Source organism: Lathyrus oleraceus, chromosome 7 (genome assembly GCF_024323335.1).
Source record: "Lathyrus oleraceus cultivar Zhongwan6 chromosome 7, CAAS_Psat_ZW6_1.0, whole genome shotgun sequence".
Taxonomy (NCBI): domain Eukaryota; kingdom Viridiplantae; phylum Streptophyta; class Magnoliopsida; order Fabales; family Fabaceae; genus Lathyrus; species Lathyrus oleraceus.
Window position 1 is genome coordinate 372,678,489 of NC_066585.1, and position 144,179 is coordinate 372,822,667.

Below are 144,179 nucleotides of genomic sequence, written 5' to 3' on the forward strand. Positions count from 1 at the left end.
ACTCTTATTTGTTTCAATTCAACAAATGTTTTGCATGTTTTAATTGATAAAATGTCATTATTTTAAACGAATAAGTTTTTAAATTTGTTGTTTTGAACAAAGTGAACATTCACAATGATGAAAGGATACTTAAGAATTTCTCAGTGCTCTCCCAAGGGTGGCATGATTTTCAACAGGTAAGACGTTTGTTCATATGCCTGGCATGGTTGTATCCTCTTTTTCCAGATTTTGTTGTAGGGGTTGTTCCCCAAGCAGAGCTTTTGTTGGGGTTGTTCCCCAAGCAGAGTGTTATTGAGACTTCACAGTCCTCTCCAACACTATTCTCTCTTCACAATGGGTGTTTTCCCTCTTGGAAGATTCAGTGGTTGGTGGGTTGACGTCCCAAGACTTTACCACTTTCCTCATCACAGTCGCTAGCAGAGTTGTTGATATGATGTACTGCATTTATGCTATATGTCTCCCCATCAGAGTGCTGGTTGAGTTTTTCACCTCTTATCCCTTCAGCAGAGCAGTGTTTTTTTTTCCTCCTCCGCAGTTGTTGGTTTCCTCATGGAAGGTTCAGCATTTGGTGGTTGATCCCCGGCTCTCCTCCTCATCCCAAGTGGAGCCACCAATGGTTTGTGGTATAGTGGATTGTAGCTGTGATTTCCCCAGGATCCCTGCCAGAGTTTGTTTTCCCCAGTAGGGTCGGTTGATGATCTATCATCCAGAGATTTGGTTGATTTCCTGATGCTTTTGATCCCCAGTAGAGTGGCTTGTTGCAGAAACTACTGTAAGACCCCAATTTTGTCCCTAAGATCCCTCATGGCATTATATCATACCATATCATTGCCTCAAGGATCATTGTGCACCTTGCCTCCTTCCTTGTGGGTTGGTTATCCTTTTGAGAGTGATTCTTGATCACCAAGCATGTTTTGCATTTGTATATCATTTCTTTTCTTTTTATCACTAACCAAAAATACAAAAATATGTCATCTAACCCTTGTCTTGCAGATGAAGCAATCAACAGTCAAAGTAGTCAAAGGCAGTCATTGAGCAATACATGGTGGCCATTCTTGAGAATTTCGACACCATGATCATTCACAAGAGCTTACATAAACCATGTGATCATTTTGAATTAAAATCCCAAGTGGTAGAGGCTTAAATTTCATCAGGACATTGCCAAGTCAACTGGAAACCCAGAAAGTCAACTGCAAAGTCAACTGTGGATTTGGAGGTGGGAGATGATTAGAAATACTTCATTCATGTTCAAACAAGTCTCATTTGACATCTCAAACACTCACATTGAAGAATTTGAAGTCAAGTCAAAAGCTTCCAGAAATGGAAAGTGACCTAATATTTTCAAAAATGGAAGGGTTTTGGACTAACTTTAACTCAATCTTACATCCTCAAAAAAGCTTCAAATGAAATTTTGTTGAACATGAAAGTTGTAGATCTTTCTCTCCCATTTCCAAAAAGTCCAAGATCATGAGAATCGGATGAATGGTTGAGGAGTTATGATCAAATCATCATCAAGTGTACAAGGCCAAAATGTGTCATGTATTGATACATACGAGTTATGTATCGATCCATGCAAGGCAAAAAGTGCTATGTATCGATCCATACGAGTTATGTATCGATCCATGCAAGGCAAAATATGCTATGTATTGATACATACGAGTTTCGTATCGATCCATAATTCTGTTTTGATCATACATTGGTTACTGTTCACGTGTGCATGCTTCACACACCCTCCAATTTGTCTTTTTTTTTTTGCACCTTGGTTTCACTTAATTTCAATTTAACTAAGCATGATTAATTTGGATTAAGGGTGGATTAGTACAGCATATTAATACCATAATCATAACAGAATTGAGGGGGTTAATCATTTTTTCACATTTCTAGATCTAAATTTCTCTCTCACTTCAAATTTTTCTCTCATTCATAATTCAATTTTCTTCCAAATAACATTCCATTTTAACTTCATATTCTTGTTTCACAAGCTTGGATTTGGTATAGATCAAGGTTTGTTGTGCTGAATTCGTGGAAGAAAAGTGCAGTTCATGTTCATGAAGGTGCAAATGGAATTTCTTTTTTGAGCTAGATCTGGATCCATTCAAGCCTCAATTACTTCATCAATCTTCATTTCAAGCACTGTGGAGTAGATTTGAACCATTACAAGCTGCTGATCGTGTGAATTCAAAGGCTCTGCACTTCAAGAGGTCACAATTCGAATCTCTTAATTTTAAAATCCATTGCTATGTTGTTGTAGATCTAAGTGTGCTGGTTATGCTGAGCTTTGAATCGTGCGATTTCATGCAATATTGACTGAGTTATGATAGATTCAAGTTCCATGCATGAATCTTATTCTGTTCGATTTGATCTTGATATGTGAAATTATGCTTAGCTTTTCATTGATCTTTAATCTCCATTGAATGTACTACATGTTAGTGTCCTTGATTTTGATTTCTGGAAGAAAATTTCTGGACGTGCATGAATGTGTCCACTGTTCATCTTCATGAAGATGAAGATCTTCATTTTCCAGATTTGGCCACGGTTTTGCTAGGATTTAGCTAGGAAAAACTCATGCATTTGCTACGAATCTGGAAACATGCGCACTGACTTCGATTCCGGGCGATGGCAAAAATTCAAATGCTTCACAATATTATTTCTTTTCCCTCCATGTATTCATCTATGCTTCATATGCTTTTTTTAAAAAAAATTTCCATCTTTATAAATTCATATTAAATTGAAAATTGCTCCAAAAAATAAGAAGATTTTTGCATCATGTCACATTTTCTGTCTAGAATTTTATGATCATTTTTCCATAAATTGTGCTTGGCTGGAAAATATTTGGTGCTAGGGTTTGTGAACATGTATGCTTTTTGTACATTGCCTTGCCATATTTTTTGTGAAATGCTGAGATTTTATCCAATGCTTCTGAAAATTTTTATGATTAAACTAGACTCTTTGCTTGACATTTTGGTGTTGATTTGGTATTTTTACCATTTGTGGTTTTTGTTTTATGATCATGTGAATATAGGTGTGACAATTTGTGTCACACCTTTGCTTGTTCATCTCATGTGATGTGATTTCCATATCAAATGAATTCCAATTGCTCTGATTTTTTGTGTGATGCATATTATGGATGTTTTGATTAAGCATGAATTTTCTTGGAATTATTTGATTGATTTCTGTTTTATTTGAGATTTTTCTTTCTGTTTGGTCACATTTGAGCTTTAAAATTGTTTTGAACTTCAATTGATCATGAAATGCTTTTGGTAATTGATATTGATGTGAGACCTTTTGGATTGTTTCAAGATGTGTTTGAAGTTGATTCATGTTAATTTTCAGCTTCTGTTTTGAATTTTTTCTCCCTCTTTGACCCTAGGCTTTTACCTAGTGGTTTGCCTCTCATGTTTGAGCTTTGATTTCAGGTTGAACATCCAAGTTATATGGTTCATGATGCTCCATCATTTGAGCATTTGATGTTTGCTTTTGGATACTAACATTGTGTGTTTTGTAGGGTTGTTGACTCATTTGAGCTTGACTTGTGGCTTATGCCTTTGCTTATTGGGTTTGATTGTTGATAATAACTGTTGGTTGTTTGTCTGTATAGTTGTATTGATTTGTTTGATGTTTCCACAGGTACATAAGTTGCTTAAGTTCATTTTGAACTTGCTTTTGCTTGGTTGCTTAACCACTTAGGTATAACCTCTCTTCTTCATGTAGTCTGGAAGACCTGTCCTGTTATGGGGGCAGGCACCTGTCTGAAGTCCTCCTTAAGAGGCAATGCTTGTGATTGTTTACTTTTTGTGCCAAGCAGGAAAAGTCCTCTTATGAGGCAATTGGTAGATAAAAGAGATGTGTAGTCCATCTCCTACTATTCAGTGTGTCATCCCTTTACTCACATAACATGTTGATGCATTGTGGATATTAACCCAAGATCCTATAGAGTCAAATCATTTGTGGAGAAGAGTTCCAACTTTCTGAACTCCCACACCTTCTATTATTCAAAGCTCTCCCTGACCAGGGATAAGAGCTATGAGGCACACCCCTCATCTCCATTTCATCTGCTTCACCCTAACTCTCAATGTTAGGGTTAAGAGCACAACATACCCCATTCCAGTTGACTTTAAAGTCTAACCTTGCTTGAGCCTAATTGATTGTATATAGTGTGTGCTAATTGACTTGTTTGTCTGCTTACTTGATTCATCTGTGCATATCTTCTTGAGTGTGCCCTTGTGCATTTATCATCATCATTTGTATATCATTTCATAAGCTTTGCTTTATAGCATTTTGCTTTGTCCATGGAGGAGACAAGCATAAGTCCATTATTTGGCAGTTGTTCCTATGATATGGTGTGAGACTAGTATAAGTCCATTGATTGACATCTGGTATCATTTGTTTTGTTTTAGGAGGTTGGTGTAAATCCAGTGATTGGTATCCGGTATCCACCTTTGTTTGTGAGACTAGTATAAGTCCATTGATTGGCATCTGGTATCATTTGATTTGTTTTAGGAGATTGGTGTAAATCCATTGATTGGTATATGGTATCCACCTTTGTTTGTGAGATTGGTGTAAGTCCATTGATTGGCATCCGGTATCCACTTGCTTTGCTCATTTTGTTTATTTGCTTTGTTGCCTATTCCAAAGGAATCACTTGAATCATCTATATATGATCTCAAGAGGTGAACATCTAAGAAGTTTTACACTCCCTCACCCTCCCACTTTTTGTTTCTTTAAACCTCCATTTGCATGTTAATCAAAACTTGAAAACTATTGTGCAAACATTATCATTTCTTTTCAAATTAGAAACCTAGGCTTTAGGCCTTTGATTTTTCAAACTCCATTCCATAATACTTCTTTTGAATTGGATTCTAATCATACTTTGACCATCTTTTGTGAATAAATTCTAATTGATTAATTTCACTCATTCAATTGTTTTGTGGCTTTGTCCATTCTTGATAAGTTTTCATACATTAGCCATAGGTTTGATTTATCCTAGTTGGTTGATGTTAATCTCACCTTTTGTCCTTAGTGACTGAATTGTAAGACTTCCTTGCTTATTATAGGGTTAACCCCTCACTAGAAAGTTGAAGCTTTTCTCACATGGTGGACTTGTGGTTGTATAGGTTGAGTTTTCTCCCGTGGATAACGAAAGCCCTTAGGGCTTTTGTTTTAAATTGAATCCACTCATATTTTGGAAATCTTTTAGCCGAACTACGGCGGTTTGATCCTTACCTTCCATGGAAAGGTACGTAGGCAACGGGTTCATCCGTTCAAACACAAAAATAATAACTTGTATATTCTTTTCTCATCTTCCCAATCATGTTTGCACAATAATATTTTCATAACAAATAAACATTTCGTACAACAAGTGTCAAAAGGGCTCCCTAGGAGTACCTAGGACGTTTTGGGTGCCTAACACCTTCCCATTGCGTAATTTACCCCTTACCCAGACTCTCTGAACTTTCCATTAGTTTTCTATGTGTAAAACTTCTTAGGCTTTTGTTCGCTTTTTAGCCATTCCTTTGGATAAATAAAAGTGCGGTGGCGACTCGATTCTTTGTATGCTTTGCTTTTGGTTTAATCAATAAATCATAAAGTGACGAATACACCGCTACAGATAAGTGGCGACTCTGCTGGGGAGAAATCCTTGGTGGTTTTGCCTACTTTTCACCCTTGTTGTGTGATATTGTTTATTTGTTATTTGACATATTTTTGTACAATTTGGGATTACTGTATTGATTGTAATGTTTGAATTGCTTGATATACAATTGCTTGTTTGCTTGGTGATCTCTGTAAGATGAGTTGTATACCCGAACTCGAGTGCACCTTAGGATAGGAGAATGGCATAGTCTTGTCGACTTGTGTGGAGTATTCCTTAACAAGTTGACTTGCGAGTCCATTCACTTGGTGGAGGTCATGTTGGATTAATAATGTCACACAAGTTATTTGTGGTTAGGCATTATTCTTTCAATCATGTGCCTTAGAAGCCAAGGACCTTAGTTTACCAAGCCCATCTTGGCCTATTTTTAGGACGTAGTGCGGAGGTCGTTCAGATGTCAGATCTGATGTGATTGTTACGCGATACTACACTCATAAGAGTCTCTCTTGAGAATATTTTTGGAATACGAGTATTCGTTCCTCCGATAATATTCGAAAGATGGGATGATGACTATGGGAACCTCTTGTAGAACATGTTCGGCAGGTTTAAACCCTAGTACACTCCCTTTGGGTGGTTCTTAACCGAGACTCCATGCTCGTGACTCTCAACAAACCCGTGATTCATGGTTGAGTCATTCAGACATCCTTAATATCAATGGAACTTGGGTGTTGATAAGGTGAAAACAATACTCCACCAAAATGGATGATTGATATTAAGGATGATTGAGCCGGTTCATGTATTGTTAATATCAATGGAACTTGGGTGTTGATAAGGTGAAAACCATAATCCACCAAAATGGATGATTGATATTAAGGATACTATGAGCTTTCCCATGACCTTTGTCTGGTGTGATTTGCTTGATCCTTGAGTGTGATTGTTGCATTCATACATTCATGCATTCATCTGCATTCATGTCATCAGAAAAATCAGAAAATTTTCAAGGAACTTAAAGGGTTTATTTGCAAAATTTTCAGACATGGAAAGACCAAAAAGGCATACAAAGAAGTACAGCTTTAGACAGCCCGATGTGAAAGAGTTAAGGAATCTGACATCCTATGTATTAGATCCCTTGGGTTTCAAAGCTCGTTATGGGAAGCTTCTGCCTCTGTTGACTACTCAGGTTGACGAAGGGTTGATGAGTACTCTGGCTCAGTTCTATGATCCTCTATATCACTGCTTCTCATTCCCGGATTTTCAGCTGTTGCCTATGCTTGAGGAGTATGCTCATCTTATTGGGATCCCTGATTAATCCCTGATTAAGGCGCATATGACTACCAAAGGTGGAATTCAGGGTCTTCCTTCCGATTTCCTCATTGCTCAAGCTACTATTTATGGGAAGGCCATGAGTGAGGATGCCTTTGCGGCCATATTCGTGCTGCTCATCTATGGTTTGGTATTGTTCCCCAACATCGACAAATTTGTGGATGTGAACGCCATTAGGATCATTTCAGTTCTTAATCCCGTTCCGACTTTGTTGGGTGATGCCTATGTCTCTTTGCATCTGAGGAATGCAAAGGGTGGAGGAGTTATTGTGTGCTGTATGCCTCTGCTGTATAAGTGGTTTATTTCTCACTTACTGCAGACGATTGCTTTCAAGGAGAACAAGGGATGTCTACGGTGGTCTCAGAGACTTATGTCTCTCACTAATGAAGATATCTCTTGGTATGATCGCGTGTATGATACTGTTCAGATCATTGATTATTGTGGTGAATTCCCTAATGTGCCTCTTCTTGGTACATGTGGCGGGATCAGCTACAATCCTATCTTAGCACGTCGTCAGCTTGGGTTCCCCCTAAAGGATAAACCTCATAACATTCTGTTAGAAGGTGTATTCTTTTAGGAGGGTAAAGATCCCCAAGGCCTGAAAGCCAGGATTGTCCGCGCTTGGCGCAAGATTCAGAAGAAGGGTAGGAGCGAGTTGGGTCCAAAGAACTGCATTGCTTTGGAGCCATATACTTCTTGGGTCAGACAGAGAGCTTCTGAATATCTGATGCCATATGATTATCCGAGACCTACACCGTTGGTTGTGGCTGGGCCTTCAACCCTCCCTAACCAAGATGTAGAGGAGTTGAGAGAAGGAGACCTTTCACGTGCCTGGATCCGTGAAAGAGAAGAGTTGCTTCAGCAAATCAAGGAGAAAGACGCTTTGATCGAGTTCCTCGAGCATCAGGTGATAGATGATCCGAATGATACCTGGACTTCTCTGCTTCCTCAGTCTTCCAAGTTCTGGAAGAGGAAGTATGATCGACTTGCTAAGGAGAAAGCGGATATGGAAGCGGCCTATGAGAGAGAGATCAAGAAGCTTTGTGTATCTCGTCTTCCAGCATCTCGAGCTTCTAGGGATCCATAGGATGTCTATTTTCCTTTTCCCTTGTAATAATAAAAAATGTTGTACTTCTTTGTCTCAAATATATATTTGATGAGATATTTTCCATATGCTATTAAATGCTTTAAATATTTAAATTTGCAAATAGAACCCTAAAAGTTCCTTGAAATTAAAACAAAGCATATGCACAAGCATTACATGCATCATTTTGCATAAGCAGGTTGTTCTGGTCTTCTTGTCTGTGGCCTAACTCTGTGCTCTTCATTTATTTTGAAGACAAGCTGACTCACCGGTACTATACCAGAGCCAATTCTGCTAGAGTGATGGATCAACTTGAGCAAGAGAACAGAGAGCTGAAGGAAGAGGTCGCTCGTTTGGGTGCTCTGATGGAGCAATTGTTGGCTGCTCAGCATCAACCTTCTCCACCTCCTGCAACTTCTCTCCAGAGGACTGTCATATCAGAGGTTGCTTCTTCGACTGTGCCTGCTGCTAGTGCTCATTTCATGCCGAATGCCATGCCAACCGGGTTCCCGTGGGGTATGCCTCCTGGTTTCATGCCAGATATTCCAGCTCCTACCTTTGCTTCCATGCCGGCATCTAGCCCGGTCCATGCTATGCCTCCTCCTAGCGTGCATACCATTCCCAGGGTAGACGACACCATCTATCATTCTGAGCCGTCTGAGGGCCCAGATGTTAATGAAAAGATGGAAGCTATGAATGACCAATTCCTCGAGCTTCGAAAGGAATTGAAGACCCTCAGAGGGAAAGATCTGTTTGGCAAGTCTGCTGCTGAACTTTGCCTGGTTCCCGGTGTTAAGATTCCGATCAAGTTCAAAGTTCCTGACTTTGAAAAATATAAAGGGAACACCTGCCCTCTCGCTCACCTGGTCATGTACGCCAGGAAAATGTCGACTCAGACAGATAATGATCAGTTGCTGATCCATTACTTTCAGGATAGTTTGTCCAGTGCGGCTCTTCGTTGGTATATGAGCCTTGATAGTGCAAACATCCGATCTTTCAATGATTTTGGCGAAACCTTCGTCAAGCAATATAAATACAATGTTGATATGGCACCTGACCGTGATCAACTCAGGGCCATGTCTCAGAAGGATAAAGAGACATTTAAGGAGTATGCCCATAGGTGGCGAGAGTTAGCAGCTCAGGTTACTCCTCCGCTGGAAGAGAAGGAGATGACTAAGATCTTCCTGAAGACTCTTAGTTCATTTTATTATCAGCGGATGGTAGCTAGTGTTCCCTCTGATTTCACCGAGATGGTGAACATGGGGATGCGTCTGGAGGAAGGTGTCCGTGAAGGACGGTTGGCTAAAGATGAGAGCTCTTCTAAACGGTATGGGGTGTTTAAGAAGAAAGATGGGGAAGCCCATGCTGTGCAATCCCATGCTAAATCGAGAAGACCCTCTGTTAGGAGGAAGCCTGTGCGTCATGCCAGCGGTCAGCACCAGGTGGCTCATCTAGCACCTGTTTCCAGAGATAATTCTCAGCAATATCAGCATCAGCAACAACCTCAGTACCAACAAGAACATCGTCCACAGCAACAAGCTTACCAGCCTCGTGGCAGCACCAGTAATCAGGCTAATCTGAATTATGATAGGAAGAAGATCAGTTTTGATCCCATTCCTATGTCATATGCTGAGCTATATCCTTCCTTATTGGAGAGGAAACTTGTTATTCCCAGAGAGCCTCCGGTTGTGCCTACTAACCCGTAGTGGTGGTACAAGCCAGACCAGCATTGTGTTTATCATTCCGGTGCTCCGGGACACAATATTGAAAACTGCTATCCATTGAAAACCAAGGTTCAAGACCTTATGCGATGCGGCATCCTGAGCTTTGAGGACTCAGGCCCGAATGTTACGAAGAACCCATTGCCCGAGCATGGGAAATCAGTGAACATGGTCAAGGGTTGCCCTGGAAAGTATAAAGTCAAATATGTGAGCCATATTCGACAGTCATTGGTCGAGTTGCATCGTTTGCTGTGTCAGTACAGTCATATGGAGCACGACCATGACAGATGCTGCATCTGTTCTGTTAATAGATTGGGTTGTCTCCAAGTGCGAAGAGAGCTTCAAGAGTTGTTGGATGATGGTACCATTGAGATTCTGCAGAATCGAAATGTTGATGAAGATGAACCAGAAGTGAACGTAGTTTCTCCTGTGTTCAAATTGCCCGAGCCTATTGTCATCCGTTACGATGGTAGCAAGCCGAAGGTCTCTCCTTCATTGGTCATCAAGCCTGCAGGCCCTGTGCCTTATTCTTCGGATAGAGCTATTCCTTTCCGATATAATCCCGTTGTTGTGGAAGATGGGAAAGAAGTGTCGTTGCCTTCGACCTCCGTTGTCAATATTGCTGACGTGAGTGGGTTGACCCGTAGTGGTCGCGTGTTTTCAGCACCAAAGCCGCACGTTGCTTCTGATTCTGTTGAGTGTCCAGTTGGAACTGCGGTGAATGTTCAGAACCCGGCACTTGCTGTTGCCAAACCCTCCTCTGTACAAAAGACTTTTGCTTCTTCTGTTGGCCCGAGTGGCACTGTGAATGAAGAATGTGATGAGATGTTGAGGCTCATCAAGAAGAGTGAGTACAATGTTGTAGACCAGCTTCTACAAACGCCATCCAAGATCTCCGTACTATCTTTGCTTTTGAATTCAGAACCCCATAGGGAGGCTCTACAAAAAGTTTTGGATCTGGCTTATGTTGATCATGATGTCACGATAGAACAGTTTGATAGTATCGTTGCAAGCATTACTGCTTCCAACACTTTGAGTTTCTGTGACGCTGATCTCCCTGAGGAGGGAAGAGACCACAACATGGCTCTACATATTTCTATGAATTGCAAGACTGATGCCATGTCCAACGTACTGGTGGACACTGGGTCATCTTTAAATGTATTGCCAAAGACCACTCTTTCGAGACTGTCATATCAGGGGCCTCCCACGAGGCAGAGTGGTGTTGTTGTGAAGGCTTTTGATGGGTCGCGTAAGACCGTGATTGGGGAGGTTGATCTCCCAATCAAGATTGGACCAAGTGATTTCCATGTTACCTTTCAGGTTATGGATATCCACCCATCTTATAGTTGTCTCCTTGGTAGACCATGGATTCACGAGGCTGGCGCCGTGACATCCACCCTACACCAGAAGCTAAAATTCGTCAAGAATAAGAAACTGGTTGTGGTAGGGGGAGAAAAGGCTCTCCTGGTTAGCCACTTGTCTTCTTTCTCATATATTGATGCTAAGGATGAAGTTGGAACGCCTTTCCAAGCTTAATCTGTTGCTGAGCCGATTGAGAAGAAGTCTCCTTCATTTGCTTCCTACCGTGATGCGAAACTGGCCATTGAATGTGGTGAAGTTGCTGGTTTAGGAAAGATGATTGAGCTTGAAGACAACAAGTCCCGGGCTGGCATTGGCTATTCTTCTGGGGTATTCAACGAGCAAGGTTTGTTCAAAAGTGGAGGTTTCATCCATGCTGATCAAGTTGAGGAAGTTGCTGCTATCTTAGAAGAGGATGCAAAGGATTTGAGCAACTTCATCATACCTGGTGGTGTCTGCCACAATTGGGTCGCTGTAGATGTTCCTACAGTCATTCATAGATCAGAGTAATGGTTCACTTTGTTCAAAACCCTTCTCCCATGCCAAAAGGAGAAGTGATGACATTGTTGGCAGCATTTATACAATGATATTTCATTCAACTAATGCATTGTTAAACATTTGTTTTCACTTTTTGCTTTTTGCATGAAATTAGTGATCACAAAAAACCCTAAAAACAAGAATAAAAGCAATCTTTTCATCTGCATAATGGTTTGCTTGTTTAAATTCTAAAGTTTTTTATTAACCAAAATCATTATGCAGGTTGAGTCTAAAACCCATTGAACATAATGATCCAACGCCATCTCCCAATTTTGAATTCCCTGTATTTGAGGCAGAGGAAGATGATGTTGAAGGGATTCCTGATGAGATTACCCGTCTCCTTGAACACGAGAAGAAGATCATTCAGCCGCATCTCGAAGATCTGGAAACAGTTTACTTGGGGTCTGAGGATTGTGTTCGTATGGTGAAAATTGGGGCACTTTTTGAAGAGTCTGACAAGAAGAGGTTGATCAGTTTGCTACGAGAATATTTCGATATCTTTGCTTGGTCGTATGAAGACATGTCGGGTCTAGATACAGATATTGTGCAACATTTCCTGCCTTTGAAGCCTGAGTGCGTGCCTGTGAAGCAGAAGCTCAGAAGAACTCATCCAGATATGGCAGTGAAGATCAAAGAGGAAGTTCAGAAGCAAATTGATGCGGGGTTTCTGGTGACTTCTACATATCCTCAATGGGTGGCCAATATTGTGCCTGTGCCTAAGAAAGACGGAAAAGTCCGTATGTGTGTTGATTACAGAGATTTGAATAAAGCTAGTCCTAAAGATGATTTTCCTCTACCACACATTGATATGTTGGTAGACAATACAGCTAAATTCAAACTCTTTTCCTTTATGGACGGATTTTCCGGTTATAATCAAATCAAGATGGCACCCGAAGATATGGAGAAGACAACATTCATCACACCTTGGGGAACATTCTGTTATCGAGTGATGCCCTTTGGTTTGAAGAACGCCGGAGCCACGTATCAACGAGCTATGACTACCTTGTTTCATGATATGATGCACAAGGAGTTAGAGGTCTATGTTGATGATATGATTGCTAAGTCCCGAACGGAAGTTGAACATGTTGAGCATTTGTTGAAGCTTTTTCAGCGTTTGAGGAAGTTTAGACTTCGTCTGAATCCGAACAAATGTACATTTGGAGTCCGTTCTGGCAAGTTGTTAGGTTTTGTTGTCAGCGAGAGAGGTATTGAGGTTGATCCTGCAAAGGTCAAAGCAATACAAGAGATGCCTGCACCCAAAACTGAGAAGCAAGTCCGAGGTTTTCTTGGCCGCTTGAACTATATTTTCAGATTTATATCCCACATGACTGCCACATGTGCGCCGATATTCAAGCTCCTCCGGAAAGATCAGTCTCATGATTGGACCGAGGATTGCCAAGAAGCTTTTGACAGTATCAAAGAGTATCTGTCTGAACCTCCGATCTTGTCTTCGCCTGTAGAAGGAAGACCTCTGATCATGTATTTGACTGTTCTTGAAGACTCGATGGGTTGTGTACTCGGTCAACAAAATGAATCAGGGAAGAAAGAATCCGCTATCTACTACCTCAGTAAGAAGTTTACTGATTGTGAGTCTCGATACTCAATGCTTGAGAAGACGTGTTGTGCTTTGGCTTGGGCTGCTAAGCGTTTATGCCAGTACATGATAAATCATACAACTTGGTTGATATCCAGAATGGATCCAATTAAGTATATTTTCGAGAAGCCTGCTTTAACTGGGAGGATTGCCCGTTGGCAGATGTTGTTGTCTGAGTATGATATCGAGTATCGAGCTCAGAAAGCTATCAAAGGTAGTATCTTGGCTGACCATTTAGCACATCAACCGATTGAAGATCATCAGTCTGTTCAGTACGACTTCCCAGACGAGGAGATTCTGTATTTGAAAATGAAAGATTGTGATGAGCCTACACTTGATGAAGGTCCAGAACCTGGTTCCAGATGGACGATGGTATTTGATGGCGCTGTAAATCAGTATGGAAATGGAATTGGGGCAGTAATCATTACTCCTCATGGCACGCATATTCCGTTTACAGCAAGGCTAACTTTCAAATGCACGAATAATATGGCTGAGTATGAAGCTTGTATTATGGGACTGGAAGAATGTATTGATTTGAGAATCAAGCATCTTGATGTGTATGGTGATCCGGCCTTGGTTGTCAATCAGATCAAGGGTGAATGGGAGACGAATCAGCCTGGTCTCATTCCGTATAGAGATTATGCGAGGAGGATTTCAACGTTCTTTACAGAAGTTGACTTTCATCATATTCCTCGAGAGGATAATCGGATGGCAGATGCGCTTGCTACGCTTGCTTCCATGATTGTGGTCAAGTATTGGAATGAAGTTCCCAACATTGCCGTGATGCGCTTGGATAGACCAGCTCATGTGTTTGCAGTGGAAGAAGTGAATGATGACAAGCCTTGGTATTTTGATATCAAGAATTTCCTCCAGAACCAGGTATACCCGCCTGGGGCATCTGTGAAAGATAGGAAAACTTTGAGAAGGTTGTCAAGCAGTTTCTACCTCAGTGGTGAAGTGCTTTATAAAAGAAATTTTGACATGGTTTTGCTCAGATGCGTGGATAGACACGAAGCAAACCTGTTGATGAATGAGGTCCATGAGGGTTCATTTGGTACTCATTCCAATGGACATGCCATGTCAAGAAAGATGCTGAGAGCAGGCTACTATTGGCTGACAACGGAGTCTGACTGCTGCAAATATGTGAAGAAATGCCACAAGTGTCAAATTTATGCGGATAAGATTCATATTCCTCCGACACTTCTGAATGTGATTTCATCACCATTGCCTTTCTCTATGTGGGGAATTGACATGATAAGCATGATTGAACCGAAAGCGTCCAACGGACACAGGTTTATTCTCGTAACAATTGACTACTTCACTAAATGGGTTGAAGCCGCTTCATATGCGAATGTGACCAGGCAGGTGGTTGTGAAGTTTATCAAAAATCAGCTGATTTGCCGTTATGGTGTGCCAGATAAGATCATTACTGATAATGGATCTAATCTGAATAACAAGATGATGGAAGAGTTGTGCGTTGAGGTCAAGATTGCACACCATAATTCCTCTCCTTACAGACCAAAGATGAATGGGGCTGTTGAAGCTGCTAATAAGAATATCAAGAAGATTATCCAGAAGATGACAGTTACGTACAAAGATTGGCATGAGATGCTGCCATTTGCTTTACATGGTTATCGTACATCTGTCCGCACTTCAACAGGGGCAACCCCTTTCTCTCTTGTTTATGGCATGGAAGTTGTTCTCCCAGTAGAGGTGGAGATCCCATCAATGAGAGTCTTGATGGAAGCCAAGTTGACTGATGCTGAATGGGTTCAGAGTCGTTATGACCAGCTGAATTTGATTGAAGAGAAGCGATTGACTGCCATGTGCCATGGTCAGTTATATCAGCAGAGAATGAAGAAAGCATTTGATAAGAAGGTCAAGCCTCGTTTTTTTCGAGAAGGAGACCTCGTGCTCAAGAAAGTTTTGTCTTTCGCGCCCGATTCCAGGGGCAAGTGGACTCCAAACTATGAGGGTCCATAGGTTGTTAAGAGAGCCTTTTAAGGAGGAGCTTTGATGCTTACAACTATGGATGGGGAGGATTTCACTCGTCCTGTGAATTCAGATGCAGTCAAGTTAATACTTTGCCTAAAAAAAATAAAAGAGTACAAAAACAGAATAGCTCGCTAAGTTGAAAACCCGAAAGGGCGGCTTAGGCAAAAATGAGCGTCCCGGTGGATAATCTGAAAGGGTGATCCAGGCAAAAGTTAGAGACATGAAAAAAGAATATTTGCATCCCGCTAGATTGAGTACCTCACCCTGGGGCAATCTTGGCAAAAATTAGGGATTTGGCAAGTAACTGCATCCGGACAAGACTTTCTGTTCCACAGCTGTCTTTTCATCAGAGACTCTCGATTCGTCGTCAACTGAATTTTCGAATACATCGAGATTCAAATTGGTGGAGAAAGGATCATTATGTTCAATGTAGCCCTCTTCCAATATACATCACTGATTTCAAATTTGTATAGATCTATGGAGTCTTGCCATTTGCAGGCTACCATTCCATCAAATCAATTTGAACTTTTATCCAATTATTTGCACTCTTATTTGTTTCAATTCAACAAATGTTTTGCATGTTTTAATTGATAAAATGTCATTGTTTTAAAACAAATAAAATTTTCAAATTGTTGTTTTAAACAAAGTGAACATTCACAATGATGAAAGGATACTTAAGAATTTCTCAGTGCTCTCCCAAGGGTGGCATGATTGCCAACGGGTAAGACATTTGTTCATATTCCTGGCATGGTTGTATCCTCTTTCTCCAGATCGTTATTGGGGTTGTTCCCCAAGCAGAGCTTTTGTTGGGGTTGTTCCCCAAGTAGAGTGTTTGTTAGGACTTCACAGTCCTCTCCAACAGTACTCTCTCCCCATCATGGGTGCTTTCCTTTGGAAGATTCGGTAGTAGGTGGTTTGAGACCCCGGTACCCCATCACTCTCCCCAGTGCAGTCGCCAGCGGAGTTGTTGCTTCTCTCCTCAGCACTGTCACCAGGGTTGTTGATATGGTATACTGCATATGATGCTATATCTCCCCATCGGAGTGCTTGTTGAGGTTTTTATCTCTTATCCCTTCAGCAGAGCAGTGTTTATTTTCCTCCTCGGCAGTTGTGGGTTTATTCTTGGAAGGTTCAGCATTTGGTGGTTGATCCCCAGCTCTCCTCCTCATCCCCAGTGGATTCCCCACTGACGCCAGTAGATTTGTGGTATGGTGGATCTAAGCTGTGATTTCCCCAAAGTCCCCATCAGTAGGCTTGTGGTATGGTGGATTTTATCTGAGAAGTTTCCTGCAGAAGTTTTGTGCTTTCCCTGCAGAATCCTCAATGGAGTTGGTATCCCCAACAGAGCCAGAGTCCCCGCCAGAGTTGGTTTTCTCAACATATTTGTGGCAGTTTCTGCCTGTTGAAATCTTTGTTTCCCCAGTAGGGTCGACTGTTGATCTATCATCCTCAGATGTGGTTAATTTCCTGATGCTTTTGATCCCTAATAGAGTGGCTTGTTGCAGAAACTACTTGTGTGATCTATTTTTTCCTCAGTGGGTGTATTCCCCCATGGAATGGTTGACAGTATTTCCCAGTGGAGTTGCTTGTGCAGTTAGATTCTACATGGATGATTTGTTCTCCCTTTGTGGGTTGTTCCCCAGCGGAGTTATTTGGAGTTGCTTTCGTGGCAGTTCTTGCTTGTGTAGTGAACTCTTGTTTCCCAGTTGATACTGAGGATCCCCCTGCAAAAATCTCGGGATTTCTCCCATTTCCCCAACAGATTTGTCTTTCTGGATGTTGTTGCCTGTTGTGACTTTATGTTCCCCTAGTTGGGTTGATTGTTGATACATCACTCAGAGATTTTGTGAGTTCGTGATATCTCTGACCTCTTTTGCCTTCCCGCAGATCTTTGCTTTTCAGCATGTAGATCTCCAGCAGATTGGCTTTCCAGTTGTTTTTCTTCTGGAGGTGTTGTACCGGGCATTTGATTCCTGGGCCTGTTTGTGTTAGATATGTCTGTTTTGTCAGCATTCATCAAACATAAATCACGCATATTCATGCATAATCATAATTATTCAGAGATTCATGTTGCATTTTTGCCATATATCTCTTGTTTGTTGTCTCCTGCTATGGGTGATATAGATCTCCAATAGATCTTCCCAAGCAGATGTCGGGTGTTTAAATCTCTCAATTTAGAGTCCGCCCCATAAGCAGAAAGTGTTTGTCTTTCCTTCTGCAGTTCCCCACTGAGATATATCCTCGTGGATGACGGTTTCTTCGGCTTCCTCCCAACACACATATTGGGATAGATTTTGCTATTGAGTTATATCCTCATAGGACGAGTCTTAATTCAGTCTGTCTTTTTGTTTTGATCCCGAATTGGCTATTTGTCAACTGTTTCTTGTGCTTCCCTGTGGAATAAATGAATGAATTGCTCAGTAACCGGCAATAATTCTTTTATCCCCAGCGGAATCTTGTGGGCCTCTACCCTCATACCGGTAGTTGTAAGTCCTATGTTTCCTCTTCTTGGCGGAATTTGTGGTTATACACATTTTATTCCTCAGCAAGAGTCGTTGGTTTTCTACCCAGTATTCGGTAGTCGTAAATCCTAATTTTTCTGCTCTTCAGCAGTTGGTGGTTTGTTATAAACCCTATTTTTTTTGTTTCCCGTGCGGAATTGTGATTCTTTCATTCCCACGCGGATGTTGTGGTTTTCTACCCCGTATTCGATAGATGTAAACCCTACTTATTATCCTCATCAGAGTTGTTGGCTACTACCCCGTATTCGGTAGTTGTAAGTCCCATCTCTTTTCCCCTAGCAGAGGTAACCTTTATGGTTCGTTCTGGTTGATGGTGGATTTTGTGGTCTTCTACCCAGTATTCGGTAGTTGTAAATCCTATGTTGTTGTGGTTTTATTCCCAACGGAGTCTGTGCTTTTTGTGGATAGTTGCCGGATGCTAGCAACCCTATCCCCAGCCAGAGTTTTGGTCTTCTACCCCGTATTCGGTAGTTGTAAACCCTAATTTCTCCCTTTGCAGAGTTAACCTTGTTGTTCATCCTAACCGATGATGGTTACTCTTTGTGGTTATCTTCATCCAGTATTCGATGTTGATATTCCTCCCTTGCTTTTGGATAATTGCCTTTTGCTAGCAATGGTATCCCCAACAAATCTTCTTCTGGATAATTGCCGTTTGCCTGCAATTTTATCCCCTTTGAAGTCGCCAGCAAGTCCTTGTGGATAATTGCTGTTTATGCAATTCATCCCCAGTGGGTCGTCTTTAATTTACCTGTTTGCTTGGTAATGATTGTTGCTCCCTTTGATTGGTCATCATTATATACCTAGTTTTGGTATCCCGATGCCTTTCTTTTCGGTCGATTTATCCTTTATTAACCCAGTAACCGGTTGTGGATAATCTTCCATGCGAGTATGTTATCCACGTTCTGACGGTAATGGATAATATATCTCATGCACTCTTCTGTCGAAGCCTGTTGTGTTTCCCTAGTCGAGTAAGATTCGTTATTCCTTTGTGGAATCGAATATTCTTTGTTTCCTGGATAATTGCCGGATGCTTGCAATTTATCCCCTGTGAGTTATCTTTCGTTTACCCTGTTATTGTGGTATCAATCGTCTCTCTTTTTGGTTAGTCACCTATTATATACCCAGTAACCGGTATCTCTGGTGTCTCTTCCTTTTCGAGTATATTATTCACGTTCTGACGGTAATGAATAATATATCTCTTTCGCTCTTTGGTTGGAATCCTTTGTTGATCTTCCCCAGTAGAGTAAGATTCGTATTCTTTGTAGAATCGAATATCCATCCTTTAACAGGTTTGTGTTTTGGATGATGAGTGTCTTGACATATATACCAATTCACGTTTTCGGTAGGTCACCTATTATATACCCAGTAACCGGTATCCCTGGTGTTTCCTTCCATGCGAGTATATTGTCTACGTTATGACGGTAATAGATAATATATCTCATGCGAGTATTCTATCTACGTTCTGACGGTAATGGATATTATATCTCATGCGCTCTTTGGGTTTGTGTCCCCAGTTGAGTAAGATTCGTTTTCCCGTTGCGGATTCGAATGTCCATCCTGTAAGTCGATCTACTTCTTCAAGCCCTCCTTTCGGATGATGAGTGTTTTGGCATATATACACATTCACGCTTTGGTCGGTCACCTATTATATACCCAGTAACCGGTATCCCTGGTGTTCCTTCCTTTCTGCTCCCTATTATGACCTCGGTCCCCCTGTGGAGTCAGATTTTCCTGATTTGATGTACCTTTTTCAGGTCTTTCTCAGATGTTTGGTTGATTGATATCTCTCACCCTTATACCGGTCTTAGATATTCATTCTTCCTGAGTTTGTTACCCTTATACCGGTGACACCTCATTCTTTGTTGCTTCTCCAGGAGAGTCTTTTTGTTAGACCATCTCCGGTGGAGTTTCCTGTTGTGATTTTTTACCCTCTTGCTGTATTGGCGTTTTCCCCAATATATGCAATTTTCCCCGGCAGGAAGGTTCTTTGTGAATCTTTTCCTTGGTCCGAGCCCGGATTTTCATCCGAAGTATCCTTTGTGGATAGTTTGAGTCAGCTTGTGTCTTTCCAATGGATGTGTTCTCCTTTGGAATTCTTCTTTTCCCCTGTTTGAGTCCTTTACTCCCCAGTGAGGTCTCCAGTCCAGTCGTGTCCTGCTCACGCTGTGTCTAGTTCTTGTTTCCCCTTATTCAGAGTCGTGTCCTGCTCACGCATTCTTTTCCTTTTTATCCCCATGAAAGTCCTGTTAGAGTCTCTGTTCCTGGTGAGTATATTACTCCGATGGATCGTCTTTCCTTCTTTGTGGACCCATATTCCCCCACAGAGTTTGTTTTACATGCATACATATGCATCATGAGGTCTCTTAGGGACCAAAATTTGTCTCATTACTGTTATTTAAGCCCATTCTACCGCGTCGAGATGAAGATTTCTAAACTTCACTTCTCCGGCTAGAATGACCTTAAATAGGGGCATCTGTAAGACCCCAATTTTGTCCCTAAGATCCCTCATGGCATCATATCATACCATATCATTGCCTCAAGGATCATTGTGCACCTTGCCTCCTTCCTTGTGGGTTGGTTATCCTTTTGAGAGTGATTCTTGATCACCAAGCATGTTTTGCATTTGTATATCATTGCTTTTCTTTTTATCACTAACCAAAAATACAAAAATATGTCATCTAACCCTTGTCTTGCAGATGAAGCAATCAACAGTCAAAGCAGTCAAAGGCAATCATTGAGCAATACATGGTGGCCATTCTTGAGAATTTGGACACCATGATCATTCACAAGAGCTTACATAAACCATGTGATCATTTTGAATTAAAATCCCAAGTGGTAGAGGCTTGAATTTCATCAGGACATTTCCATAAATTGTGCTTGGCTGGAATATATTTGGTGCTAGGGTTTGTGAACATGTATGCTTTTTGTACATTGCCTTGCCATATTTTTTGTGAAATGCTGAGATTTTATGCAATGCTTCTGAAAATTTTCATGATGAAACTAGACTCTTTGCTTGACATTTTGGTGTTGATTTGGTATTTTTACCATTTGTGGTTTTTGTTTTATGATCATGTGAATATAGGTGTGACAATTTGTGTCACACCTTTGCTTGTTCATCTCATGTGATGTGATTTCCATACCAAATGAATTCCAATTGCTCTGATTTTTTGTGTGATGCATATTATGGATGTTGTGATTGAGCATGAATTTTCTTGGAATTATTTGATTGATTTCTGTTTTATTTGAGATTTTTCTTTCTGTTTGGTCACATTTGAGCTTTAAAATTGTTTTGAACTTCAATTGATCATGAAATGCTTTTGGTAATTGATATTGATGTGAGACCTTTTGGATTGTTTCAAGATGTGTTTTAAGTTGATTCATGTTAATTTTCAGCTTCTGTTTTGAATTTTTTCTCCCTCTTTGACCCTAGGCTTTTACCTAGTGGTTTGCCTCTCATGTTTGAGCTTTGATTTCAGGTTGAACATCCAAGTTATATGGTTCATGATGCTCCATCATTTGAGCATTTGATGTTTGCTTTTGGAGACTAACATTGTGTGTTTTGTAGGGTTGTTGACTCATTTGAGCTTGACTTGTGGCTTATGCCTTTGCTTATTGGGTTTGACTGTTGATAATAACTGTTGGTTGTTTGTCTGTATAGTTGTATTGATTTGTTTGATGTTTCCACAGGTACATAAGTTGCTTAAGTTCATTTTGAACTTGCTTTTGCTTGGTTGCTTAACCACTTAGGTATAACCTCTCTTCTTCATGTAGTCTGGAAGACCTGTCCTGTTATGGGGGCAGGCACCTGTCTGAAGTCCTCCTTAAGAGGCAATGCTTGTGATTGTTTACTTTTTGTGCCAAGCAGGAAAAGTCCTCTTATGAGGCAATTGGTAGATAAAAGAGATGTGTAGTCCATCTCCTACTATTCAGTGTGTCATCCCTTTGCTCACATAACATGTTGATGCATTGTGGATATTAACCCAAGATCCTATAGAGTCAAATCATTTGTGGAGAAGAGTTCCAACTTTCTGAACTCCCACACCTTCTATTATTCAAAGCTCTCCCTGACCAGGGATAAGAGCTATGAGGCACACCCCTCATCTCCATTTCATCTGCTTCACCCTAACTCTCAATGTTAGGGTTAAGAGCACAACATACCCCATTCCAGTTGACTTTAAAGTCTAACCTTGCTTGAGCCTAATTGATTGTATATAGTGTGTGCTAATTGACTTGTTTGTCTGCTTACTTGATTCATCTGTGCATATCTGCTTGAGTGTGCCCTTGTGCATTTATCATCATCATTTGTATATCATTTCATAAGCTTTGCTTTATAGCATTTTGCTTTGTCCATGGAGGAGACAAGCATAAGTCCATTACTTGGCAGTTGTTCCTATGATATGGTGTGAGACTAGTATAAGTCCATTGATTTGCATCTGGTATCATTTGTTTTGTTTTAGGAGGTTGGTGTAAATCCATTGATTGGTATCCGGTATCCACCTTTGTTTGTGAGACTAGTATAAGTCCATTGATTGGCATCTGGTATCATTTGTTTTGTTTTAGGAGATTGGTGTAAATCCATTGATTGGTATCCGGTATCCACCTTTGTTTGTGAGATTGGTGTAAGTCCATTGATTGGCATCCGATATCTACTTGATTTGCTCATTTTGCTTATTTGCTTTGTTGCCTATTCCAAAGGAATCACTTGAATCATCTACATATGATCTCAAGAGGTAAACATCTAAGAAGTTTTACACTCCCTCACCCTCCCACTTTTTGTTTCTTTAAACCTCCATTTGCGTGTTAATCAAAACTTGAAAACTATTGTGCAAACATTGTCATTTCTTTTCAAATTAGAAACCTAGGCTTTAGGCCTTTGATTTTTCAAACTCAATTTCATAATACTTCTTTTGAATTGGATTCTAATCATACTTTGACCATCTTTTGTGAATAAATTCTAATTGATTAATTTCACTCATTCAATTGTTTTGTGGCTTTGTCCATTCTTGATAAGTTTTCATACATTAGCCATAGGTTTGATTTATCCTAGTTGGTTGATGTTAATCTCACCTTTTGTCCTTAGTGATTGAATTGTAAGACTTCCTTGCTTATTATAGGGTTAACCCCTCACTAGCAAGTTGAAGCTTTTCTCACATGGTGGACTTGTGGTTGTATAGGTTGAGTTTTCTCCAGTGGATAACGAAAGACCATAGGGCTTTTGTTTTAAAATGAATCCACTCATATTTTGGAAATCTTGTAGCCGAACTACGGCGTTTTGATCCTTACCTTCCATGGAAAGGTACGTAGGCAACGGGTTCATCCGTTCAAACACAAAAATAATAACTTGTATATTCTTTTCTCATCTTCCCAATCATGTTTACACAATAATATTTTCATAACAAATAAACATTTCGTACAACAAGTGTGAAAATGGTTCACTCGGAGTACCTAAGACGTTTTGGGTGCCTAACACCTTCCCATTGCGTAATTTACCCCTTACCCAGACTCTCTGATCTTTTCATTAGTTTTCTATGTGTAAAACTTCTTAGGCTTTTGTTCGCTTTTTAGCCATTCCTTTGGATAAATAAAAGTGCGGTGGCGACTCCATTCTTTGTATGCTTTGCTTTTGGTTTAATCAATAAATCATAAAGTGACGAATACACCGCTACAACTACTTGTGTGATCTATTTTTCCCTCAGTGGGTGTATTCCCCAATGGAATGGATGACAATATGCCCGGTAGAGTTGCTTGTGCAGTTAGATTCTACATGGATGATCTGTTCTCCCTTTGTGGGTTGTTCCCCAGCGGAGTTATTTGGAGTTGCTTTCGTGGCAGTTCTCGCCTGTGCAATGAATTCTTATTTCCCAGTTGATACTGAAAATCCCCCTGCAGATATCTCAGGATTTCCTCATTTCCCCAACAGATTTGCTTTTGTGGCAGTTCTGCCTGTTGTGAGCTTTTGTTCTCCAGTTGGGTTGATTGTTGATCCATCACTCAGAGATTTTGTGATTTCATTGATATCTCTGATCTTTTGCCTTCCTGCAGATCTTCGCTTTTCAGCTTGTAGATCTCCAGCAGATTGGCTCTCTAGTCGGATTTCTTGGATTTTCCTCTGGAAGTGTAGTACCGGGCGTTTGATTCCTGGGCCTGTTTTTGTTAGATACGTCTATTTTGTCAGCATTCATCAAACATAAATTACGCATATTCATGCATACTCATAAACATTCAGATATTCATGTTGCATTTTTTGCCATATATCTCTTGTTTGTTGTTTCCTGCTATGGGTGATATAGATCTCCACAATAGATCTCCCCAAGCAGATGTCGGGTGTTTAATCTCTCAATATAGAGTCAGCCCATAAGCAGAAAGTGTCTGTCTTTCCTTCTGCAGTTCCCCACTGAGATATATCCTCGTGGACGACGGTTTCTTCCGTTTCCTCCCAACACATATATTGGGATGGATTTTCCTATTGAGTTATATCCTCATTAGGATGAGTCTTAATTCAGTCTGCCTTTTCGGTTTGATCCTGAATTGGCATTTGTCAACTATTTCTTGTGCTTCCCTGTGGAATAAATGAATAATTTGTCCAGTAACCGGCAATAATTCTTTTGTCCCCAGCGGAATCTTTTTGGGCCTCTACCCTCATACCAGTAGTTGTAAGTCCTATGTTCCTTGCTTCTTGGCGGAATTTGTGGTGATATACGTTTTATTCCTCAGCAAGAGTCGTTGTGGTTTTCTACCCCGTATTCGGTAGATGTAAACCCTATCTTTTTATCCTCATCAGAGTTGTTGGCTACTACCCAGTATTCGGTAGTTGTAAGCCTTATCTCTTTTCCCCTAGCAGAGGTAACCTTTGTGGTTCATTCTGGTTGATGGTATGAGTCTTAATTCAGTCTGCCTTTTCGGTTTGATCCTGAATTGGCATTTGTCAACTATTTCTTGTGCTTCCCTGTGGAATAAATGAATAATTTGTCCAGTAACCGGCAATAATTCTTTTGTCCCCAGCGGAATCTTTTTGGGCCTCTACCCTCATACCAGTAGTTGTAAGTCCTATGTTCCTTGCTTCTTGGCGGAATTTGTGGTGATATACGTTTTATTCCTCAGCAAGAGTCGTTGTGGTTTTCTACCCCGTATTCGGTAGATGTAAACCCTATCTTTTTATCCTCATCAGAGTTGTTGGCTACTACCCAGTATTCGGTAGTTGTAAGCCTTATCTCTTTTCCCCTAGCAGAGGTAACCTTTGTGGTTCATTCTGGTTGATGGTGGATTTTGTGGTCTTCTACCCAGTATTCGATAGCTGTAAATCCTATGTTGTTGTGGTTTTATCCCCAACGGAGTCTGTGCTTTCTTGTGGATAATTGTCGGATGCTAGCAATTTTATCCTTAGCCAGAGTTTTGGTTTTCTACCCCGTATTCGGTAGTTGTAAACCCTGATTTCTCCCCTTTGCAGAGTTAACTTTGTTGTTCATCCTAGCTGATGATGGTTACTCTTTGTGGTTATCTTCATTCAATATTCGATGTTGATATTCCCTTGCTTCTGGGTAATTGCCGGTTGCTAGCAATTGTATCCCCAGCAAGTCCTTGTGGATAATTGCTGTTTATGCAATTCATTCCCAGCGGGTCGTCTTTCATTTACCCTTTTGTTGGTAAGGAGTGTTGCTCCCTTTGATTGGTCATCTTTATATACCTAGTTTTGGTATCCCGATGCCTTTCTTTTCGGTTGATTTATCCTTTATTAACCCAGTAACCGGTTGTGGATAATCTTCCATGCGAATATGTTATCCACGTTATGACGGTAATGGATAATATATCTCATGCACTCTTCAGTCGAAGCCTGTTGTGTTTCCCCAGTCGAGTAAGATTCGTGTTCCCTTTGCGAAATCGAATATTCTTTGTTTCTTGGATAATTGCCGGATGCTTGCAATTTATCCCCTGTGAGTTATCTTTCGTTTACCCTATTGTTGTGGTAACGATTGTCTCTCTTTTTTGGTTGATCACCTATTATATACCCAGTAACCGGTATCTCTGGTGTCTTCCTTTTCGAGTGTATTATTCACGTTCTGACGGTAATGAATTGTATATCTCATTCGCTCTTTGGTTGGAATCCTTTGTTGATTTTCCCCTAGCGGAGTAAGATTCGTATTCTTTGTAGAATCGAATATCCATCCTCTGATAAGTTTGCGTTTTGCTCTTTTCAGGATGATGAGTGTCTTGGCATATATACCAATTCACGTTTTCGGTAGGTCACCTATTATATACCCAGTAACCGGTATCCCTGGTGTCTCTTCCATGCGAGGATGTTATCTACGTTCTGACGGTAATAGATAATATATCTCATGCGAGTATACTATCCATGTTCTGACGGTAATGGATATTATATCTCATGCGCTCTTAGGGTTTGTTACCCCAGCTGAGTAAGATTCGTTTTCCCGTTGTGGATTCGAATGTTCATCCTGTAAGTCGATTTGCTTTTTCAAGCCCTCCTTTCGGATGATGAGTGTCTTGGCATATATACCAATTCACGCCTTGGTCGGTCACCTATTATATACCCAGTAACCGGTATCCCTGGTGTTCCTTCCTTTCTGCTCCCTATTATGACCTTGGTCCCCTGTGGAGTCAGATTTTCCTGAGTTGATGTACCTTTTTCAGGTCTTTCTCAGATGTTTGGTTGATTGATATCTCTCACCCTTATACCGGTCTTAGATATTCATTCTTCCTGAGTTTGTTCCCCAAGAGAGTCTCTTTGTTAGACATTCTCTAGTGGAGTTTCTTGGGGTGATTTTTACCCTTTTGGTGTATTGACGTTTTCCCCAATATATGCAATTTTCCCCGGCAGGGAGGTTCTTTATGAATCTTTCCCCAGTCCGAGTCCTAATTTTTATCCGAAGTATCCTTTGTGGATAGTTTGAGTCAACTTGTGTCTTTCCAACGGAGGTGTCTTCCTTTGGAATTCTTCACTCCCCAGTGAGGTCTCTAATCCAGTTGTGTCTTGTTCACGCTGTGTCCATTTCTAGTTTAGCCTAATTCAAAGTCGTGTCCTGCTCATGCATTCTTTTCTTTTTCTTTATCCCCATGAGAGTCCTGTTAGAGTCTCTGTTCCTGGTGAGTGTATTACTCCGATGGATCGTCTTTTCTTCTTCGTGGACCAACATTCCCCACAGAGTTTTGTTTCTTTTGCATGCATACATCTGCATCATGAGGTCTCTTAGGGACCAAAATTTGTCTCATTACTGTTATTTAAGCCCATTCTACCGTGTCGAGATGAAGATTTCTAAACTTCACTTCTCCGGCTAGAATGACCTTAAATCGGGGCATCTATAAGACCCCAATTTTGTCCCTAAGATCCCTCATGGCATCATATCATATCATCACATTGCCTCAAGGATCATTGTGCATCTTGCTTCCTTCCCTGTGGGTGGGTTATCTCTTTGAGAGTGGTTCTTGATCACCAAGCATGTTTTGCATTTGTATATCATTGCCTTTCCTTTTACTACTAACCAAAAGTACAAAAATATGTCATCTAACCTTTGTCTTGCAGATGAAGCAATCACAAGTCAAAACAGTCAAAGGCATTCATTGAGCAATGGATGGTGGCCATTCTTGAGAATTTGGACCCCACAGTCATTCACAAGAGTTCATATGAACCATGATGTTATTTTGAATCAAAATCCCAAGTGGTAGAGGTTTGAATTTCATCAGAACATTTCCCAGTCAACTAGAGACCTAGAAAGTCAATTGCCATGTCAACAGTGGATTTGGAGGTGGGAAGTGATTAGAAATACTTCATTCATGTTCAAACAAGTCTCATTTGACATTTCAAACATCAACATTGAAGAAAATAAAGTCAGGTCAAAACTTTCCAAAAATAGAAAGTGACCTATAATTCAAATTTTCCAAAAATGGAAAGGTTTTAGCCTAACTTCAACTTCATATTACATCATCAAGAAAGCTTCAAATGAAATTTTATTGAACATGAAAGTTGTAGATCTTTCTCTCCCATTACCGAAAAGTCCATGATCATCAATTTCTCATGTGTGGTTAAGGAGATATGATCAAAACATGGCAAGGTGTACTTGGAGATTCAAATGGTCATAACTTCTCAACCAAAGCTCGAATTCAAGTGATTCTTTTTGCTAAATTCTCCTTTTGACCTCTAATTTCAAAATCTTGCATCATATTACATCAATTATCATCACATAATCATTTGCATTTCACTTGATTTTTGGAGGGAAAAATTAAAGCTTAAAATTGGTGTACTATTTGAACATTCTATCATTGCCAATAGCTCCAAAACAGATTTTTGAGTGAAATTAAGTGAAAATTCGTGCACTATTCACATGCATTTTTCATGCATAAGGGTGAAATCCCAATTTGCACCAACACCTCCAAACTTAATCAATCTCATTAGCATTTGGTTTAAGCCTAATTAAACATGTTTAGGAGGAGGTATATAACACAAACCCTAACTGTTTTCAGCATAAGAACAATCACAATTTTCAGATCTAGAAATTTTCTCAAACTTTTTCTCTCAATTTTTCTAGAAATTTCCTCAAACACAAACCATTTCCATTGCTTGATCCTGGTTCCTGAAGTGTCATTGAGTGGATTTGCACGTGGAATCAAGAGATTTGGTGCAGTTTTGAAGCAGGCTCAAAGCTTGGAAGCAATAATGGCAATGTCAAATTCTGTTGGATTCAAGAACAATTAAGCTTCGATCTATCTTCCAATCACTCATACAAGCATACTGGAGGAACATTGAAGCATCACAAGGCCTTGGATCCATCGAATTCCAGTTCTGCACTTCAAAGAGGTTCCAAATCGATTTCTTTAATTTTTAAAAATGCTTATGATATTGTTGTAGATCTTTTGATACTGAGTATTCTGAGCTTTAAACCATTGAATTCCATGTAAAATTGAATGAGTTATGGTTGTTTAAAGTTTTGTGCATGAATGTTGTTGGCTTCGATTCTCTCACTATAGTTGGAATTGGACTTAGCCATACATGGATTTGTAACCTACATTGAATATGCTACATGATGATGTTTTCAATTTGGATTTCTGGAGATTTTGTTCTTAATGTTCTTGATGCATGATACTGTACATGAAACGCGTGAGGAAGAAGATGATACTGATCCATAGGCCACGCTTTGATCCTTTAGAGAACACTTTTACTGTGCTTGCATGTGTTTGTATAAAACCTGCTTCTGATTGGTCCATGCACATTGCTATGCTTGCTTCTGATTGGTCCGCTTGTTTGACCATAAGCCTTGACTTACACGTATTAAATGAAACACTGAGTTTCATTCAGCTGAGGCGCGCTATTAATTGAATCGCCCCCCACTTCGATTCCGCGCTATGCATAATATTCAAATGCTTCATGATTTCTCTTATTTCCCTCCTATTTCATATACATGCTTCATATTACATTTTTTTTTATTTTTTCATCATTTTTAAAAATTCATATATAATTGAAACTTGCTCCAAAAAATATGTGGTTTTTTGCATTGTGTCACATTTTCTGTCTATTATTTTTTGATCATTTTTCCATAAATTGTGCTTGGCTGGACTTTATTTTGTGCTAGGGTTTGTGGACATGTATGCATTTTGTACCTTGCCTTGCTATATCATTTGTGAAATGCTGAGCTTTTATCCAATGAATCTGATATTTTACATGTTGAAACTAGTCACTTTTCTTGAAATTATGGTGTTGATTTGGTATTTTTATCATGTGTCATTGCTGTTTTATGATCATGTTAAGGTAGGTGTGACAATTTGTGTCACACCTTTGCTTGTTCATCTTATGTGATGTGTTTGCATTTCCAAATGAATTCCAATTGTTCTGATTTTTTGTATGATGCTTGATATGAATGTTGTGAATGAACATGAATTTTCTTGGAATTATTTGATTGATTTCTGATTTAATTGAGATTTTTCATTCTGGTTGGTCACATTTGAGCTTTAAAATAGTCTTGAACTTCAATTGATCATGAAATGCTTTTGGTATATGATATTGATGTGAGAACTTTTGGATTGTTTCAAGATGTGTTTGAAGTTGATTCATGTTAATTTTCAGCTTCTGTTTTGAATTTTTTCTCCATCTTTGACCCTAGGCTTTGACCTAGTGGTTTGCCTCTCACATTTGAGCTATGATTTCAGGTTGAACATCCAAGTTCCATAGTTGTTGATGCTCCATCATTTGAGCATTGATGTTTGCCTTTGATTACTAATCTTTGTGTGTTTTGTAGGTTGATGTTGACTCATTTGAGTTTGACCTTTGGCCTATGCATTGTGTACATTGAGATTGTTTGTCTGATATTAACTGTTGTTTGGATTGTCTGAACTTTGTACTGATTTGTTTGATGTTTCCACAGGTACATAAGTTGCTTTAAGTTCACTTTGAACTTGCTTTTGCTTGGTTGCTTAACCACTTAGGTATAACCTCTCTTCTTCATGTAGTCTGGAAGACCTGTCCTGTTATGTGGGCAGACACCTGTCTGAAGTCCTCCTTAAAAGGCAATGCTTGTGATTGTTTATCTTTTGTGCCAAGCAGGAAAAGTCCTCTTATGAGGCAATTGGTAGATAAAAGAGATGTGTAATCCATCTCCTACTATTCAGTGCGTCATCCCCTTGCTCACATAACATGTTGATGCATTGTGGATATTAACCCAAGATCTTATAGAGTCAAATCAATTGTGGAGAAGAGTTCCAACTTTCTGAATTCCCACACATTCTATTGTTTAAAGCTCTCCTAGACCAGGGATAAGAGCTATGAGACACACCCCTCATCTCCCTTTCATCTGCTTCACCCTAACTCTCAATGTTAGGGTTAAGAGCTCAAAATACCCCATTCCAGTTGACTGTAAAGTCTAACCTTGTTTGAGCCTAATTGATTGTATATAGTGTGTGCTAATTGACTTGTGTGTTTGCTTACTTGATTCATCTGGGCATATTTGCTTGAGTGTGCCTTTGTGCATTTATCATCATCATTTGTATATCATTTCATAAACTTTGCTTTATAGCATTTTGCTTTGTCCATGGAGGAGACAAGCATAAGTCCATTACTTGGCAGTTGTTCCTATGATATGGTGGGAGACTAGTATAAGTCCATTGATTGGCATCTGGTATCCTTATTATTTTGTTTTGTGAGACTAGTATAAGTCGATTGATTGGCATCTGGTATCATTGTTTTGTTTTAGGAGATTGGTGTAAATCCATTGATTGGTATCCGGTATCCATGTTTGTTTTATGAGATTAGTGTAAGTCCATTGATTGGCATCTGGTATCATTGTTTTGTTTTAGGAGATTGGTGTAAATCCATTGATTGGTATCCGGTATCCATGTTTGTTTAGGAGATTGGTATAAGTCCATTGATTGGCATCTGGTATCCATTTGCTTTGCTCATTTGCTTATTTGCATTGTTGCCTTATTCCAAAGGAATCACTTGAATCATCTACATATGATTTCAAGAGGTGAACATCTAAGAAGTTTCACTTCCTTCACCCATCCATCCTTTTGTTCTTTAAACCTCCATCTTTGCATGTTAATCCAAACCTGAAAAATATTGTGCAAACATTTTCATTTCTTTTCAAATTAGAAACCTAGGCTTTAGGCCTTTGATTTTTCAAACTTCACTTTCATAAATACTTCTTTTGAATTGAATTCTAATCATACTTTGACCACTCTTTTGTGAATAAATCCTAATTGGTTAATTTCACTCATTCAATTGTTTTGTGGCTTTGTCCATTCTTGATAAGTTTTCACACATTAGCCATAGGTTTGATTTATCCTAGTTGGTTGATGTTAATCTCACCTTCTGTCCTTAGTGATTGAATTGTAAGACTTCCCTGCTTATTATAGGGTTAACCCCTCACTAGCAAGTTGAAGCTTTTCTCACATGGTGGACTTGTTGTTTGTATAAGGTTGAGTTTTCTCCTGTGGATAACGAAAGACCTTAGGGCTTTGGTTTTAAAATGAACCCACCTATATTTTGGAAATCTTTTAGCCGAACTACGGCGTTTTGATCCTTACCTTCCATGGAAAGGTACGTAGGCAACGGGTTCATCCGTTCAAACATAAAAATAATAAATTGTATATTCTTTTCTCATCCCTTCCATCCATGTTTGCACAATAAATATTTCATAAACAAATAACATTTCGTACAACAAGTGTGAAAAGGGCTCCCTAGGAGTACCTAGGACGTTTTGGGTGCCTAACACCTTCCCATTGCGTAATTAACCCCTTACCCAGATCTCTGATCTTTTCATTAGTTTTCTATGTGTAAAACTTCTTAGGCTTTTGTTCGCTTTTTAACCATTCCTTTGGATAAATAAAAGTGCGGTGGCGACTCGATTCTTTGTATGCTTTGCTTTTGATTTAATCAATAAATCATAAAGTGACGAATACACCGCTACATTGTCTCCTGCTATTTGGTGATATACTTCCCCAAGCAGACGTGTGTGTCTGATCTCTCCATATAGAGTCAGCTCCATAAGCAGAAAGCGTCTATCCTTTCTTCCATATTCCCCACGGGTTATATCCTCGTGGATGTTGATTGTTTTTGTTCCTTCCCAACACATATACTGGGATGGTTTTCCCCATTAAGTTATATCCTCACCGGGACAAGTCTTGATTTGGTGTGCCTATCTAGTTTGATCCTAGATCGGTCTCTTGAGACTCTTTTCCTGTTTCCCCGTGGTAAATGAATAATCACTCAATAATTAGTAATTATTATCCCGGCAGAGTCTGTGGTTCTCTACCCTCATACCGGTAGTTATAAGTCATATTTCTGTGGTCTACTACCCAGTAACCGGTAGTTGTAAACCCCATTTTGTCCCCGTGCAGAGTTAAACCTTGATTGTTGTTCATCCTAACCGATGACGGGTACTCTCTTTTGTGGTTCTCTACCCTCATACCGGTAGATGTAATTCCCTCCTTGTTGGTTATCTTTATACAAAATTCGATATTGACATTCCTTAGGTTTTTAGTATACCACCCAGTAACCGGTGATATATCTCTTGGATAATTGCTCTAATTACGCAATTTATCCCCAGTGGGTCATCTCTCGTCTATCTTGTTGTTGTTAGTAACGGTTGTTCCTCCCCTGATTGGTCATCATTATATACCTAGTTACGGTATCCCGATGCCTTTTCTTTTCGGTAGATTTATCCTTTATTAACCCAATAATCGGTTGTGGATAATCGTCCATGCGAGTATATTATCTACGTTCTGACGGTAATTAATAGTATATCTCATGCACTCTTTGGTCGAAGCGTTTTGTTCTTCCCAAGTTGAGTAAGATTCGTACCCCATTTTCAGAGTCGAATGTCCATCCCATAATCGAGTTTGCTTTTTGCCCTTTTTTGGATGATGAGTGTTTTGGGAATATTCCCCAATTCACGCCTTGATTGGTCATCATTATATACCTAGTTTCGATATCCCGATGCCTTTTCTTTTCGGTCGATTTATCCTTTATTAACCCAGTAACCGGTTGTGGATAATCGTCCATGCGATTATATTATCTACGTTCTGACGGTAATAGATAGTATATCTCATGCACTCTTTGGTCGAAGCCTTTTGTTCTTCCCCAGTTGAGTAAGATTCGTACCCCATTTTCGGAGTCGAATGTCCATCCCATAATCGAGTTTGCTTTTTGCCCTTTTTTGGATGATGAGTGTTTTGGGAATATTCCCCAATTCACGCCTTGATTGGTCATCATTATATACCTAGTTTCGGTATCCCGATGCCTTTTCTTTTCGGTCGATTTATCCTTTATTAACCCAGTAACCGGTTGTGGATAATCGTCCATGCGAGTATATTATCTGCGTTCTGACGGTAATAGATAGTATATCTCATGCACTCTTTGGTCGAAGCTTTTGTTCTTCCCCAGTCGAGTAAGATTCGTACCCCCTTTACCGAGTCGAATATCCATCCTATCATCGAGTTTGCTTTTAGCCCTCTTTTGGATGATGAGTGTTTTGGGAATACTCCCCAATTCACGCCTTGGTTGGTCACCTATTATATGCTCAGTAACCGGTATCCCTGGTGTTCCCTCCTCTTTGCTCCCTATTATGACTTTTTGTCCTCTGTGGAGTCAGATTTTCCTGAGTTGAGATATACCTTTTTAGGTCTTCCTCAGATGATTCGGTTGATTGATATCTCTCACCCTTATACCGGTCTTAGATATTCATCCTTCCCGAGCATGTTGTATCTCACCCTCATAGCGGCGATCAGATCACATGTCTCCTTGAGCTTTTTACCCAGTAACCGATAATACCTCGTCCCACTGCTTCCCCAGGAGTGTCCTTTTAGGCATCCCCAGCGAAGTCCCTTAGTGGATTGTTTTCATCCGGATTTTTATCCGAAGTATCCGTTGTGGATAGTTTTTGCTGTATTGGCATATTCCCCAATACATGCACCTTTGAGTCAGCTCGGGTCTTTCCATTGAATATTTTCCCTTTGGAATTTTGTTCCCCAAGCGTTGAGTCGTGACCTGCTCACGCATTTTATTCCCTCTCCTATCCCCATAAGAGTCCCTAGAGTCTCTGTCCCATTGAGTATATTTCTCATATGGATTGTCAATTTCTCCAGATGTGTTTTCTTCTTTGTGGACACATATTCCCACAGAGTTCGAACTATTTGCATACATACATCTGCATCATGAGGTCTCTTAGGGACCAAAATTTGTCTCTTTGTTATTATTTAAGCCCATTCTACCTCGTCGAGACGAATATTTTAACCTTCACTTCTCCGGCTAGAATGACCTTAAATAGGGGCATCTGTAAGACCCCAATTTTGACCCTAAGATCCCTCATGGCATCATAACATTGCATTTGCATTGCCTTAAGGATCATGAGCATCTTGGTTCCCTTTGCCTTTGGGTGGGACTCCTTGTGATTGGTTTGAGATCACCAAGCATGCTTGAATTATACATCATTGTTTCTCTTACTTTTGTTTACTAAAAAAAAAAAAGAAAAAAAAAGAAAAAAAGAAAAAAAAAAGAAAAATGAAAAAAATAAATAATAAATAAATAAATAAATAAAATATAACAAAAAAAAAATTTGGACTTGGGCCTCTCTTATTTGAGCCCACAGGTCCACAAAAACCAGGTTATAAATTCAGAGTTTCAGTGAAACAAAAGGACAGACCATTCCTATTACCCTGGCAGGAAAAAGAAAGTGAGAGAAGAGCTGATAGAGTTCAGAGCAACCTCCAGAGGCAAACCCTCAGATTGCTCTGCAAACCCAACGGTGCAATTCAATTTCATTCGATCTCTCCAATCAGGTTTGCCCTATATCCATCATCTTTATGCCTTCAATTTCAATTTTCTTAATATATGAGTTATTATGGGTGAATTTGATACCCTTTTGATGCATGTGTTTGACAGGAGGTTTAGGCCTCCTACCCTTGGTTGCTTTTTGTGAGCTTTTTTTTTGTGAATTTTAATGGCATGATTCATGTGGTTACATTTTGATTTGGGGGAAACTCTTGATTACCCTATCTTGTTTCTCTAACCCGTTTGTTGAGTTTTTTTGTGAGGACTCACATGACTCTTGCAGAGATGGCCTGGTGTTCCACTTTATTTGTTGGATACCCCCTGGAGGTTTATTCTGATTACCTGTGCTTAATGGCTTGAGATATTTGTTTGTGACTGCTTATTCCAAAGGATGAGAGCTACTTGGATCATCAATATGATCTCAAGAAGGAAACTCCTAATGTGGTTTTATTTTCTTTTCCCTTATCTCTTGTATGTTTAGGAATTTAACCCTTTTTTTTTCTTCCCCATTCTAACCCAAGCCAAAACTTTTTGTGCAAACAATAACTTTTGTTTTCAATATTAGAAACCTAAGCCTTATGCTTTTGATTTTCAAACTTATTTTTCATAACACTTATTTTGAATTGAACCTTTTAATCCACTCTAACCCTATTTTTGTAAATACTTTTAATTGGTAAATATAACCCATTCAAATACTTTTTGTGGTTTCAATGGCCACCTTCTTAATCAAACCTTTTTTTATAACCATTAGCTATTAGGTTTGAGTTATCCTTGAGGTAGATATAATACTCACCTTTATCCTTAGTGATGGACAATGAGTCTTCCATGCTTAGTATACGGTTAACCCCTCACTAGCATGTTGAAGTTATCCTCGCATGGTGGATTTGTGGTTTTAGGTTGAGTTTTCTCCCTTTGATAACAAAAGACCTTAAGGTTTTTGGACCAATCAATTCACCAACTTTTTTTTGAATTTTTTACCCCGAACTACGAGGTTTTGATCCTAATCTTTTTTTAAGATGGTACGTAGGCAATGGGTTCATCCATTCAAACACAAAATGTAAATAAATTTGTATATTCTTTTCTCATCCCTTCAATCATGTTTGCACAAATAAATTTTCACAAAAAAAAAACAACAACCTTACAAAAAATGTGAAAAGGGCTCCCTAGGAGTACCTAGGATGCTTTGGGTGCCTAACACCTCCCCATTGCATAACCAACCCCCTTACCCAGATCTCTGCCATTTTTACTAGTTTTTGATTCGATAAAACTTTTAGGTTTTTGTTCGCTTTCTAACCATTCCTTTGGATAAATAGAAGTGCGGTGGCGACTCAACTTGTATGATTTACCTTGGATTTAGTCAATATCTCTAATGGTAACGAATACCCCGCTAGGTCATCAAGATGAATCTAGAAAGAAAGAATATGATATTTACTACCTCAGTAAGAAATTCATCGACTGTGAGACTCGGTATTCTATGCTAGAAAAGACTTATTGCGCATTGGCTTGGGCTGCTAAGCATCTCCGTCAGTATATATTGAATCATACTACTTGGTTGATATCCAAAATGGATCCGATCAAGTATATTTTTGAGAAGCCTGCTTTAACTGGGAGGATTGTCCGTTGGCAAATGTTGTTATCCGAGAATGATATCGAATACCGATCTCAAAAAGCAATTAAAGGTAGTGTCTTGGCTTACCATTTGGCTCACCAACCAATTGAAGATTACTAGTCAGTGTAGTATGATTTTCCCGATGAAGAGAATTTTTATCTGAAGATGAAAGATTGTGATGAACCATTGCTTGAAGAAGGGCCATAACCTGGTTCCCCTTGGGGCATGGTATTTGATGGAGCTGTTAATCGGTATGGCAATGGCATTGGGGCAGTGATTTTTACTCCTTAAGGCACTCATTTTCCATTTACAGCTAGACTGACTTTCAAGTGTACAAATAACATGGCTGAGTGTGAAGCTTGCATTATGGGGATTGAAGAGGCCATTGATCTTAGAATCAAGTATCTTGACATCTATGGAGATTCAACTTTGGTGGTGAATCAGATCAAAGGTGAATGGGAGACAAATCAACCCGGTTCGATACCATATAGAGATTATGCAAGGAGGATTTCAACTTTCTTTACAAAGGTTGAGTTTCATCATATCCCTCGAGATGAAAACCGGATGGCAGATGCTCTTGCAACATTGGCTTCAATGGTTATGGTGAAATTTTGGAATGAGTTTCCTAATTTGACTGTTATGTGTCTTGATAGGCCAACTCATGTGTTTGTTGTTGAAGAGGTCAAAGATGAGAAGCCGTGGTATTTTGATATCAAGTGTTTCCTCCAAAGTCAGATTTACCCACCTGGGGCATCTTTGAAAGATAAAAAGACTTTGAGAAGATTAGCTGGAAACTTCTACCTGAATGGTGATGTGCTTTACAAGAGAAACTTCAATATGGTTTTGCTCAGATGCCTGAATAGACACGAGGCAGACATGTTGATAACTGAAGTCCATGAAGGTTCCTTTGGTACTCATTCCAATGGACATTCTATGGCTAACAAGTTGTTGAGAGCATGCTACTATTGACTGACAATGGAATCTGACTGCTCCAAGTTTATGAAGAAATGCCACAAGTGTCAAATATATGCAAATAAGATTCATGTTCCTCCGACACTGTTGAATTTTATTTCCTCTCCATGGCCCTTCTCCATGTGGGGAATTGATATGATTGGTATCATTGAGCCTAAAGCTTCGAATGGACATCGTTTCATTCTTGTGGCTATTGACTACTTCACAAAGTGGGTTGAAGCGGCATCGTATGCGAATGTAACCAAGAAATTTGTTGTAAGGTTCATCAAGAATCAAATTATATACCGTTATGGTGTGCCTAGTAAGATCATTACTGATAATGGATCTAACTTGAATAATAATATGGTGAAACCTCTCTGTAAAGACTTCAAGATTGCACATCATAATTCTTATCCTTACAGACCTAAGATGAATGGGGTTGTTGAAGTTGCAAACAAGAATATCAAGAAGATCATTCAGAAGATGGTTGTGACCTACAAAGATTGGCATGGGTTGCTCCCATTTGATTTACATGGGTATCATACGTCCATCCGCACTCCAACAGGGGCAACCCCTTTCTCGCTTGTTTATGGTATGGAAGTTGTGCTCCCTGTAGAGGTTGAGATCCCATTGTTGCGTGTTTTGATGGAAGCTAAGTTGAGTCAAGCTGATTGGTGTCAGACCAGGTATAAGCAGCTGAATTTAATTGAAGAGAAGAGGTTGACTGTCATGTGTCATGGCCAGTTATACCAACAGAGGATGAAGAAGGCATTTGATAAGAAGGTCAGGCCTCGTGTATTTAGAGAAGGTGACCTTGTGCTAATGAAGGTTCTATCTTTCAAACCAGATTATAGGGGCAAATGGACTCCTAAATATGAAGGCCCGTATGTTGTTAAGAGAGCCTTTTCAGGCCGTGCTTTGATTCTTACAACTATGGATGGTGAAAAGTTCACTCGTCCTGTGAATGCCGATGCAGTCAAGAAATACTTCTCCTAAAAAAGAAAAGAACAACTCGCTAAGTTGAAAACACGAAAGGGCGGCTTAGGCAAAAATGAGCGTCTCGGTGGATTGAAAACCCGAAAGGGCGGTCCAGGCAAAAATTAGAGACATAAAACAAAAAAATTTATCCCAGTAGATTGAGTACCCCACCTTGGGGCAATCTAGGCAAAAATTAGGGATTATGGCAAGTAACTGCATTTGGTCGATCTCCGATCTTGAGAACAGTCTTGAGAAAGTCAATCAACTCTGATTTGTCATCCTCAATTGAAGCCAAGAGCACAGTGGATTTTGAAGTTGGTAGAAAGATTAGTGATCATTGTATTTGATGTATCCCTCTTCCATGTAAATCACCATTTTTCAACTTTTCTAAAGATCTATGGAGTCTCGTCATTTACAGACTACCATTCTATTAAATAAAGTTGAGCTTTTTATCTAATTGTTTCTACTCTTATTTATTTTTCAGCTGAATAGAATTAAATTTTATGATGATCATTTTGAAATTAAATTTAAAAATCAAAATCATCTTTCTTAAAATAATAAAAGCAATTACTTTTAAAAGAGCAATCGATTTCATTAAGAAATATCAACAACAGTCTAAGAACAGGTAAGTCCTAAAATGCGAAGTATTGTTGGTCTTTACGAAGTAGTTGGTTTAGCAATTCAGTTTTCCCAACCAAGATTTGTGATCACCTACCCCAGCTGAGTTGTAGGTGCATATTCTCAAACGGTTTGCATGGATTCAGTACAGACTTTTATTCCCCTCAAGTCGCCAGCAGAGTTCTCTCCCGATCCCCACCGACAGTGTTGATTTTTGAACAGTACTTATGGTCTTCTGCAAGGTTGTCTCCCATTTTGGTATGGTGTTGACCTAAAATTCCCTGCATAGTTGATGATTTGAATCCTCAGCAGATTTGTTCTCTTTCCCCAGCCGAGGTCGAGCCTTTGAGATGGATGATTTATGTCCATTTCCAACTCTTTTTCTCCAATAGATGTCTCCATCCTGTCGAGATTAGTCGAGTGTTGTATCAATGATTCGTATCAATGACGTTTGTATCCTTTGTGATTGTTTTGTCAGCATGATCATCAATCATATATACATATACAAGTACATTCATATATTTCATTATGCATTTAATATCGCATTTGATTCATTGTTCCTCTACTATGGTGATATCCTTTCCCCACGCAGGTTTGGTATGTCTGTCCTCCCTTAATGGTAGAGTGTTAGCCCATTAAGCAGAAAGAATTTAACCTTTCTCATTTCCCCACTGAGTTATTTCCTCAGTGGGTCGACTCTTTGATTGACAGTCTTCTTTCTAGCTCTTGTTTAGATAGATACTTTCAGTCCCCTGAGAATATATTACCCAATAACTAGTAATTTTCTTCTCAATTTTTGAGTACATTAATTTTGCCCAATACCCGGGAAACTGCAGTTTACTTCTTTTGTTTTCCCCAGCGGATTCATTTTGCGTTTCCCCAGGCAGTCTATCCTTGATATGTTCATCCTAACCGATGACATATATTCTCTTTGTGATTTTCTACCCAGTAAAAGGGTAGTTGTAATCCCTATTTGCTTTCCCCAGAGAGTTAATCCTTGATATGTTCATCCTAACCGATGACAGATTTCTTCTCTTTGCGGTCTTCTACCCAGTAATCAGTAGTTGTAAATCCTGCTTTCCCCTCTGAGTCTATCCTTGATATGTTCATCCTAATCGGTGACAGATATTCTCTTTTCGGTATTCTATCCAGTAACTGATAGATGTAATCCCTACTTTTCCCCGACAGTCTATCCTTGGTATGTTCATCTTAGTCGATGACGAATAGTCTTACCTATAGTCCATCCTTGATATGTTCACTTTAACCAGTGACGGATATCCTCTTCCTTTGGTCTTCTTCCTAGTAACTGGTAGTTGTAAATCACATTTGATATATTCTTCAGCAGGTTGTTGTTACCTAGTAACCGGTAATGAATACACCTCATATTTTCCTCAGTGAGTCATCCTTAATATGTTTACCCTAATCAGTAATGGATGCCCTCCTTGTCAGATTATGTTATCTCCTTACCCAGTAACCGGTAATAAATGGTATATTTCTGGTACTCCTATGTTGAAGATTATTCTTCCCTAGTTGAGTTTGGTTCAGGTACTTCGGTTTTGTTCTGATCTACATGTTTCCCCCTACAGATATTCTTTTATCCTCGGCTAAGTCCTTCCATTGATTTATTTTCATGGAATCCTCTTGTGTCTCCAGAAGTTTTCAAGTCGTAGCCTGGCCTACACACAACTCCCCCCCAGAGTCTTTGTCTCCCCAATGAGTTTTCCTTACAAAATGCATTATGCTTCTAGGGACTTTCGGTTTCTCCAGATTCATTTCCTTTGTTGCAATATTTCCCCATAAAGATTATTTTAACATTCATATCATATGCATCATGAGGTCTCTTAGGGACCAAAATTCGTTTCTATATGTTATTATTTAATTCCATTCTATTGAGTTAATACAAAGATTTTAACCTTCACATCCTCAGTTAGAATGTCCTTAAATATGGGCAACTGTAAGACCTCAATTTTGACCCTAAGATCCCTCATGTTATCTCATCATATGCATAAGCATTGGGATCATACCTTGGCATCGTCCTTACCCCTCATTCATCGGGTTTGCATTAGGATAGATCACCAAGCACTTTTGATTGTATCATACTTTGTTTTTCATTATTTACTAACCAAAATACCAAAAAAATATGTCAATGTATAGTTTGTTGCTTTTGTAGGTAGTGTGTATGCTTACCTATACTCTATCAAGCTCATACCTAGGGTTCAAGACCCTCAATGCAAGGAGCTCAATCAAGAATTGGTTCACAGTGGCTCTAAGCATCATATATGTATCTCCATGGTTTCCACATTTTATTTTGATCAAGAAATCACCAAGAGTTTGGAGTTTGTCTGCCTTGGGAACCCTAATTCAATTGGGTATCTTGTGTGACTTCTTCAACAGGTTTCTTCAAAAATTTATCAAATATTTCAAGGGATACTTAACATTACATCATATTACACATATATGATCCTCCATGATTGCCAAAAGTCAAGAGAATGTCAAACTAACAAGATGGTTTTATCTCCTACAATTTTTGTCCTATGAAAATGATTCTAAGAGAAATGTTACTCAAAATGAAATTCCTAACAACTTTAATTTTGAATTCAAGAACTATTTTTTCTTGTAAAGTGATTTTTATGGTAAAAGATTATAGGTCATTTTGTCTGAACCCTAGTTTGGAGGTCAACTTATAAAGACCATAACTTTCTCAATTTTTATGATATGAAAGCCATTCAAATTCCATGATCCAACTCAATATGTATACTTCAACTTTGATGTTTGGAGGAAGTTCAAATTCAACTTGCAAATGCATGTTCCAAGAAGAAACATTATAGGTCATTTTGGGCCAATACCATTGAATAAGTGATTTTCCTCAACTTCTAAAATGCATAACTCCTTCATGCCCAACCCAAATGAGGTAAATTTTTTGACCAAATTGAATAGGTTTGAAAGAGATACACCTTTGATGAAGGAACTTTTCTCATTTTAAGCCCATAAAAAAAGTTATTCAAGGTGGAAGAAGTGAACATTTGACTTGGGACTTAGAAAAGTTTCAAATATGTTTGATTTCCCAAACTTCCACCTCAAAATTAATCATGATCCAAGCTTCAAATGAAAAAGTGTTCAACATGAAAGTTGTTTCCATTGATCTTACCTTTCTAAAAAATCCAGGATCATTTCATTTGGCTAAAGTATGAAGGAGTTGCGCATGGGTGCAAATTGAAGAACCATTTCGATGATTTCCACTTCCACTTTTCATACACGACTGCATGGCTTTCCAACATGAATTCAACATGACTCTTACTCATTTTTGGATCAAATTACATCACTTGATGGGCCTAGCACATGTCCTTGCAAGCATGAAAAGAGAATTTCACAAAATTTCCAAATTTGGAAGTGTGTAGAAAGCAATCTCATGGCCTATAAATAAGACCCCCATTGCTCAGAATTAAGGACCTCATGCCCAAGCTTTGAATCTGCAAGCCCAAACCCTCACCATTAAAGGATAAGCTTGAAGATTTTCTTTGAAAATCGAGTTTCAAATCTCCATCTATTTTGAGATTGAAACTCCAAGAGTCCATACCTTTCATTGATCCTAATCACTTCCAACAAGCATCTGAAGCATGGCCAAGCATAATTGAAAGCAAGATCGTGCCAATCTGAAGTACCATTGAAGGTGATTTTTCAAAAAATTTATCTCTTGGATTCTCCCTCAATTCTTCACCATTCTTGTTGATTTTTGGTTGTCTAAAGTCCTATCAATGTAGGAAAGAAGATTGAGTTGCTTTGAGGTTAAATCGAAGCAACTTAGTTCATGATCCTCAAAATTCAAATCCCTGTATCTTTTTATATACTTGGAATTGGAGAAAATTGAGGCCAGATTTGTACCCCTGAGCATTTTTCCTTCAAATTAGTGTATTCACTTTTCATTTTCCATTGAGTTGAGCTTGGACTAGACCGGTGGTGCTCAACGGAGAAGATGACCGGAACTAGGGCTCTGGTGGTGTGCTGGATCAATCAAGGCCATCTGATCTATTTGAAATGTTTTAATCTCACGTGTCAAGTCTGATTACCATGTCTGCAGTGCGTTTGATTAAGGTCTTCATGGAATACGCGCTTCTGACCATCTGATTTGCCACCTCAATTAATGAGGGAGATCAGATGGCCTTTTTTTTTATTTTCTGATTTTTCCATTTAATACTTTTATTTTGATTAATTCTTATTAATTTCATTTTAATCCAAAAAACATGGGACCAAAAATCTTCAAATATTTTTCTCTTTAATTTTTAAATTAAAACTATTTTTCGGATTAACTTTGATATTTTTCATGATTTAATTATTTTTGTGCATATTTTTAATTGTCATAAAATACTTCTGAATTTCCAAAAAATATGAAATTTTTTGTCTAAGGTCCTTTGACCTTGTTTGACCTAGGATAAATCTCTTGGCCATTTATTTTCTGTTTTGAAGAGGTTTTAGGTTTTTGACCAAACATAATTCAATTTAAATGCATTTTTATTTGATTTTTAATTGATTAATTATGTAGAAATTACGTTGAGCCATTTTTATTGACTTGTGAAGTTTGACTATGTGTTTGGGCCTTGGTCAAGGTTGATTTGACTTTTGTTGGATTAAAATCATTGGATTTAGGGGATTGATGAAATGTACATTTCATCTCCCAAAATGAATGAATGATTTTAATTTGATAAAATTCCTCCCATGACCAATTTGTGTTTCTCTTCTCTCCCCTCCCTCTTCATCTTCAATCCTATTCTCTCCCATCCTTTCCATTGACCAATGAAGTCTCAATATCCTAGGGCCAATTGGTTCATCAATAACTTTATGTTAGATGAACCAATACAAGTATGTATGAGATATGTCCATCCTTTGATCTTTTTCTTTTTGTGTGTGGTATGTTTTAGGAGTACGGTTCATTGTACCATATCTCTAACATGCATTAACACCAAAATTTCTATTGCCTGGCCTCAGATAGTTGTGACTTCTACATAAGTCCAATTACGATTGCTTAACATAGCGCTAAAATTTGACCCTAAAGGCATAGCATTCTAGTAAGTGAGATTGTATGTCTCCTCCCCTTTCATGGTATTGTATGGAAACATGGCCTTTTTTCCTTCCTTTGAAAGATGTCTTGGTTCAAGGATACATGCTTGTGAATAGAGGGTTGAGTTTTCTCTAAAGAATGACTTAATCAATTGAAAAGCAAAACACCACTAACATCTAATCAACTAACATGTGACTAACTTTTATTATTCTTGCTTTTAATTTCAAGTCACTTACTTTATGCAATTTAAATTCAAGCCATTTACCATTTTATTTGTCATTTACATATCATTTAACTTGCTTTTGTTTATGCCATTTTCACTTTGCTCACTTGAGCCATATATTATGTTTGTATATATTTGTTTGTGTATCTTGTTTGTGTTTGTGGTCTTAGGACCTTAAAATACTTAATAAATAACAAAAACCCTAAAAAATGTTTGTGAGGACTGTTGGGGTTGTTCTGAGCTTTTGGACTTAGAATTAGGCAACATTCCCAATGCAAAATGACTTGGCCAATGCCAGCATTTTCTGAGACCAAGTTATTGTGATTTGAGCTTTCATCTGATGCAAGTATTGGGATCCACATGAGTTCATCTGCTACATGGTCTTGATACAACTGTTACTTTGAACATGTGCCTAATGAGGAGTATGTCATCTGATACATGAGAAGAAGAAGACTATGAAGTTGCTTGCTTGGATGTGCCTATCTTTATTTGATGCCTTGCTCTTCATTTTGCTACTGGCTTATTGATGCTACTTGATTTAAAGTCCAAAGGGAAAGTGGGTTTCTATATGACATTTTTGTCTGTTGGATGGCATCCCATTGGTAAGATATTTTCATATCTTAACTTTTAAATTTCTATTTAGGAGTAGTCTCTTTATCTCCTCCCACTTCTTAAATTTAAAATCTCTCCCCCCTTTCAAAAATTTCTTTTCTTGTGATTTCTAAACTTAGACTTTATTGCAAATTAGAAACTTTGGCCTTATGCCATTGCATTTTTAAAACTCTTTTTTCAATCAAAGTTGTAAATGAATATAATCATATTGACTTAAAATATCAAAAGACAAAAAGAACTAACACTCATTCAAACCTTTGGGCCCTTTGTTCGTCTTTTAAACTTAAATTTTGGTTAAAAGCAAGCCACTTATTTTGAAATTGTTACCACGAACTCTGAGGTTTTGATCCCTCATTTTTATGTTGGTACGTAGGCACAAGTCCGAAGGTCTTGTTAAACACAAAAATATAATTAATGAATTATTTTTTTAATCCCCACAGTTTATTTGTTTCCAACATCTTTTATACCAAAAATACATACACACATAAAAAAGGGCTCCCTAGCAGTATCTAGGACACTTTGGGTGCTAACACCTTCTCTCTGTATAACCAACCCCCTTACATGTAATCTCTGGCATTTTATTAGTTTTGATAATAAGACTTCTTATGTTTGGGTTTTGTTCATACTTTTCCCTTTTCCTTTGGAAATAATAAAAGCGCGGTGGCGACTCTGGTTTTATTGACGTTAAGTTTATCCATAGCTTAATGGTCACGAATTTACCGCTACAGTGGTATAAAGCTGACCAACATTGTGCATTCCACCAAGGAGCACCTGGCCATGATATTGAAAATTGTTTCATTTTGAAGGCTAAGGTAAGAAGGTTAAGGCAAAGTGGTATCTTGCCATTTGAAGATTCCAATCCCAACGTAGAAGCTAATCCGTTACCAAAGCATGGCAATGTAGCTATGAATATGGTCGAAGGATGTCCTGGAAAGTAATGAGTTTTTGACGTCAACCTAATTAGAAGGTCCTCGGTTTAAATGCATGCTACTTTATGTGAATTGAGCTATTATGAACATGACCATGAGTCTTGCCAAGTTTGTTCTAGAGATCCCCGAGGATATGCTGTTGTGAAAAGAGACTTGCAAGAGATGTTGTATCAGAATCTTATTCAAGTTAAGAGGGACATAAATGAAGATGAGCATGAGGTAAATGTCATAGTTGCCAGTTTTAATCTCCCATAACCGGTTGTTATTGCGTATGATGGTCAGAAGACTGCTGTTTCTCTATTGGTCATTCGTTTGGTGGGTCCAACGCCTTACGTGTCTGATAAAGTTGTGCCTTACAAGTATAATGCTACTATGGTTAAAGATGGCAAAGAAGTTCTTATTCCTTCTCTTCCGTCTATTGTGAACATCGCCGATGTAAGTGGTGTGACGAAGTGGTCGGATATTTGCTGCTGCAGCTCCTAAGAGGACTGAGGACATGGTGATAGAGAAAGTAAGTTCAGAAAGAACTCCTGTTATACAAGCCAGCCAATCTAGTACTGTGAATCATAATGATGATCAAGATGAAGTGCTAAAATTGATCAAGAAGAGTGATTTCAATGTGCTGGACTAGTTGTTGCATACTTTGTCAAAGATATTTGTGTTATCCCTACTTATGAGATCAGAAGCGCATCGAGAAACTTTGCAGAAGGTCCTAGAGCAAGCCTATATGGATCATGATGTGACAATTAATCAATTTGATGGTATTGTGGCCAATATTACTGCATGTAACAATTTGAGCTTCAGTGATGAAGAGCTGCCCGAGCAAGGGAAGAATCACAATTTGGTCCTGCATATATCTATGAATTGTCAAGAAGATGCTCTATACAATGTACTGGTAGATACTGGATCCTCTCTGAATGTTCTACCCAAGTCTACGATGTATAAACTTGCTTACCAAGGTGCTCCGATGAGATTTAGTGGAGTTGCTGTGAAAGCCTTCGATGGCTAAAGGAAGATTGTGATTGGGGAAGTTGATCTCTTGATAAAGATAGGTCCGTGCTTATTTCAGATCACTTATCAAGTGATGGATATTTGTCCCGCCTACAGTTGTCTCTTAGGACGTCCATGGATTCATGTGGCTGGGGAAGTTACATCAACTTTACACTAGAAGCTGAAGTTTGTGAAGAATGGGAAATTAGTGATCATGGGAGGTGAGCAGACCATGTTAGTGAGTAATCTCTCCTTGTTTTCCTACATTGATGCTAATGAAGTTGAGGGAACGTAGTTCTAAGTTGTTTCTGTTGATATTGTTGTTAAGAAGAAAGGTGAATCCATGTCATCCTTGAAAGATACCCAATTTATGGTGGAGAATGGTCAATATTCCAAGTGGGGACATGTTTTTGAGCTTGCCGAAAACAAGAACAAAAGCTGGTTTAGGTTTTTCACCTGGTGCAACCCAAGGAGATCTAAAGCGAATTCAGGAAGTGTTTCACAATGCTGGTTTTATTCATACCAAAGATCAGTTTGTTGCTTCCATCTTAGGAGAAGATGAAGAGCAAGGAGTACCAGACTTTGTGACACATGGATCGACGTGCTAGAATTGGATTGTTGTTGTGTTTCCTTTTGTTATTCACTTGTCGAAGTAATATGTTTGCTTTTTGTTATTTTCAAAATCCTTTCACTATGCCTAAGGTGAAAGTGAATCTATGTGGGATTTATTTCAAATTTCATTATCATTAATAAAATTCTATTTCTTTCATACATATTATGTTTTTCCTTTTTGATTATTTTGGAAAATGGTAACATAAAAAAAACAAAAATAATAATCATTCTTGTATCTGCATCACAATGTGCGTTTATTTGTTCATATTCTAAAATCAAGCATAAAATCATTGTGCAGATTAATTGTTAAACCCATTGAAAATAATGACCCTATGCCCTCTCCCAACATTGAATTTCCTATGTTCGAAATGGAGGAAGAGGATGATGAAGAGATTCCTGATGAGATTTCTCGACTGCTTGAGCATGAAGAGAAGACCATTTAGCCTCATAAAGAGCCGTTGGAAGTGATTAATCTGGGTTCAGAAGATAACAAGAAGGAAGTCAAGATTGGATCACTACTTCGTTCATATGTTAAGAAGAGGATGGTAGAGCTTCTTAGAGATTATGTGGATGTGTTAGCTTGGTCTTATCAAGATATTCCAGGTCTTGATACTGATATTATGGAGCATCGATTACCGTTAAAGCCGGAATGTTTGCCAGTTAAGGAAAAGTTGAGAAGAACTCACCCTAATATGGCTGTCAAGATTAAAGAAGAAGTGCAAAAGCAGATTGATGTTGGGTTCCTTGTTACTGCCAAATGTGTGTTGATTATAGAGACTTGAACAAAGCTAGTCTGAAAGATGATTTTCCTTTGCCACACATTGATGTGTTGGTAGATAATACATCTAAGTTCAACGTCTTCTCCTTTATGGGTGGGTTCTCCGGTTATAATCAGATAAAGATGGGACCTGAAGACATGGAAAAAACAACATTTATTACACCCTGGGGAACATTCTACTATAGAGTGATGCCTTTCGGTTTAAAGAATGCTGGTGCAACGTACCAAAGAGCCATGACTACTCTTTTCCACGACATGATGCACAAAGAGATATAAGTCTATGTTGATGATATGATTGCTAAGTCAAAGACTGAAGAAGATCATGTTGAGTATTTGTTGAAGTTGTTTCAGCGGTTGAGAAAATTTAAGCTCCGGTTGAATCCTAATAAATGTACTTTTGGTGTCTGTTCAGGGAAGCTGTTGGGTTTCATTGTCAGCCAGAAAGGTATTGAAGTAGATTCTGATAAAATCAGAGCTATTCAAGAAATGCCAACGCCGAAGACAGAAAAGTAAGTCAGAGGGTTCCTCGGGCGTCTAAATTATATATCCAAATTCATATCTTACATGACTGCCATGGGTGGGACAATTTTCAAGCTTCTCCGTAAAGATCAAGGTTGTCTTTGGACAGAAGACTGCCAGAAAGCTTTTGACAACATCAAGGAGTATCTACTTGAACCCCCTATCTTGTCTCCTCTAGTGGAAGGAAGACCTTTGATTATATATTTAACTGTGTTATAAGAGTCCATGGGCTGTGTGCTTGGACAACAAGATGAAATTGGTAGAAAGGAGAATTTCATCTACTATCTGAGTAAGAAGTTTACAGACTGTGAGTCTCGGTATTCTATGCTTAGGAAGACTTTTTGTGGTTTAGCATGGGCTACCAAACGTTTACGCCAATATATAATCAATCATACCACTTGGTTGATATCCAAAATGGATCCAATCAAGTATATCTTTGAAAATCCTGCTTTGATTGAAAGGATAGCTCGTTGTCAGATGCTATTGTATGAATATGATATTGAGCATCATACTCAGAAAGAAATTAAAAAAAGTATTCTTGCAGATCATTTGGCTCACCATCCAATCAATGATTATCAATCCATGATGTTTGACTTCCCTAATAAAGATCTTATGTACTTGTAAGCTAAATATTACGATGAACCATTTCCCGGAGAAGGGTCATATCCTGGATCACGGTGGGGTTTATTGTTTGATGGAGCTGTTAATGCTTATGGGAATGGAATTGGGGCAATCATTATTACTCCTAAGGGTTCACATATCCCTTTTACTGCAAGATTGATGTTTGATTGTACGAACAATATGGAAGAAAATGAAGGTTGTATCATGGGTCTCGAAGAAGCCATTGATTTAAGAATTAAAATCCTGGATGTGTACGGAGATTCAACCTTCGTGGTTAATCAAATTAAAGGAGAATGGGAGACTCGTCATCCTGGCCTGATTCCTTACAAAGATTATGCAAGGAGGTTGTCAACTTTCTTCAATAAAATGTAATTTCATCATATACCTCGCGAAGAGAATCAGATGGCACACGCTCTAGCTACTTTGTCTTCTATGTATAAACTGAATCGTTGGAACGATGCACCAAATATCACAATTATGCGCCTTGATAGACCTGCTCATGTGTTTTCAGCTGAAGAAGTTACAGACGATAAGCCTTGGTATTATGATATTAAATGTTTCCTCCAAAGTCAGGAATACCCGCTTAATGCATCCACCAAAGATAAGACGACTTTGAGAAGACTGGCTGGCAATTTCTTTCTAAACGAAGATGTGTTGTACAAGAGAAACTTTGACATAGTTTTGCTCAAATACGTGGATAGATATGAAGCAGACATGTTAATGAAAGAAGTTCGTGAAGGATCCTTTGGTACTCATGCTAATGGACATGCAATGGCTAAAAAGATGTTAAGAGAAGGTTACTATTGACTGACAATGAAATCTGATTGCTGTAAATATGGGAAGAAGTTCCATAAATGTCAGATTTATGCTAATAAGATTCATGTGCCTCCGGCGCTTCTCAATGTTATTTCATCCCCGTGGCCTTTCTCTATGTAGGGAATTGATATGATTGGTATGATTGAGCTCAAAGATTCGAATGTACTTCGTTTCATTCTGGTAGCTATTGATTACTTCACCAAGTGAGTTGAAGCAGCATCCTATGCTAATGTTACCAAGCAGGTTGTGGTCCGATTTATCAAGAATCAAATTATTTTCCGATATGATGTTCCGAGTAAGATCATTACTGATAATGGGTCGAACTTGAATAACAAGATGATGGAAGAAATTTGTGACGACTTCAAGATTGAACATCATAACTCTTCTCGTTACAGACCTAAGATGAATGGGATTGTTGAAGCCGCAAATAAGAACATTAAGAAGATCATCCAAGAGATGGTTGTGACGTATAAAGATTGGCATGAGATGCTCTCGTTTTCTTTGCATGGATATCATACATCTGTCCGCACTTCAACAGGGGCAACCCCTTTCTCACTTGTGTATGGCATGGAAGCAGTGCTCCCTGTGGAGGTTGATATCATATCAATGTGAGTCCTGATGGAAGCCAGTTTGTCTGAGGCTGAATGGTGTTAGAGCAGATATGATTAGTTGAATTTGATTGAAGAGAAATGAATGATGACCTTATCTCATGGTCAGTTATATCAAAAGTGAATGAAGAAAGCATTTGACAACAAGATTCACCCTCGTGTGTTCAAAGAAGGTGACCTTATGCTCAAAAACATTTTGTCTTTCAATACTGATTCTAGGGGCAAGTGGACTCATAATTATGAAGGCCCATATGTTTTTAAGAGAGATTTCTCTGGTTGTGCCTTGATTCTTACAACTATGGATGGTGATGAGCTCCCTTGTCATGTGAATGTCGATGCAGTCAAGAAAAACTTTGCCAAGAAAATAAAAGAACATCTCGTTAACTTGAAAATCCGAAAGGGCGGCTTAGGAAAAAATGAGCGTCTCGATGGATTGAAAACCCGAAAGGGAGGTCCAGGAAAAAGTTAGAGACATAAACAAAAAATAATCATCCCTGTAGATTAAACTCGAAAGGGTAATTTATGCTAAAGTTAAGGATTATGGCAAGTAACTGCATCAGGCCAGACTTGATCGTTTGAAGTAACAGTGTCCATCACATATTCCTTTTCTGTCATCCTCGACCGAAGACCAGAGCATAGTGGAATTCAAAGTTGTTAGGGAGAACAGTGGTCATTGTTTTTCAACGTAGCCCCTTCCATATATTTACCATTTTCCAACTTTGTAATGATCCATGGAGTCACCCCATTTGTGGACTACCATTTTATCAATAAAATTTGAGCCTTTTTTCCACTTGTTTGTTATTCTTATTTTGTTTCAGTTTACAAAATTTCATTTATTTCTGATGATCATTTTTGAAACAAATATATATTTAAACAATCATGTTTTTGAAAATTTACAAAAAAAAAGATATGTATTTTCCCTCGACTTGTGAATACAAAAGAGGAATGTTAATGGAAATCCCAAGGATGGTAAGATCCTGAAGAGTGGAATTCGGTGACTCCCCCAGTCCGGATCATCTTTTGAATAACAGTCTCCCCAACATCAAATTACAAGAGTGGTGTAATCTCGACAAATATCAGCCAACATCTCCATCTTGGTTGAGATTAACCGAGTATATTTTTGTATTGTGTTATCAGTTTTGCACCTTTGCATTTGTTCTGTCAGTATATTCATACACATATGCATAACATCATGATGTTTATTTACGCATTTTGCATTTTGAAAAAAATAATTCCTCACCACTCTCTGAAACCTTTCTCCCTGCCGAGTGTCAACCTTAAGCAGAAATTTTTTATCCTTTCTAATTCCCCACTGAGTATGATCCTCATAGAAGATTTTGCTTCAATTTTCCCCTCCAGCTCATTATCTGGATGGGATTAATCCCCCATTGATTTTATGTCCTCTTTGAGTCCTCTTTGACCATTTCTCTCGAGTTCATTCCTGGTCTGAACTTTGGTCCGCCTTCGATTGGTTACCTTTGTTAAGCTATCACCTTGCTGGTAGTTGATAATCATTGCCTTTGGCTTATTACCTTTGTTAATCTATCACTCGACTGGTAGTAGGAAATAATTCATTTTACCTTTGATTAGTTGCCTTTGTTAAGCTATCACTTGGCTGGTAGTTGGTAATCATTCCCTTTGGCTTGTTACCTTTGTTAAACTATCATTCGGCTGGTAGTAGGTAATAATTACTTTTACCTTTGATTGGTTACCTTTGTTAAGCTATCACTTGGATGGTAGTTAGTAATCATTCCCTTTGGCTTATTACCTTTGTTAATCTATCACTCGGCTAGTAGTAGGTAATAATTCCTTTTACCTCTGATTGATTATCTTTGTTAAGTTATCACCTTGCTAGTAGTTGGCAATCATTTCCTTTGGCTTATTACCTTTGTTAAGCTATCACTCGGCTGATAGTAGGTAATAATTCCTTTTGCCTTTGATTGGTTGCCTTAGTTAAGCTATCACCTTGCTGGTAGTTGGTAATCCTTATATTTTCCTTATTACCATTGTTAAGCTATCACTCGGATAATAGTAGGTAATAATTCCTTTTACCTTTGATTGGTTACCTTTTTTAACCTATCACCTTGCTGGTAGTTGGTAATCATTTTGTTTGGCTTATTACATTTGTTAAGCTATCACTCGACTGATAGTAGGTAATATTCTTCTCCTATTGGAGTCAGGGTATTTCTTGTTGATGATTGTTTTTCCCCGGCAAAGTCTTACTTTGTTAAGTCTTCCCCGTTGGATCTTTAGTTAGTTCTCTAACCATGCATCGGTTATTGCCGAGCTTTTTCCTTTTCCCCCTGCGGAATTTTAGTCTCCTCTCGTGTATAGCAGTTCTTTGTCTCTCGTGGTTCTATATTCCCCATATCTATTCTTGTTTGCATTCATATCATATCATAAACGCCTTACGGTATCTTAGGGCCAAAAATTGGGTCTTTAATATTTAATTCTCGCCAATCTTGTCGAGACGAAGATTTCAACCTTAATATCTCCAAATTGAAGAAACTTAAATAGGGGCATCTATCATACCTTGATTTTTAATCATAAGATCCCACATATCATTTGCATCTTTTGCATACAAGCAAGGTCACATCTTGTCATTTCCCCTATTCATCTTAGGGGTTGCTTCTTGAAGATATCACCAAGCACCTTTTTGTTTACCTTTATGTTTATATGATTAATTGCTTATCTAACCATTAATCAAAATTCCAAAAGTATGTATTGTTTCCCTTAAGTTTATTGTGAAAGGTAGGGCTTATCATGTCAAAAGCATCCCAAAGTTTGGTGGCCTACTTCTCAAGAAATTTAAAGGTTCATGTGTTTATTTCCATGTCTTCTTCAACAAGAAACTTCATGCTTTGAGAAATATAATCAAGAGGAAATCAAGGACACCTTATTTTTAGTTCATATGATCACCCATGTGCTTTGGAATGCAAGTAAAGTCCAAATACACAAGCTTGTTCCAAGTGGTTTGACCTAAAAGTAAATATTTTGAAGTCAAAGTTCAAAGGAACATAACTCCTTCAATTCTCAACATTTTTTAGTGCCCGTTTTTTCATATGACTATTCTCAAAATCATTTACAACTTCTCTTTACATGACAATAGCCAATTATACTTGGAGGATCACCAAAAGTTTGGGGACATTATAGGTCATTTGTGGACTTAGTGAAATTTGACCTATTTTCAAGTGAATTTTTCCAACTTTCAAAGATCACAACTTCTTCAATTTTCAACATATGGAGCTGATTCTTCTTGCACAATGTCATTTGTGATGCCATCTACAAGTTTACTTCAAGGACCAAGGTCAAATAATTCTTGGAAGGCCATGGAATTAATTGGGAAATTATAGGTCATTTTCAGCCATGAAACACTCAAATCTTTCTAAGTTATGGAACCAGTATTTTATTCCAACTTCAACATGCCATAACTTTGTGCTCAAGCATCCAAATGCAACATTTATTTGCTCATTATAATCTTGGCTATGATGATAACACATTGCAAAAATAATGGGATAAAAAAGCCTCTTGAGTAGAATGCCCCATTGGGTTGAACATGGTGACTTAGAACTGAAGAAATTGTCATTGCCCGAAATTTGATCATGACTAAACTTAATTACAAGCCAAATTAGCAAGTTTTTTGGTCCTAAACATGTTTAATCAAACCTCCAGGAGTTAATTGACAATTAAAACGCACCATTTTGCTTAGTTTTGAGGAGTTTCAAGTCACACTTTTCACACACTTTGATCAAATTTGTTTTGCACGAATTCTGCATCATTTCACGCGTATTTTGATCCAATTACATTTCCTATAAATAGAGGAATTTTTTACCTTCATTTTCAGGCTTTGGAGAGCCAAGAAACCACTGCTGCAACTTGAAGTTTTTCTAGAAAATTTAACTATTGTGTTTTGAGTTCCAACCTGTTTCAATTTTTTTTCTTGATTTTATTAGCTCCATTGGCATCCTATGAAACTTTTGTAACAATTCCCAAGCTCTAAGACCTTCTGAAGTGTTCTAACCAGATCTAGCTTCATCAACTTATGATCACCATTTGGACAAGGTAGTTCTGAGCATCATTTGAACTCAAACAAGTTACCACAATGTAGTCCTTCACTCTTTCATGCTTTCCCCTAACTTATCTAGTGTTGATTGATCGTGTTCATCATTTAATTTTACTTTTTGTGTTTTGCTTATTTCTGACACTTCTCTGAAATTCCCTCTGCTCAATTCACATAAATGAATTTGAAGCATAAGGTTGAATTCGGGGTGAGAAGAGGATCACATTGGTAGGACTTCATCCAACACAAAATTCAGTTCAAATCTAGAGTATGGAGGGAGAATCAAAGAGATGAAGTTTTATGAAATTCACCTTCTTTGAGTTGCTTCTGAGCTTGGTTATTGATGCAATTCTTCGTGCTTTCTCTACCTCTTGGTTGCAGAAGCTTAATGGAATGGAAAAGGGAATGAATCTTTGGAGTTTTTGTTCACAAACTTGAGTTGAACAAAAACTATATTTCTTGAGAAATCTTCAAAGAATTCTATGGTGTGAGGTTATGAAAAAGGCTAGCAAAGCTTGGGAATGTTTTCCTTAATTCTGAGCAAATGATCTTTGATTTATAGGCCAAGCAAAATGATATGTGCACCTTTCCAATTTTGGATAAAAATGAGGAATTCTTGGTGCATGGGGGCATGTACAATCCCAAATAATGATTGGAGTCCACTCTAAATCGGGCAAGGATGTTGCTTAAATCGTCACACAAGGCCATGCAAAGTTATGAATTGTTTGGAGTTCAAAACTTGCCAAAATAAGCCATGGAAAGACCTCATGCACAAGTCCCTCATTTCTCATCCAAAAGATGTGATCTTGGACTTTTTAGAAATCTCTCATCATAAGGAACAACTTTTATGATGTGACTTTTTCAAATTGAAGCTTGGAAAATGGAGAAAACTGGCCTTGAAGATGGATGTATCAAACATACTTATAAATATTTCTAAGTTATAAGCCAAATGACCTCTCTTTCCACCTTGAATAATTTTTGATGTGAGCTTCAAATGAACTTGATCCTTCTTAAAGGTTGTAGCTCTTTCAATTCCCTTAAATTTGACCATAAATTTGGTACCATTTGGTGTTTGTATGATGGAGGTATGTATTTTAGAAGTTGAGGAAATTTGCTTGTTCAATGATGAGGACAAAAATGGACCTATAATGTCTCCTCATGGTACATGACTTTGAAAGTATAATTTGATATTTCTCAAAGAATAAAAGTTGAATAAGACATCTTGAAATTAAGCTTGAAACAAATGGACTTAAATATTAACAATAAAAAACAAATTTTGATCCCTAAGATACCTCATGATGCATATGATATGAATGCAAAGTATAATCTTCGTGGTGGATATATTGCCACAAAGGAAAAGAATCCAGAAAAACTGAAAGTCCACAAGAGCAAAATGCATTCCATAAGAAAAACTCACGGAGGGGACAAAGACTCTAGGTATAATAAGTTATGCGTAGGTCAGGCTATGACTTAAAAACTGCTGGAGACGCGAGGGGATTTCCATGAAAATAAATCAATGGAAAGACTCGAACTGGAGAATAATATCCATGTATCAGGATACTACCAACATAGCAGGAAACTATCCACTAGGGATAAGTGTGAATTGGATTATACATTACCTTTTACTAAGGTAAACTAAGGATAAACAACCCAAAACAACAAAGTGTCCACAAAGGGACAACAACAAGAATTATTCACTACCATGCTTAACTAGTAAATGAAGGATATTCAAACAAAAGAAATATCCAGTACCATGCTTAACTGGTGAATAAAGGATATTCAATCAACAAAAGTAAATTGGAACAACGCCAAAACACTTAAAACATTTTCTAGGGAAAGGAAGTTCGATTTCACAAGGAGATACAAATCCAAACTCAACTAGGGAAGTCAAACTTCAACACAGGAGTAAAAGGAGATATATTATCTACTACCTGTTACTGGGTAGCTTAAAATGGATGATGATACACTCGGGCAGAAACATTTGTTACTAGTTACTTGGCAACATATCAAGGATGACTCGCTGAGGAAAAGGAGGAAGAATCACCAACTACCAGTTACTGGGCAGCATATCAAGGGTAGTCAACCACAGGAAAGAGTTATATTACCACTTACTGGGCAATATACTCAAAAGGGATGAATATCCATTACCGATTATTGGGTAAGGATAGCCTACTAGGGAAGTGAAAAAGTAGGGTTTACAACTACCAGTTACTGGGTAGAAGACCAAAGAGAACAAAAGTAGGATTTACAACTACCAGTTACTGGGTAGAAGACCAACGAGATCAAAAGAAGGATTTACAACTACCAGTTACTGGGTAGAAGACCAGGGGAAGAATATTCGTTACCAGTTACTAGGTAACATATAAAGGACAAATTGTCGGGGAAAAAAATTCAAATGAGAAGTTTTGTTAACTACCAGTTACTGGGTAGATAACAGAAAAACGACCAGTTGGAAAAAAGGATAAATAATTACCATTTACTGGGTAATTGAGCAATGATAGTCTACTGGCGAAAAGAAAAGATACCCCGTTGGTGAAACGAAAGTAAATTCGTTGGGGAATTCATAGAAGTAAATTACCTTTTACCGGTTACTAGGTAAATTAACACAGTTAAAGTACTCAACATCAAGAAGGATATTACCAATTACCAGGTAATAAACTCTCGGAGGACCAAAAGATCTATCTAGGTAAGAACCAGAAATAAACAGTCAAGAAAGACTCAACCCAACGAGGATATAACTCGAGGGGAGTGGTTCCATCCAGATAATGAACTAGGGAGAAAACATAAATAATAATCATCCACGAGGAAATAACTCTGTAGGGAAGAAGAAAGGATAAACTCTTTCTGCTTAAGGGGCTGACACTCAATATTGAAGGAGGACAAACACATCACATCTGCATGGGGAAATAACATCACCAAAGCAGGGGATCTGTTGTTTTGCGCAACAATCTCTAGCCTTCCTATATGAGGTTTACTTGCAGGACTGACTAAGAAGTCCCAGATTTAGTGTTTTGGGTGTATGGTTATTTGGTAAACAATGTTTCTGACTGGTTGAAAGGGTCTAAAAGAGACTCTTGATGAGTTAGGAAAGTAATAAAGGTAAAATGAAAAGTAGAAATGATAAAGGATAAACGATAAAGCGAGACAAGACAAAAAATAAACTTTGCGAAGATTAAATTACTTGTAATTATAAAGTGGAGGCAAAATACATTGTTTGTGAGGAGAGTAATTTTTTTCTCATAAATGCTTTGGTACTTCAAGCTTTACCACTACTGCCAATGTTCAAATTTCCACCTCTAGAATTTCACCTAACGTTGGCTTAAATACTAATTAAAAATAACCGGAGGGAGGTTACAAAGCCTTCTCATGGTGCCATGTGTCAGTCCACTTCTCCCATCTTGGCGGATAACTACCCACGACCTCTTTACATGCCCACGTTCTGATTCTCCGCTCAAATCTTTTTGTCGAGGAGCTTCCGACAGAACCCCTGATCGAAATTGGCTTTTCCCTTAGCCGAAATTTGCCAGCTAACAAATTTCCCCCAGAAAAGGTTGGCTTCGACATGAGTGAGTCGATAGAGAAACTGGCCTTTTGATGTTCCATATTTTGGCTAGTTGTCTTGTCAGTACTCATGACTTAATACGTAATGATGACTTTTTTTCGACCGCACAATTTCCAAGACACTCAACCGTCATTAGCAGCCATCCCTAGGTCGTGGGATCTCAACCGAAACCAACTAAGTCTTATGATTACTTCCTAGCCAGCCACTTGTCAATCACTTGCTGCTCGACTGTTCACCTTACTTGGCTCATAAATATAATCTTCCCTTTCTTTACACATTTTTCTGCTTCCATATTTGCATATCCTCTTCTTGAAAACCTTAAACATACTTCTGCATTGCGCTTTCTCACCCAAAATTTCTGAAAATCCTCAAACCTTTGCTTCATTTCTCCAATGGCTTCTTCATCTCTCGCGAAAGAAAATGTCTCTTACGGTATTAGCCACAACCCCATCGCCTTCAAGCTTGTTGCTAAAGAAGGGATGAAAAGTACTCCTCAACCTTTATCGTCTAATGAAGCCATTTTCAAGAACTGGAAAAACCAGTTGGTATTCCCATTCGTGGTGGACAAAATGCTACTGGCTTTCCACGGTCACCTTGCTGATGCCAAATCTTCCCCAACAAATGTCGCACCCTTCTTTCCTGGGTATAAACCCGCCATGCCTCCTGCTTTCGACAGATATGTTGCACTTGATGTCTGGTTCATGGAGGCAAAAGCTAGGGTTTTTCGCTCCATGCCCACTCCTGGAAACAAGGATTACTTGGCGTGGCTTAACAAAGTCCAGCATAAACGTCAAGACCAATGGAGGAATGCTGGGATTTTTGACCTCATTCAGGTCTTGAGGTACGCCCATCGTGTTAACCCTTTCATGTTGCTCGCGTCCCTTTACTTATGGGAAGGTTCGACCAATACCTTCCAGCTTCCATGTGGGATGCTGACGCCTACTCTCTTTGACGTAGCGGAAATTACCGGCCTTTCACCATTGGGGGAGACTTTCGACCTAAATCTTTTGATAAAGAATATCTTCACATTTGGCCGGGCCAGCCTCCTGAATTATATCGAAGACCATCACAACAAAGATTTTGTCGAATTGTCTGATGAAGAACACATAGCTTTCCTCCCCCTGTGGCTCTCTTATTATTTCTTCTATCCCGGGTCCCTGCAGATAGCCAAGAGTTATATTTCCCTGGCGATCCAAATACATGAGGGTCGACAAATACCGTTGGGTAAACTTTTGCTGGCTTCTTTGTACCAGGCCTTGGGGTTGGAAACCTTGAAGCTGAAACTCCTCGCAAACACCCCTAAAGCCCTGAACTTGTCGGGTCCTTTTTGGCTCCTTCAACATTGGCTAAACGCCACCTTTGAATATCAACTAGGATATACTACATCGGAGCGTCTTATACGACTTAACAAAGACGAACCAATCAAAGGGGCCAATCTGGCTTTGACAACCTGTCAAGAAATTCCAAATACCAGTATCTTCATGAAATATCTAAACTTGTTTATTGAAGCGGACAAGTTCGCTCCCGATATGGCACCATTTGCTGACAGGAATTTTGGCCCTAAATGGTTTAAGGATCCCTTTCCTAGTAGCTCTCCCTAAACTGCAGCTCAGTCAAATGCTATCTGTAGGGATTTTCTGACTTTAACTTTGCTGTCCAATAGGATTGAACCATGGTCGAAGGGATTCGGCTTCAGGAGCCACCAACCAAACCTTGTCTCCCGTCAATTTGGCCTGGGCCAGATGGTCCCAAAGTCTCTGGTATCTCATGATACCGACATCGTTTGGTCTGGTCGATCGCTAACAGCTGATGACCATGGGGCCTGTCTTCATTTTTGTCGATCCAACAACCGTTATGAAGTTCTAGTTTTTCGATTCTAACAATCTTTCCTGACAACCACTGAGTTTGATGACTGGTGGGACTCCTACAATACTCGTGCCTTTTCTAGCAGCCAGTTTTTCCAGAACATGGTCGATGTGCTCTCCAACCTCGCCGGAGACATACAGCCTTCGCCTCCGTCCGTCATTGCTCCCGACCCAAAAGTCCAAAAGCTTGCTATCGACGAAGCCCCCTAAAAAGGTACCTGCACACCAACTTAATTTCTTTTACTTGGTGTTCTGCCAATCTGACGATTTTTGTTTTTTTCTATTAGGGTCGAAAGAGGGTAGCAGAACCTCATGTGGCAAAACCTCTGAAAAAGCAACGGGCGCCTTCGACCCCGCTTCCACGGGTATGACCCATTCTTCTTGTGAACCAGTTTTCTTCTAAGACTTTTTTACCATTTCTTTATATGTCTCCATATCCAGGTGTCTGAAGAAGCACCTGTGGCGGATGACGAAGACTCAAACGGGAGTGCACACTCCCATATTTTCTCTTCATCGAAAGCCCTACCAAAGACTCCACCTGCCTTATGCGGAGGAAGAAGGCTCTGGCCCAGAAAACTCCGACCAAGGTGGCTCATAGGGCTTCCCCAACAATCCAAAAAGACGTCGAAGAGGTTCTCACTGTAACACCCTTCTAAATACCCCAAATTATTATAATTAAAATACACATATATTCATCAGAGTAATTATGCCCCGAAGGGTGTCACACAATCATTTCACTACATTCATCAAATATCCTGTCATGCTCATTTATTTAAATCAAAATAAAGTCTTTTGCATAATTCGCAGCGGAATCAAATTCAACATCAATGTAAAACATGTAACACTATACATGTAAATCATCCAACAACCAATATCAAATTAATTAAAACATTCCCTCCCGATGTTACATCTATCAGAGCATGACCCATAAGAACTATTCTAGACTCCAAGCATAAGCTTCTACTCAACTCATTTCTCGTTACCTGAAAAATAGGCGTAAGGGTGAGTTCCTCAATCAATATAATAAGCATTATAGAACAACATGTAATGCCAAGTAACTAACACATTAATTCACCCTAATTAGACTACGCATTCAGCAACAGTAATATCCATTCAAACATCATACTCAACAGTACAATCTCCATCATATTCAATCATTAACAACACAACACACAACACACATATGATACTGGAATACATCCATTCATATCATATACCATACATTCATTATGCAATGAGACTCTATGCATGCGGTACCGACTATTTGTGAACATATAGTTCAACCTCACCGTCCAAACCCAGGCACGGCTACCAAGCTCACTAGTCCCACTCATTTGAGACATAGTGACTCACTCACTAATTCCTCACCATGGGAATTAGCTACCACCCCAAATGGGCCATGAAATGCACGCTAATCACCTAGCATGCAAACATCAACAACAACAATCAAATGATATACTCACTAATTCCTCACCATGGGAATTAGCTACCACCCCAAATGGGCCACAACATGCATGCTAATCACCTAGCAATGCAACATCAACAATAATCAAGAATAGACACATGCTCACACTCTAAGCCATAATACAGTCTATTCACAAACGTATACATTCACATCATCATGTATACCATCACACATTATCAACATAATTAATCACAAAAGCACATCATATCATGCCACATAATCAACCACAGTATTAGCCCGCTCTACTAATACCTATACCACTCAAAACAACGGGAAATGATCCCTACAACATCATATCTCAGCTAAGTACATCACTCAGCCTAAACAACCAAAAACTGCACAACAACAGTTCAGGAAAATCCCAACTCTGCCCATACGCGTATTGCCCAAACCTGGCCAACTCCATACGCGTAATGCCTATTCTCTTACGCGTATTGCGCATTTCCTCGCCTAACTCATACGCGTACCACCTATCCCATACGCGTACGCTATGCGTAACAACTTCCCATTACGCGTACCAACAGAGACCAATTCACGTTCAACATGCCATCTTTTCCACTCATACGCGTAAGGCTTCCCCCCATACGCGTACCAACACCTCATACGCGTATTGCCTAGTGCCATACGCGTATGACCAGAGACCAGAGCTCTCAGATCTGCAATGGCTTTCTCTGCTACGAGACCTACCCAATTCAACCTTCTACAATCCAAATTACACAAAATAATCGTCCATATCATCTACACGAGTCATATCCTATTCCTCTTCACCAATCCTAACATTATCTCTTCTAATTCCTACGAATTTCGTCAATTATAATCCAATTTTCGTTCCTCTCAACAGTTCACAAATTCAACATATATCATCCAATCATAGGTAAAACAATGGTCTATCACTACCCAGTACATATCATCCCATAATACCCGTTAATTGATGATAAACCCCCCTTACCTGAGTTAATCCGGCAGCCTCTGAGCTCCAAGCTTCTCCTTCCTTCAACCTTCGTTCTCTGGTTCTCTTTTTGCCCTTTCTGCCTCTTTTCCCTTTCACGTGAAAACCTTTTTCCAAAAATTGGGACTTTTTATTATTCCAACTTATATATTATTCCAATAAATAATTATCCCAATAATTATTATTCCAAAATAATAATAAAATAATAATAATCCAAACTTCCAATTATTCAATTAAATTAATAAATAAAATATTAATTTAAATTAAATAATTAGCTTAGTTTAATTGGGGTGTTACAACTCTCCCCCACTAAAAGAGTTTTCGTCCTCGAAAACATACCTCAATCGAACAACTCCGGATAAGCCTCCTTCATCTGGCTCTCCAGTTCCCAAGTCACATTGCCACCTGCTGGTCCTCCCCAAGCTACCTTCACCAAGGCAATCTCTTTACCCCGCAACTGCTTCAACTCTCGATCCTCGACCCTCATAGGTGATGTTTCAACAGTCAGGTTATCTCTCAACTGTACATCATCTACTTGGACTACATGTGACGGATCATGAATGTACCTCCTCAACTGAGACACATGAAAAACATCATGCAAATTCGCAAGCGACGGTGGTAAAGCGATACGATAGGCTACCTCTCCTATCCTCTCCAAAATCTGATAAGGACCAATAAATCGAGGTGTCAACTTCTTCGACTTCAAAGCCCGACCAACACCAGTTATCGGAGTAACACGAAGAAACACGTGATCTCCCTCTTGGAACTCAAGTGACTTCCTCCTCTTATCATGATAACTCTTCTGACGACTCTGAGAAATTCTCATCTTCTCCTGAATCATCTTAATCTTTTCCGTAGTTTGTTGAACAATTTCCGGTCCAACCACAACACCCTCACCGGACTCATACCAACATAAAGGCGTCCGACATCTCCTACCATACAAAGCTTCAAACGGTGCCATACCAATACTCGAATGAAAACTATTGTTGTAGGTGAACTCAATCAAAGGCAAATAACAATCCCAAGCACCTCCCTTTTCCAAAACACACGCTCTCAAAAGATCCTCTAATGACTGAATCGTCCTCTCAGTCTGACCATCAGTCTGCGGATGATATGCAGAACTCAATCTCAGCTTAGTTCCCAAAGCCTTCTGCAAACCTTCCCAAAACTTCGATGTAAATCTAGGATCTCTGTCCGAAACAATACTCGACGGAATACCATGCAAACTTACAATCTTCTCAATATACAACTCGGCTAACCTCTCTAACGGATAATCCATTCTGATCGGAATGAAATGAGCCGACTTTGTCAATCTGTCAACAATCACCCAAATAGCCTCAAAATTCTTACTTGTCCTCGGCAAACCAGAAACAAAATCCATACTGATACTATCCCACTTCCACTCTGGAATAGCCAACGGTTGCATTAGCCCAGACGGCTTCTGATGCTCAATCTTTGACTTCTGGCAAGTCAAACAGGAGTAAACAAAACTCGCAATTTCTTTCTTCATTCCCGGCCACCAAAATAACTTTTTCAAATCATGATACATCTTCGTAGCTCCAGGATGAATACTCAAACCACTACGATGTCCTTCTTCAAGAATACTCTTCTTAAGCTCAGTAACATCCGGAATACACACCCGACTACCAAATTTCAAAACACCATTCTCATCAACTCTGAATTCACCACCTTGACCTTGATTCACTAAAGTCAACTTATCAACCAAAAGCATATCGGATTTCTGACCCTCTCTGATCTCATCCAGAATACCACTCGTTAACTTCAGCATTCCCAATTTAACACTATTGTGAGTACTCTCACACACCAAACTCAAGTCTCTAAACTGCTCAATTAAATCCAATTCCTTAACCATTAACATAGACATATGCAATGATTTCCGACTCAATGCATCAGCTACTACATTTGCTTTACCCGGATGGTAATTCAAACCAAAGTCATAATCCTTCAGAAACTCTAACCATCTCCTCTGTCTCATATTCAGCTCTTTCTGATCAAACAAATACTTTAAACTCTTATGGTCACTGAAAACTTCAAATCTTGACCCATACAAATAATGCCTCCACAACTTCAGAACAAACACCACAGCTGCCAACTCTAAATCATGCGTCGGATAGTTCCTCTCATGAACCCTTAGCTGTCTCGAAGCATAAGCTATAACCTGCTTATTCTGCATCAACACACCACCTAAACCCAACAATGAAGCATCACAATAAACCTCAAATAATTCCGACGAACTCGGTAATATCAGAATAGGAGCAGTAGTTAACCTTCTCTTTAACTCTTGGAAACCTTCTTCACATTTCGAATCCCAAACAAACGCTTGCCCCTTTCTAGTCAACATTGTCAACGGTAACGCCAACTTAGAGAATCCCTCAATAAACTTCCTATAGTAACCTGCCAGTCCAAGAAAACTTCTTATTTCAGAAACTGACTTCGGAGCTTCCCACTTAGATACCGCTTCTATCTTAGAAGGATCAACGGCAACACCACCTCTGGAAATCACATGGCCAAGAAAACTAACTTCTTCTAACCAAAATTCACACTTCGACAGTTTAGCAAATAGCTTCTTTTCTCGTAGAATTCCCAAAACCACTCTCAAATGCTCAGCATGCTCTTCTTCAGATTTCGAATACACCAAAATGTCATCAATAAACACTACCACAAACTTGTCTAGGTACGGATGGAAAATCCTATTCATATACTCCATAAATACTCCAGGCGCATTAGTCACACCAAAAGGCATTACAGAATACTCATAATGTCCATACCTTGTTCTGAAAGCAGTCTTCTGAATATCTTCAGTTTTCACACGTATCTGATGATACCCAGATCTCAAGTCTATCTTGCTGAACACACTTGCACCAACCAACTGATCCATCAAATCATCAATCCTCGGTAAAGGATACCGATTCTTGATCGTCACTTTATTCAGTTGTCTGTAGTCCACACACAACCTCATAGTACCTTCTTTCTTCTTAACCAACAACACTGGTGCACCCCACGGTGACACACTCGGACGAATAAATTTCTTATCCAACAGATCTTCCAACTGACTCTTCAATTCAGCTAGCTCAACAGCAGACATACGGTACGGAGCCATCGATATCGGTCTAGTACCAGGTACCAATTCAATCGAGAACTCAACTTCACGCTCTGGCGGTAATTCATTCACCTCTTCCGGAAACACATCAGGAAAATCACACACCACAGCTAGATCGCCAATCATCAGTTTATCTTTAGCCTCCAAAGTTGCTAACAGCATAAACAACTCTGCCCCATCAGCTACTTCCTCATTCACTTGCCTTGCCGATAGAAACAAACTCTTTCCTTCCTCAATCTCAGGAAAAATCACAGTCTTATCAAAACAGTTGATAGAAACCCGGTTAAACACCAACCAGTTCATACCCAGAATAACATCAATCTGCACTAACGGAAGACACACAAGGTCTATCCCAAAGTCTCTACCAAAAATACTCAAAGGACAATTCAAACAAACAGAAGTAGTAGTCACTGAACCCTTCGCAGGAGTATCAATCACCATACTTCCATGCATCTCAGATATTTCTAACTTAAGCTTCACAGCACAATCCAAAGATATAAAAGAATGAGTAGCGCCTGTGTCAATAATAGCTACAAGAGGAAAGCCATTAATATAACACGTACCTCGGATCAAACGCTCATCTGCAAAAGTCTCAGAACCCGATAAGGCAAAAACCTTGCCTCCTGACTGATTCTCTTTCTTCGGCTTAGGACACTGTGGGCTGATATGACCCACCTCTCCACAGTTGAAGCAAGTCACAGTCTTCAACCGGCAATCTGCAGCCAAATGACCACCTTTTCCACACTTGAAACACCTCTTCTCATTACTGGTACACTCATGGATACGATGTCCAGCCTGACCACATCTGTAACACTTGGCAGGAGCACTAGAATCTCCCCCACTAGGCCTCTTCATCCCACTCTGTCTCTGAAAACCTTTGCCAGCAGCATATGGTTTTCCACGATCAATCTGATTCTTGCCTTTCCTATCAACCCTCTGCTGATAACTCTCAGCTCTAGCCTTGGAATCCTGCTCAAAAATCCTGCAACAGTCAACCAAATCAGAAAACACTCTAATCCTTTGATACCCAATCGCCTGCTTGATCTCGGGACGCAACCCGTTCTCAAACTTCACACATTTGGAAAATTCCCCAGCAGCCTCCGCATAGGGAGTATAATACTTAGACAACTCTGTGAACTTGGCAGCATACTCAGTAACCGACCTGTTACCCTGCTTCAATTCCAAGAACTCAATTTCTTTCTTTCCTCTGACATCCTCGGGAAAATACTTCCTCAGAAATCTCTCTCTGAACACAGTCCAAGTAATCTCAGCATCTCCAGCAGCTTCCAACTCAGTGCGAGTAGCAACCCACCAATCATCAGCTTCTTCTGACAGCATATGTGTACCGAACCTGACCTTCTGGTTATCAGCACACTCAGTTACTCTGAAGATCCTCTCTATCTCCTTCAACCACTTCTGAGCACCATCTGGATCGTATGCTCCTTTGAACATTGGAGGATTGTTCTTCTGGAACTCACTCAACTGACGAGCAGCTCCCATTCCCACAACATTCGGATTTCCTCCAAGTACTCCAGCTAGCATACCTAGAGCCTCAGCAATCGCAGCATCATCTCTACCTCTTCCAGCCATCTCTATTCTGAAAACCCAAACAAGCTAAATAAATAAGTACTGATAGGGTTACACAACACCTATCCCGTACAGGGAAACAGAATAATTACGACTCGACACGACCGACTATGCTCTGATACCACTAATGTAACACCCTTCTAAATACCCCAAATTATTATAATTAAAATACACATATATTCATCAGAGTAATTATGCCCCGAAGGGTGTCACACAATCATTTCACTACATTCATCAAATATCCTGTCATGCTCATTTATTTAAATCAAAATAAAGTCTTTTGCATAATTCGCAGCGGAATCAAATTCAACATCAATGTAAAACATGTAACACTATACATGTAAATCATCCAACAACCAATATCAAATTAATTAAAACATTCCCTCCCGATGTTACATCTATCAGAGCATGACCCATAAGAACTATTCTAGACTCCAAGCATAAGCTTCTACTCAACTCATTTCTCGTTACCTGAAAAATAGGCGTAAGGGTGAGTTCCTCAATCAATATAATAAGCATTATAGAACAACATGTAATGCCAAGTAACTAACACATTAATTCACCCTAATTAGACTACGCATTCAGCAACAGTAATATCCATTCAAACATCATACTCAACAGTACAATCTCCATCATATTCAATCATTAACAACACAACACACAACACACATATGATACTGGAATACATCCATTCATATCATATACCATACATTCATTATGCAATGAGACTCTATGCATGCGGTACCGACTATTTGTGAACATATAGTTCAACCTCACCGTCCAAACCCAGGCACGGCTACCAAGCTCACTAGTCCCACTCATTTGAGACATAGTGACTCACTCACTAATTCCTCACCATGGGAATTAGCTACCACCCCAAATGGGCCATGAAATGCACGCTAATCACCTAGCATGCAAACATCAACAACAACAATCAAATGATATACTCACTAATTCCTCACCATGGGAATTAGCTACCACCCCAAATGGGCCACAACATGCATGCTAATCACCTAGCAATGCAACATCAACAATAATCAAGAATAGACACATGCTCACACTCTAAGCCATAATACAGTCTATTCACAAACGTATACATTCACATCATCATGTATACCATCACACATTATCAACATAATTAATCACAAAAGCACATCATATCATGCCACATAATCAACCACAGTATTAGCCCGCTCTACTAATACCTATACCACTCAAAACAACGGGAAATGATCCCTACAACATCATATCTCAGCTAAGTACATCACTCAGCCTAAACAACCAAAAACTGCACAACAACAGTTCAGGAAAATCCCAACTCTGCCCATACGCGTACTGCCCATGCCATACGCGTATTGCCCAAACCTGGCCAACTCCATACGCGTAATGCCTATTCTCTTACGCGTATTGCGCATTTCCTCGCCTAACTCATACGCGTACCACCTATCCCATACGCGTACGCTACGCGTAACAACTTCCCATTACGCGTACCAACAGAGACCAATTCACGTTCAACATGCCATCTTTTCCACTCATACGCGTAAGGCTTCCCCCCATACGCGTACCAACACCTCATACGCGTATTGCCTAGTGCCATACGCGTATGACCAGAGACCAGAGCTCTCAGATCTGCAATGGCTTTCTCTGCTACGAGACCTACCCAATTCAACCTTCTACAATCCAAATTACACAAAATAATCGTCCATATCATCTACACGAGTCATATCCTATTCCTCTTCACCAATCCTAACATTATCTCTTCTAATTCCTATGAATTTCGTCAATTATAATCCAATTTTCGTTCCTCTCAACAGTTCACAAATTCAACATATATCATCCAATCATAGGTAAAACAATGGTCTATCACTACCCAGTACATATCATCCCATAATACCCGTTAATTGATGATAAACCCCCCTTACCTGAGTTAATCCGGCAGCCTCTGAGCTCCAAGCTTCTCCTTCCTTCAACCTTCGTTCTCTGGTTCTCTTTTTGCCCTTTCTGCCTCTTTTCCCTTTCACGTGAAAACCTTTTTCCAAAAATTGGGACTTTTTATTATTCCAACTTATATATTATTCCAATAAATAATTATCCCAATAATTATTATTCCAAAATAATAATAAAATAATAATAATCCAAACTTCCAATTATTCAATTAAATTAATAAATAAAATATTAATTTAAATTAAATAATTAGCTTAGTTTAATTGGGGTGTTACACTCACCCTCCGGGATTCAAAAAGGACTCCTACTACTTCCCCTCCCATCGATCTCCAGGTATTTTCCCACACTACTCTCATTATACATGGGTTTCTTTTTGCTTTGTGATCTAACACTTATATCTTTCAGGGACCTGTGGGGTCCCCGATTGAGGTCGAAGTCGAGGTCAGGAATTCTACTGAACATCCCCCGCTAATGTTGCCTTAAGCCCACAACAACAAGTTGAGTTTCAAAATGATTCCCTTGCAACCTCTCAACCTCCAGCCTCTCCACCACCTCTAGATGCGAACGTGGATGACGAAAATGCAACGGTCAGCCTTCCGACCCCATATGACATAAGGATAATCAAACACCATAATCCTGTAGAGGCCTTAGGAAAACTGCAACAAATTCATCGGTTGTTTACTGACGCACCACCTCCATCAACTGATGTCGGTGATGCCTCAGAGCTTCATGCCGAGGTTGTCTTCATCCTTCAGCAGTTGAAGGCGTCACTCTGCGACGATGGATTTCTAGATGCTCTTAGAAAAAATGGGGAGGTCACTTGTGATATCTTCAAATTTCTCGACTCTCTGGCCCTTCGTGACCTTCCAGCCTCAATGGTGAAGTATTTTGTTGAGTTCGAGGCTTTCTTTACTCAATTCACTAAGGACTTAAAGCTTCGACAAAATGCTGACTTGCAAATAAACATGAAAGTCAACGAGGCTAATATCGATTAGGATTCTAGTGAGGCTTATGAACGGGAGCTTGATGAGTTCGAACACAAGAAGGAAGAGTGTCTCCGTCAGCGGGAAGTCTTTGATCATCAAATCTCTAATTACCAAGCTCAAATCGCGGAGCTTCACAAAAAGATTGAAGAAGTGGAAGTGCAGAAGGCTTTTCTAGAAACGGTTGAGGGGATCCCTGAGCAGGAAGCATTCGATAATGAGGTCATGAGGGGAATATCTCATGGGGAGAGAGCCCTCAAAATCAAGGTTGACATCAAGTATCTATGCGGGAAGAAAATCTCTCTAGATAATAGGATTAAGCATGAGATGACCATGTTTGAGGACTTCAAATCTAGGCTCCCCATTTAAATCTTTCTTCAATTTTTGTAGATCTGTCGAGCATATTTGTAATGTCCTCCTGGGATAATTTCTCAAAAATCAATGAAAATTATGTTTGGATCTGGATTCCCTGTAGCATAGGTTTATACTTCTTCAAATATTTTCCATTTACTCTTAAGACCCTTTGTTCCCCACCAAGTTCTTTGATTTCATACGCATTGTTACTGTATGTTCGAGTTACCGAAATTGCCCTTCCCACATTGGTGAGCATTTACCTAGGGTTCGATCTTGACGATCCATAGGCAAGATTACTTTCCAAACGTAATCATTATCAACAAAGGTTTTTCCCTTTTTTTCTATTGTATACCTTGGCTACACGTTCCTTTTGCAGGATCAACATTTCGACCGTAGCCAATCTTTCTTCATCTAAATGAGCCAACTCATCGAACATCATGTTCCAGTATTACTCTGACTGAAGATAATTCTGACTCTGGACCCTGACAGACTGTAAGCATATCTCCACCGACAATATGGCGTCGTGACCAAACGTTAGTCGAAATGGCGTCGACTTCATCGCCTCTTTGGGGGAAGTTCGACATGCCCATAGAATTTGGTCCAAAGTCTTGTGCCAATTCTTTGGATTTTTACAAACATGCTTCTTAATCAAACTTATTATTACTTTGTTGGCTGCTTCTACTTGGCTATTTGCTTGTGCATAGTAGGGCGTAAAGGTAACCAATCTGAAACTCGTCTCACTGAAAAATTCCTGCATCTTTTATCCCACGAATAATAACCCTTGATCCATAGTGTAAGACCCTAATTTTGACCCTAAGATCCCTCATGGCATCATATCATTTTCTCATTACATTGCCTCAAGGATCATAGCATGTTTGGCTCCTTTACCCTTGGGTTGGGACTTGTGTGAGTTGGTTTGAGACCACCAAACATGCTTGAATTATATATTATTGCTTTTCTTATTTTCTTTACTAACCAAAAGCACAAAAATATGTCACTAACCTCTTTTGTTTTGAAGCTCAAGCAATCATGAGATCCCCTGCTCCTAGGAGGCTCCTATGCTCATTGAAGTGGCTAGATGAAGATGAAAGCAAGCATGACAATGGTTCCCAAAGCTATCAATCACCATATATGTCTCTCAAGTATCTCAATTTGTCAATTTGATCAAGATAATCCAATGGTCTTGAGGATTGTTTCCCAAGGAAACCCTAACTAAACTGTGCATTGATTGTGCCTTGCTCATGAAGCAACCTCAACCTATGATCAAATTCAATCAAGGGAAGTTATTTAATTCATTATTGTATGCATATATGAGCCTATGTGAGTATCCTCAATCATTCATTCATCAAGATTTGAAGTTTGGCCTTGAGAAGTTGACCAGTCAAGTCATCTGACTAAATTGAAGATCCCTGAGACCTAACTTCTGATGTGTTTGTAGAATGAATATTACCCCAAGAGAAAAAATGTTCTTAAGAACCATAAAAACAACTTTCATGTTCATCCAAAATCCATTTGAAACTTGGAAGGTCATCATTCATTTCAAAACAGTATAGGTCATTTTGACTGAAACCCTAATTTTGGGTCAACTTCCCAAGGACCTAACTTCCTTATTTTTTATGATTTTGAGGTGATACCAATTGCATTGGAAATATTAAGATGTCTACTTCAAATGTTATGTTTTACAAAATTTCATAATCCTAAAATAAACACATGTGATAATACAAAACATTATAGGTCACTTTGGACCAAAACCATTGAATTTTGAAAATGTCGAACTTCAAGTGCCCATAACTTTCTCATTAAAAATCAAAATGATGCAAAATTTGAGTCCAAATTGATCATCTTGAAAAGATTTATAACATTGATGTTGGAGGTTCTTCCATTTGAAGCTTTCATCAATGAAACACAAGGGCTTGAAGTTGGTCAATTTTGGTAAAAAAATTCAAAGGGAACCTTGACATGTTTTGTACCCCAAACTTCAAGGCCAGTTTTCATAAATTTCCAAACTCCAAATGTTATTTTTGCCCAACCAAGCGTTTGTTCATTATGTCAAGAGCTTTCCAGTCATATATGCAATTCACTTTGAATCTTCATGCATAAGCTAACAACAAGCCTTTTGCACGTCCAAACCATCGGCAAATGATATCAGCTTGCATTTCAATCCAATTTTGGGCCTCACATGCGCCTGTACAGGCCCATGCATGGAGGAGCCAATTCTCATGCACACGAGTATTGCATCACTTTGCTTGAAGCTCAGCTATAAATACATGCTCTCCCTCATTCAAATCTCAACCTTATGGTGATTTGCAACTCTACTGAAATCAAAACTTAACCTCACTCAAAGGAATTCCAAGTTTCATTTCTCAATTTCAAGCATGAATTTCAACACAATCAGTTGATCTTCAAGTCTTATTCCTTAGCCTTGTATTCATATCACATCTCAATATCAAATTGGAAGCAAAAGTTTGAAGGAATCGTGTTGTTCAAAGCTGCTCTTCAAATGTATAACACCAAACTGTTTTGATCTAAAGCTTGCTATACAATGTGAATTGCTTGTGTTTAAATTGTTTTCTGAAGTCCTCGAGCAAGAGGCAAGCCAGTGGTGGTCTTGATTTCATGATTTGAAGCATTCCAGTTTGCATACCTGGATTTTCAAGCTCAGATTTCTCACTTAATAGAAACATTGAGCACAATCCAAGGTTACACGGGTGATGTACATCACCCCAACTTCATTTTGGTACCACGTTTGCTTATTTTCATTAACTTGCAAAAGCCTGCGCGTGGTGGCCGAAAGTCGTTTGTTGGCCGGAGAAGATGGTGGTTTCCACCACCATCCCCACGTGGATGAACCTGTGCCTTTGGATCTCACTCAAATGATCTAATCGTGGTCGTGTGTTTGGATGACTTGTTTTAAACGTTTTTGTTTCGCGTTTGACTTATGACCATGATACTCCAGCGCCTCTGAGCCATTGGATGTAGCCACGTCATTTAATGAATCCAATGCAAGCCCCCCTGATTTTTGGCATTTTCTAATTTTTGTTTTAATTTCTGTTAATTTCTTTTATTTTAAAAAATTCATAACTATTTTATTTGAAGTCCTAACAATATGAGACCAATGGCAAAATTTTGCTTGAAAAATCTAGTTTCATAATCTGATTTTTAATTATTTTTGTGACTTCATTTAATATATTTTTTGAATTATTTAGTTTTTAATAGTTTTTAATTCATTTTAAATACTTTTTGATATCTGAAAATTCCAAAAATATTTTCTTAACACTTATGGATCATGATAAGTCTATGAAAAATAGTCTCATCAATTTCTTAATTGATTTGTGATTATTTGAGATTTTAATTCATTTGTGTTATTTTTCTTTGTTTTTAAATGTTTTAAAATAGTTTATGTTTTCAAAAAATTGTTGAGAAAATTTGTCAAACCTTGTTTGACCATGTTAGACCTATGATTATTAAATTGGACTTATTCATGTTGATTTGAATTGAATTTGAGGTTTGACCATATTTTGTCCATTTTAATTTTGCATTTATTTTAATTTTAAAAATACAAAAAAAAATGTTTGACTTGTTAACTTCTAATCTTCATTTCTCTTCTGTCTTACATTGGTTGATGATGATTTGATTCACATTTAATCATTGTGTTTTGATTACTTCATTTGAATTCTCCTTTTATCCATTTCATTTCATCTTCATCTTCTTCTTTTTATTTTGGCCAATGAGTTAATGATTTGTGGTTAATCTTGACATATGAGAGGCTTAACCTTCTTTGATCCAAATCAAACTCAACTTGATCAAAGATCAAGTGAGTTGCTTTGTGTCCAAGATAGGTTGCTTCTTGGTCAAGCAAAAAACCTAAAGTCCATACAAGGATTTCCTTCTTTTCTTTTGGAATGGCAAGTTGTAGGAGCTTGGCTTACTAGTCATGATCTCTAACTTGTGTTTATTTGCCTATAGTTTTATTGACCGGCCTCAGATAGGTGTGACTACTACATTAGTCCACTTACGATTGCTTAAAATAGCGCTAAATTGTCTTATGACACACTAACATTAACTACTAACTACTAACTTTAATTCAAGCATTTAATTTCTTGCAATTTACTTTAATGGAATTTATTTCTTGCTCATTTATTCATATTGCCTTTAATTTGCTCACTTGAGCTCATATTTTATATTTATGTCATTTTCTTTTTGCTCACTTGAGCTCATTATTGTGTATAAATATATTGTTGCTTTGTGTTTGTTTTGTCTTTGTTTGTGTGAACCCAATGCAAAAAGGAGAAAGGACTTAGAATTAGGACCTTAATTATGCTTAAAGGAGTTCAAGAGCAACTAGGCCTCATGCCTTAAGAATGCTAAAATTGTTGAAGAGCAACTAGGCCTCATGCCTTTAGAATGCAAAATCTTAAAGTTGACTTCAAAGGACCCCTAATCTAAACTCATTCTTTGTCCATTCCTCTTATTGTGTTGTGAACTTTTTGATGTTTGTTCTTGTGTGATAGGCCATCTTGAGAGAGTAAGAAGGACCATTGTCATGAGTAGCCAAGTTAAGAGAGACAAGCCAAGGGAGATCCTAGGAGCTTGAATATAATATTTGTTTGATTGCTTGTTGCTTGCTAAGTCCAAAGGAAAGGAGCATCTTGAATCATCTTTATGATTTCAAGAAAAGGAACTCCAAGGATTTTATCTCTTATCTTATCTTTGCATGTTTAGGACTAGCCCTTCTCTTCTTCTCTCCACTCTAACCCAAGCCAAACTCATTTTGTGCAAACTTTGATATTATTTTCAAAATAGAAACTTAGGCCTTAGGCCTTTGATTTTCAAAATCTTTTCATGAATACTCATTGTGAATGAACTTTAAGTCAACTTTGACCTTATTTTTGTGAATACTTAACTTGTAAATACAACTCACTTCAAGTGATTTTTTATGGTTCCAATGGCCACCTTTGTTAAAACGTTTCATAAACATTAGTCATAGGTTTGAGTTATCATAGTGGTTGATGTAAACCTCGCCTTATCCTTAGTGATTGGACTATAAGTCTTCCATACTTGTTATAGGGTTAACCCCTCACTAGTATGTTGAAGCTCTCCTCACATGGTGGATTGTTGGTTTAGGTTGAGTTTTCTCCCTTTGATAACAAAAGAACTTAAGGCTTTTGATCAAATCAACTCACCAATCTTTTGAGATTTTTACCCTGAACTACAAGGTTTTGATCCTACCTTTGTGATGGTACGTAGGCAATGGGTTCATCCATTCAAACAAAAAAATTGTAAATATAATGTATATTCTTTTCTCATCTCCCCAATCTTGTTTGTACAAATATTGTCACAAATACCAACCTACAATACATTTTTCAAAAAGGGCTCCCTTAGAGGACTAAGGATGTTTTGGGTGCTTAAAACCTTCCCATTTCATAACCAACCCCCTTACCCAGATCTCTGACTTTTTTATTAGTTTTTGATTTGATAAAACTTCTTACTTGGCTTTTGTTTGCTTTTTAGCCCTTACTTTGCGCAAATAAAAGTGCGGTGGCGACTCGAATTGTATGTTTACTTTTGGTTTAGTCAATAAATCATAAGGTAACGAATACCCGCTACAGAAAAGTGGCGACTCTGCTGGGGACAATCTCTTTCCTAGTAGGTTTAGCCTACTTTTTGTTTGTTGTATTGTATGTTTATAATTATTTGTGACATATTTTTGTGCAAATTTGGGATGACTGTATTGTTTGTAATGTATGAATTGCTTGATATATATCAATTGCTTGTGTGCTTGGTGGTCTCTTGTGAGATGAGTTCTATACCCGAACTCAAGTGCAATTATGATAGGAGAATGGCATAGTCTTGTTGACTTGTGTGGAGTTATTCCTTAGCAAGTTGACTTGCAAGCCCATTCACTTGGTGGAGGTATTATTGGGATCAATAATGTCACACGAGTAGTCGTGGTTAGGAATTACTCTTTCCAATATAAACCTTAGAAGCCAAGGACCTTAGATTACCTAGCCCATCTTGGCCTATTTTAGGATGTAGTGCGAAGGTCATTCAAGTGTAAGATTTGATACGATTGTTACGCGATACTACACTCATAGGAGTCTCTCTTGAGAATATTTTTGGAATACGAGTTGTTGTTTATCCGATAATATCCGAAAGATGAGATGATGACTATGGGGACCTTTTTAGAACATGATTGTCAGGTTTAACCGTAGTACACTCCCTTTGGGTGGTTCTTAACCGAGACTCCATGCTCGTGACTTATAACAAACCCTTGATTCACGGTTGATCCGTTCTCGTATATCCTTAATATCAATGGAACTTGGGTGTTGATAAGGTGTAAACCATAATCCACCAAAAATGGATGATTGATATTTAGGATGACTTGATCCATCCCGTGACCTTTGTGTGGTGTGACTTGCTTGATCCTTGAGTGTGATTGTTGCATCCATGCATTCATGCATTCATTTGCATCCATATCATCAACAATGAGAAAATTTTCAAGGAACTTAAGAGGTCTATTTGCAAATTCTCAGACATGGATAAGCAAAGAAGGAATACGAAGAAGTACAGTTTCAGACAACCCGACTTGAAAGAGTTAAGGAGTTTGACACCCTATGTATTAGATCCCTTGGAGTTCAAAGCTCGTCAAGGGAAGCTTCTGTCTATTCTTGATACTCAGGTGGATGAAGGTCTGATGAGTGTGTTAGTACAGTTCTACGATCCTCTGTATCGGTGCTTCACTTTTCCAGATTTCCAGTTTTTGCCTACACTTGATGAGTATGCCTATCTTGTGGGTATACCTATCTTAGATCAGTTGCCGTTCAGTGGCTTGGAGAGGGTTCCTTCTTCCCAAGAGATTATTGATCTGCATCATATAGATGTATCTGACATTGTTGCTCATATAACTACCAAAGGTGGAATTCAAGGTCTCCCATCTGATTTTCCCATTGCCCAAGCTACCTTGTTTGGGAAGGCCATGAGTGAGGACGCCTTGGAAGCCATATTTATACTTCTCATCTATGGGCTAGTGTTATTTCCCAACATCGACAATTTTGTGGATGTGAACGCTATTAGGATTTTCTCTACTCTTAATCCCGTTCCGACTCTGTTCGGTGACACTTATTTGTCTCTGCATATGAGGAATGCAAAGGGCGGTGGATCCATTATGTGATGTCTGCCTCTGTTGTACAAGTGGTTTATTTCGCACTTGCCTCAGACGCTCGCCTTTAAGGGGAACAAGGGATGTCTACGTTGGTCTACGAGACTTATGTCTCTCACTAATGATGATATCTTTTGGTATAACCGCGTTTATGATGGTGTACAGATTATTGATTCTTGTGGTGAATTCTCCAATGTGCCTCTTCTTGGTACATGTGGTGGAATTAACTACAACCCTATTTTGGCTCGCCGTCAGCTTGGGTTCCCCTTAAAGGATAAACCTAACAACATTTTGTTGGAAGGTGTGTTCTTTCAAGAGGGTAAAGATCCTTAGAACTTGAAGTGCAGAATGGTCTGCGCCTGGCGCAAGGTTCATAGGAAGGGAAGGAAAGAGCTTGGTCCGAAGAATTGTATTGCTTTAGAAACCTACACCGCTTGGGTGAGGAAGAGAGCTTATGAGTACCGTATGCTATATAACCATCCGAGACCTACCCCTATGGTTATGGTTGGGCCTTCAACCCTCCCTAACCAAGGAGTAGAGTAGTTGAGAGATGAAGATTGTTCGCGTGCTTGGGTTCGTGAGCGAGAGGAACTACTTCAGCAACTCAGAGATAAGGATGATGTGATAGAATTTCTGGAGCATCAGGTTATTGATGAGCCTGATGATGTAGTTACTTCTCTTCTTCCTCAGTCATCCAAGTTTTGGAAGAGGAAGTATGATCGACTCGTCAAGGAGAAGGCCGATATGGAAGCAGCTTATGAGAGAGAGGTGAAGAGGCTTCGTGCAGCTTATCTTCCGGTCTCGAGAGCTTTGGACGATTGTTTCTAGGGCTCCATAGTATGCTTATTCTCTTTTCCTCTTGTATTGTATTTGGTTACCAAAACTGTACTTCTTCATTGGTGTAAAAAAATTTCCAAATATTAAGAAGAACCCATTGCCCGAGCATGGGAAAGCTGCTGTGAATATGGTCCAGGGTTGCCCTGGAAAATATAAAGTCTTGTATGTCAATGATATCAGGCAACCTTTGGTCGAGATACAAAGACTGTTGTGTGGATACAATCACTATGAGCATGACCATGATAGGTGTCAGGTGTGCACTATCAACGAAAGAGGATGCCAACAAGTCAGAAAGGACATCCAAGAGATGTTGGATCAGGGTATGATCGAGATACTTCAGAATCGCAATGAGGATGAAATTGATGTAATTTCTCCTGTATTCAGGATACCAGAGCCTGTTGTCATTGTAAGACCCCAATTTTGTCCCTAAGATCCCTCATGGCATCATACCATAACATTTCATTGCCTCAAGGATCATTGGACACCTTGCTTCCTTCCCTGTGGGTGGGTTATCCTTTTGAGTGATTCTTGATCACCAAGCATTGTTTGCATTTGTATATCATTGCTTTTCTTTCTATCACTAACCAAAAGTACAAAAATATGTCATTTAACCTTTGTCTTGCAGATGAAGCATTAACAGGTCAAGGCAATTCAAGACATTCATTGAGCAATAGATGGTGGCCATTTCTTGAGATTTGGACCCCACAATCATTCACAAGAGTTCATATGAGCTATAATGTCATTTTGAAGCAAAATCCCAAGTGGTAGAGACTTGAATTTCATCAGAACATTTCCCAGTCAACTGAAGGCCTAGAAAGTCAACTGCAAGGTCAACTGTGGATTTGGAGGTGGGAAGTGATTAGAAATACTTCATTCATGTTCAAACAAGTCTCATTTGACATTTCAAACACTCACATTGATGGATTTGAGGTCAAGTCAAGAATTTCCAAAAATAGCAAGTGACCTATAATTTGAACTTTCCAAAAATGGAAAGATTTTGGACCAACTTCAACTCAATATTAAATCATCAATAAAGCTTCAAATGAAATTTTGTTGAACATGAAAGTTGTAGATCTTTCTCCCCCATTTCCAAAAAGTCCAAGATCATCAATTTCTCATGTGTGGTTACGGAGATATGATCAAATCATGGCAAAGTATGCATGGAACTTCAAATGGACATAACTTTTCAACCAAAGCTCCAAAATGAGTGGTTCTTCTTGCAATATTCTCCTCTTGATCTCTAATTTCCAAATCATGCATCACATTACATGAATTATCATCACATGATCACTTGTTAATCCATTGGCTTTTTGGAGGGAAATCACAAAATTCAAAATTGGTGCATGGTTTGAACTTATTGCCATTACCATTGGTTTTAAAATTGGATTTTAAGTGAAAATGGATGAAATTCGTACACTGTTCACACATGCATTCCATGCATAAGAGGTGAAAAACCAATTTTCACATACACCTTAAAATTTGATTAATCTCATTAGCATTTGGCTTAAGCATAATTACTGAATCATTAGCATGGCATATATAAGCATAAGCATAACTGTTTTCAGTAATTAACAACCATTTTTCAGATCTAGATCCAAATTCTCAAAACTTTTCTCTCAAATCTTTTTGCAATTTCTTCAAACAATAGCACATTCTATTGGTTGATTCTTGAACCTGAGGCATTTTGGAGTAGAATTGTACGTGGAATTGAAGCAATTGGAGCCACATTGAAGCATACTCGAAGTTGGAAGCATCCATGGTGATTTCAAATTCTGTTGAGATCGTGTGCAATTGAGCTTCATTCTCTCTTTCAATCACCTATACAAGCATCATAGAGGAATATTGAAGCTATCACAGGCCTTGAATCAAGCTAAATCCAGTTCTGCTCTTCAAGAGGTTACAAATCGAATCTCTTAATTTTGAATTTCCTTGCCATGATGTTGTAGATCTAGGTTTGCTGATCATTCTGAGCTTTGAATCGTGCAAATTGGTGCTGTTTTGAGTTAGATATGATTAATTGAAGTTTTGATGATTGAATCTTATTTTCTTCGATCCGTGCGTGTTTGGATGTTTTTGCATGAAATAATTGTGGATCTTTGATGTATGTTGTACGCACTACATGATGTTGTGCTTGATTTCAATTTCTGGACATCTTTTGAGAAATCTGGAAAATCCAGATGAAGATCATGATGATCTTCATCTTCAACCTTTGAATGTTATGCGTTTCCAGATTTGTTACGGAATGGCTTCAAATTTGCTACGAAATTTCAAATTTAGCTACGAAATTGTTGGCGCGCTAGGGTTTAGATGGATACAACGTCGTTTAGGTTGAGCGCGCCATTTGAAAATCTACTTGGTTCGATTCCGGGCGTTGGCAATTATTCAAATGCTTCATTATTTTTCTCATTTTCCCTCCTTTGACCATGCTATGCTCATCTTTGATTTTCAATTTTTTCCTTAACTTCAAAAAATCATATAAAATTGAAAACTCAACCAAATTGACTCCAATTTTTTGCACTATGATCCTTATCTTGTCTACTATTTTTTGATCATGGTTTTACAAGTTGTGCTTGGCTGGATAAATTTTTGTGCTAGAATGATTGAACATGTGTCCTTATTTGACCTTGCCTTGGTTATCATGTTGTGAAATGCTTTTTTCTTATCCAATGAATGTGAAATTTTGCATGCTATAACTAGACTCATTGCCTGACATTTTGGTGTTGATTTGGTATTTTTCCTGTGATCCATTTCTGTTTTATGATTGTGCTAACTTGGTGTGACAATTTGTGTCACACCTTTTGATGTTCAACTTGTATGATGAGTTTGCCATGCCAAATGATGTCCAATGCTTCTGATATTTTGTGTGATGAATATTATGAATGTCTTGATTGTTCATGAATTTTCTCAGAATTATTTGAATTATTTCTGATTTGATTTCCATTTTTCATTCTGGTTGATCACATTTCAGCTTTGAAATTGCCTTGAACTTCTATTGATCATGAAATGCATTTAGTGAATGATTTTGATATGAGACCTTTTGGAATGTGTCAAGATGTGATTGAAGTTGATTCATGTTAAATTTCAGCTCCTGTTTTAAATTTTTTTTCCATCCTTGACTCTAGGCTTTGACCTAGTGGTTTGTTGCTTATGTTTGAAGCTTTGATTTCAGGTTAAGCATTCAAGTCCCTTAATTGGTGATGCTTCATGATGTGAATATTGACTTTTGCTTGTGATTACTAACATTGTGTGTTTTGTAGGTTGATGCTCACTCATTTGAGTTTGCCTTTTGGTTTACACACTTTGTACATTGGGATTGTTTGTTGCTTATTGACTGTTGTCTGATTGTCTGAGTTTTATACTGATTTGTTTAGTTGTTTCCACAGGTACCTAAGTTGCTTTAAGTTCATTGTGAACTTTGCTTTGCTTGGTTGCTTAACCACTTAGGTATAATCTCTAATCTTCATGTAGTCTGGAAGACCTACTATTATTGGTAGGCACCTGTCTGAAGTCCTCCTTAAGAGGCAATGCTTGTGATTGTTTAATTTTTGTGCCAAGTAGGAAAAGTCCTCTTATGAGGCAATTGGCAGATAAAAGAGATGTGTAATCCATCTCCTGCTACTCAGTGTGTCATTCACCTTGCTCACACCATGTGTGGATGCATGGTGAATAATAACCCAAGATCTTATAGAGTCCATTTGTGGAGAAGAGTTCCAACATTCTGAACTCCCACACCTTCCATTGATCAAAGCTCTCCCTGACCAGGGATAAGAGCTTTGAGGCACACCCCTCATCTCCTTTTCATCTGCTTCACCCTGACTCTCAATGTTAGGGTTAAGAGCTCAAAAATACCCCATTCCAGTTGGCTGTAAAGCCTAACCTTGCTTGAGCCTAATTGATTGTATATAGTGTGTGCTAATTGACTTGTTTGTCTGCTTACCTGATTCATCTGTACATACTTTCTTATGTGTGCCTTTATGCATTTATCATTACTACTTGTATACCATTTCATAAATTTTGCTTTGTAGCATTTTGTTTTGTCCATTGAGGAGGCAAGCATAAGTCCATTAATTGGCAGTTGTTCCTATGATATGATAGGAGACCAGTATAAGTCCATTGATTGGCATCTGGTATCCATGTTTCTTTTTTCTTTAGGAGATTGGTATAACTCCATTGATTGGCATCCGGTATCCATTTTTGTTTTGTGAGACTAGCATAAGTCCATTGATTGGCATCTGGTATCCATGTTTCTTTTTGCTTTAAGAGATTGGTATAAGTCCATTGATTGGCATCCGGTATCCATTTTTGTTTTGTGAGACTATTATAAGTCCATTGATTGGCATCTGGTATCCATGTTTCATTTTGCTTTAGGAGACTAGTATAAGTCCATTGATTGGCATCTGGTATCCATGTTTCATTTTGTTTTGTGAGATTGGTATAAGTCCATTGATTGGCATCCGGTATCCATTTACTTTGTTCATCTATTATTTGCTTGTTGCCTATTCCAAAGGAATCACTTGAATCATCTACATATGATCTCAAGAGGTGAACATCTAAGAAGTTTTACTTCCTCACCCTCCCACCTTTTTGTTTCTTTAAACCTCCATTTGCATGTTAACCCAAAACTTGAAAACTATTGTGCAAACATCTTCACTTCTTTTCAAATTAGAAACCTAGGCCTTAGGCCTTTGATTTTTCAGACTTCATTTTCATAATACTTCTTTTGAATTGAATTCTAATCATATCTTGACCACTTTTGTGAATAATCCTAATTGGTTAATTTCACTCATTCAATTGTTTTCTGGCTTTGTCCATTCTTGATAAGTTTTCATACATTAGCCATAGGTTTGATTTATCCTAGTTGGTTGATTTATCCTAGTTGGAAATCTTTTAGCCGAACTACGGGGTTTTGATCCTTACCTTCCATGGAAAGGTACGTAGGCAACGGGTTCATCCGTTCAAACACAAAAATAATAACTTGTATATTCTTTTCTCATCCCTTCAATCCATGTTTGCACAATAAATATTTCATAAACAAATAACATTTCGTACAACAAGTTGTGAAAAGGGCTCCCTAGGAGTACCTAGGACGTTTTGGGTGCCTAACACCTTCCCATTGCGTAATTAACCCCTTACCCAGATCTCTGATCTTTTCATTAGTTTTCTATGTGTAAAACTTCTTAGGCTTTTGTTCGCTTTTTAGCCATTCCTTTGGATAAATAAAAGTGCGGTGGCGACTCGATTCTTTGTATGCTTTGCTTTTGATTTAATCAATAAATCATAAAGTGACGAATACACCGCTACAAAAAAGTGGCGACTCTGCTGGGGAAATTTATCCTTGGTGGTTTTGCTTACTTTTCACACTTGTTGTATGATATTGTTTATTTGTTGTATGACATATTTTTGTACAATTTGGGATTCCTGTATTGATTGTAATGTTTGAATTGCTTGATATACAATTGCTTGTTTGCTTGGTGATCTCTGTGAGAGGAGTTCTATACCCGAACTCGAGTGCACCTTAGGATAGGAGAATGGCATAGTCTTGTCGACTTGTGTGGAGTATTCCTTAGCAAGTTGACTTGCAAGTCCATTCACTTGGTGGAGGTCATGTTGGATTAATAATGTCACACAAGTTATTTGTGGTTAGGCATTATTCTTTCAATCATGTGCCTTAGAAGCCAAGGACCTTAGTTTACCAAGCCCATCTTGGCCTATTTTTAGGACGTAGTGCGGAGGTCGTTCAGATGTAAGATCTGATGCGATTGTTACGCAATACTACCCTCATAAGAGTCTCTCTTGAGAATATTTTTTGAATACGAGTATTCGTTCCTCCGATAATATTCGAAAGATGGGATGATGACTATGGGAACCTCTTATAGAACATGTTCGGCAGGTTTAAACTCTAATACACTCCCTTTGGGTGGTTCTTAACCGAGACTCCATGCTCGTGACTCTCAACAAACTCGTGATTCATGGTTGAGTCGTTCAAACATCCTTAATATCAATGGAACTTGGGTGTTGATAAGGTGAAAACCATAATCCACCAAAATGGATGATTGATATTAAGGATGATTGAGCCGGTTCATGTATCGTTAATATCAATGGAACTTGGGTGTCGATGAGGTGAAAACCATAATCCACCAAAATGGATGATTGATATTAAGGATACTACGAGCTTTCCCATGACCTTTGTCTGGTGTGCTTTGCTTGATCCTTGAGTGTGATTGTTGCATTCATACATTCATGCATTCATCTGCATTCATGTCATCAGAAAAATGAGAAAATTTTCAAGGAACTTAAAGGGCTTATTTGCAAAATTTTCAGACATGGAAAGACCAAAAAGGCATACAAAGAAGTACAGCTTTCGACAACCCGATCTGAAAGAGTTAAGGAATCTGACATCTTATGTATTAGATCCCTTGGGTTTCAAAGCTCGTTATGGGAAGCTTCTGCCTCTGTTGACTACTCAGGTTGATGAAGGGTTGATGAGTACTTTGGCGCAGTTCTATGATCCTCTGTATCACTGCTTCTCTTTTCCGGACTTTCAGATGTTGCCTACGCTTGAGGAGTATGCTCATCTTGTGGGTATTCCTTGTCTGGATCAGGTGCCGTTCAGTGGCTTAGAGAGTATTCCGACTTCTCGAGAGATTGCAGACTTGTTACACATGGATGAATCCCTTATTGAAGCGCATATGACCACCAAAGGTGGAATTCGGGGTCTTCCTTCTGATTTCCTCATCGCTCAAGCTACCGTTTATGGGAAGGCCATGAGTGAGGATGCCTTTGAGGCCATATTTGTGCTGCTCATCTATGGTTTGGTATTGTTCCCCAACATCGACAAATTTGTGGATGTGAACGCCATTAGGATCTTTTCTGTTCTTAATCTCGTTCCTACTCTGTTGGGTGATGCCTATTTTTCTTTGCATCTGAGGAATGCAAAGGGCGGAGAAGCTATTGTGTGTTGTTTGCCTCTGTTGTATAAGTGGTTTATTTCTCACTTACCGCAGACGGTTGCTTTCAAGGAGAACAAGGGATGTCTACGGTGGTCTACGAGACTGATGTCTCTCACTAATGACGATATCTCTTGGTATGATCGCGTGTATGATACAGTTCAGATCATTGATTATTGTGGTGAATTCCCTAATGTGCCTCTTCTTGGTACATGTGGTGGGGTCAGCTACAACCCTATCTTAGCACGTCATCAGCTTGGGTTCCCCCTAAAGGATAAACCTCATAACATTCTATTAGAAGGTGTGTTCTTTCAGGAGGGTAAATATCCCTAAGGCCTGAAAGCCAGGATGGTCCGCGCTTGGCGCAAGATTCACAAGAAGGGTAGGAGTGAGTTGGGTCCGAAGAACTGCATTGCTTTGGAGCCGTATACTTCTTGGGTCAGACAGAGAGCATCAGAGTATCTTATGCCATATGATTATCTGAGACCTACACCGTTGGTTGTGGCTGGGCCTTCAACCCTCCCTAACCAAGGCGTAGAGGAGTTGAGAGAAGAAGACCTTTCACGTTCCTGGATCCGTGAAAGAGAAGAGTTGCTTCAGCAGCTTAAGGAAAAGGACGCTCTGATCGAATTCCTCGAGCTTCAGGTGATAGACGATCCGAATGATACCTGGACTTCTCTACTTCCTCAGTCTTCCAAATTCTGGAAGAGGAAGTATGATCGACTTGCTAAGGAGAAAGCGGATATGGAAGCAGCATATGAGAGGGAGATCAAGAAGCTTTGTGCATCTCGTCTTCCAGCATCTCGAGCTTCTAGGGATCCATAGGATGTTCATTTTCCTTTTCCCTTGTAATAATCAACAATGTTGTACTTCTTTGTCTCGAATATATTTGATGAGATATTTTTCCATATGCTATTAAATGTTTAAAATTTCAAAATTTACAAATAGAACCCTAAAAGTTCCTTGAAATAAAAACAAAGCATACGCACAAGCATTGCATGCATCATTTGCATAAGCAGGTGTTGTTCTGGTCTTCTTGTCTGTGGCCTAACTTTGTGATCTTCATTTATTTTGAAGACATGCTGACTCATCGGTACTACACCCGAGCTAATTCTGCAAGAGTGATGGATCAACTTGAACAAGAAAAACGAGAGCTGAAGGAAGAGGTCGCCAGATTGAGCGCTCTGATGGAGCAGTTCTTAGCTGCCCAGAATCAACCGTCTCCACCGCCTGCAACTCCTCCCTAGAGGACTGTTATATCAGAGATTGTCTCTTCAACAGTGCCAGCTGCTAGTGCCCATTTCATGCCGAATGCCATGCCAGCCGGGTTTCCGTGGGGTATGCCTCCAGGTTTTATGCCAGATATTCCAGCTCCTACATTTGCTTCCATGCCGGCATCTAGCCCGGTCCTTGCAATGCCTCCTCCTATCGTGCATACCATTCCCAGGGTAGACGACACCATCTATCATTCTGAGCCGTCTGAGGGCCCATATGTTAATGAAAAGATGGACGCGATGAACGACCAATTGCTTGAGCTTCGCAAGGAATTGAAGACCCTCCGAGGGAAATATTTGTTCGGCAAGTCTGCTGCTGAACTGTGTTTGGTTCCCGGTGTTAAGATACCCGTCAAGTTCAAAGTCCCAGACTTTGAGAAGTATAAAGGGAACACCTGCCCGCTCAGTCACCTGGTTATGTATGCCAGGAAAATGTCTACTCAAACAGATAATGATCGGTTGCTGATTCATTATTTTCAGGATAGTTTGTCTGGTACAGCTCTTCGTTGGTATATGAGCCTTGATAGTGCAAACATTCGTTCCTTCAACGATCTTGGCGAAGCCTTCGTCAAGCAATATAAATATAATGTGGATATGGCTCCTGACTGTGATCAACTCAGAGTTATGTCCTAGAAGGACAAAGAGACATTCAAAGAGTACGCCCAGAGGTGGCGAGAGCTGGAAGCTCAGATTACTCCTCCACTGGAAGAGAAGGAGATGACTAAGATTTTTCTAAAAACTCTTAGTTCATTTTATTATGAGCGGATGGTCGCTAGTGCTCCCTCTGATTTCACCGAGATGGTGAACATGGGGATGCGATTGGAGGAAGGAGTCCGGGAAGGACGGTTGACTAAGGATGAAAGCTCTTCTAAACGATATGGGGCATTTAAAAAGAAAGATGGGGAGGCACATGCTGTGCAATCCCATGCTAAATCCAGAAGACCCTCTGCCAAGAGGAAGCTTGTGTGTCATGTCAGCAGTCAGCACCAGGTGGCTAGTGTAGCACCTGTCTTCAGAGACAATTATCAGCATCAGCAACATCAGCATAATCAACAACAACCTCAGTATCAGCTGCAACATCGCCCACAGCAACAGGCTTACCAGCCGCGTGGCAACAGTAATCAGGCTAATTTGAATTATGATAGGAAAAAGATCACTTTCGATCCTATTCCTATGTCATACGCTGAGCTATATCCCTCTTTAATAGAGCGGAAACTGATTACCCCAAGGGATCCTCCGGATGTACCTGCCAACCCGCAGTGGTGGTACAAGCCCGACCAGCATTGTGTTTATCATTCCGGTGCTCCCGGTCACAATATAGAGAACTGCTATCCATTGAAGACTAAGGTGCAAGACCTTATAAGATGCGGCATTCTGAGCTTTGAGGACTCAGGCCCCAATGTTACGAAGAACCCATTGCCCGAGCATGGGAAGTCGGTTAACATGGTCTAGGGTTGCCCTGGAAAATATAAGGTCAAATATGTAAGCCATATTCGACAGTCATTGGTTGAGTTGCATCGTCTGCTGTGTGATTACAGTCATATGGAACACGACCATGACAAATGCCGTATCTGCTCTGTCAATCGTCTGGGTTGTCGCCAAGTGCGCAGAGAGCTTCAAGAGTTGCTAGATGATGGGACTATTGAGATTCTTCAAAACAGAAATGTTGATGAAGATGAACCAGAGGTGAATGTGATTTCTCCCGTGTTCAAGATTCCTGAGCCTGTTGTCATCCGTTATGATGGTAGCAAGTCGAAGGTCTCTCCTTCTTTGGTGATCAAGCCTGCAGGCCTTGTATCTTATGCTTCAGATAAAACGATTCCCTTCCGATATAACCCAGTTGCTGTTGAAGATGGGAAGGAAGTGCCTTTGCCTTCGACTTCTGTGGTAAATATTGCTGATGTGAGCGGGTTGACCCGAAGTGGTCGCGTTTTTTCTGTACCCCCGAAGCCTCATGTTGTTTCTGATTCTGCTGAGCGTCCGGTTGGGAATGCAGTGAATGTTCCGAATCCGGCACCTGTTGCTAAACCCTCCTCTATACAAAAGACTCCTGCTTCTTCTGTTGGCCCGAGTGGCATTGTGAATGAAGACTGTGATGAGATGTTGAGGCTCATCAAGAAGAGTGAGTACAACGTTATAGACCAGCTTCTACAAACGCCGTCCAAAATCTCCGTGCTATCTTTGCTTCTGAATTCAGAACCCCATAGGGAGGCTCTGCAGAAAGTATTGGACGTGGCTTATGTCGATCATGACGTCACTATTGAACAGTTCGACAGTATACTTGCAAACATTACTGCTTGCAACACTTTGAGTTTCTGTGACGCTGATCTCCCTGAGGAGGGAAGAGACCACATCATGGCTTTACATATTTCTATGAATTGCAAGACCGACGCCATGTCCAACTTGCTGGTGGACACTGGGTCATCTTTGAATGTATTGTCGAAGACCACTCTTTCGAGATTTTCATATCAGGGGCCTCCCATGAGGCAGAGTGGTGTTGTTGTGAAAGCTTTCGATGGGTCACGTAAGACCGTGATTGGGGAAGTTGATCTCCCAATCAAGATTGGACCAAGTGACTTCCAGATCACTTTTCAGGTTATGGATATCCACCCATCTTATAGCTGGCGCCGTGACATCCACCCTACACCAGAAGCTGAAATTCGTTAAGAATAAGAAACTGGTCGTTGTAGGGGGAGAAAAGGCTCTCCTGGTTAGCCACCTGTCTTCTTTCTTATATATTGATGCTGAAGATGAAGTTGGAACGCCTTTCCAAGCTTTGTCTATAGCTGAGCTGATTGAGAAGAAGTCTCCTTCATTTGCTTCCTATCGTGATGCAAAACTGGCCATTGAATGTGGTGCAGTTGCTGGTTTGGGGAAGATGATTGAGCTTGAAGATAACAAGTCTCGGGCTGGCATTGGCTATTCTTTTGGGGCATTCAATGAGAAAGGGTTGTTCAAGAGTGGAGGATTCATCCATGTTGATCAAGCTGAGGAAGCGGCTGCCATTCTGGAAGAGGATGCAGAGGATTTGAGCAACCTTGTTATCCCTGGCGGGATCTGCCATAATTTTTGTCGCTGTGGATGTTCCTACGGTCATTCATAAGTCAGCGTAATTTGTTCACTTTGTTCAAAACCCTTCTCCCATGCCAAAAGGAGAAGTGATGACATTGTTGGCAGCATTTATACAATGATATTTCATTCAATTAATGCATTGTTAAACATTTGTTTTTCCATTTGTTTTCACTTTTTGCTTTTGGATGAAATCGGTGATCACAAAAAACCCTAAAAACAAGAATAAAAACAATCTTTTCATCTGCATAATGATTTGCTTGTTTAAATTCTAAAGTTTTTATTATCCAAAATCATTATGCAGGTTGATTCTAAAACCCATTGAACATAATGATCCAACGCCATCTCCCAATTTTGAATTCCCTGTATTTGAGGAAGAGGAAGATGATGTTGAAGGGATTCCTGATGAGATTACCCGTCTCCTTGAGCACGAGAAGAAGATCATTCAGCCGCATCTCGAATATCTGGAAACAGTCAACTTGGGGTCTGAAGATTGTGTTCGTTTGGTGAAAATTGGGGCACTTCTTGAAGAGTCTGTCAAGAAGGGGTTGATCAGTTTGCTACGAGAATATTCCGATATCTTCGCTTGGTCGTATGAAGACATGCCAGGTCTAGATACAGATATTGTGCAACATTTCCTGCCTTTGAAGCCTGAGTGCGTGCCTGTGAAGCAGAAGCTCAGAAGAACTCATCCAGATATGGCAGTGAAGATCAAAGGGGAAGTTCAGAAGCAAATTGATGCGGGGTTTCTGGTGACTTCTACATATCCTCAATGGGTGGCTAATATTGTGCCTGTGTCTAAGAAGGACGGAAAAGTCCGTATGTGTGTTGATTACAGAGATTTGAATAAAGCTAGTCCGAATCCACACAAATGTACATTTGGAGTCCGTTCCGGCAAGTTGTTGGGTTTTGTTGTTAGCGAAAGAGGTATTGAGGTTGATCCTGCAAAGGTCAAAGCAATACAAGAGATGCCTGCGCCCAAAATGGAGAAGCAAGTCCGAGGTTTTCTTGGTCGCTTGAATTATTTTTCCAGATTTATATCCCACATGACTGCCACATGTGCGCCGATATTCAAGCTCCTCCGGAAAGATCAGTCTCATGATTGGACCGAGAATTGCCAGAAAGCTTTCGACAGTATCAAAGAATATTTGTCTGAACCTCCGATCTTGTCTCCGCCTTTAGAAGGAAGACCTCTGATCATGTATCTGACTGTTCTTGAAGGCTCAATGGGTTGTGTACTCGGTCAGCAAGATGAATCAGGGAAGAAAGAATCTGCTATCTACTACCTCAGTAAGAAGTTTACTGATTGTGAGTCTTGATACTCTATGCTAGAGAAGACGTGTTGTGCTTTGGCTTGGGCTGCTAAACGCTTACGCCAGTACATGATAAATCATACAACTTCGTTGATATCAAAAAGCTATCAAGGGTAGTATCTTGGCTGACCATTTAGCGCATCAGCCAATTGAAGATCATTAGTCTGTTCAGTATGACTTCCCAGACGAGGAGATTCTGTATTTGAAAATGAAAGATTGTGATGAGCCTACACTTGATGAAGGTCCGGAACCTGGTTCCAGATGGACAATGGTGTTTGATGGCGCTGTAAATCAATTTGGAAATGGTATTGGGGCAGTAATCATTACTCCTCATGGCACACATATTCCTTTTACAGCAAGGTTAACTTTCAAATGCACGAATAATATGGCTGAGTACGAAGCTTGTATTATGGGACTGGAAGAATGTATTGATTTGAGAATCAAGCATCTTGATGTGTATGGTGATTCGGCCTTGGTTGTTAATCAGATCAAGGGTGAATGGGAGACGAATCAGCCTGGTCTCATTCCGTATAGAGATTATGCGAGGAGGATTTCAACGTTCTTTACAGAAGTTGACTTTCATCATATTCCTCGAGAGGATAATCGGATGGCAGATGCGCTTGCTACGCTCGCTTCCATGATTGTGGTCAAGTATTGTAATGAAGTTCCCAATATCACCGTGATGCGCTTGGATAGACCAGCTAACGTATTTGCAGTTGAAGAAGTAAATGATGACAAGCCTTGGTATTTTGATATCAAGAATTTCCTCCAGAACCAGGTATATCCGCCTGGGGCATCTGTGAAAGACAGGAAAACTTTAAGAAGGTTGTCAGGCAGTTTCTACCTCAGTGGGGAAGTGCTATACAAGAGAAATTTTGACATGGTTCTACTCAGATGCGTGGATAGACACGAAGCAAACCTGTTGATGACTGAGGTCCATGAGGGTTCATTTGGTACTCACTCCAATGGACATGCCATGGCTAGAAAGATGTTGAGAGCAGGCTACTATTGGCTGACAATGGAGTCTGACTGCTGCAAATATGTGAAGAAATGCCACAAGTGTCAAATTTATGCGGATAAGATTCATATCCCTCCGACACTTCTGAATGTGATTTCATCACCATGGCCTTTCTCTATGTGGGGAATTGACATGATCGGAATGATTGAACCGAAGGCGTCCAACGGACACAGGTTTATTCTCGTAGCAATTGACTACTTCACCAAATGGGTTGAAGCGGCATCATATGCGAATGTGACCAGGCAGGTGGTCGTGAAGTTTATCAAGAATCAACTGATTTGCCGTTATGGTGTGCCAGATAGGATCATTACTGATAATGGATCTAATTTGAATAATAAGATGATGGAAGAGTTGTGCGCTGAGTTTAAGATTGCACACCATAATTCCTCAACTTTCAAACCAAAGATGAATGGGGTTGTTGAAGCTGCTAACAAGAATATCAAGAAGATTATCCAGAAGATGGTTGTTACGTACAAAGATTGGCATGAGATGCTGCCATTTGCTTTGCATGGTTATCGTACATTTGTCCGCACTTCAACAGGGGCAACCCCTTTTTCTCTTGTTTACGGCATGGAGGTTGTTCTCCCTGTAGAGGTGGAGATCCCATCAATGAGAGTCTTGATGGAAGCCAAGTTGACTGATGCTGAATGGATTCAGAGTCGTTATGACCAACTGAATTTGATTGAAGAGAAACGATTGACTGCCATATGCCATGGTCAGTTATATCAGCAGAGAATGAAGAAAGCATTCGATAAGAAGGTCAAGCCTCGTGTGTTCCGAGAGGGTGACCTCGTGCTCAAGAAAGTCTTGTCTTTTGCGCCCGATTCCAGGGGCATGTGGACTCCAAACTATGAAGGTCCATATGTTGTCAAGAGAGCCTTTTCAGGCGGAGCTTTGATGCTTACAACAATGGATGGGGAGGATTTCACTCGTCCTGTGAATTCAGATACATTCAAGAAATACTTTGCCTAAAAAAAAGTAAAGAAAAACAGAATAGCTCGCTAAGTTGAAAACCCGAAAGGGAAGCTTAGGCAAAAAATGAGCGTCTCGATGGAGAACCCGAAAGGGTTATCCAGGCAAAAGTTAGAGACATTGAAAAAAGTGAATTTGCATCCCGCTAGATTGAGTACCTCACCCTGGGGCAATCTAGGCAAAAATTAGGGTTTTGGCAAGTAACTGCATCCTGACAAGACCATCTGTTCCGCAGTCGTCTGTTCGTCAGAGATTCTCGACTCGTCGTCAACTGAAGCTTCGAATACATCGAGATTCAAATTGGTAGAGAAAGTATCATTATGTTCAACGTAGCCCTCTTCCAATATATATCACTGATTTCAAATTTGTACAGATCTATGGAGTCTTGCCATTTGCAGGCTACCATTCCATCAAATCAATTTGAGCTTTTATCCAATTATTTGCACTCTTATTTGTTTCGATTCAACAAATGTTTTGCATATTTTAATTGATAAAATATCATTGTTTTAAATAAACAAATTTTTCAAATTTGGTTTTAAACAAAGTGAACATTCACAATGATGAAAGGATACCTAAGAATTTCTCGGTGCTCTCCCAAGGGTGGCATGATTTCCAACAAGGGTAAGACATTTGTTCATATTCCTGGCATTGGTTGTATCCTCTTTCTCCAGATTCGTGTTGGGGTTGTTCCCTAAGCAGAGCTTCTGTTGACATTTTGTTCCCCCAGAGCAGAGTGTTTGTTGGAAACTTCAGTTTTCCTCTCCAACAATATTCTCTCCCTAGCATGGTTGCTTTCCTTTTGGAAGATTCGGTAGTTGGTGGGTTGACATCCCGGTACTTCGTCTGTTTCCTCAGTACAGTCGCCAGCGGAGTTGTTGGCATGATGTACTTCATTTATGCTATATTTCTACATCAGAGTGCTTTTTGAGGTTTTCACCTCTTATCCCTTCAGCAGAGCAGTGATTATTTCCTCCTCAGCAGTGGTTAGTTTCTCCTTGGAAGGTTCAGCATTTGGTGGTTGATCCCCAACTCTCCTTTTCTTCCTCATATAATTCACCAGTAGATTTGTGGTAAGGTGGATTGTGTTTGTGATTTGTTTCCCTGCGGAAGTTTCGTGATTTCCCTGCAGTATCCCCAACAGAGTGGGTATCCTCAACAAAGTTGCTTTTGTGGCAGTTTCTGCCTGTTGTAAACTTTTGTTCCCTAGCCAGGTTGGTTGGTGATCTATCATCCATAGATTTGGTTGATTTCCTGATGCTTTTGATCCCCAGTAGAAAGGCTTGTGGCAGAATCTACTTGTGTGATCTATTTTTCCCTCAGTGGGTTTATCCCCAATGGAGTGGCTGACAGTATCCCCAGTAGAGTTGCTTGTGCGGCTAGACTCTACTTCGGTGTTCGGTTCTCTTCAGCAGTTCTTGCTTGAGCAGTGAACTTTTGTTTCCCAGTTGATATTGAGGATCCCCTGCAGAAACATCGGGATTTCTCCATATCCCCAACAGATTTGTTTTTGTGGCAGTTTCTGCCTGTTGTGAACTTATGTTCCCTAGTTCGGTTGATTGATGATCCATCACTCAGAGATTTTGTGATTTTCTTTGATATCTCTGATCTCTTGCTTTCCAGCAGATCTTTGCTTTTTAGCATTTAGATCTCCAGCATATTGGCTTTCCTTGGGTTTTCCTCTGGAAGTGTAGTACCGGGTGTTTGATTCCTGGACCTGTTTGTGTAGATATGTCTGTTTTGTCAGCATTCATCAAACATAAATCACGCGTATTCATGCATACTTTCGACATTCAGATATTCATGATTGCATTTTTGCCATATATCTTTTGTTTGTTGTCTCCTGCTAATGGTGATATAGATCTCTCCAGTAGATCTTCCCAAGCAGATGTCGGGTGTCTAATCTCTCAATATAGAGTCAGCCCCATAAGCAGAAAGTGTCTGTCTTTCCTTCTGCAATTCCCCACTGAGATATATCCTCGTGGATGACGGTTGTTTCCGTTTCCTCCCAACACATATATTGGGATGGATCTTCCTATTGAGTTATATCCTCTTTAGGATGAGTCTTGATTCAGTTGGCCTTCTTGGTTTGATCCCGAATTGGCATTTTCTTCAACTGTCTCTTGTACTTCCCTGTGGAATAAATGAATGAATTGCCCAGTAACCGGCAATAGTTCTTTTTATCCCCAGTGGAGTTTGGGCCTCTACCCAGTACCTGGTAGTTGTAAGTCCTATGTTTCTTTTCCCTCTTGGCGGAATTTGTGGTTACATACCTTTTATTCCTCGGCAAGAGTCGATGGTTTTCTACCCAGTATTCGGTAGTCGTAAGTCCTATTTGTCTTGCTCTCCAGTAGTTGGTGGTTTGTTATAAACCCTATTTTGTTTCCCCGTGCGGAGTTGTGATTCTTTCATTCCCCACGCAGAGAGTTGTTGGTTTTCTACCATGTATTCGGTAGTTACAAACCCTATTTTTATCCCCTAGCAGAGGTAACCTTTGTGGTTCATTCTGGTTGATGGTGGATTTTGTGGTCTTCTACCCAGTATTCGGTAGTTGTAAATCCTATGTTGTTGCTGTCTCCCTAGTGGAGTCTGGGCTTTCTTGTGGATAATTGCCTTATGCTAGCAATTTTATCCTCAGCCAGAGTTTTTGGTCTTCTACCCCGTATTCGGTAGTTGTAAATCCTAATTTCTCCCTTTTGCAGAGTTAACCTTGTTGTTCATCCTAATCGATGATGGTTACTCTTTGTGGTTATCTTCATCTAGTATTCGATGTTGATATTCCCTCTTTCTTCTGGGTAATTGCCGAATGCTAGCAATTTTATCCTCAGCGGGTCCTTTCACCGTATGCCAGTGATTTGTTCCCCGGATCATTGATGTTTATCAATGTATCCCCTGTGAGTTATCTTTCATTTACCCTTTTGCTCGGTAATGATTGTTGCTCCCTTTGATTGGTCATCTTTATATACCTAGTTTTGGTATCCCGATGCCTTTCTTTTCGGTTGATTTATCCTTTATTAACCCAGTAACCGGTTGTGGATAATCTTCCATGCGAGTATGTTATCCATGTTCTGACGGTAATGGATAATATATCTCATGCACTCTTCAGTCGAAGCCTGTTATGTTTCCCCAGTCCAGTAAGATTCATGTCCCTTTGTGGAATCGGATATTCTTTGTTCTTTCTTTTCGAGTGTATTATTCACGTTCTGACGGTAATGAATAATATATCTCAGTCGCTCTTTGGTTGGAATCCTTTGTTTTTTCCAGCGGAGTAAGGTTCCTATTCCTTGGAGAATCGAATATCCATCCTTTGATAAGTCTGCGTTTTGCTCTCTTCAGGATGATGAGTGTTTTGGCATATAAACCAATTCACATTTTCGGTAGGTCACCTATTATATACCCAGTAACCGGTATCTCTGGTGTCTCTTCCATGCGAGTATGTTATCTACGTTCTGATGGTAATAGATAATATATCTCATGCGAGTATACTATCCACGTTCTGACGATAATGGATATTATATCTCATGCGCTCTTTGGTTTTTTCCCAGCTGAGTAAGATTCATTTTCCCGTTGCGGAATCGAATGTCCATCCTGTAAGTCGATTTGCTTTTTCAAGCCCTCCTTTCGGATGATGAGTATTTTGGCATATATACCAATTCACGCTTTGGTCGATCACCTATTATATACCCAGTAACCGGTATCCCTAGTGTTCCTTCCTTTCTGCTCCTTATTATGACCTTGGTCCCCTGTGGAGTCAGATTTTCCTGAGTTGATGTACCTTTTTTTCAGGTCTTTCTCAGATGTTTGGTTGATTGGTATCTTTCACCCTTATACCGGTCTGAGATATTCATTCTTCCTGAGCTTGTTGTTCTTTCACCCAGTAACCGGTGTTTAGACCACATGTCTCGTTGAGTTTGTTACCCAGTAGCCGGTAACACCTCATTTTGAAGTTTTTCTCCAGGAGAGTCTCTTTGTTAGACATTTCCCTGTGGAGTTTTCGTTGTGATTTTACCCTTGTGCTGTATTGGCGTTTTTCCCAATATATGCATTTTTCCCCCGGCAGGGAGGTTCTGTGTGAATCTTTTTCCCCTGTCCGAGTCCGGATTTTCATCCAAAGTATCCTTCGTGGATAGTTTTGAGTCAGCTTGAGTCTTTCCGATGGATGTGTCTTCCTTTGGAATTCTTTTCCTTTTCCCCAGTTTGAGTCCTTTACTCCCCAGTGAGGTCTCCAGTCCAGTCGTGTCCTGTTCACGCTATGTCTATTTCTTGTTTCCCCTAATTCAGAGTCGTGTCCTGCTCACGCATTCTTTTTATCTTTCTTATCCCCATGAGAGTCCTGTTAGAGTCTCTGGTTCCTGGTGAGTGTATTACTCCGATGGATCGTCTTTTCTTTGTGGACCGGTATTCCCCACAGAGTTTTGTTTGTTTTACATGCATACATTTGCATCATGAGGTCTCTCAGGGACCAAAATTTGTCTCATTACTGTTATTTAAGCCCATTCTACCGCGTCGAGATGAAGACTTTAACCTTCACTTCTCCGGCTAGAATGACCTTAAATAGGGGCATCTGTAAGACCCCAATTTTGTCCCTAAGATCCCTCATGGCATCATACCATAACATTTCATTGCCTCAAGGATCATTGGACACCTTGCTTCCTTCCCTGTGGGTGGGTTATCCTTTTGAGTTATTCTTGATCACCAAGCATTGTTTGAATTTGTATATCATTGCTTTTCTTTCTATCACTAACCAAAAGTACAAAAATATGTCATTTAACCTTTGTCTTGCATATGAAGCATTAACAGGTCAAGGCAATTCAAGACATTCATTGAGCAACAGATGGTGGCCATTTCTTGAGATTTGGACCCCACAATCATTCACAAGAGTTCATATGAGCTATGATGTCATTTTGAAGCAAAATTCCAAGTGGTAGAGGCTTGAATTTCATCAGAACATTTCCCAGTGAACTGAAGGCCTAGAAAGTCAACTACAAGGTCAACTGTGGATTTGGAGGTGGGAAGTGATTATAAATACTTCATTCATGTTCAAACAAGTCTCATTTGACATTTCAAACACTCACATTGAAGGATTTTAGGTCCAGTCAAGAATTTCCAAAAATAGCAAGTGACCTATAATTTGAACTTTCCAAAAATGGAAAGATTTTGGACCAACTTCAACTCAATATTACATCATCAATAAAGCTTCAAATGAAATTTTGTTGAACATGAAAGTTGTAGATCTTTCTCTCCCATTTCCAAAAGGTCCAAGATCAACAATTTCTCATGTGTGGTTAAGGAGATATGATCAAATCATGGCAAAGTATGCATGGAACTTCAAATGGACATAACTTTTCAACCAAAGCTCCAAAATGAGTGGTTCTTCTTGCAATATTCTCCTCTTGATCTCTAATTTCCAAATCATGCATCACATTACATGAATTATCATCACATGATCACTTGTTAATCCATTGGCTTTTTGGAGGGAAATCACAAAATTCAAAATTGGTGCATGGTTTGAACTTATTGCCATTACCATTGGTTTTAAAATTGGATTTTAAGTGAAAATGGATGAAATTCGTGCACTGTTCACACATGCATTCCATGCATAAGAGGTGAAAAACCAATTTGCACATACACCTTAAAATTTGATTAATCTCATTAGCATTTGGCTTAAGCATAATTACTGAATCATTAGCATGGCATATATAAGCATAAGCATAACTGTTTTCAGTAATTAACAACCATTTTTCAGATCTAGATCCAAATTCTCAAAACTTTTCTCTCAAATATTTTTGCAATTTCTTCAAACAAGAGCACATTCTATTGGTCGATTCTTGATCCTGAGGCATTTTGGAGTAGAATTGTACGTGGAATTGAAGCAATTGGAGCCACATTGAAGCATACTCGAAGTTGGAAGTATCCATGGTGATTTCAAATTCTGTTGAGATCGTGTGCAATTGAGCTTCATTCTCTCTTTCAATCACCTATACAAGCATCATAAAGGAATATTGAAGCTATCACAGGCCTTGAATCAAGCTAAATCCAGTTCTGCTCTTCAAGAGGTTACAAATCGAATCTCTTACTTTTGAATTTCCTTGCCATGATGTTGTAGATCTAGGTTTGCTGATCATTCTGAGCTTTGAATCGTGCAAATTGGTGCTGTTTTGAGTTAGATATGATTAATTGAAGTTTTGATGATTGAATCTTATTTTCTTCGATCCGTGCGTGCTTGGATGTTTTTGCATGAAATAATTGTGGATCTTTGATGTATGTTGAACGCACTACATGATGCTGTGCTGATTTCAATTTCTGGACATGTTTTGAGAAATCTGGAAAATCCAGATGAAGATCATGATGATCTTCATCTTCAACCTTTGAATGTTATGCGTTTCCAGATTTTGCTACGGAATGGCTTCAAATTTGCTACGAAATTTCAAATTTAGCTACGAAATTGTTTGCGCGCTAGGGTTTAGATGGATACGACGTCGTTTAGGTTGAGCGCGCCATTTGAAAATCTACTTGGTTCGATTCCGGGCGTTGGCAATTATTCAAATGCTTCATTATTTTTCTCATTTTCCCTCCTTTGACCATGCTATGCTCATCTTTGATTTTCAATTTTTTCCTTAACTTCAAAAAGTCATATAAAATTGAAAACTCAACCAAATTGACTCCAAATTTTTTGCACTATGATCCTTATCTTGTCTACTATTTTTTGATCATGATTTTACAAGTTGTGCTTGGCTGGACAATTTTTTTTGGCTAGAATGATTGAACATGTGTCCTTATTTGACCTTGCCTTGGTTATCATGTTGTGAAATGCTTGTTTCTTATCCAATGAATGTGAAATTTTGCATGATATAACTAGACTCATTGCCTGACATTTTGGTGTTGATTTGGTATTTTTCCTGTGATCCATTTCTGTTTTATGATTGTGCTAACTTGGTGTGACAATTTGTGTCACACCTTTTGATGTTCAACTTGTATGATGAGTTTGCCATGCGAAATTATGTCCAATGCTTCTGATTTTTTGTGTGATGAATATTATGAATGTCTTGATTAATCATGAATTTTCTTAGAATTATTTGAATTATTTCTGATTTGATTTGCATTTTTCATTCTGTATGATCACATTTGAGCTTTGAAATTGACTTGAACTTCTATTGATCATGAAATGTATTTGGTAAATGATTTTGATATGAGACCTTTTGGAATGTGTCAAGATGTGATTGAAGTTGATTCATGTTAAATTTCAGCTCCTGTTTTAAAATTTTTTTCCATCCTTGACCCTAGGCTTTGACCTAGTGGTTTGTTGCTTATGTTTGAAGCTTTGATTTCAGGTTAAGCATTCAAGTCCCATAATTGGTGATGCTTCATGATGTGAATATTGACTTTTGCTTGTGATTACTAACATTGTGTGTTTTGTAGGTTGATGCTAACTCATTTGAGTTTGCCTTTTGTTTTACACACTTTGTACATTGGGATTGTTTGTTGCTTATTGACTGTTGTCTGATTGTCTGAGTTTTATACTGATTTGCTTAGTTGTTTCCACAGGTACCTAAGTTGCTTTAAGTTCATTGTGAACTTTGCTTTGCTTGGTTGCTTAACCACTTAGGTATAATCTCTAATCTTCATGTAGTCTGGAAGACCTATTGTTATTGGTAGGCACCTGTCTGAAGTCCTCCTTAAGAGGCAATGCTTGACATTGTTAAATTTTTGTGCCAAGTAGGAAAAGTCCTCTTATGAGGCAATTGGAAGATAAAAGAGATGTGTAATCCATCTACTGCTACTCAGTGTGTCATTCACCTTGCTCACACCATGTGTTGATGCATGGTGAATAATAACCCAAGATCTTATAGAGTCCATTTGTGGAGAAGAGTTCCAACTTTCTGAACTCCCACACCTTCCATTGATCAAAGCTCTCCCTGACCAGGGATAAGAGCTATGAGGCATACCCCTCATCTCCTTTTCATCTGCTTCACCCTAACTCTCAATGTTAGGGTTAAGAGCTCAAAAATACCCCATTCCAGTTGGCTGTAAAGCCTAACCTTGCTTGAGCCTAATTGATTTTATATAGTGTGTGCTAATTGACTTGTTTGTCTGCTTACCTGATTCATCTGTACATATTTTCTTATGTGTGCCTTTATGCATTTATCATCACTACTTGTATACCATTTCATAAATTTTGCTTTGTAGCATTTTGTTTTGTCCATTGAGGAGGCAAGCATAAGTCCATTAATTGGCAGTTGTTCCTATGATATGATAGGTGACTAGTATAAGTCCATTGATTGGCATCTGGTATCCATGTTTCTTTTTGCTTTAGGAGATTGGTATAACTCCATTGATTGGCATCCGGTATCCATTTTTGTTTTGTGAGACTAGTATAAGTCCATTGATTGGCATCTGGTATCCATGTTTCTTTTTGCTTTAGGAGATTGGTATAAGTCAATTGATTGGCATCCGGTATCCATTTTTGTTTTGTGAGACTAGTATAAGTCCATTGATTGGCATCTGGTATCCATGTTTCATTTTGCTTTAGGAGACTAGTATAAGTCCATTGATTGGCATCTGGTATCCATGTTTCATTTTGTTTTGTGAGATTGGTATAAGTCCATTGATTGGCATCCGGTATCCATTTACTTTGTTCATCTATTATTTGCTTGTTGCCTATTCCAAAGGAATCACTTGAATCATCTACATATGATCTCAAGAGGTGAACATCTAAGAAGTTTTAGTTCCTCACCCTCCCACCTTTTTGTTTCTTTAAACCTCCATTTGCATGTTAACCCAAAACTTGAAAACTATTGTGCAAACATCTTCACTTCTTTTCAAATTAGAAACCTAGGCCTTAGGCCTTTGATTTTTTCTGACTTCATTTTCATAATACTTCTTTTGAATTGAATTCTAATCATATCTTGACCACTTTTGTGAATAATCCTAATTGGTTAATTTCACTCATTCAATTGTTTTGTGGCTTTGTCCATTCTTGGTAAGTTTTCATACATTAGCCATAGGTTTGATTTATCCTAGTTGGTTGATGTTAATCTCACCTTTTGTCCTTAGTGATTAAATTGTAAGACTTCCTTGCTTATTATAGGGTTAACCCCTCACTAGCAAGTTGAAGCTTTTCTCACATGGTGGACTTGTTGTTTGTATAAGGTTGAGTTTTCTCCCGTGGATAACGAAAGACCTTAGGGCTTTTGTTTTAAAATCAATCCACTCATATTTTGGAAATCTTTTAGCCGAACTACGCCATTTTGATCCTTACCTTCCATGGAAAGGTACGTAGGCAACGGGTTCATCCGTTCAAACACAAAAATAATAACTTGTATATTCTTTTCTCATCCCTTCAATCCATGTTTGCATAATAAATATTTCATAAACAAATAACATTTCGTACAACAAGTTGTGAAAAGGGCTCCCTAGGAGTACCTAGGACGTTTTGGGTGCCTAACACCTTCCCATTGCGTAATTAACCCCTTACCCAGATCTATGATCTTTTCATTAGTTTTCTATGTGTAAAACTTCTTAGGCTTTTGTTCGCTTTTTAGCCATTCCTTTGGATAAATAAAAGTGCGGTGGCGACTCGATTCTTTGTATGCTTTGCTTTTGATTTAATCAATAAATCATAAAGTGACGAATACACCGCTACAGTCGTCAAATATGATGGTAGCAAGAAGAAGGTTTCTCCCTCTCTTGTGATTAAGCCAGCGGGCCCTGTCCCGTATTCTTCAGATAAGGCTGTTCCTTACAGGTATAATGCACATTTATTATAATGTCACGCTGACTGTCCACGTGGGTTGGGCTTCAGCGCTAGCACTATCTACACCCCCTGCATTCATGGCCCATTACCAAGTCCTTCCATTTTATTTTCATTTCCTTTTTTAATTCATTTTATTTTTCTGTTTTATTTTTAAATAATAAAAATATTTGATTTATTCATAAAAATATCAAAAAATACTTTTCACATTTCATAATGTTTTATTTAATATATTTAATTTTTATTTTCATATTTTATTTAATGTTAATATTTTATTTTAATTATTTATTTCAAATGGTTCATTTTAATTCACAGCTTTTTATTATTTTTATTTTCATGACTTAAAATTATTTTTAGATTCTAATTTTTGGGATGAGGGTTGACCAATGTCTCATGGTCAACCTGACCTTTTATTAGAATTTTATTTTCTATTTTTAATTTAGTCTTGATTTATTTCTAACCTAGTCTTGTTGTTTGACTTTTGGTTTGACCTTTGTTTTGATTCAATTAATTCAATAACCAATTTTTATTATTTTTAAAATCTTTTTGGGGGATGATGGTGTCCTGACCCCACCTTAGTTAGTTTAATTTTTCATAATTTTTGTGATTAATTTACTATTTATTCTTGATTTATTTCTAACCTAGTCTTGTTGTTTGACCTTTGTTTTGATTCAATTAATTAAATAACAAATTTTCATTATTTTTAAAATATTTTTAGGGGATGATGATGTCCTGACCCCACCTTAGTTAGTTTAATTTTTCATAATTTTCTTGATTAATTTACTATTTATTCTTGATTTATTTCTAACCTAGTCTTGTTGTTTGACTTTTGGTTTGACCTTTGTTTTGATTCAATTAATTCAATAACCAATTTTCATTTTTTTAAAATCTTTTTGGGGGATGATGATGTCCTAACCCCACCTTAGTTAGTTTAATTTTTCATAATTTTCTTGATTAATTTACTATTTATTTGATAATTGTTAAGTTGACTAGACTTTTTAGTTGACTTTTCTATGATTGATGTTTGACTTAGGGATTGCTTATGGAAATTGAAGAGATATTTTGATCCTCCCTTGTTCATCTTATATGCCCTGTATTATAGGCCTTTCATCTTGATTTTATTTGATCCTTGCATCATTTGCCGATTAAATTATTCATTGATTCTTTGTGTGCATAGTTTCACTTGTCTGATTCATTTGATATTTTCTATACTTGTTTCTTTCATCCATGCTTCCATTGTTTGATTGCTTAACATGTCTATACTTCTCATACATTTTCTAATTATCATTCATTTCATTCTTTGATTATTTTATTTGATCATATACTTGTTTATATATCTTATTGTTTGAATAACTGTGGCCTACTTGTATGATGTATGAGGCATATATTATTATTGTCTGATTGCCATGAACAACCCCCATTCATAACAAATGTACCCCTCTCCCATGAAGTGTATAATGTTTATTCTTTCATTTGTTATTCATCTGTTAATACAAGAATTAAAACGAACATCCGATAACCATTTCAAAACAAGATAAAAACCTCGATCCAACGTCGAGTAATCATTTTCAAAACTTAATAGAACCAACACGTATTCATCCTTCCTTTTGTAAGTCGATTGCTTCATGCATCGCCATTTCTCTTGTAAGTCGATTGCTTCGTGCATCGCCATCTACCTGTAAGTCGATTGCTTCTGGCATCACCATCTACCCTTATCCCTGGTTCCTTTCCTCGCTCCATCCGTCGATTCTTGTATCGTATAGGTAGCACCCATTAGGTAGAACCCTTTGTATGATAACATAGGTAGGATTCCCTTATTCTTTGTATGATAACATAGGTAGAATTCCCTTTTTCTTTTGTATGATAACATAGGTAGCATTCCCTTACTCTTTGTATGATAACATAGGTAGAATTCCCTTATTATTTGCATGCTAACATTAGGTAGATATTCCCTTTGTAAATCCTAACACATAGGTCCACATTGCATGACAACTCTAGGGCAGAGCTTCCCCATTTTTAGACCTTCCGTGCGTCTCTGATCGTGTGGCATGTCAGTCCGTTCTATTGCAAAGAGGTAACTACCTAAGACTCGATTCAGTGAGCTGCGACACCTACTGCTAGGACGTGAACACATTGCCCATTCTCCTTTGACACAACTGGTGTCCTCTCTTGTAAGTCCATGTTCAGATGGGAATCCTTAATCCCTATGTAGCCGAACTACGGCAACTCTGATTCTCATGTTCAGATGAGATACATAGGCACAAGATGCGATGTCTTGCCGAGTTTGACTAACGACTAACAACTAATCCTTGTTTGCTTTTTCCGTCGTTGCGATTATTTTCTCTCGCCCTCGTTGCGATCGAGACCTTCCCTTTCTCTTGCCCTAGTTGCAATCGAGACCCTTTGTTCCCGTAGTTAGCTGAACTACGTTTTGCTCTGATTCTCATTCCCGATGAGATACGTAGGCATAAGACGCGATGTCTTAGCAAGCACACTTCTCTTTCACCCATAGGTAGCCGAGCTACGAAGACTCTGATTCTCATATTCAGATGAGATACGTATGCAGTGGATGTGACATCCGTGCGAGTCATTTTCTTTTGACCTCTCTTTTAGTAAATAGTACATTAGATAAACATACACCCTTTAGACAAGAACAACAACAGTGGATCCCGTAGAGTACTACGGATGCGTAGGGGTGCTAATACCTTACCTTCGCATAATCGACTCCCGAACCCAAGATTTGGTTGCGAGAACTTGTGTTTTCCTTTCCTTTCTTCAGGTTTACTTCGAGCATTTCCTTTCCCTCCTTTGGGATAAATAACGCACGGTGGGGACTCTTCTGTCATTTCTTTTTCGCTGGTTGTTTTTTTCCGCATCTATGTTTTTTAGGTTGCAACAATGATGCCTTGTCTAATGTGTTGGTGGACACATGTCATCACTTAATGTGTTGCCAAAATCCACTTTGGCGAAACTTTCTTATCAGGGGCCTCCCATGAGGAAGAGTGGAGTGGTTGCTAAAGCTTTTGATGGATCACGGAAAACTGTGATCGGCGAACTAGAACTCCCGATCAAGATTGGACCTAGTGATTTCCATATCACTTTCCAGGTCATGTATATTCATCCATCATACAGTTGTTTGCTTGGCAGACCATGGATTCACGAGGCAGGCTCCGTGACATCCACCCTACACCAGAAATTGAAGTTTATGAAAAATAAGAAGTTGGTGGTGATAGGGGGAGAGAAGGCTCTCTTGGTTAGCCATTTGTCTTCCTTTTCCTATATAGACGCCGATGATGAGATTGGGATGCCGTTCCAAGCCTTGTCTATTGTTGAGCCTTCGAGGAAAGGACCTTCTTCATTTGATTCCTACAATGATGCTAAGTTGGCCATTGAGCATGGTGAAACTACTGGTTTAGGACAAATGATCAAGCTGGAAGATAATAAATCCCGGGTTGGCATAGGGTATTCTTCAGGCATTTCAATGAGCATGGGCTGTTCCAGAGTGGTGGTTTCATCCACACTGTTGAAGACCAAGAGGTTGTTGCCATAGTGGAAGATGATATAGAGGAAGACCTTGGCAACTTTGTCATCCCAGGCGGAATCTGCAATAATTGGGTCATTCTTGTTGTTCCAACAATTATCCACAAGTCCACGTAATATGTCCATTTTGTTTAAAAAACCCTTCACCCATGCCAAAAGGAGAAGTGATGACATTGTTGGCACATATTTGATTAATACAATGATATTCATTCAGTAATCACATGTTAAATGTTTGTTTTCCAAATTATTTTTCCTTTTTGCTTTTTTGCATGAAATTGGTGATCACCATAAAACCCTAAAAGGAGAATAAAATCAATCTTTTCATCTGCATAATGATTTTCCTTGTTTGAATTCTGAAATCTTTTTTATACTCGAAATCATTATGCAGGTTGATCAAACCCATTGAGCATAATGGTCCAACACCATCTCCCAACTTTGAGTTCCTTGTATTTGAGACCGAAGAATATGATGTTGAAGAGATTCCTGATGAGATTACCCGTTTGCTTGAGCACGAGGAGAAGATCATTCAGCCACATCTTGAGAATCTGGAAACAGTCAACTTGGGGTCTGAAGATTGCATTCGTGAGGTGAAGATTGGGGCACTCCTTGAAGAGTTTGTGAAGAAGGGGTTGATTGAGTTGCTACGAAAATATGTCGACGTCTTTGCCTGGTCGTATGAAGACATGCCTGGTCTAGATACTGATATCGTGCAACATTTCCTGGCTCTGAAGCCTGAGTGTGTGCCTGTGAAGCAGAAGCTCAGAAGAACTCATCCTGATATGGCAGTAAAGATTAAAGAAGAATTTCAGAAGCAAATTGATGCGGGGTTTTCTATGACTTCTACATATCCTCAATGGGTGGCCAATATTGTGCTCGTGCCTAAGAAGGATGGAAAAGTCCGAATGTGTGTGGACTATAGAGACTTGAATAAAGCTAGTCCGAAAGATGATTTTCCTCTACCACACATTGATATGTTGGTAGACAATATAACTAAATTCAATGTCTTCTCATTTATGGATGGATTTTCCGGTTATAACCAGATTAAAATGGCACCCGAGGATATGGAGAAGACAACATTCATCACACCTTGGGGAACATTCTGTTATCGAGTGATGCCCTGCGGTTTGAAGAACGCCGGAGCCACGTATCAATGCACTATGACTACCTTGTTTCACGATATGATGCACAAGGAGATCGATGTGTATGTTGATGATATGATTGCAAAGTCAAAAACGGATGTTTTACATGTAGAGCACTTGTTGAAGCTTTTCTAGCGTTTGAGGAAGTACAAACTCCTCCTGAATTCGAACAAGTGTACATTTGGAGTCAGTTCCGGCAAGTTATTGGGCTTTATTGTCAGTGAAAGAGGTATTGAAGTTGATCCTGCCAAGGTCAAAGCAATACAAGAGATGCCTACGCCCAAAACTAAGAAGCAAGTCCGAGGTTTTTTTGGCCTCTTGAATTATATTTCCAGATTTATATCCCACATGACTGCCACATGTGCGCCTATATTCAAGCTCCTCCAGAAAGATCAGCGTCATGATTGGACCGAGGATTTCCAGAAGGCCTTTGACAGTATCAAAGAGTATATGTCCGAGCCTCCGATTCTGTCCCCGCCTGTTGAAGGGAGACCATTGATTATGTACTTGATAATACTTGATGACTCCATGGGTTGTGTATTGGGTCAGCAGGATGAATCAGGGAAGAAAGAATATGATATATACTACTTGAGTAAGAAGTTCACTAATTGTGAGTCTCGATACTCAACGCTTGAGAAGACATGTTGTGCTTTGGCTTGGGCTGCTAAGCGCTTACGCTAGTATATGTTGAATCATACAACTTGGTTGATACCCAAAATGGATCCAATCAAGTATATCTTTGAGAAGCCTTTTTAACTGGGAGGATTGCCCGTTGGTAGATGTTTTGTCTGAGTATGACATTGAGTATCGAGCTCAGAAAGCTATCAAAGGTAGTATCTTGGTTGACCACTTGGCACATCAACCAATTGAGGATTATCGGTCTGTTCAGTACGACTTCCTAGATGAGGAGATTTTGTATTTGAAGATGAAAGATTGCAATGAGCCTACGCTCGACGAAGGGTCAGAGCCTGGTTCCCGATGGGGCATGGTGTTCGATGGCGCTGTTAATCAGTATGGAAATGGTATTGTGGAAGTGATTATTACTCCTCAGGGCACACATTTTCCTTTTACAGCAAGGCTAACTTTCAAATGCACGAATAATGTGGCGGAGTATGAGGCCTGTATTATGGGTTTGGAAGAGTGTATTGATCTTAGGATCAAACATCTTGATGTTTATGGTGATTTGGCCCTTGTTGTTAATCAGATTAAGGGTGAATGGGAGACGAATCAGCCTGGCCTCATCCCATACAGAGATTATGCGAGGAGGATTTGAACTTTCTTTACTGAGGTTGACTTCCATCATATTCCTCGAGATGAGAATAGGATGGCAGATGCTCTTGCTACGCTTGCTTCAATGATTATGGTGAAATATTGGAATGAAGAACCCAATATTACCGTGGTGCGCTTGGATAGACCAGCTCATGTATTTGCAGTTGAAGAAGGGAAAGATGATAAGCCGTGGTATTATAATATCAAGTGCTTTCTCCATAGTTAGATTTACCTGCCTGGGGCATCTGTTAAAGACAAGAAGACTTTGAGGAGATTATCTGGCAGTTTCTACCTTAATGGTGATGCGCTTTATAAGAGGAATTTTAACATGGTTCTGCTCAGATGCGTGGATAGACACGAAGCAGACCTGTTGATGACTGAAGTCCATGAGGGTTCATTTGGTACTCATTCCAATGGACATGATATGGCTAAGAAGATGTTGAGAGCAGGCTACTATTGGCTGACAATGGAGTCTGACTGCTGCAAATATATGAAGAAATGCCACAAGTGTCAGATTTATGCGGATAAGATTCATATTCCCCCGACACTTCTGAATGTTATTTCATCACCATGGCCTTTCTCCATGTGGGTAATTGACATGATTGGCATGATAGAGCCAAAGGCGTCAAACGGTCACCGTTTTATTCTCGTAGCAATTGATTACTTCACCAAGTGGGTTGAAGCGATATCATCTGCGAATATGACCAGGCAGGTGGTTGTGAAGTTTATCAAGAACCAACTTATATGACGATATTGTGTGCCAGACAAGATCATTAATGATAATGGATCTAAGTTGAACAACAAGATGATGAAAGAGCTGTGTAGCAAGTTCAAGATTGCACATCATAATTCTTCTCCCTACATACCCAAGATGAATGGGTCTGTTGAAGCTGCTAACAAGAACATCAAGAAGATTATTCAGAAGATGGTTGTTACGTACAAAGATTGGCATGAGATGCTTCCGTTTGCCTTGCATGGTTATCGTACATCTGTCCGCACTTCAACAGGGGCAACCGCTTTCTCTCTTGTATATGGCATGGAGGTTGTGCTCCCCGTGGAGGTTGAAATCCCATCAATGAGAGTCTTGATGGAAGCCAAGTTGACCGAGGTTGAATGGGTCCATAGTCGTTATGACCAACTGAATTTGATTGAAGAGAAGAGATTAACTGCCATGTGCCATGGTCAGTTGTATGAATAAAGGATGAAGAAAGCCTTTGATAAGAAGGTCAAGCCTCGTGTGTTCAGAGATGGTGACCTCGTGTTCAAGAAATTTTTGTCTTTCACGCCCGATTCTAGGGGCAAGTGCACTCCAAACTATGAAAGTCCATATGTTGTTAAGAGAGCCTTTTCAGGCGGTGCTTTGATACTTACAACTATGGATGGGGAGGATTTCACTCGTCCTGTGAATTCAGATGCAGTCAAGAAATACTTCGCGTAAAATAAAAACAGAATAGCTCGCTAAGTTGAAAACCCGAAAGGGCGGCTTAGGCAAAAATGAGCGTCTCGGTGGACTGAAAACCCGAAAGGGCGGTCCAGGCAAAAGTTAGAGACATAAAAAAAATGAATATATATATCCCGCTAGATTGAGTACCTCACCCTAGGGCAATCTAGGCAAAAATTAGGGATTTGGCAAGTAACTGCATCCTGACAAGATTTCGTTCTACAACTGTCTTCTGTCAAAGATTCTCGCTCAGTCATCGTCAACTGAAGCTTCGAATACATTGGATTCAGAGTTGGTGGAGAAATGGTCATTATGTTCAATTTAGCCCTTTTCCAATATATATCACCAATTTCAAATTTGTAAAGATCCATGGAGTCTCGCCATTTGCGGACTACCATTCTATCAAATAAATTTGAGCATTTATCCAATTCTTTGCACTCTTATTTGTTTCTGTTTAACAAATTTTTGCATGTTTTTAATCGATAAATATCATTGTTTTAAACAAATAAAGTTTTTAAAAACTGTTTTTAAACAAAGTGAACATTCACAATGATTGAAAGGATAAATGGAATGTCTTTAGTTCTCCCAAGGATAGTATGATCTCCAAAAGGGTAAGGCATTTGTTCATTCTGGCATGTTTGTATCCTCTTCATCATCTTTCAGGTTGTCTCCTCAACGAGCGCAGAAAGAATTAAACGTCCTCAACTTCCCAGAGAGTTTGAGTCTGGAATTTGTGTTTTATCAACTATATGGTTGTCATCCCTTGTGTGGACTGACCTAAAATCCCTTAGAGATTGATAAAAGTTGATATGCTATCTATTCATGAGAAAGTTTGTCTTTCCCCGGTGAGTGGAAATTCCCAGCATGAGTAGAAATCTTCAGCATGTGTTCCCTCCAAAGCTATCTTTCAGATATCTCCTCAGCAGTAGTTGCTCAAAGCAGTTGGTGAAGGGCTTGATCCCTTTTTCATCCCCAGCATGGCACGTGTTAGTGTAAGATTCGTTTTCCGATCCCCTTAGCCAGGACAGTTCCTCCGAAGGTACTTGTAGTTATCCCCAACAGGTTGGCTTACGGCTCATCCCCAGTAGGGTTTCTCACAGCAGACTATCCCTAGTATGGTCACCTGCAATCTATCCGTAGTGGAGTTGCCTGATCAGAGCCTGATAATTTTTTTCCCCTTCCGTATTGGGAAGTTTCCTCCAAGTTGAACTGGTGGTGAAGATGTTGTGTCCTTCCCCAGCGGAGCAAATGGTTCTCTCTCCCCTTGAAAGAGATGTCTCTCCAGCAGATGAGAAGGAGTGTTTTGATTGTTGGAACTTCTGTTTGGCGGTTGTGCCCCACAGAGTTTCATATCATCCCCTGATCAGTTTCCCCAGTAGAATTTCTTCTACGACATATCTTGTCCGTGTTGAGCACGCTAATAGAGTTTCCTTGACGATGGATCTTATGTCTGTTCAGCAGCAAATCCCTGGCGGTGACCCTGTATGTTCCCCCAACTGAGACTTTGCCTGATCCTAGTTTGACATTGGTGTCCCCTCCGAGTGGAAGACATTTTCCAATATTGAGGGATTTTGAGAAAGATGTGTTGTTTCCTTCCCCAGCAGAGCATTTTGTTCCTTCTTCCGGTAGCAGAGATGTCTCTTCAGCAATTAGAAGGGAATACTTGATTGATGTGTATCTGTTTGGTGGTTGTTCCCCACGGAGTTCCTTCATCTTCCCCTGATAAGATCCCTGGTAGAGTTCTTCTATGGTAGATCTTATCGATATCTCTGCATGTCCCCCAGCTGAGACATTGCCTATCCCTGACGGTTGATAGTTCTGACCTTTGCTTATCCCCAACAGTGGTCTTTGTCCCCGACAATGATTGGTGTCTCCTGGTATTTGATGCTCCCCACCAGATTTGATTTCTCCTGTGGGCCTGGCCTTTCTCTTTTGAGATGTTATACCGGATGTTCGTCCATTGATTCTCGAACCTGTTTGTGTTAGATATGTCTGTTTGTCAACATTAATCATACATAAACCACGCATATACATGCATAATCATAGCATTCAGATATTCATGTTGCATTTTTTTGCCATATATCTTTGCTTGTTATCTCCTGCTATTGGTGAAATGTTCTTCCCCAAGCAAATGTTTGTGTCTGATCTCTCCATATAGAGTCAACCCCATAGGCAGAAAGTGTTTATCTTTCCTTCGTCATTCCCCACTGAGTTATGTCCTCGTGGATGATTATTGTTTTAGTTTCCTCCCTAATTATATATTGGGATGGAATTACTCCCCTGAGTTATATCCTCATTGGGTCGAGTCTTGTTTCATTGTGTCTCTCTAGTTTATTCCTAGATTGACTCCTTTTTTATTTTCCCCCTGCAATTTCCTGTGGTTTAGTTGTTCAATTGCTCAGTAACCAGTAATTGTTCATCTTCTCCCCAATCGATTTCTGGGGCCTTCTACCCAGTACCCGGTAGTTATAAGTCCTACTTCTGTGGTGTTCTACGCAGTAACAGGTAGATGTAATCCCCTCTTTGTTGGTTATCTTTATCCAATATTCGGTATTGATATTCCTTCATTTTTTTTTAGTATACCACCCAGTAACCGATGATATATCTCTTGGATGATTGCTGTGGTCAAGTAATTCTTTCCCCGCGAGTCATATTTCATTTATCCTTTGTTTGGTAATGATTGTTTCTCCCTTTGATTGGTCATCATTTTATAACCAGTAACCGGTATCCTGATGTCCTTTCTTTTCGACCAATTTATCCTTTATTAACCCAGTAAGTGGTTGTGGATAATCTTCCATGCGAGTATGTTATCTATGTTCTGGCGGTAATAGATAATATATCCCATGCGCTCTTCGGTCGAAGTGTTTTTCTTCCCCAGCCGAGTAAGATTCGTATTTCCTTATGGAATCGAATGTCCATCCTGTAAGTCGAGTTTGCTTTTCAGCCATCCATTCGGATGATGAGTGTCTTGGATATGTTCCCAATTCACGTCTGGTTGGTCACCTATTATATGCCCAGTAACCAGTATCCCTGGTGTTCCTTCCTTCTGCTCCCTATTATGACTTTTTATCCCCTGTGGAGTCAGATTTATTTGAGATGACATATGCCTTTTGGGTCCTCCTCAGATTTTTCGGATGATTGATATCTCTCACCCTTATACCGGTCTTAGATATTCTTTATCCTTAAGCGTGTTGTTCTCTCACCCAGTAACCGGTGTATTGATCATATGTCTCTTTTTGAATTTATTACCCAGTAACCGGTAATATCTCGTTGTTTCTTCCTCAGTGGAGTCCTTTGTGGATTTCCCCGTCTGAGTCCGGATTTTTATCCGAGGTATCCTTTGTGGATAGTTTTGCTGTATTGGCATATTCCCCAATACATGCATCTTTGCGTCAGCTCGAGTCTTTCCATTGATTTATTTTTCATGGAATCCCTTCGTGTCTCCCGGTAAGTTTTCAAGTCATGACCTGCTCACGCATTTTACCCTATTTCTCCCCAGAGTCTCTGTCTCCTTAATGAGTGTGCTACTCCTATGGACTTTCGGTCTCTCTCTGATTTCTTTTTCCTTTATGGCCCTATTTCCCCACAGAGTATTAACTTTTGCATGCATACATTTGCATCATGAGGTCTCTTAGGGACCAAAATTGGTCTCTTTGTTATTATTTAAGCCCATTCTACCTCGTCGAGACGAAGATTTTATCCTTCATATCTACGGCTAGAATGACCTTAAATAGGGGAATTTGTAAGACCCTAATTTTGACACTAAGAACCCTCATGGAATCATATCATTTGCTTATTACATTGCCTCAAGGATCATAGCATGTTTGGCTCCTTTACCCTTGGGTTGGGACTTGTGTGAGTTAGTTTGAGACCACCAAGCATGCTTGAATTGTATATTATTGCTTTTCTTATTTTGTTTACTAATCAAAAGCACAAAAATATGTCACTAACCTCTTTTGTTTTGAAGCTCAAGCAATCATGAGATCCCCTGCTCCTAGGAGGCTCCTATGCCTATTGAAGTGGCTAGATGAAGATGAAAGCAAGCATGACAATGGTTCCCAAAGCTCTAAATCATCATATATGTCTCCCAAGTATCTCAATTTGTCAATTTGATCAAGATAATCCAAAGGGCTTGAGGATTGTTTCCCAAGGAAACCCTAATTCAACTATGCATTGATTGTGCCTTGCTCATGAAGCAACCTCAACCTATGATCAAATTCAATCAAGGGAAGTTCTTTCATTCATTATTTTATGCATATATGAGCCTACGTGAGTATCCTCAATCATTCATTCATTAAGATTTGAAGTTTGGCCTTGAGAAGTTGACCAGTCAAGTCATCTGACTAAATTGAAGATCCTTGAGACCTAACTTTTGATGTGTTTGTAGAATGAATATGACCCCAAGAGAAAAAATGTTCTTAATAACCATATGAACAACTTTCATGTTCATCAAAAATTCATTTGAAACTTGGAAGGTCATCATTCATTTCAAAACATTATAGGTCATTTTGACTGAAACCCTAATTTTGGGTCAACTTCCCAAGGACATAACTTCCTTATTTTGTATGATTTTGAGGTTAGACCAATTGCATTGGAAAGCTTAAGATGTTTACTTCAAATGTTATGTCTGACAAAGTTTCATAATCCTAAAAGAAACACATGTGATAATACAAAACATTATAGGTCACTTTGGACCAAACCATTGAATTTTGAAAATGTCCAACTTCAAGTGCCCATAACTTTCTCATTAAAAATCCAAATTATGCAAAATTTGAGTCCAAATTTATCATCTTGAAAAGATATAAAACTTTTATGTTGGAGGTGTTTCCATTTGAAGCTTTCATCAATGAAACAGAAGGGCTAGAAGTTGGTCACTTTTGGTAAAAAAATTCAAAGGAAACCTTGACATGTTTTGTACCCCAAACTTCAAGGCCAATTCTCATGCACACGAGTATTGCATCACTTTGCTTGCAGCTCAACTATAAATACATGCTCTCCCTCATTCAAATCTCAACCTTATGGTAATCTGAAACTCTGATGGAATCAAAACCTAACCTCACTCAAAGGAATTCCAATTTTCATTTCTCAATTTCAAGCTTGAATTTCAACACAATCAGTTGATCTTCAAGTCTTATTCCTTAACCTTGCATTCATATCACATCTGAAGATCAAATTGGAAGCAAAAGTTTGAAGGAATCGTGTTGTTCAAAGTTGCTCATCAAAGGTAAAACACCAAATTATTTTGATCTAAAGCTTGCTATACAATGTGAATTGCTTATGTTTAAACTGTTTTCTGAAGTCCTCGAGCAAGAGGCAGGCCAGTGGTGGTCCTGATTTCATGATTTGAAGCATTTCAGTTTGTATACCTGGATTTTCAAGCTCGGATTTCTCACTTAATAGAAACATTGAGCACAATCTAAGGTTTCAGGGGTGATTTACATCACCCAAGCTTCATTTTGGTACCACGTTTGCTTAATTTTCATTAACTTGCAAAAGCATGCGCGTGGTGGCCCGAAGTCGTTTGTTGGGCGGAGAATATGGTGGTTTCCACCACCATCCCCACGTGGATGAACCTGTGCCTTTGGATCTCACTCAAATGATCTAATCGTGGCCGTGTGTTTGGATGACTTGTTTTAAATGTTTTTGTTTCACGTTTGACTTATGACCATGGTACTCCAGCGCCTCTAAGCCATTGGATGTAGCCACGTAATTTAATGAATCCAATCCAAGTGCCCCTGATTTTTGGCATTTTCTAATTTCTGTTTTAATTTCTTCTAACTTCTTTTATTTTCAAAAATTCATAACTATTTTATTTGAAGTCATAAAAATATGAGACCAATGGGAAAAAATTTCTTGAAAAATCTAGTTTCTTAATCTGTTTTTTAATTATTTTTGTGAATTCATTTAATATATTTTATGAATTATTTTGTTTTTAATAGTTTTTAATTCATTTTAAATACTTTTTGATATCTGAAAATTCCAAAAATATTTTCTTAACACTTATGGATCATGATAAGTCTATGAAAAATAGTCTCATCAATTTCTTAATTGATTTGAGATTTATTTTTTGATTTTAATTCATTTGTGTTTTTTTTCTTTGTTTTTAATTGTTTTAAAATAGTTTTTGTATTCAAAAAATTGTTGAAAAAATTTGTCAAACCTTGTTTGACCATGTTACACCTATGATGATTCAATTGGACTTATTCAAGTTAATTTGAATTGAATTTGAGGTTTGACCATATTTCGTCCATTTTAATTTTGCATTTATTTTAATTTCAAAAATACCAAAAAAAATATGTTTGACTTGTTGACTTCTAATCTTCATTTCTCTTCTGTCTTACATTGGTTGATGATGATTTGATTCACATTTGATCATTGTGTTTTGATTACTTCATTTGAATTCTCCTTTTATCCATTTCATTTCATCTTCATCTTCTTCTTTTTATTTTGGCCAATGAGTTAATGATTTGTGGTTAGTCTTGACATATAAGAGGCTTAACCTTCTTTGATCCAATTCAAACTCAACTTGATCAAAGATCAAGTGAGTTGCTTTGTGTCCAAGATAGGTTGCTTCTTGGTCAAGCAAAAAACCTAAAGTCCATACAAGGTTTTCCTTCTTTTCTTTTAGCATGGCAACTTGTAGGAGCTTGGCTTACTAGTCATGATCTCTAACTTGTGTTTATTTGCCTATAGTTTTATTGACCGACCTCAGATAGGTGTGACTACTACATTAGTCCACTTACGATTGCTTAAAATAACGCTAAATTGTCTTATGACACACTAACATTAACTACTAACTACTAACTTTAATTCAAGCATTTAATTTCATGCAATTTACTTTAATGCAATTTACTTTAATGCAATTTATTTCTTCCTCATTTATTCATATTGCCTTTTAATTTGCTCACTTGAGCTCATATTTTATGTTTATGTCATTTTCCTTTTGCTCACTTGAGCTCATTATTGTGTATAAATATATTGTTGCTTTGTGTTTGTTTTGTCTTTGTTTGTGTGAACCCAATGCAAAAAGGAGAAATGACTTAGAATTAGGATCTTACCTATGCTTAAACGAGTTCAAGAGCAACTAGGCCTCATGCCTTTAGAATGATAAAATTGTTCAAGAGCAACTAGGCCTCATGCCTTTAGAATGATAAAATTGTTGAAGAGCAACTAGGCCTCATGCCTTTAGAATTCTAAATCTTAAAGTTAACTTTAAAGGACACCTAATCTAAACTCATTCTTTGTCAATTCCTCTTATTGTGTTGTGAGCTTTTTGATGTTTGTTCTTGTGTGATAGGCCATCTTGAGATAGTAAGAAGGACCATTGTCATGAGTAGCCAAGTTAAGAGAGACAATCCAAAGGGAGATCATAGGAGCTTGAATATAATATTTGTTGGATTTCTTGTTGCTTGCTAAGTCCAAAGGAAAGGAGCATCTTGAATCATCTTTATGATTTCAAGAAAAGGAACTCCAAGGGTTTTATCTCTTCTCTTATCTTTGCATGTTTAGGACTAGCCCTTCTCTTCTTCTCTCCACTCTAACCCAAGCCAAACTCATTTTGTGCAAACTTTGACATTATTTTCAAAATAGAAACCTAGGCCTTATGCCTTTGACTTTTCAAAATCTTTTCATGAATACTCACTGTGAATGAACTTTAAGTCAACTTTGACCTTATTTTTGTGAATACATAACTTGTAAATACAACTCACTTCGAGTGATTTTTTGTGGTTCCAGTGGCCACCTTTGTTAAAACTTTTCATAAACATTAGTCATAGGTTTGAGTTATCATAGTGGTTGATGTAAACCTCACCTTATCCTTAGCGATTGGAATATCATTCTTCCATACTTATTATAGGGTTAACCCCTCACTAGTATGTTGAAGCTCTCCTCACATGATGGATTGTTGGTTTAGGTTGAGTTTTCTCCCTTTGATAACAAAAGACCTTAAGGCTTTTGATCAAATCAATTCACCAATCTTTTGAGATTTTTACCCCGAACTACGAGGTTTTGATCCTACCTTTGTGATGGTACGTAGGCAATGGGTTCATCCATTCAAACAAAAAAATTGTAAATATAATGTATATTCTTTTCTCATCTCCATAATCTTGTTTGCACAAATATTTTCACAAATACCAACCTACAATACATTTTACAAAAAGGGCTCCCTTAGAGTACTAAGGATGTTTTTGGTGCTTAAAACCTTCCCATTTCATAACCAACCCCCTTACCCAGATCTCTGACATTTTTATTAGTTTTTGATTTGATAAAACTTCTTACTTGGCTTTTGTTCGCTTTTTAGCCTTTCCTTTGGACAAATAAAAGTGCGGTGGCGACTCGAATTGTATGTTTACATTTGGTTTAGTCAATAAATCATAAGGTAACGAATACCCCGCTACACATAGTAATGGTCTCTGGGATACCAAACCTATACACGATATGCCTCTAAATGAATTTGATCACCACCTCTTGGTCCACCTTTACCAGAGGGATAACTTCGTCCCACTTGGTGAAATAGTCTATCCCGACTAGGATAAACTTCTGTTGCTTCGACGAGGGCGGTCGAGTTTCTCCAATGATGTCTAAAGCCCACCCCCTAAAAAGCCATGGTTTGATGGTATCATGAAACTCGCTTGCTGAGTTATGTTGAATATCCGCACGTCTTTGACTTTCCTGGCATCCTTTGGCAAACTTGATGTAATCCTTCAACATGCTGGGCTAGTAAACTCCTTGTCGGAACCTCAACCATTTCATCTTATGGCCTGCTTGGTGGGCGCCACAGGCTCCACTGTAGACTTCGTATATGTCTAAGTATGCTTTAGTATCTCCCTTGCATTTGAGTAGTAACCCTTCTGGTGTCTTCTTTAGCAGTTCGTTTCCTGACCACACGTAGCTCAAAGCCCTATATTTGGTTTTCCTGTCAGTAGTTCCGATTGGATTCTCCAAATATTCTATAATTGGCTTTCTCTAGTTTGATGGTGTCGAACTGTTGATAGTAAAAAATCCATGTTCCCATGCCTATTCGACTTCACATGTTTCTTAACACTCTTCATCGAGCTCCCCACCACGACTGACGTTCTCTTTGAGGATGTCTTCCGTTGGGGGCGTACTTGACACCAATTTTCCTCGAACCTCGATCAGATCTTGTAACTCCGACTTAGACATCTTATACCTTGAAGCGACTTGGGCTAGCTCGTTATCCTCTTGGTTCTCGCCTCTAGGCACATGTCTTATGTCTGCAACTTCGAAATGTTCTAGTAACCGTGTTGCAGTCACAAAATATTTCAGCAGACTCCCCTTGATGCACTTATATTCGCATGTGACTTGCTTTATTATCAACTCTGAGTCTCCCCTTACTTCGATTCGGCTGGCCCCCATTCCTTTTAAAAGCTGAAGACCCACTATTAAGGCCTCATATTCGGCTTCGTTGTTAGAACACTTTTCCATGATCCTGTACTTAAACATCGTCGGACCCACCCGAGGGGATGCTATCAATACCCCGACTCCTGTTCCGTCTTTATGACTAAATCCATCAAAATATATACGCCATGGTGTGGTATCAACCACATTCATGGGTGATTCGACCATGGCATGATCCACTATAAAATCCGCCACGATCTGGCCTTTCATGGCTTTTAAAGGCTTGAAAGTTAGAGAAAACTCTGTCAACGCCAATGCCCATTTCCCAATTCTACTATGTAGAATAGGCTTAGACAACACATGTTTAATAATATCCTAACGAGATGAAACATAAACATCAACTGGTTTAATATATTGTTTTAATTTCATACAGGCAAAGTACAAACACAGACATAGTTTTTCTATGAGATTGTACCTAGTTTCAGCATCTACCAACATTCTACTGAGGTAATATATGGGCCTTTCGACACCATTACAATCCTCTTGGGCTAACATGCTTCCTATAGTTGTATCATATGCATCAATATATAAACTCATACTTTTATTTCTACTGGGGGGCAACAAGATATGAGGCTTAGTAAGATACCCCTTGATCGCGTCGAAATCCTCTTTTTGTTCAGGGCCCTAGTGAAAGTCACTCTCCTTCTTAATTTTAAGTAGCGGAGAAAACACCTTTGTTTTACCACTTAGATTCGAGATGAACCTTCTTAAGAAGTTTATTTTCCCCAACAAAGACTGGAGCTATTTCTTTGTAGATGGGCTTTTGAGGTCTAAGATCGCCTTCGTCTTGTTCTGATTAATCTCTATACCTCGTTTGTGTACCATAAATCCCAGGAAGTCACCTGCGTGCACCCCAAAAGCATACTTCAATGGATTCATTTTCAATCCATATTTCCTCATTCTATCAAACGAGGGTCTAATTGTAGTCGGAGTATCCATCAAGTAAGCTCAGATACTCAAAACCTGCGGCTGATTCAACCAACATTTCCACCACAGGCATCGAATATTCATCCTTTGGTGTGGTGTTGTTTAGATCTCTGAAATCTATACAAATCCTATTAGTTCTGTTTTTCTTGATGACAGATACTATGTTGGCCAGCCATTCGACATACCTTGCCATTCTTATGAAACGACTTTTTAGGAGTCTTTAGATTTCTTGATTGATCTTCGAAGTAACGTTCGGAGCAAGCAGTCGAGGGTGTTGCTTCACCAGTTTCTTCCTAGGTTGGATAGGCAGTCGATGTTCTACTACACTTCGATCCAAACCTGGCATTTCATTATAATACCAGGAAAATCAGTCCTTGTATTCGGTCAATACCTCAACTAGTTTTTCCTTCATCTTTGACCCCACCTTAGTACTTATGTAGGTTAGTCTTTTGGTGGTTCCATTTCCCAAGTCGATCTCTTCGAGGGGGTCTTGCGCTTGCATCTTCTGGGACTCATTTTGTGGGTTCTTTTCGAACCCCAAAGGCTCATTGTCATATATACAATTAATTCTCCGGCTTTCTGAAGCTGTTGTCTGGTCTAGTTGACCATCATCTAGACCTTCGGTCCCATAGGCCAAATTCTAGAGTCTCTTCCTTTCCAAAATTTACTTTCTCTTGTTTTTAGCCAAATAGGCCGAAATTCGAGCCAGGCTTTCTGACTTAGCAGTCATCTTTGTCGACTGCTGGCCACCCTATAGGTGGAATTCCTGTCTCTGATCCTGTGTCTTCCACGTTATCCCAAATGAAACCACGATCAGGGTCCAAGTTCAGAACTCAACCAGTATTGACGAAAGTATAAGATCTTGATTCATTATCACATGGCGCTATATTCGCCAAATGTTGGTCAAACAACCTTTTGGAACCCTTGTCATCGACCCGGTAATAGCTTTGGTCGGCTTCAATATTCTCTATGATGCCGTCTTTTCTCCATATTATAAGCCTTTGGTGGACCGTTGATGGAACAACCCCTATTCCATGGATCCATTCTCGACCCAGGAGTAAGTTGAAGTTAGCTTTTGAATCTATTACCATGATTAGTGTTGAACGTGTTGTCGTGCCTACCTTGAGGTCGACATGAACCACCCCCATTATGTTGTTGGTTTTTCCTTTATAATTTGAAAGGGCCGTGTTGTGCTATCGGAGATCTTCATCTACCTTTCACTTTCTCTTGAACAGAGTATAGGGCATTAGATTGACTGCAGCACCTCCGTCGATAAAAACCTTATTCATCGCCATTCCATCCACCTTAGCCTTGATGAATAATGGTTTTAAATGGTATATCATCCCAGGACTGGGCCTTTCAAACATTGCTTTCTGCTCTTCCACCACGCCTCTATTCATGGCATAGTAGCATAAAGGCTTTCCTCCCTCTGCTTCATCTAGTACAAAGTCTCCCTTTGTTTTCAAAAACTTTAGATACCATGTCGTATTCGGCTGGTAGTACCGACATAATGCTACAGTTTACGATAAAATCATCACCATAGATATCGTCGTTGTTTTTGCCGTACATATCCTCGTTGAATTCTTCATCATATTGAGGAGAATATTCAGGATCATCTTCCTCTGGTTGAGGAGAGTACTCCGGCTCCTCATCCTTCAATTTTTCCTCGCTTCGTGGCTTTCCCTAGATCTCTGACGAACATTCCACGTTCTGAGTAGCTATCATCGCCTTCTTTCTGGTCGAGTCGACGGTCATGGCCACTGTCTGATTGGCCACCATTTTTGTAAGTTCTTTGACCTTTGACATCTATTCATTTTGTCCAGCAATCTCCGAAGTCTTTGATTGTGGGGTGGTGTAGCGGTAAATCCATGATCATCAAGCTATTGACAAGCTAGAGATCAAATAACAAGAGTCGCCACCGCGTTTTTATTGTTTCCAAGGGAAAAGGGAAGAAGTACGAACAAAACCCAAAAGTAAGAAGTTTTCAAATCAAAACTAATAAAATGTCAGAGATTACAGGTAAGGGGGTTGGTTACACAGAGGGAAGGTGTTAGCACCCAAAGTGTCCTAGGTACTCCTAGGGAGCCCTTTTTGTGTGCATATGTACTTGGTACAAAGTGATGTTTACAAACAAATAGAATGGGGGGATGAGAAAATAATTCTTTAATTATATTTTTGTGTTTGACAAGACCTTCAGTCTTGTGCCTACGTACCAACATAAAAATGAGGGATCAAAACCTCGTAGTTCATGATACAAATTTTAAAGTGGATGCATTGTTTTTAACAAAAATTAAGTTTGAAAGGCACAAAGGCCTAAAAATGGTTTGAATGAGTTAGTTCTTTTTGGCTTTTTGAAACTTTAAGTCAAGTATAGTTAAATTTTATTTACAAGTTTGATTTAAGAAAAGAATTTTAAAAATGCAATGGCATAAGGCCAAAGTTTCTATCTTTTTGCAAAAAGTGGTCTAAGTTTAGAACAAAAGTAGTTCACCCAAAGAAGATTTTGAAAAATGGAGGGAGAGATTTTGAAATTAAATAAATGGGTAGAAGATTAAGAGACTATCCTATGTACAAAATTAAAAGTTTTAGAGTTGAAAAGATCTGACCAAATGGGTAGCAATCCAATAGACAAGAATGTCAATAGAAACCCAGAATTCCCTTAGACTTTTTAGAATCAAGCAACACACAAATGCACAATTATATTATCTTGAAGAGCAAGGATTCAAATAAATATGGCCACATCCAAGCGTATCCATTCCATGATCTTCTTCAAAGTAGCCCATGTAACAGATGAATTCCATAAGTCACAGGTTCAAAATAACAGCTTCATAATGATCATGTTGCAGATGAACTTAGAGATGTCTTCAAAGATGTATCAGATAAATTTCAAATTGCAAGCACTTGGTTTCTCAACAAGTTGGCATTGGCCAAGTCCTTTAGCATAGGAAGGCTGCCTAGATTCTAAGTCCATTTGTCCAAGATCAAGCCAACAATCCACACAAAAGTCTTTTAGGGTTTTTTTTATTATTATGAACATTAATGGTCAAAGACCACACAAACAATCAAAGTATACACAAACAAAATATATCACACAATATGGTCCAAATGGACAAAGTAAAAATTGCATTAACATAAATAATTAGAATGATATGAACAATGGCAAATGTATAAAAGCTAGAATTAAATGGCATTAAAGTAAAGGGCTTGAAATTAAAAGTTAGTAGTTAATAGGTTAAAAATTAGTATTGTTTTGCTTTTGCTTTTTAATTGAAGTCATTCTTTGGAGAACACTCAACCAAATTATCACAAGCATGGATCCTTGGACCAAGACATCTTTCAAAGGAAGGAAAAAAGACCAATTTTCCACACAATACCATGAAAGAGGGGAGACTTACAATCTCACTAACTAGAATGCTTATGCCTTTTATTTCACAAATTTAGCATTATGTTAAGCAATCTTAATTGGGCTTATGTAGAAGTCACAACTATTTGAGGTCGGGGAATAAAATTTTGGTGTTAATGCATGTTAGAGACATCGTATAGTGGACTATGCTCATGAAACATACCACACACAAAAAGAAGATGCAAAAGGTGTGGGCTAATCTCATCCATACTCATGTCAATTTTTCAATCAACTAGCCTTAGGATTATGAGATATCATAGGTCAAATGGAATGAATGAATGAAGAAAGGGAATAAGATGAAGTGGGAGGGGAATGGATCAAAACACAAATTGGTCAAAGGAGGACTTTTACTAAATTAATATCATCCATTCATTTTGGGAGATGGAATGTACATTCCATCAATCCCCTAAATCCAATGATTTTAATTTGACAAAGTCAAATCAACCTTGACCAAGGCCCAACAACAAGTGTCAAACATAAACAAGTCATCACAATTGGTCAACAAATTTATTTGGCATTTATTCAAATTAAAAATACTAAAATAGTGCATTTAAATTAAATATGGTTTGTCCAATTCCTAAAATCTCATCAAAACACTAAAGAAATGGTCATGAGATTTATCATAGGTCAAACAAGGTCAAAGGACCTTGGAGAAAAAATTTCATAATTTTTGGACATTTAAAATATTTTTAAACAATTAAAAACAAATGCAAAATCAATTAATTCATGAAAAATACTAATAATGATCCTAAAAAAAATTTAATTCATAATATGAAAGAGAAAAATATTTGAATTTTTTTGGTGAAAGTCCCATATATTTTGGATCAGTATTAAATTTAATATGAATTATTGGAAATAATGCATTTAAAATGAAAATTAAGATATCAGAAAAAACATGGACCACTTTATCTCCCTCATTAATTGAGGTGGCAGATCAAGTGGTGGAAAACGCGTTATCCACGATGGACATTAGTCAGTGCGTCATAACATTGGTAATTCAAATGCACGCTCCAGATTAAAACAAATCAAGAGGATCATGTGGCTCAGAACCATCCAGCACACCACCGACGGCGAAGGACCGGTTGTCTTCTCCGGCGAACCTCGTCGGACTGGTTCAGTCATAACCATCACCAAAATTAAAAATGATGACATGATTTCAAAGTAAAAATGGAACTGAGTTCGAATCTAGCCTCAATTCACTCTAACTCCAAGTATATTGAGAGATACATGGAGTTGAAATTTGAGGTACATGAACTGAGTTGCTTCGATTTGGCCTCTAAGCAACTCAACCTTCTTGCCTACATTGGTAGGACTTCAGACAACCAAAGAATCAATAGAATTGAGCAAGAATTAGAGAGAATCGAAGAGATCAAAATTTCTGGAAAAGACCTTCAATGGAGATCTAGATTCAACTGATCTTGCTCTTGCTCGTGCTTGATCTCACTCCAAATGCTTGCAGAAGAAGGATTGAATGCTCAAAAGGCTGTGGATTCCTGGAGATTTGAATTTCAAAACAGTGGAAATTCAAACTCAAATTCAAGTGAATTTCTCACGTTTATCCTTTGCAATATGAGGGTTAGAGTTAAGGGATCAAAGCTGGTGCGAATGTGTGTGAAATGTTGAGCATATGAGGCTCTATTTATAGCTAAATCCATTGCTTTTTGCACACTTGAATTCACTTTCCAAATTTTGTCATTGATGATGCATGGGTGCATGGGCACGCATAGGCCCATAAAATCATTGCCATAAGTCCACAAATGAGTGTGAGATAGTCCGAATTTAGCTTGGATTGCAAGGCAAGTGTACATTTTGATTTGAAGTTTGATCCTTGCCAAGTGATGACACCATGTTCATGCCATGCCAACCTATGCATTCCTTGTCCAAAATGAATGAATTTAAGCTCTTTGGAAAGGTGAGATCAAGAGGAATAACTTTCATCTTCAATACTTTTCCATTTGGAGTTTTTAACTTGAAGAAATTTGAGGTGGAAGTTTGGAAAGTTTTGACATATCAAAAATTTTCTAAGTGTCAAGCAATATGTCTCAATATTCCACCTTGCTTAACTTTTTATATGAGCTTCAAATGAGAAAAGTGTCTTCATCAAAGTTATATCTCTATCAAATAAATTCAAAATGGTCACCAATTTCATGTCATTTGGATTTGAAATGATAGAGTTATGCATTTGTGAAGTTTGGAAAAATCACTTGATCAATGGTATAGGTCAAAAGTGACCTATAATGTAACCTCATATCACATGCTCAAAAAATTTGAATTATCTCCCACTCCAAACATAAAGGTTGAAGTAGACACATTGAGTTTGATTGTGAAACTTGGAAATCTTTCATCTCATAAAAATTGAGCAAGTTATGGCCTTGGGAAGTTGACTTTCAAATTAGGGTTTAGACAAAATGACCTATAATGTTTCAACATAGAAAATGATTTTCCAAGAAAACCTAGCTCTAGATATAAACATGAAAGTTTTTTGGAATGTCATTTAGAGTAAGTTTTCTCTTGGAAGAATTTTCATATAGTGAAAATTGTAGGAGATAGGGTCTATGGAGACCCAGTTTTGATCAGATGAATTCATCTGGCCAACCACCATCAACCAACTTGCTAACTTCCAATTCTCTTGAATTTTTTGGCTCATGGTAGATCATATATATGCATAAGATGATATACTTTAAAGTGTCCCTTGATAAATTTGATCAATTGGTGAGATAGCTTGTTGGAGAAATTACTCAAGATACCCATTCAAACTAAGGTTTCCAAGGCAAATCACCCTCAAACTCTTGAAGAAAACTTGATCAATATAACATGTAGAGAACATTGGGAATCATATATGATGCTCATAAACATTCTTGGATAAATTCTTGGTTGTGCCTTTTGTTCATGAGGGTCTCAAACCCTAGATGTGAACTTGATAGATCAATGAAGATCATGCCCTTCATACAAAAGAGTTAGTCAAATGCAAAGACATATTTTTGGTATTTTGGCTAGTGAAATGATAAAATACAAGTATGATATAATCACAAAGTGCTTGGTGATCTCTCCCAAAACAAACCCAATGAAAGAGGGGTAATGAGGATGCCAAGGTATGATCCCAATACTAATGCTTATGATGGAATTGCATGAGGGATCTTAGGGTCAAAATTGGGGTGTTACAGGTGGTAACAGCTTTCCCAGCTTTTTTGTTTTGCTGGTGGCGTCTCCACTGTGTCCTAGTCATATGATTCTTTCCTTTGTAGTTAGGAGAGATTGTGTAGCCTCTCCTCTTCTCTGGAGACGTTGCCTCTTTCTCCAACACCCTTCATTTTGGCTTCTTGTCCCTCTTCTAATTGACAGATTCTATCCATTTCTCCTATGGAACATCAGTTGGAGGAATGAATGTCTTCGGGCGGGGACATTGAAATTGCCTTATGTACTCTTCGTTTCGTTGAGGTGCTCCTTTCCTGTCGCACACGAATCGTGGGACAACAGGCTTTTCCTCCTTCACGGCCTTGTTGTCGGCCTCCAGTTTTTCGGCGGTTTTCTCGTTGAATACCGTGTTGCATTTCAGGCATAACAGAGCCTTTGATCCCTTATCCTTGCACTTCTCCTGGAAGTCAGAAAAACGTTTGCCAGGCTAGGGATATGCCGACTCGGGCCTTGTTTGGTCTTTGACTCCTAAATCTTCAGTAGTTTCGACCATCATTACTTCAAATGATTCAGCTAACGAGGTTGCATTGAGAACATCAATGAGACCATCACTAGTCTCCACCATCATGCACTCTAGAGGCTCTGCATACAACACTTCTTCCGCCTTCAAAGGTTCAGAATCCACCTGCATTTTTGGCCTTTAGCCAAACTGGAGCCTTCCTTCTTTCAGAGCTTTCTGCACCAAATCCCTAAAAAGAACACATTGGTGAGTTTTATGACCAAGGAAATTATGAAATTTACAAAATCCCCTTTTCTTCTTCTGTTCTAGAGGAGGGTCTTTTAAACCCTGAGGGACGATAATCTGTCCATCTTTTACCAATAGATCAAAGATCTCGTCGCATTTAGACACGTCGAACGTATAAGTCTTAGCGACGTATTTATTTGTTCTCTCTAGTTCGACAGGGTTTTTCTCATTCGATGGTTTCAAAACCTTGCATGCATATGGAGGTTCGGGCTTAAGTTCCTCTATGTTAACCTCACTCCTTTCGACTATATATTCGTCGTCGGAAGAGCCTCATTCAACTGCGATGTAGGACACTTTCTCTTTTTTATGATATCGACTCGCCTTAGACTTTTCAGCTTTCAAGCGTTCGATACGTCGAACCCTATCGGCCAATTGCGCCATATCCCTAAGATACTGGGTATCCAACTTCTTCCTTATAGAATAATCTAGACCCCTAGTCAACATCTCGACTAGTTCGTGTTCAGGGACTTGAGTAAAGCTAGCTAGTTCAGGTACTGATCCATTGACTCAACGACCTTTCGCTTAACGCTAGCTAGTTTCTTAAGGATGATCTTTGATTGTCCCATGTAAGATTGTTCATGGAACAACCTTTCCAATTGCATCCATGTTTGGATCGACTGTGGAGGTAGCATTGTGAACCATGTAAACACATTTTTCGTAAGAGAACTTGGGAAGTATTTTAACTTCAAGTCCTCATTGTTTTCTCTGTCACCAACCTCGGTCTGGTACCTCGCCACATGCTCAACGATGGATTCTTCAGTATCCCCTGCGAACTTAGCTAACTTAGGGACTTTCCATCCCCTTGGAAATTCTGTCTGTAAGACAAAATCTGGTAGAGGCGAGGAGCATGTCGGTCGCTGGAGGCAAGTACTTACTCCGTTTCTCACCATGATCTGTTTGATGATAGCCTCTAGGTTTTGTTCCCCGTATGGCTGCGTCGTGTCGAACTTGTCGAACTACCTGGTCTGGATCTTGGTTACGGTTAACCAGTACCACGGGGGGCCTTCGTGCCACCCTTGGGATGTGTTCAAACTTCGGGTATTCTTGTTCGACAGTATCGTCTGTCATCTCCTCTTGTCGAATCGAAGTCTCTGGTCGAGGAGGAGGCGTGGGATTTTGACACACTTGAGCCCTTAGAGCTCCCAAAAAGTCTCCAATCCTAGTCATTTGGGTCGCCAACTGTTGATAGCTCTGCATCGAATCCTGGATCAAAGGCCTTAAAATAGTACCTATTTGCTGAGTTAGCATGTGTACCATTTCATGGTTACTTTCGTCCATTTGTTGTCCCATAACGACAGCGGAGCTTGACGTAAAAGTTGGGACTGATTGAGACGTCAATCCGAACCCTGGGGGTCGACCAAATGGGGTTGTCAAAGGTCCAAACCCCGGATAATGAGGGAATGGCGATGGCGAGGTATCGTTGTAAGTCGAACCGAGGTTATGCATGTTTTCCATAAACTCCGTTGGCATTCCCAACGTTCTTTGTATATGAGCTGTGTAACTGGGCATATGTGTCGCATCCGCGAAAAACAACCGGCGGGCTAAAACAAAACAAACAGAGCCGCCATCGTGCGTTATTTATCCCAAAAGAGGGAAAGGAAACGCTCGAAGTAAACCTGGAAAAGACATGGTCTCGCGACCAAAGAGAATGGGATCGGGAGTCAGTTATGCGAAGGGAAGGTATTAGCACCCCTACGCATCCGTCGTACTCGACGGGATCCACGCTCAAAAGATAGAACAAGGTTGCTAAAACAAACATCACACACACACACACTGAAGACAACACAGGTGGAGGAAGAGGGGAGAGGGCTCGCTAGGACATCGCATCCTATGCCTACGTATCTCATCTGGAATGAGAATCAGAGCTACCGTAGTTCGGCTCACGCACGCCGAAACAAAATACACGCACAAACGCTGAGACGTCAAAGCAAACACACAAACAGGCAAACATGGAAACCGAATGCCAATCGTTGGACTTACATCAGCTTCCGAACCAAACAAACCCACACTGGAAACCAAATGCCACTTGATGGACTTATATCAGACTCCAAGCACACAACAAGAGGATACGGAATGCCAATTGTTGGGCTTACATCCATCTCACACACACAAGACGAAACAAACAACAAGTTACTAAGGAGTCGGGAACTCGAGCCTAACAACTGTCAAGCAAACACACACAAAAAGAAAAAGGGTGCCCGGAGAGATCTCGTACGACCTCCTGCCTACGTACCTCATCTGGTATGAGGATCAGGGCAACGTAGTTCCCCTTAACAGGGGAGAAACTTTCTCCTAACCAGAGACTGGGAAATGACCAACTAGAAGGGAGACTGACTCGAGCCTAATAGTTATCATGTATTCCACAATGGTCCTAGGTTGAGTTTTCTATCTACTTGCACAGGCTGCAAGCTAATCCTAAACAGGCAAAGCAAAGCATGCAAGCACAGTCAAAACAAAGTAAACATACACAAATAGCACACACTATATACAGACAAAGGTGGGCTCACACAAGGGTTAGGCTGCAAAAGCAAGCCAACTGTAATCAGATGATGTTAGCTCTTAACCCTAACATTGAGAGTTAGGGTGAAGCAGATGAAATAGGAAGTGAGGGGTGTGCCTCACAGCTCTTATCCCTGGCCAGGGAGAGCTTCAGACAAAGGAAGTGTGGGTTCAGAAAGTTGGAACCCTTCTACACTTATGACTGACTCAACATGGATCTTGGGTTAATATCCACAATGCATCAACACCAGTTGTGTGAGCAAAGGGATGACTCAACTGAATAGCAGGAGATGGGTTGCACATCTCTTGTATCTGCCAATTGCCTTACTCAAGGTCTTTTCCTGCTTGGGGACAAAGATAAACAATCACAAGCATTGCCTCTTAAGGAGGACTTCAGACAGGTGCCTGGCCAAGTAACAACCCAGGTCTTCCAAACTACATGAAGTTAGTGATGCTATACCTTAATTGGTTAAGCAACCAAGCAACAACAAAAGCAAGTTCACAATGAACTATAGCAACTAATGTACCTTCAAGAGATTGCAGTGGTGAAACACGTGGATTCTGGCTTGAAAAATCAAAAACAAAAGTTCTTCAATGCTTGTACAAATGAATGGAACAAGGTTTGAGTGTTGATTGTACACGATCTAGCTGGAAACTCGAATTGCCATTGATGAACACACTTGCAACAAGTCCAAAACTTGCTCGAAATCAATGGATCTTGCCTCTAACCACTTCAATTATACTCATGGATCATGGATTAATCAAGGACAATGCTATGTTTATGAAGATTTTTGGAGAAAAAGTGAGAGAGAAATTGAAGAGTTTTTTGGATTTCTAGATCTAGATCTCAATTCTGTTATGATTAGCACAAAAGCAGTTAGGATTTAGCTTTTATATGTGATGCTAATGATGCTGCTAATTACAATTAGCCAAAATACTCATGATTAGTGAAATTGGAAGTTTTGGTGCACATTAGCAAATCCACCCTACATGCATGAAAATCAATGTAACAGTGCAATGTTCTGGTTTTAATTCACTTCAAAATGCTGTTTCCAAGCCAATGCAAGCAATTGCAAGTGAAAACAATGAATAATTTTCAAATTTGCCTTTTCCCTCCAATTTTCTAATGGATTTCACATGAAAAATGCAACATTTTTGTGAGCAAGATGCATGGCCTAGGATATGTAATTTGGATAGTGCATGACAAAAGAAGAATGTGGCAAAAAATCCCACTCCATTTGGCCTTTTGGATCAAATGTTATGCACTTTTGAAATTCAAAATTTCTTGACCAAGATTGATCCATAACTTGCCAACCACACATGAGAAATTCATGTTCTTGGACTTTTTGGAAAGGTGAGAGCAAGATCTACAACTTTCACGTTGGACAAAATTTCATTTGAAGCATTTTTGGACATGTAATCTTAAGGATAAAACCTTTCTATTTTTGGCAATTTTGAATTACAAGTCACTTTCTATTTTTGGAAAGTTTTCATCTGACTTTATTTTCTTCAATGTTGATGTTTGAAATGTCAAATGAAACTTGTTTGGACATGAATGAAGTGTTTCTAACCCTCTCCCACCTCCAAATCCATTAGTTGACCTTTGGTTGACTTTTGTTGACTGACAGATGAATTGGCTATGCATAGATGATCTTGAGCCTCAAACTCCTGATGAAATGGCTCAACCATGAAACCCTAGCTTCCATAAGCTCAATGAAACCATATGATGATCTCTCATCTCAATGAAGACCTCATCTCCTTAACAAGCCCTGATTGGCACAATTCAGATGATTAGGGTTGACCAGAGGTCAAAACCCTAATCTCAAGGAACTGATCATGAATAAGGAATCCTTTGGTGATGATAAGACCATGATGATGATGATGTACTATTTCAACCAAGATTATGATCAATCTCCTTGAGGAACCAAGAAACCCTAATTTGAAGCACACACCCTCAAATGGCTAGTGATCAATTCAATGAGACCTTCAGCTTGAATATTTTAACCTCTTTATCTTCTGATCAAGACCTAGGAGGATGACTTGCTTATTGTTGCAACATGATATGCAAAGATGCAATGACTAATGACCTAAAAATGAAATGCAATATGCTAAGCTAGTCCCAATAGAGGAGGGCAAATTTTGAGGTGTTACAGCTGCCCCTATTCAATCCACTGTGAACCTGTCGATATGAATAGCCTCGGCTTTCAGATGATCAGGGTGAAGAGTGATTGAATACCAAGAACAGACGAACAATTTGCACTCTGATGGGAGAATAATTAATAATGCCTGTCAGAATTGGCAAAGAAGCAATCTTAAAAGAAGCACCCGTCTGGTACGGAGAAAGTCGGCCTGAATACCGAACAACGATGTTGACCTGGATACCAAAATAAATGGTAACACAGGAATAACCATGGCCTGAACACCATATCCACTGGGGATTATTATTTTTTTTACTTTTTCTTGAACCCCGATACTTTCTGATTGATAATCCTTTTTTGTTTTCTTGAACCCCGAACAAATATTTTCTTGCGTATGATCCCGGATCACCGCGATTGAACCCCGACAACTCCATAGTAGCCTTGTTTGCCAAATTATGAACCCCACTCTCCATTTTGAACCCCAGTCGCCTGACGATAACTTGTGATCGCCATTGTGAACCCCGTTCTCCAGAAAACACCCTGTGTCTCCCTTTCTCCATTTGAACCCCGTTCTCCAGAAAATGCCGCAACACTTCCTTTTCTCCATTTGAACCCCGTTCTCCAGAAACTTGTGATAATTCCGCTGGCAACGTCGGAAATAACACCAAAACACCACTCTGATGGCGACATATCAGAGGGTACACCTTCACAAAAGGAAGGTAACATGTGAAATTCTTCCTCAGAAGACACCCATAACGACCTCTGTTGGCCTCAGCCAAAGTCTAAGGTGACACATGAACAGAAGATAATCCTGAGGACCCCATCCCGGATATAATCTTCAACTCCAATTTCCATTTGAACCCCGCTCTCCAGAAAATGCCTCAACACTTCCTTTTCTCCAATTGAACTGTATTTTCGCGCTGATCGCGTAACGTCCTTTGATTTCATTTCCATCTCCGCCCGACGGAAAAGTTTCCTCCAGTATCGTACTACTGGGGAACATTGTTGATCTGGCGTCATGATGCTAAACTCCTCAGAGTAACATCTTCACCATCCGGCGAAACCAAACCTCAAGCGGTAACCACGGCTCGAGTCGCGCTGATCGCGATCTTCATTTCCATCTCTGTCCGACGGAAAAGTTTCCTCCAGTATCGCACTACTGGGGAACTTTGCTGACCTGTCGTCAGGATGCTAAACTCCTCAGAGTAACATCTTCACCATCAGGTGAAACCAAATCTCAAGCGGTAACCACGGCTCGAGTAACTGATGCTTGCAATGCTGATACTGATCTTCCAACTAGCGAAACCACTTCTCAAACGGTAACCACGGCTTGAGCAGCATCTTCACCTTGGTGAAACCAAATCTCAAACGGTAACCACGGCTTGAGACTAGCCTATGCTTGCAATGATGATGCATGATTTTTTTTATTTCAGCGTAATGCTCCGAAATCATGGAAATGCTACGCGATTTATTATGCAATATGCTATGCTTATTCTACATGATGAATGCATAACAGTATCCCCCTCAAGGGATTCTTCCGGGGAGCTCGAGGCACTCTGCTGAGGAACTCGCCAACACTCCAATCTCCACCCTGCTGGGGAATAACACTGCTGCTGGGAAAAGGCCACCCTTGCCAGGGATAACCTCCTTTGTACCCGATCCGCTTGGGGACATCGCTGGGGATAAGAACCACCAATGCACTCTGTGGGGATAACAACAGTCTCTGACTTGCTGGGGATACAACAATCCCGACTCTGCTTGGGAGAACCACCGCCCACAGATACCTCCGCTGGGAACTAGCAATCTTCAGGCCTGGCTGCTGAGGAATTATCAATCTACAACCTGCTGGGGAGATAACCATCCCGACCCTGCTAGGGAAAACACAGACCTTGAATCTGCTGAGGAATTTAGTCCTCACGACTCTGCTCGGGGAGATGAGGAAAGTCTGGTACTGAACACCCGTCGACTCGTCGACCCCTGACATTCACCTTCCAAATCCATTATCAGCTTTCCAATTTTGAGAACTCCCAGACTCGTCTGGACTTTTCTGATTCATCACCTTGTATTCCCGACCGCTCTGTACTCGACGAAGAGCGAGCTCCTGAGATTGGTACGAACTTTTTAATCTTCAGACTTTGAAGAGTCTTCTTGATTAATATCCAGGATCGTCGTACGTCTTTCCGTCGTTTTTCACCATCCTTCTATTCATTCGTCCCTGATCGGACTTCGCGGGGATTCTTTTATCAAAAGCTTCCACATCACAACCTGCAAGTGAGTGAAAATACCTAACAGCACTTGCAAAAGAGATCGTTAGATAAAACCGTGCCCCAGGCGTGTCAAGATTTCAACACTTGGGTCACTCAACCTTCCGAATAAGATTTCAAATTTCAATCTTATAAGCATGCATTGGAAGGGACCTGTATGTCTTAAAATGCAAAGATTCTTTATCATAATAATTGGATGTTTTTGCAATCAAAGCGGTAATGAAAAACAAAAACAAAATTATTTGACTGAATGTGCATTTTATTGATTGAAAAAGTGTGGCTCAAATTGAGCAATACAAAGGAAGCAATTCCTGAAAAGAGGTAATTGCTCACAAAAGGAACAATCTATCCTAATGGCAATGTGAAACCCGTGATCTCATCGAGTTCCAACTCGGTTACACCCCATATGTCCTCAGACCCTCCGCTTTCTGCCTTCTGAACAAGACGCTTCCGATTGATCCCCACCGGGTATTATCCATGTGCCTTAACCAAAGCGCAAACGATCATGCCAGGCGCAGTTGTTCGTTTCAATCCCTCTTTTGCCTGGACCGCCCTTTCGGGTTTTCAGTCCACCGGGATACCCTTTTCTGCCCAAGTCGCCTTTTCAGGTTTTCGACTTGCCGGGTCTACATTTTCTCTTTTTATCCCTAACTTTTGCCCGAACCTTTTCTTTCTGTTTTTTTGGTTCGCCGGGATGCCCATTTTTGCCTGGACTATTTTATTATTTTCGTCCAGCGGGTCTTTTTATACGAAGTATTTTTTAACTGTGTCCGCATTCACAGGGGATGGAAAATCTTCGCCATCCATGGTCGTTAACAACAAAGCTCCGCCAGAGAAAACCTTCTTGACCACAAATGGACCTTCATAATTGGGTGTCCACTTGCCCCTACGATCGTTTTGAGGAGGAAGGATCCTTTTCAGCACCATATCACCTACGTGATACACCCGAGGTCGTACCTTTCGGTCAAAAGCACGCTTCATCCGTTGCTGGTACAACTGCCCATGACAGATAGCCGCCAGCCTCTTTTCCTCAATCAGGCTCAACTCTTCGTTCCGGGTCCTTACCCATTCAGCCTCTTGCAATTTCACGTCCATCAGGACTCTCAAAGAGGGAATCTGAACCTCAACCGGTAGCACGACTTCCATTCCATATACCAACGAGAAAGGCGTTGCCCCAATAGATGTATGCACCGAAGTTCGATACCCATGCAATGCAAACGGCAACATCTCATACCAGTCTTTATAGGTTACCACCATCTTCTGCACAATCTTCTTTATATTCTTGTTGGCTGCCTCAACCGCCCCATTCATCTTCGGACGATAAGGAGAAGAATTGTGATGCTCAATCTTGAATTCCCGACACAGTTCTGCCATCATCTTGTTGTTCAAATTAGAACCATTATCAGTAATGATTCTCTCGGGAACCCCATATCTGCAAATAATGTCTCTCTTGAGAAACCGGGAAACGACCTGTTTCGTCACGTTCGTATAAGAAGCTGCTTCCACCCACTTGGTGAAGTAATCAATAGCCACTAATATGAACCGGTGCCCATTAGAAGCTGTAGGCTCAATCTTTCCAATCATATCAATGCCCCACATAGCGAACGACCATGGGGACGACATTAAGCTCAACGGATTTGGAGGCACGTGCACCTTGTCAGCATAAATCTGGCATTTATGACACTTCCGCACGTAATTGAAACATTGGGCCTCCATTGTCATCCAATAATAACCTGCCCTCAACAACTTCTTTACCATTGCATTCCCACTGGCATGGGTACCGAACGATCCTTCGTGAACCTCTTTCATCTTGCTTCTTTGTCATCGACACATCTGAGCAAGACCCAATCGAAATTTCTCTAGTACAGAACCCCATCCTTATTCAGGTAGAACACCATGGCCAACCTCCGTAGAGTCTTTCGGTCCTTCTTAGATGCTCCCTCAGGATACTCTTGGGTTTCCAGATAGCGCTTAATATCGCAATACCACGACTTCTCATCATCAGGCACTATGTCAACAGCAAACACATAAGCCGGTCTATCCAGACGTCCCACCTCAACACTGGGGAACTGATTCCACCACTGCACCTTGATCAAGGCAGCCAGAGTAGCCAAAGCATCTGCCAAAGGATTCTCTTCTCTCGGCACATAATGCATCTTCACCTTGGTGAAAAACGTCAACAATCTCCTCGTATAATCCCAATATGGAACTAAATGAGATTGATGCGTATACCATTTTCCGTTAACCTGATTTACAACCAGAGCTGAATCTCCATATATAACAAGGTTCTTGATCCTCAAATCAATCGCCTCTTCAATCCCTAGGATACAAGCTTCGTATTCAGCCACGTTGTTGGTGCACTCAAATGTTAGCCGGGCAGCAAAAGGAATGTGGGATCCTTTCGGCGTAACCAAAACAACACCAACACCGCTTCCATTCACGTTAACGGCCCCATCAAACATCAGAATCCATTCGGATTCAGGGTCAGGCCCCTCCTCCGGGATTGGTTCCTCGTAATCTTTTGATTTGAGAAACATGATGTCCTCATCAGGGAATTCAAACTTCATCGGTTGATAATCCTCAATAGGTTGCTGGGCGAGGTAATCAGACAATACACTCCCCTTGATTGCTTTCTGAGAGGTATACTGAATATCATATTCAGTCAAAATCATTTGCCACCTCGCAACCCGTCCGGTCACTGCTGGCTTCTCAGAAATGTACTTGATCAGATCCATCTTGAAATCCACAAAGTGGTATGAACCAGCATATATTGTCTCAGTCGGCGAGCAGCCTATGCCAAAGTACAACAAGTTTTTTTTTGAGCAGTGAATGTATTGTTTCACAGTCGATAAACTTTTTGCTAAGGTAAATTGCATGCTCTTTTCGACCAGACTCGTCATGCTGCCCCAGTACACACCTCATAGACCCCTCGAGGGCCGTCAAATACAGAATTAACAATTGCTCCTTCCACCGGAGGCATCAGAATCAGAGGTTCCTGCAACTTATTCTTTTATTTCTCAATGCCCCTTGGCAATCATTATTTCACCTGACCATTTGATCTTTTCTTTTCTTTTCTTTTTTTTATTTCTTTTTTTTTATTTTTTTATTATTATTTTTTTAGCAGGATCAACCTCGATTCGTCTTTTACAATGAACCCCAGCAGCTTACCGGACCGCACTCTGAAAGTGCACTTATTTGAATTCAACCTCAGTCTGAATTGTCTCTACTGATCCCACAACTTGACCAAGTCTACCGAATGCCCCACTCCTGTTTGGGACTTTGCTATCATGTCATCAACACATCTTTTGATTCCACGATGAATCACATCATGAAACAAAGTCACTCTGATACGTGGCACCGGCGTTCTTGAGACATATTGGCATCGCCTTCGCTCTTGACACTCGTCTCGAAGGCGGAACCAACTTTTACTTCCTTTCAGACCTCCCCGGTATATAGGTTAACGATCTCAACTCGCTCCACATGCGACTGAATCACCTTCTCCTCTTGTTTCAACAACCTGGCTAATCTTCCAGCAGATCACAATCTTCTTCGCCTTCTTCTTTGGCATGATAGATCGGATTGTCGAAGTCATACAGAGGTGTAACCGAATTGTTATCAATGAGATCCGGAGAATTATTTTTCGAAGTCGCAACGAGACAAAACACCAGGAAAGAAAATGAAAACAAACATTGCCATTTTTTATTTGTTTTTCTTTAAACTGCAAAAATAAATGAAAAACAGGGAACACCGCTTTTAACGTGAAAAACATCCATTTATTAATGATGCAAAAGGTTGCACAATGAAACATGTGAGATGGCCCTTACAATGAACCATTACGTTTCGGGTAAAACGTTTGGTTTTCATGCCAACCGAATTGAAAACAGAAAACATTACTCTTCCGGATGAGTGACAGTGATGATCTTTGAGGCCTTCCAGTTCCCTAGTACGCACGCTTTTATCCACGACTCGAGCTCGCGGTCACTGTCGATCTCTTCACCTACTGTACAGGCGTGACCTGGATCCAACATTCCAGCACTGACAAATGTGAACGGTGGACGACATCCTCTGTTTTGCCCAAACAAGTCTTGATTTGGCTGATAGCCGACCCCAAACATATCCGCCTTCACCACAATGTCTATGATTTTTCCCCATCCTCGGGCCTCTCTATTCTTCACCACTTCCAGGGCTTGTTTGTAAGAAGAAATGGACAGCTTCTTCTCTTTCTCAACAAGAATGGCGTTCTCCACCTTGACGGTTTCAACTGCCAGTCTGGGTGCTTTACATCTTACATCGTCCATTCCTCCTTCAATCATTCCTTGAATTGTTTCCCTCATCATTGCACGCCCCTTTGTGGCGACAACCGCATAACAGTTATCAACACCAGGGAAAGCCCCACTCTTCATCAGATGCTTCTGGACCACAGACATTGGAATCTTTAACTGGTCCCCGTTCGTTTCATCCATTTTCCTCTTGTCTTTGGACATCACATTCACCCCCATAGGACCATGCATCGGCACGGGGTTAGCATTAACATTCGGCATTGGTGCAAAATTGTTAGCTTTAGAATCCACCAAATCTTGAACGACATGCTTAAAAGCTTTGCAATTCTCAATGTGATGTCCGGGTGCATCAGCATGGAACTCGCACCTGACATTCTCATCGTAACTTGCAAGCCTCTGATCCGGTTTCCCTGGAACCAATGTCCTTGGCTGCACCAACCCGAAATCCATCAACCTTTTAAACAGAGAGGCATAAGTCACGGGCGGCTTATTAAAATGACGATCTGTCGTCCTTCTCCTCACTTGGCACCCAGCTTTCTGTGTTCTCTGTGGAGGTGACTGCCGTTGCTGTAGTACAAATGAGTTACCAGCAGGAATAGTCAATGCAGCAACATACAGGTGATAACGATCTTTACCCCTTTTGGCATGCACATCACTTGATTCATCCTCCTTCTTGTGCTGAATACCGCCAGAGGGCTTCTTTACTCCAGACGACAGAGATTCTCCTTGGATTTTCCCCATTCTCAGCCAATTTTCAATCCTCTCCAACCTCTCAGCGATTGCTTTCTGCCCCACGGCGAGCCCTTGCATGATGTTGAACAACTCACCTATCTTCTCTTTCAGGTCGAGAACGTCGACGTTGGGTAGATTCATCATTCCTGTATTAATCAAACATGTTAGAAACTGACACCTGCAAAACAGAAGACAAGTTATTATGATTATGCATGAATGCAATGTTTATCCATATGAGGAACACTCTGTCTTTTCGATCCTGGGTTCATCGAGACAGATAATAATCCGGCAGCAATATCCTGACATTCATCATCTGGTTTCATCATACAAATTAGCAAAATACCGCCCACCATGTGTGTGCTGTATGAGTGCATACAGGAAAGCAAATAAAGCTTAAAGATCAATCACTGAGTGAAAACAACCATGCATATCACAAGTGCACCATAAGTTCAATAGTCATACATCAAGCTGATACAAGTCAGATACAATTCTCCAGAATCAGAAAGATCATACAAGCAAGTGAATTCCGTCAACAGGCCTGACGGTAATCCCCACAAATGAATAACAAAAGACTACACTGAAGGAGGTCCTACAAACCGCTCCGCATCATCTACCATCTTGGTAAACTTCACCGCAAACCTAAGCTCAGTATTCTCCTGCTGCAATCTCCCGATCTCCTTCTGGCTAATCTTCATCTGTCTGAAGTAATGATCTCTCTCAGCGAGATAATGATCTCTCTCGGTAATGATCTTCGCTTTCTCTGCTTCCTTAATCTTCAGCTTTGCTTCCCATTCGGCGACGAGGATCCTAACTCTGTCTTCCCTCTGATCCCTCACAAGGATTTGCCTTCTCTTCTCATCTTCAATGACCCTTGAAGCTCTAGCCAATCTTTCTTTAGTGATGTCGTGCTCCTTTGTCGACGACTCCAATGCTTGGTTGATCTTCCGATAATAAGCAGTGTCCATCTCAAAGCGCCTTGCTTCCAGGGCATGTCGCTTATCCTGATCCTCCATCCTCACTCTAATCTCCTGATTAGACCTCTGAATTCGAGCAACACTCATCTCCAATACAGTCTTCTCCGCTTGCAACTGATCTCTAGCTTTCTTCATCTCGAGGAATTCTTCCATACCGACGGAAGAACACGGCCCCTCAATCATAGCACACGAAGGATCACCTCCTAGAAATGGTAAATGTGTGAGCTCAATTCTCTTCCGAAGCCAATCATCAAATGGAGGAAAGGACATGCTGTTAACCTTGCCAAAAGGAACCTTTCCCTTCCTCTGGATATTTCGCCATGCCCCAGACACCTGCTTCAACCGTGTCATATTACCCTCAGCCGGGAAATAGAAAGACTCTTGAATCTCGCGCTCGAGAGGAGGAACCTCCATAGCAAACCCCATCAGTCTCCTAAGAAGCGTCGGATTGTAATTAATGCAACCCTGAACTCCTATAAGAGGCACATTGGGAAAGCTCCCGCAGCTATATATGAAATCCCGTCCAGCCATACCGTTATGAGTCCAAGCTATATCAGTGGCTCGCAAACCCATCAATTTGACTGACCACTTGACCGTAGGATCAAGAGCGACAAAAGCACCTCAGGAAGGAAAATACCCCATAAACCACTTGTACAGCAGCTGAGCACAACATCTGATCAATCCCCCACGCCGCTTCTCGTTCCGATTATGGACCGAGTAATAGACATCCCCAATCAAGGTAGGAATAGGGTTCTTCTGTATAAACAATCTGATGGCATTATGATCCACAAAGCTCTTTTGATTAGGAAACAAGATGATCCCATAAATGCTCACAACAATCAAGGCACAGACCGTCTTCCAACTACCCACAGCAGCATGTTCCTTGGCCTTAGCCTCCAAGAAACTCAAATGAAAACCGGGTAATTTTCCTTTCTCCTTCAAACCCCCCTTGGTCACCTCCGGGCTCAAATAAAGAGCACGAGAAATCCCCATAACATCGGGCTCCACCTTAGTGGCAAAGAAAGGAATCTGATCTCGGATCTGAATACCCAAGATGCTAGCATAGTCCTCCATCAGAGGTCCCAACAAATAGTCCGGGAACACTAAACATCTCAAACCCGGGTCATAGAACTGGAGAAGTGTATGAATGGCGCTCCTGTCACTGTCTGTGAGTCTGAAAACCATCTTCAGAATACCACCGTAGGCCTCTCTGAACATCCCCACATGGTCGGGCGTAATCAATGCTATCATATCTCTCAGCACACTGATCTCTGGATCAAAGAAGCTGTAGACAACATCGTCCTTCAAACCGGTCCTCATATCTGAGCAAAGAAGTCTCTCAACCAGGATCTCGATCAAGAATGTCCCTACATATGGGTAAACATGTGTTAGATGCAGGTAAATGCAAAATGTGATGATGCTGATGAATGAATGCAATGCATAGTCATCCTCCAAGTCATCTGAACATTTGTTGCTCTGAAACCCTGATCTCTGAACTGATCACAACCATTTGAAGAAATATGTAACCACAAATCCAACTCGGGAGTTCCGAAAGGTACATCACCATCATCATCATACAATCTTTGAGCAGACAACCACAAGAACATCTGAACCAGCCCGGGGAATCCTGAAATAAACGGATCCCCACTGATAAATACCACGGACAGCATTCCGGCGCCTCGGAAATAAATCCATAAATCCAATTTATAAAGGGTCTCTGATCAACGAAACCATCAGTCACCATCAAAGTCACCATCAGAACATGCATCTGTAAGAATCACCCTCCCCTCACAGGTAAATTCTAATCAGGTCACCCTAAGACGGATAATAGTCTCAACAATCGGGCAAAGATACTCAACGGGTTTGCCCTTTCGGGTGTGCCGTTGTAGCTCTCTTAAGATCGTCTAAACCAAAGATCCGGGAAAGAACGGTCACCGAAGTCAATAGTTCAAAAGAGGTAACCCAACCAAAGTGGAGAACCCCACAAAGGAAGAGCACTCTCAGAAGAACCTCGTCCGACGTGTGGTATGTCACGTTGCAACAATATGCTGATAAAGCAAATGAGGAACATGAGACCACACTAATCCTAGGTGTATACTCGGGCCTGGGTTTTAGCCCCACTCAGAACACCCACCCCAAAACAGAGGAACCACCTGTACAGATGACAGCAACATGATAGCATGATGCATGCAAATATTTATGCAAATATGTACACAACATAATAATGATAAATGCAATAAATAGAACAACACAAGCAACCTACACTATCCTAGAGCGCTAGGAGAGACTCGCTTAGGGAAGATGGACCAACAATAGGTCAACTTACTATTCCCCAGCAAAGTCGCCAGCTGTCGCATCCGCGAAAAACAACCGGCGGGCTAAAACAAAACAAACAGAGCCGCCACTGTCGTTATTTATCCCAAAAGAGGGAAAGGAAACGCTCGAAGTAAACCTGGAAAAGACATGGTCTCGCGACCAAATAGAATGGGATCGGGAGTCGGTTATGCGAAGGGAAGGTATTAGCACCCCTACGCATCCGTCGTACTCGACGGGATCCACGCTCAAAAGATAGAACAAGGTTGCTAAAACAAACATCACACACACACACTGAAGACAACACAGGTGGAGGAAGAGGGGAGAGGGATCGCTAGGACATCGCATCCTATGCCTACGTATCTCATCTGGAATGAGAATCAGAGCTACCGTAGTTCGGCTCACACACGCCGAAACAAAACACACGCACAGACGCTGAGACGTCAAAGCAAACACACAAACAGGCAAACATGGAAACCGAATGCCAATCGTTGGACTTACATCAGCTTCCGAACCAAACAAACCCACACTGGAAACCAAATGCCACTTGATGGACTTATATCAGACTCCAAGCACACAATAAGAGGATACTAAATGCCAATTGCTGGGCTTACATCCATCTCACACACCCAAGACGAAACAAACAACAAGTTACTAAGAAGTCGGGAACTCGAGCCTAGCAACTGTCAAGCAAACACACACAAAAAGAAAAAGGGTGCCCGAAGAGATCTCGTACGACCTCCTGCCTACGTACCTCATCTG

General features: G+C 39.5%; 1 protein-coding gene across 1 annotated transcript; it reads right to left on the reverse strand.

Annotated features, from left to right (window-relative positions):
- Positions 1 to 119,566: 119,566 nt before the first annotated feature.
- On the reverse strand, positions 119,567 to 122,274 carry LOC127103889 (uncharacterized). Its single transcript, XM_051041127.1, has 2 exons — positions 122,155 to 122,274; positions 119,567 to 120,262 (listed from the first exon to the last, which is right to left on the reverse strand). The coding sequence occupies exons 1-2, from the start codon at positions 122,272 to 122,274 to the stop codon at positions 119,567 to 119,569; spliced, it is 816 nt and encodes a 271-aa protein (XP_050897084.1).
- Positions 122,275 to 144,179: the final 21,905 nt, after the last annotated feature.

Coding starts and splice junctions, on each gene's coding strand:
- LOC127103889 (XM_051041127.1), bottom strand. CDS start 122,274: ATGAATAGAGGCGTGGTGGAAGAGCAGAAAGCAATGTTTGAAAGGCCC. Junction 120,263..122,154: donor ATGGAATGGCGATGAATAAG/GTTTTTATCGAC, acceptor TCATCTCGTTAG/GATATTATTAAACATGTGTT.